The sequence below is a fragment of the Lepidochelys olivacea genome, assembly GCF_965140295.1.
Source record: "Lepidochelys olivacea isolate rLepOli2 genome assembly, chromosome: 3".
NCBI lineage: Eukaryota > Metazoa > Chordata > Testudines > Cheloniidae > Lepidochelys > Lepidochelys olivacea.
Window position 1 is genome coordinate 130,506,278 of NC_140413.1, and position 116,967 is coordinate 130,623,244.

The 116,967-nt window shown below is 42.4% G+C and overlaps 5 protein-coding genes across 11 annotated transcripts; 2 read left to right on the forward strand and 3 right to left on the reverse strand.

Moving 5' to 3' along the window:
* Positions 1–899: 899 nt before the first annotated feature.
* Positions 900–7,108, reverse strand: PSMB1 (proteasome 20S subunit beta 1). The gene is made up of 6 exons (XM_084623725.1): positions 6,939–7,108; positions 5,085–5,192; positions 3,777–3,858; positions 3,095–3,224; positions 1,917–2,023; positions 900–1,201 (listed from the first exon to the last, which is right to left on the reverse strand). Exons 1-6 carry the CDS (start codon positions 7,037–7,039, stop codon positions 1,016–1,018), a joined length of 714 nt encoding a protein of 237 aa, XP_084479851.1. The 5' UTR covers positions 7,040–7,108; the 3' UTR covers positions 900–1,015.
* A 117-nt stretch (positions 7,109–7,225) lies between these two features.
* TBP (TATA-box binding protein) lies at positions 7,226–31,785 on the forward strand. 4 transcript variants are annotated; one of them, XM_084623000.1, is made up of 8 exons: positions 7,226–7,392; positions 17,428–17,669; positions 19,539–19,864; positions 21,278–21,365; positions 27,691–27,782; positions 30,135–30,302; positions 30,646–30,740; positions 31,314–31,785. In XM_084623000.1, the coding sequence occupies exons 2-8, from the start codon at positions 17,616–17,618 to the stop codon at positions 31,391–31,393; spliced, it is 903 nt and encodes a 300-aa protein (XP_084479126.1). In that variant the 5' UTR covers positions 7,226–7,392; positions 17,428–17,615; the 3' UTR covers positions 31,394–31,785. The 4 variants fall into 4 exon arrangements, with proteins under 4 accessions (XP_084479126.1, XP_084479124.1, XP_084479127.1 ...); XM_084622998.1 differs by lacking the exon at positions 7,226–7,392 and adding an exon at positions 14,647–14,733; XM_084622999.1 differs by lacking the exon at positions 7,226–7,392 and adding an exon at positions 14,831–15,084.
* A 3,118-nt stretch (positions 31,786–34,903) lies between these two features.
* PDCD2 (programmed cell death 2) lies at positions 34,904–50,972 on the reverse strand. 3 transcript variants are annotated; one of them, XM_084622995.1, is made up of 6 exons: positions 50,563–50,972; positions 49,972–50,207; positions 46,810–46,971; positions 40,016–40,131; positions 37,925–38,041; positions 34,904–35,256 (listed from the first exon to the last, which is right to left on the reverse strand). In XM_084622995.1, the coding sequence occupies exons 1-6, from the start codon at positions 50,955–50,957 to the stop codon at positions 35,095–35,097; spliced, it is 1,188 nt and encodes a 395-aa protein (XP_084479121.1). In that variant the 5' UTR covers positions 50,958–50,972; the 3' UTR covers positions 34,904–35,094. The 3 variants fall into 3 exon arrangements, with proteins under 3 accessions (XP_084479121.1, XP_084479122.1, XP_084479123.1); XM_084622996.1 differs by having other exon boundaries at positions 49,972–50,214; positions 50,563–50,905; XM_084622997.1 differs by lacking the exon at positions 46,810–46,971.
* A 1,907-nt stretch (positions 50,973–52,879) lies between these two features.
* GNPAT (glyceronephosphate O-acyltransferase) lies at positions 52,880–91,679 on the reverse strand. Of its 2 annotated transcripts, none has more exons than XM_084624144.1 (16): positions 91,540–91,679; positions 81,770–81,958; positions 77,528–77,704; positions 75,841–75,970; positions 73,297–73,424; positions 72,929–73,004; positions 71,967–72,118; positions 71,744–71,874; positions 69,462–69,685; positions 62,962–63,207; positions 61,817–61,896; positions 59,114–59,254; positions 56,464–56,563; positions 56,267–56,360; positions 53,532–53,593; positions 52,880–53,266 (listed from the first exon to the last, which is right to left on the reverse strand). In XM_084624144.1, the coding sequence occupies exons 1-16, from the start codon at positions 91,585–91,587 to the stop codon at positions 53,223–53,225; spliced, it is 2,022 nt and encodes a 673-aa protein (XP_084480270.1). In that variant the 5' UTR covers positions 91,588–91,679; the 3' UTR covers positions 52,880–53,222. The 2 variants fall into 2 exon arrangements, with proteins under 2 accessions (XP_084480270.1, XP_084480269.1); XM_084624143.1 differs by having other exon boundaries at positions 81,770–81,961; positions 91,540–91,673.
* Positions 91,680–91,731: 52 nt separating this feature from the next.
* Positions 91,732–107,054, forward strand: FSAF1 (40S small subunit processome assembly factor 1; the record flags this gene model as incomplete). Its single annotated transcript, XM_084624145.1, is given in 8 exon segments — positions 91,732–91,779; positions 91,781–91,940; positions 93,041–93,393; positions 101,248–101,304; positions 101,906–102,001; positions 103,302–103,388; positions 105,608–105,660; positions 106,662–107,054. Coding segments are annotated over 8 exon segments (984 nt in total). The 3' UTR covers positions 106,792–107,054.
* Positions 107,055–116,967: the final 9,913 nt, after the last annotated feature.

The following is a 116,967-nucleotide window of genomic DNA, read 5'->3' on the forward strand; positions in this document are numbered from 1 at the left end:
TGTAAAACAATACAGTGCCATCTTCCAAATTCTGCAGACAGTTGAAGTGCCTCTACTGATGCTCAGAGTTTCCCAAGCTGCTGCAGAGTGAACACTAAACAGCTCCCCTGATGCTATTCAGCAGGTAACTCAGTTGCTCCTTGGGAAAGCTCTGAGCAGCAGTAGGTGGCAAATGGAGCTACTTATGAGATAGAGTTTAGGACATATGTATGGTTGTAGAGACATTCCCAACACAGCAGCCACATGATATTGTGGTGGTCACTGGTGGGCTTCACATTTGAATACTAACTAGTTGGCAACAGATGTGAAAGATGAGCCCCTGAGCAGGGTTCAAGGAAAACACTGTTAGGAATCCCTGCACCCTTCTGTTTCCAAGGGGAACTGGCTTCTCACTCAAAACTGGTTTCTGGTTAACAGGTTTACTCCTCTAGCTATCAGGTAAGGTTTCTAAGCCCTATATGGTTGAGGATGAGCAGGAGAGATAAATTAGAAGAGTAGCACAGATTTTGGAGAAAGAGCAAGTTATATGGGCTACAAAGAAGGGGAACACTGAAACCAATCCAACAAAGAATGTCATGATAGAACAGAGGAGGAAGAAAGTGGATTGATTTTTTTTTCCTTCATCCTGAGTAGTACGCTTACTACTCTTACACACAACTGCAAAGTTAGCTCACAAAGAGTAAAACTGGCAGCTGTAAACTGAAGGGTAATTCAATCTATTATGTGCTGTCAGTCACACTCTGGTTGATCTACTATGCAGCATTCTTTCTGGTTTTCCCATTTATCAAAACAAACCCATATCCCAACCAGTGAATAAATGGGTTGCCCCAATTTAATCAGGAAACACCATCACTTTTCAAACTCCATCAGTAATGTCTGAAGATAGCAAACGTTCAACATTTTGATAACTTTTGTTAAATTCTTTTAATAAGACAAATATCACCACATAACAAGTAAATCAGACTGGTTACAAATTAGATTACATAATGCAGATTTAATTGATAAGTATTCTGAATTAGTCTTTCCGTAATTGAAGTGTCTCCTCCTTAATACCATCTTTTGTGACAATGGAGATCTTAAGTGCATCTCCAGTGTATACATCTCTCTCAGCTGCAGAAATAAAGACATCTTTAACTAGTTGCATAGCCTTTTCCAGGGACAAAGGTACGTGCTCCACATTTTGCATATTCTTGAAGCCAACCTAGGAAAGAAAGTGACACGATTACGTTTTGTTTCACAGGTTTTTAAAAATTCAAGTAAAAAGAAACTAAAATTAGTTTAGTCAGACATCAGAATTGCTAGGCTTAAGTGTGAACAGAAATTCTAAAACATAGATCAATCTCTTCTGAACACCAAACACTTGCAAAGGGATTTGGTTCAACAATTTAAACTGATGTAAGACTGCTCAAAAGCTGGTGCATAAAGGGAGGTGTGCTAGTAATTCTATTATACCTACTGAGTAGAGAGAGCAGGAAATTGGGCTCCGGATAAGGCAAGTATGGTTTTTCTCCTCTTCAATATATATAGAGTGGTTTTATTAAAAACCACAATGAACATTCAAACTGAACCAGTTCATACAGAGGCTTCCCATTCTAGCATTGCTTGAGAGCTACCACACTCAGCATTATGCCAGATCATCCCATAGAGCACAATCCGTTTACACATTGCTTTGCAGTACTCTAAGAACATTAAGAATTTGCACAAGTGTGAACATTCAAGTTTCTAAAGATTGTCCAAGACTTTCACTCACATTTGCCCTTAACAGAATGGTGCAGGGAAAGAACCACCATTCCACAGCCTAACTATGTTACAGCCCTATTACACATGAGCCATGGTAAAATTGTTCGGAAAGAATGAGACACATAAGGTTACCAAGATGTAAAATATTTTTGACACAAAAATCAAGACTACTTTACCTGGTTGTCAAGTAGGGGCTGTAGCATGGCACTTGCTGAACCACCAGCTTTGAAGGCATCTCTCTGGTATGAACCTACTGGGTCAAAGCTGTACACTGCTCCCTTCCCTTGAAAAGAAAAATGTATATTAAATCTACATGCCAGAAAACTATTTTCTTAATGATATACAAGACCTACTTCAAAAACACTACATATACTAGTTTCCAAGCCATCCTGAGACAAGATTAATAACTTGACCTCTAAAGAAAAGGTGACTGGAGGTTTGAGGATAAAGACCAGCTCTGATTCTTGGTCAAAGCCATAGAATAGAGGATCCTAATGGTATTCTAGCTGGAGCTCAACTAAATAATTGGAAAAGCTTAAAAGCCAGAGATAAGAACATGCTTCTGAGGTGCTAAAAGTGATAGTTACTTTCCAAGTTTTATTGACCTACAGCTTTTATATAATCCATATCTCCAAAAGTTTTGATTTGAAAACAGTATATTTGTTAATTTCACAGGCCATTCAGAAAAGGAATATGCTGCTGGAACAGCCCTGCCTACCAATAAAAATAAAGGATCTGAAGGTAAAGTTAGCATTAAGATGGGAGTTAGTAAAACATTTCATCTTTAAACTAGATGTATATGCTTGACCCCCAATACAGGCAAAGTCCTGTGAACAGAACACTGGCAACCCATGCCACTGGCATTCCAGTGTTCTGTATGGTTTCTTTTCCAAACAGCTTGAAAGACAAGCAGTGTATTCCAATCCACCTTTAAAAAATTAAAACATGAAAAGATAGAAAGGTAGTGTTTTTAGCAAAGATGTTATTTCAGCTGTAAGTCATTTGAAAAAATAGGATTTAGCCATCTTTAGATTTTGGAGTTCATACAGACTCTTTAGAGACTGACAGTAGTAATATATCGAGATGTTGGTGAAAACTATAAGATTGGTCATATAAACTATGCATTAGTTTACCTACTTAAAGGGATTGTAATACTTACCACCAAAGCTATTATAAAGTGCTTTGAGAGCCTCAAACAAATGTAAGTGAAGAGCAACATTTCACGTAAGAGAAGCAAGCATACAAGCTTCTTCAAACTGCACCACCAGTCTGCTTCTGCTGAAATGATTGCCCTTCACCTGTAGAAATCAGCCACCGCTTCCTTTGCTCTCCACAAGAAAGTCTAAGTCTTTACCTTCTTCATCAAGCCCACCAATGATGTTGTAAACGTAGTAAGGAAAGAAGCGTCGAGAATACAGGATTGTCGACAGCATTGCTGCAATAGCCCCAGTAGTCATGATCTTGTTATTGGAATGCTTGTACATCTGTGGTGCAGCACACACAAAGGTGGGGTAAACAGTAATATTAGAATAGTAAGTGGACATAACCACTATTTTTATAACAAGTAAATTTCAAACTACATCTCACCAAGAAGAAGAGTGCATAGCAGGAGTATAATTCAAATACATTTAATGATATGAAAATTCAATTAGTAATCTAAAAAATTATCATGATTAAATGTTGGTGTACACATTGGGTTTCTTAAAGTAGTTTAAGCGCAAAATTTAGGTTTCATACAGAAGCTTTCATAAAACCACTGATATTACTCTTCACAATTTGTGTTCTAATTGCCTTTGCATTTTACTCAGTAAATCCATGTAAGTACACTTTCACTTTCTAGTTCTTTCACTAGCAGTGCTACAATGTTTGGGGTATAAATATTTCAGGGGAATGTTTGAAACAAAACAGCCAACTTTACTTTGTTACATTTTTATTTCAGCTTCTTCACCTGATCTAATTATTGCTCACTTCTCTAATATTTTAATAAGGTTTTTATTACTTTCATTTATACATAAAAATATCAAACATCTAGCTACCTTTAGTCTTGCTTCGATAATTTTAGTCAGTGTAAGGCAGTCTCCATGAAAACCACTGCATCCAATGACTGTTTGATCTGTTCTGTAAAATGCAAAATTTAATATTTCAGTAAGCACTAAAAACATGAACCATCAACTCCACCAGTTTCTTACATTGATGAGCAACACTAGGAAAGTACTGAACATATTCTTAGCATTTTTTAATGCAATGCATCAGCTGGTAACAATGATCAGCTAATTCTCTATAGACTATTAGGAAGGGATTTGCAAATCAATATGGCTCTGTATACCAGTTTGGGAACCACTTATCTAGTGGTTAAGTGCAAGACTGTGAGAAAGGAGAAACAGATTCTATTCCCAGTCCTGTCAGCTAAATTTTGTAATACCACAGGTATGTGATTTAACCTCTGTGCCTCAAACTGCCAATCGAAGATTGGAACAACAGCATTTACATACCTTATAGGGCTATTGAGAGGCTATTTACATACCTTAAAGGGCTATTTAATTAACATTTTATAAAGTGTGATCAGAGTGAAGGAGCTATAGAAATGCAAATCATCAAAATATTAAACTTTTATTTAAAAATTAATGAGGGTCGATAGTCATTTCAAGCTTAACTATTTACAAACTGTGCCATCTAAAAATTGACAATATATTTTATATAAAGCTGTTAAATTTGTTATTAACTTTAACAGCCTAAAGTGACAGTTTTTTCTCTTACTATAAGGCTACATCAATGATAGGCAGCCACCACATTTCAGCAGACTGAAATGGTACCAAGATAACTCACCACTGGGCATTACCAAGGAGTTAGCTGGGAGAAACTTGAACTCACGTGAACAGTCAAAGACAACAGAGGGTTTGCATCTGTAGCTGGTGGCAGTTGGGAGTGTGAGTGAGGCATTTGCCACATTTAAAAGCATGTAATGATAAACTTTTTAAAAGGGACACTATCCACGTGCACTGAAGGAAGTATAGGAGAAACATGAAAGAAGATTGAAAAAGGAATTGCTGACAGGTTCACTGCTGATCTCTGCTAGGGAGCTACTGGAAGTGCCACATGATCTACTGTAATAATGGACTACTGATGTACCTACTGGGTGTCAGGAACAGGCAAAGCTATTCACAACAGCAACTCTAACACACAAACTAAGAAACTTGATCTCATTTATAGCATCACAAGAGAGCCCAAATTAAACCCTTACAAATTTGTTTCCTGTCTTACTGGAATATTTTTTCTGGGACAGCAAATTAAAATGCTGGTCATTCAATCTCCCCAAGATGCCATACTACAAGATTAAAACTTACAGTTTATAGCATTTTGGACTGTTCCGGCTGTGAATTGCATAACCTTCACTCAGTCGCGTGTCTGAGGCAACAATAGAAAAGTCTTCTCCAGCAATTGCCAGCACCGTCCTTAAAGAAAACAAAGACTAATGTATAATCATGATTTCTAACAAACACTCACTTAGGTGATAGGGAAATATAACTACTGCATGGTTCTCAAACTGATCTGAGAAGCTCTGTCACAATGATGGAGCTTTTTAGTTTTTAAGCAGTTATGCTTCCTGCTAGATGTCATACTGTCCAGTACTCAAGATTTCCAGAAGGGTTTTAAAAAAAAAATTCATACATTCACCATAAGTGGCTGCTTCATGTCTATAAATTTGATTGTGACTGAATTTACACAGATAACACCCACTGCCACCCAAAGTATATAGATAACATGAAGAAGAGTAATACACAGGTAGGATGGTAAAAACTTTGTGACCTGTGCAAAGGGGCTGAGGATGAGTGGAGAATCAGTCCTCATAAAGGTAAAGTCTTACACAAAGGAAGTGAAAACTGCTCAGACACATATGATGGGAAGATACAACTAAGCACCAATACCTTCACATTTGAGAGTTTCATTTTCATCTTATCTTAATACTATCCTAGTTTTTTCAAATAACCAACTGCAATAGTTGCCACAAGTAAGTTACAGAATCAGAAGACTGGGATAGGTGGTGGGACACCCAACGATCTCTTTTTAGAAGTGGTCCAACATTATGAAAAATTCTGTGAACCAACAAACTAGTGTATCTGTGTGCCCAGATCCCACAGTCACCTCAGAAAAGTGTATTAATAAAATGTCTAATCCACTGGTAACAGTTATCCCCAGGTAGCTTTCAACACAGCAGTTACAACTTTTATAGGACGATGTTGCCATTGGGCTTTCTGAACAATTAAAGGTGGTTTACCTTACGAATATTGAGGATAACAGAGTCTAAGATGCATACGTTCTAGAAAGAAAGTGATAAAAATCTGCCAGGATAATTTGCCATTACAGTTTCAGAGAAGGGGATGAGATCACAAACACAAGCCAGGAGATCACTACACCTTGCTTTAGATTTAAATTAGACCCTTTTGTTGGATGCTCCCTTCTAAGCGTAATGGTGCTCCTAAAAGCTGGACGCAACACAGGGATTCTTCATCAGACTAAAACCTGCCTTTCAACGTCCCTCTGCCTTGAAAGCTGCTGCAAGGCCCAGCTTCAATATAGAAAAGCAGTTTCCAAACCTCCTTTCCTCCAGTCTTTCAAACAACATTCAGCTGCACAGACGGCATTCATACGCCCTAGCATTGTGTGCGGCACCTAGAGATCGGGGCAGGTGCTCAACTACTAGTGAAAACAGTAAACTACTCGCTGCCACTGAGACATTACAGCCACGGGTCCTCTTTACATGAGGGTCTTTTCATCACGTTGTTCACCTCCCTTCTCTGCAGGCAAATGGGGGTCCCTCCAGTGTAGAGGAGCAAGAGGTGAGGCAAAACCCCACACTGAGCAGCTCGGAGCGGGGAAGCTGCTGCGGGGCTCCGAAGGCACCAGGGTTTCTGTGAATTCCCCTTCGGGGTGGTTCGCGGCCAGGCTACGGGCGGGCAGCGGGAGCCGTGGCTGTGACCCGGGCGTGGCCTCCGCGCCCTGGTCCCCGAGCCCGGCGCCGCGCTCGCCGGCTTGGGGGGTGGGGTGGGGGGGGGACATAGCGGGGGGCGCCGGCCGGGCTCGGGGATCTACCGAGAACAGAAAGTGAAAGCGCCGGGCACCGCAGCGCCACGAGCGCCCGGGGGGGGCGACGAGATCGCGGGGCTGCGGGTCCCAGCGGCGAGGGCCCGGCTCTTTACCCTCCATTGAAGGTGTAGGGGGAGAACCGGTGCTGCACGGGGGCGCCGAGCTGATGCCCCATCCCGGGCCTGGGCTCCGCGTAGCCGGCTGTCGACAACATCCTGTCGCGGGTTGGGAGCCGGTGCGCGGCTGCTGTCTCACGGCAAAATGGCGGCGCCGGAAGCGGAACTCCTTCCCTTACCAGCGGCGTCCGCTCTAGGCTCACGCTGGCCTGATCTCCTCTGCTCCGGGTTCTCCCAGCGCCGGCAGCGCCGCCTGCAGGCGGGAGGAGTGAACGCCGCGCGCCTGCCTGCAAGGTTCGGCCTCAGCAATGAATGCTCCCCAGTCGGGGCGAGGCGGGGGCGTCCACAGAGGGCGCGCTGCCTGCACCGACCCAGAGGTCTCCTCACACTCACCAGAGGCCGAAAGAAGATGAACTGGCACAACTTGAAGAGCGGCTGCAGGGACATTCAGGTCAGCCAGCCCCAGCGCTGCTCTCTAAGGCTCTCGCCCTTTCACTGGGCTGGGTTGGTTGGGGGAGAGTTTGTCTGGGCAACAGCCCCTCAGTCAGGTGGCATGCTGAAGTTAAAGGGTCCATGGCTGCTGAGAGTGAATGTTGGTCAGCTATGGGACAGCTGAGGAGAACCCCCTGCTCCTCCCCGCCCCCACCCAAAAACACACCCCCAAACAAACCCACCCTTGTATTTGGGAAAGTAAAAGCTTTCAGGGTTATGATGTGGCTTCACACTGCTCATCCCGTGCTTTTAAGCAGGACAACTGCATGTAGGTGATATTGCTGCCTGTCTGTATATTTGATACAATCTCTTCTCAAAACCCTACCTCACCCCGATGAAGTAAACAAGCATCTCATCAGTCACTCTCTCCCCCTGCACAGAGCACACAGCCACTAAAGTCACTAGAATCAAATTATCCTTTTCTTATTGGGTGCTATGATAGTGTTTGCCACTCTTTTAAAGGATTCATCAACAGCAGACAAATTTATTTTACGTATATTTCTAATTTGCCAATTGCCACCATGTCTGGATGCATTCTCCAAGGCCCCAGTCTTGCAAAAATTTACAAATGTGCTTAAGTGTAGGCTGTATGTAGTCTCGTTGATTTCAATAGGAGTACTCACCAGGCATAAAGTTATTAAATTAAGCATGTGCAAGCTTTATGTGTCTAATCTGATTTTCTCTCTTTATGGTATTGCCAGGACACTCTGCAATAGGTTACAGTGGTGTTAGTGATATGGAATAAATAAAAATTTTGATAGCAGCCTTGGTTTGATTTGGGCTGCGCCAAGATGATTAACAAAAGGTAATCTTTAACAGTTGCTTTCTGCATTACTGTGATAACAAAACCAAACTGCACTGACTGTTGGCTGACACCTCAATTAGAAAAGACAACATTGTTAGCTGTGTAGTTAGGTAAAACAACTTCAACATTTTTTGCAAGGAAGTTTAGTTGACTATCAGGCCTTGCTGGATAAATTTGGCATGGTGACCACTGTGGTGCACCCCAGCAAAATGGTAACAGAACACATTTCAAGACCAAATTGCTCCCGGTAGTGCACAGACTATCACAAGTCTATTTTGAGTAGACTTGTTCCAAACAAACCATCTCCTGTAGGGACACCATGGGGTGGAAAATATGGACAAAACTAATGTTGTTAAAAATAAATTTAATCTAATCTTGGACCACAAACACCAGAACACCCTAATCATAGTTGTACAGCTATTGTATGACATCAGAGTTGAGGACTAAGTGCCCTAACTCTGCATTCCACTACCATAATTTGTTAGTCTCTAAGGTGTCACAAGTACTCCTTTTCTTTTTACGGATACAGACTAACACGGCTGCTCTGTGAAACCTGTCATAATATATATATAGATTTCTTTTAAATTTAAACTGAACTCTGAATTTCCTGAGTTTGTAGTGCTTGCTCTTTGGATAATTACAACATCCTGATAATGTTTTTTACTCTTAATTTTTACTTCATTTATGTACTTTCAATCTTAATTTTATCTTTACTTAGCTTTTGTCTGGAGATTTATGAATTGGCATGTGTGAATAAGACTACTGAACATTAGTTTCTAGCTTTAATAACATAAAAATTACTCTATAAATCCATCATTATTTTCTCCCTTCCTCCTGAAATTTGTATTTGCTTGAAAAAAGACTAGGGAGTGTGTGGTGGGGAGGTAGAAAGCTAAAGGGGGATAAACATGGGATTATATATATATTTCAGAGGGTAAAGGCCTGTCTAGGTGGAGATGAAAGGCCAACTGGATAAAAGCCATCAGGAAGCATGGCTTTAGCTAGGTGCGGTAAAGGATATCTAACCAAGGTTTTTAAGACAGTGACACTGAATCATGGCCAGTCTGTGGATTAGAGGAAAAGCAACCACCCAAAGCAGCATCAGTTGGATCAGTTTACACTCAGGGTGAAACCTGTATCTACATGATCCTTAAATTGAAAACAAAAATAATCTCGAGTGTTGAGTTTCCACCAGGGCCGGCTCCAGCTTTTTTGCCACCCCAAGCGCCGAAGGAAACAAAAAACAAAAAAACCAAGCCTGGCTGAGCTGCCGCCGAAGAGGAAGAGAGGGACTGCAGGGCCCGCCGCCGAAGACCCGGATGTGCCGCCCCGATGACGGACGGAGTGCCACCCCTTTCTATTAGCTGCCACACGCACCTGCTTCCTTCGCTGGTGCCTGGAGCCGGCCCTGGTTTCCACAGTAAGGCACTGCTCCTGAAAATTGCTCAGCGCATGCAGTAACTGGAGTCTGCCTGGAGCGCAGGTAATTTTGAAAAGGAGCATAAAAGTGAAATCTTCGGTAAGCTTAAACACAAAATGGAAGCTTACAAGAAGTGGAAACTCGGACAGATGACTAGGGAAGAGTATAAAAATATTGCTCGAGCGTGCAGCGGTGTAATCAGGAAGGCCAAAACACAACTGGAGTTGCAGTTAGCAAGGGATGTGAAGGGTAACAAGAAGGGTTTCTACAGGTATGTTAGCAACAAGAAAAAGGTCAGGGAAAGTGTGAGACCCTTAATGATTGGGGGAGACAACCTAGTGACATGATGTGGAAGAAGCTGAAGTACTCAATGCTTTTTTTGTCTCGATCTTCACAGACAAGGTCAGCTCCCACACTGCTGTCCTGGGCAACACAGTATGGGGAGGAGGTGAGCAGCCCTCAGTGATGAAAGAACAGGTTAAGTACTATTTAGAGAAGCTGGATATGCACAAGTCCATGGGTCCATATCTAATGCATCTCAGGGTGCTGAGGGAATTGGTTGATGTGATTGCAGAGCCATAGGCCTGTTATACCAACAAAATAAAAACCAGCAGGATCTTATTAAAGGGGAAAAGGCAAAATGCCACATTTATTGTGAATAGAGAAAGAATCATAGTAAGCAGTTAGTTATAGCTATAACATTCCATTCAGTTTCATATTTATTCACACGTTCATTCATACACACACACACAGGTTCTGCAAGGTTGTTATCATAGTTACCAGCCTTAGAGTTGCTCATGCCAAGCCACTGGCCAGATGGCCTGGACATGAGGAGGGAGCAGCGCCTCGTCAGATGCATATCTGATGTTCCTGGAAGTTGGTTTGCAGAATCAGACCCCAAAGTTCTCACTTTCTAGAGTCCATTTTTATAGGAATTTCTTCCTATGCCAGTCTATGGGAATTGCTTCATCATGCTGTTGCTGAATCAATCAGCAGATGGCACATTCCTGATGGCTCCGTGCTGCCAGATGTTATCTTGTTCTTTGGTTCTCCCATTCTTGAGGCTGTTGGGTGGATTCCAGTCTGCCCTCCGGGGATCCTCTGGTTATTTCCACTTGACACCTTCTTCAGCCAATGGACACTGAATTCTTAGGTTGGCACCTCCCTGATCATTCAGTTATTATTCACACCAAGCATCCATCCACATACATCCTCTATCTCTATTTTAATCACAATTGTTAACAAAGCAAGATGAATACAACAAAAGGGCGGGGAGTCTCTGGGTGCTGTTTCTATTGTTACAGAGTATTGCTTTGAGGTCCCCCCCTCCTCCCCCCAGACGTTCTTGTTAAACCCTGGATTTGTGCTGGAAATGGCCCACTTTGATTATCATACACATTGTAAGGAGAGTGATCACTTTAGATAAGCTATAACCAGCAGGAGAGTGGGGTGGGGGGAGAGAAAACCTTTTGTAGTGGTAAACACCCATTTTTTCATGCTTTGTGTGTATAAAAAGATCTTCTATACTTTCCACAGTATGCATCCGATGAAGTGAACTGTAGCTCACGAAAGCTTATGCTCAAATAAATTGGTTAGTCTCTAAGGTGCCACAAGTACTCCTTTTCTTTTTGCTTTGAGTCTCTCTCTGTGTGAGTAGTTGTTGTTACAAAGAATTGCTTTGAGAACAGACTCTGTCTTAGAATGTACTAACACAATTAGCAGCTTACAAGTTTCACACAGAGGGAGAGAAACAGTACCAAAAACCAAGAGACCTCTTAATTAGTAATACCCTGGAATTTAAACTGTGGGGTGTTAGGATATAGATATTCAGGCCTGTCGGTAAAGGCCTGTACTCGAAGAATTTAGGTGTATTCTTATTACTTGGCTAGTTATAGAGGTATAAAAGAAAGAATCAAAATCACTGTCTGCCGGTGTAAGGTCCTTCTCCTGTGACAATCTGAGGCCTGTTCTTAGGCTAAGGCCTTTGGCTAAGCAGCAGAGGCAGCCATGAAGTGGGAAGCCAACGGTCACATCCTTACATTCCAAACTAGTCACATTGAAATAAGGTGCTATTGGGCTGTTAGGAATACAATCCTGTCCTGATAGTGCCCATCACCTTCAGAGAAAGGGAAGTGCCTAGAAAATGTAAAAGGAAACTTAGTTTGATAGCATCCTGTTTGGCAAGAACTCGCTTACCAATAGCTGGGATGTGAAATCCTCACTTCTGTATTGTTTTGTCATTATAGTTCCCACTTTGCTATTGTTTGTCTATATAATCTCTGTCTGGTTCTGTGATTGTCCCTGTCTGCTGTATAATTAATTTTGCTGGGTGTAAACTAATTAAGGTGGTGGGATATAATTGGTTACATAATCATGTTACAATATGTTAGGATTGGTTAGTTAAATTTCAGGAAAATGATTGGTTAAGGTATAGCTAAGCAGAACTCAAGTTTTACTATATAGTCTGCAGTCAATCAGGAAGTGAGGGGGTGGGGGAGATAGGAACAGGGAATGGGGGTAAGGAAATTGGAATCATGTTTGGCTAAGGGCAGGAATGGGAACAGGGACACAGATGTAAAGCTCTGTGGTGTCAGAGCTGGGAAGGGGGACACTAAGGAAGAAAACTGGAATCATGCTTGCTGGAAGTTCACCCCAATAAACATTAAATTGTTTGCACCTTTGGACTTCGGGTATTGTTGCTCTCTGTTCATGCGAGAAGGACCAGGGAAGTAAGTGCGTGAAGGAATAAGCCCCCTAACATGGGGAATCAAACTCATTTGTGATTTTAATACAGAACTACTTTAATATGATCCAACAGGCCACTATCTTTGGAAACATGTGGTGATCAGGGGAGGTCCCGGACGATTGGAAAAAGGCAAATATAGTGCCCATCTATTAAAAAGCGAAGAAGGAGAACCCAGGGAACTACAGACTAGTCAGCCTCATCTCAGTCCCTGGAAAAATCATGGAGCAGGTCCTCACGGAAACCATTTTGAAGCTCTTGGAGGAGAGGAAGGTGATCAGGAACAGTCAACATGGATTCACCAAGGGCAAGTCACACCAGACCAACCAGATTGCCTTCTATGTTGAGATAACTGTAGCTCTGTGGATATGGAGAAAGCAGTGGACGTGATATATCTTGACTTTAGCGAAGCTTTCAATACAGTCTCCCACAGTATTCTTGCCAGCGAGTTAAAAAAGTATGGATTGGATGAATGGACGATAAGGTGGCTAGAAAGCTAGCTAGATTGTCGGGCTCAACGGGTAGTGATCAACAGCTCAATGTCTAGTTGGAAGGCGGTATCAAGCGGAGTACCCCAGGAGTCAGTCCTGGGGCCGCTTTTGTTCAACATCTTTATTAATGATCTGGATGATGGGATGGATTGCACCCTCAGCAAATTTGCAGATGACACTAAGCTGGGGGAGAGGTAGATATGCTGGAGGGCAGGGATAGAGTCCAGAGTGACCTAGACAAATTGGAGGATTGGGCCAAAAGAAATCTGATGAGGTTCAACAAGGACAAGGTACAGAGTCCTGAACTTAGGACAGAAGAATCCCATGCACCGCTACAAGCTGGGGACCGACTGGCTAAGCAGCCGTTCTGCAGAAAAGGACCTGGGGATTACAGTGGACGAGAAGCTGGATATGAGGCAGCAGTGTGCCCTTGTTGCCAAGAAAGCTAACAGCATATTGGGCTGCATTAGTAGGAGCACTGTCAACAGATGAAGAGAAGTGATTATTCTCCTCCATTTCGCACTGGTGAGGCCACATCTGGAGTATTGCACCCAGTTTTGGGCCGCCCACTACAGAAAGGATGTGGACAAATTGGAGAGAGTCTAGCAGAGGGCAACGAAAATTATCAGGGGTCTGGGGCACGTGACTTACGAGGAGAAGCTGAGGGAATTGGGCTTGTTTAGTCTGCAGAAGAGAAGAGTGAGGGGGGATTTGATAGCAGCCTTCAACTACCTGAAGGCGGGTTCCAAAGAGGATGGAGCTCAGCTGTTCACAGTGGTGGCAGATGACAGAACATGGAGTAATGGTCTCAAGTTGCAGTGGGGGATATAAGGAAACACTGTTTCACTAGAAGGGTGGTGAAGCACTGGAATGGGTTACCTAGGGAGGTGGGGGAATCTCCATCCTTAGGAGTTTTTAAGGCCCGGCTTGACAAAGCCCTGGCTGGGATGATTTAGTTGGTGTTGGTCCTGTTTTGAGCAGGGGATTGGACTAGATGACCTCCTGAGGTCTTTTCCAACCCTAATCACCTACGATAGGACACCATCTTGCATGCTGCCCTGCTGGAGGGCCTGTACAGAGTAGTGTGGCATCAAGGACTGTGATTTTTATTGTTTTTCCCATCCTTTATGGAGCCATTTATAGAGACAAAATAACACTGAAGGAGACTTCTCTTCTACCCCACCCAGGAACCAAATCTACAAAGTTCAGATTTGTATCATTTTGGCTCCCCCTCATAAGATTGCCACCTGTCCAGGTTTTCCCAGGATCGTAGCTGTGCCAGGGGATCTGTAGGGTGCTCAGGACACACTGCCAGCTGTCCGGATTCGTGGGCTAAGGATCGTCCCGCATTGCCCCCGTTGTTGGTCCCGCAGAGGTGGCAACTCTGCCCACAGCCGGCTCTGCGGGGCAGTGGGAGCTGGCGGTGAAATGCAATAAACCCAATACAGACATGGCGGGGGCTGTGACCGCTGGGGGGCGGGGGGCTGCGGCCGGGGGCTGCTCGCAGCGGGTGGTTTTGGGGGGGGTGTTTTATTTGCGGGCGCTGGGTTCTCTGGCAATAAACATCCCCCAGGGGGGGCCCCGCGCTGGGGGGGGGCGGGCGACCGGGGCTCACTCGCCCGCGCGGCGCAGCGGAGGCGGGATCGGGGCCTCTCCCGGGGCTTCTCCTCCCAGCTGCGCCCTCGCTCGGGGTGGCCAGGGCGGGAAAGGGCCCGGGCGGCTGCGGGCGGAAGTGACGCGTTATGCGCGCGCCGGAGCAGGGCGCGGGGGCGGGCTGCAGCAGGTGGGGTTCAGCGCCGCCGCTGGGTCTGTGCAGCGCCTGGGGGGAGCTGGAGCGGCAGGTACCGAACCCCCCCCCCCGGCCCCGGGCAGAGCCCGCGGGGTCCCGAGGCAGCGGCGGGGCGCGTGTCTCTCCCGGGGCCGGCGGCAGCCGCCGCCGCCGCCTGGTGCGAGGCTCCCCCGTCCCGAACCTGCCCCCGTAGCCCCGGCTTCCTCCGGGACGGGACTGGGCAGCGGCCGCCGACCCCGGTCCGACCCCGCGGCCGCTTCTCCCCGCGGGCTACACCGGCCACGCTTCGCGCGGGGCGCCCCGGGCTCAGGCTCAGTCTCGGCCCCTTCCCGCCGCCCGGGAGCGGTCCCGGCCGTGCCGCGCTGAGGCCGCGGTGCCTTTGCCCGAGGCCAGACAGTGAGAGGTGGGTTCCCAGCCCCGAGCTGAGCGCGGCCTTTCTGGGGCTTTCCTCGCACAGGCTTGTCGGGGGAGCGCCGTCTTGTAAAACCTCTTGTGTGCAGAAAAGAGAAGCTGCGCTTCTTTCTGTACGTCTGTTATCTAGCCCCTCTCTGGTGCTCTGGCCTTCCTGAGCCTGTTGGCGTGACTAGGAGGGTTGGAGACAGGATTGGGGGGCACTGATGAGTTCAGTGTCGTCCCCATAAGCCCATCACTGTAGTATGTCGGCAACAGTAATTCTGATTGGGCCCGTGACACTGACTCCCTTGGTGTGATGTTGGACAAGTCACTAAGCTGCCTTGTCTCTTTCCCCATCTGCAAAATGGGAACAAGGCAGTATTGGCAAATCAGCCCTCACCCAGCCGCCTGAGGAGATTAGTTATTTGTTAGCCAAATAATATATCCTGAGGTGTTCATGATCACCCTCATAGTGAAAGGGAGGGTAAATCAGGTTTCATTACAGTATTTTGGGGTAACATAATTATGTACAATATTAGATTATTAAGAAGCTTATTGTTAAGTGCTTTGAAGATGAAACATGCTATGCAATTACTAAGTATTATTACATAGTCAAACCTCCTGTTGAAGTTAGTGGGATATTCTTCCATCAGAAGTATTGGTTCAGGCTATCCATAAGTACACAAGTCCCATTCGTGTTTAAAGAGTTCCTCTTGCTATAACTTCATATGCATTATTTTGCGTTAATGCTTAGTACTAAGGGGGGAAGCTCAGTGGCGCTGAAGGCAGGATATCCTCAGAAGTCCCTTGCCTGTGGAATTTGTTCCTTGCACAAATGTAGCTAAACTCAAAACAGGCCTTATTTACACTGTGTTGCAAGACCTTTGTCTAGTCTTTCTACTAACGGTGGGTCAAGGAATCCCTGGTAAAAATAAGCAGCTGAACAGGTTTTCTTCAAACTTTCAGAACATTTACCTCAGGGCTGGAAGTGAGTCTGAGATTTCAGCCCAACAGGTAATTGTTTTAGGAAGCTGAAAGTTACTAGAAGTGTTTGATAGGGGGGTATTCTATTTTAAGCTTCTAAGTGCCCTGTTGTTAGTGCAGCAGTGTAATTCAGGAAAATCAGAAGATTGCTGTGTGCATTAAAAAGATATGCATATATGTCAATTGGAAAACCCCAATTTTTTTCTAACTTTTTTTCTACTCTGTACGGTGCATGTAATTCTTTGGTGAAATGTCACAGTGCTTCATTTTTTTATCTGGATTTGGAAAACGAGATTCTTTTTTCTTTCTGATTTTAATAATGTTTTGTTGTTAAATCATTTCCAGCAGCTCAGGCTTCAAGAACAATCCCACAACAACAAATGAATGTACAAGCACAAGGACTAGAAATCTTGGTTTCAAACTAGTGAAGTTACTGTAGATTACCAAAATAATTTAAAAAACATATAGAAGTACTTTTGTGCCATTTTGAAAAAATCAGACCAAATTCTACCCTCAGTTGTACCAGGGCACTGTGACTGAAATCAGTTGAGTCAAACTGGTGCAGTTGAGAATAGAGTTGGGTCTGCTGTGTTTTGGAAGCACTAATCAATATATGATGAGCTATAAATATCAAATTCACTTTATTTAGTATCTTGGTAAAATTTGTGCAACATTTGAGTATCTCGTATTAATTTTAATGCAAAGATGTAATCTTTTAGTGAAATATTAAGACACAATAATTTTAATATTATATGAATGAATCTACAAACATAGATTTCTGCTACATTATGTTTAAAACTTAAGTGAAATATATTACGTGTGTTTTGGTGGCAAAGTTTGAAATCATTATAACTAAAGGCTCAGCCCTGCGAACACTTAGGGTATGTCTACATTAGAAATGCTACATTGGCACAGGTGCGCTGCTGTAGCATAGACACTAACTACAGCAATGGAAGGGGGGTTTTTCCATCTCTCGTAAATCCATCTCTCCAAGAGGCAGTAGGTAGGTTGATGGAAGAATCCTCCCACTGACCTACAGCTTTCTACATCAGGGATAGGTGTAGAAAAGGGGAACTGTGTGTCTCAGATGCGAATTTTTCAGACCCCTGAGCAATGTAGCTAGGTCAATCCAACTTTCTACTGTAGACCAGCCCTTAGACATGTGTGTAGTCCCACTGACTCCAATGGGCCTGTTCGTATGTGTAAAGTCACACACCTACATAAGTTCTTGGTGGGAGTGAAGTTTCAAAGGCAGTATAATGTGCACAAAGAAACATATTTAAGGACTGCTATGTTAAATGGCAGCTGGATGTAATCGTACAAGTTTTTTAAACATACGGTTATCAAGAGACTACTTTTTCCCTTTCAGGTTTTGGCTTGTATTTTAGACCTACTACACAGACTTTTCTGGAGCTGATGTTTTCATAACGTTTCAAGAGTTGCTGAGAAACTAGTTGCTGGAATGCTTTAGGGGGAAAAAACCCGTGAGGGTGTGGAATTATTTTTTATTGAATTGGTGGAATTATTTCTATCCTGACCAAAGAAGTAACTGGAATCATGGATCAGAACAACAGCTTACCGCCCTACGCCCAGGGGTTAGCATCCCCTCAGGTAAAAAAACCCCACAAATTATTTCAAATTTACTCATGAGATTAATTTCTTTGTAAAAGAGATTTCAGTTTCTTGCATGTAACCTGTCTTGAGTAACAATATGGATGCTTATGGATAGGAAAGATTGTTTAGAACCTAGCAATATGAACGTGCTTATTTGCTAGAGAAGAGTTTAACATTTGTTGCTTCTGGAATTACTTTATAGGATAACAGGTACTAAGATAAAAAGTAGTTAGTTGTAATCTCTGGAGTATTTTCCTCCATTTCATCTTCAAACATGTAGATTACTATTTTTTTTGTTTTTAAATTAAACTACAATTTCATTGCAATTGGGTTTTTAACAGTATTCTCATTTTCCAGATGTTAAAGTACAATTGTTCTGCAAATATCAAATTTTCTTGTGTGAATTGCTTATCTAAAACAGAAGAATATTAATAGGGCACTAAAAAAAAATCCAGTTGACAATTAACTAATTAAAAAAAATAAATCCACTTTGTGGTAAAGCCCTCTTTCACATGCACACACACAAAAGAAAATTCTTAAGGGTTTTTCTACTTCCCTGTAATGTTTATAAGGATCTCTTCAGTATGGGAGAAACATTCATCCTTGATGTAATTCCATTGACTTTAATGTAAACACATTATGTAGTGGAAAGGGAGAAACTGATTATTCAGATGCACAGTGTAAGCAAATTAATTAAATAGAAAAATACGTTTTTGTAAACTTAAGGTTTACATGAATGGAGATTTCAGAAATATACAAATATATGGAATTCTCATTCTTTCTCTGTTTACATTTAAGTAAAACGAATGTTAAGTCCATTTTAGTGGTAACATCTGAAATATTTGAATTTCAAAAATTTGAGCCAGGAGTGCCCATCACCCCCAAATATCACTGCCATTGGCACCCCAATTAGTTTCTTTGGTCAGACAACTGAGCATTAAATTGACATGAGCCTGAATTCCCTTTTAATTTCTGGAGGTTCTCTCCTGGTCACGTTTTGAAGCATACCTACAAGGTGATATAAGGAAGCTGCCACTGCTAATGCTGTATCTCTTCTTTTTATAAAAGGACAACTTCAATCTTCAGGGCTTTTAAGTAGGCATTTTCCACAAGCACCAAATTAACTGGGTTTGTTTTTGTTTTTTTTAAGTGAGAGCTGTTAGATATTAGCATATTCATCAGGAAAACAAAGCCCTGGAGTATACACTGAAGAGAATAATGCTTCACTAGCTAGTGGAGAGGAGTACTTGACTGGATAATTTAATGGAGATAAAAATAATTCTAAGTACTGTCCAGTAAAATGAGCTTCTAAGGCCTGGCCTACGCTACAGAATTAGGTTGACACAAGGCAGCTTATGTCGACCTAACTATGCAAGTGTCTACTCTAAAATTTCACTCCTGCTGACATAACTGCCCTGCTAGGCTGACTTAACTCCACCTCCATGAGAGGCATAGAATCAACGTTGATATAGTTCGGTCGACGCAGTGTCAGTGTAGATACAGTGTTGCTTACGTTGACTGTTACTGCCCTTCAGAAGCTGTCCCATAATGCCCCACACTGACTGTACAATCAGTACAAGCGCTCCTGGTGAGGACGCTCGCCGCTGACTCCAGGAGTGTGGTGTGTACAAGCAAAAGTGATTTAATTACCGTGGCAACAGTATGCCAGCGTATGTTAGGTCGACATAATTTTGCAGTGTAGACATGCCCTAAGAGTATTAATTTCTAACAAATCCCCACTCAGGCTGGACATGTACAAACCACCATTCTTGTTCTTAACCTCATGCAACAAATGTTTGATTTTTCTCATAAAAGTAAATGGACTCGACTGAACTCATGCTTTATTCTTTATACTCTCTTCTTTAGGGTGCCATGACTCCTGGAATTCCAATTTTTAGCCCAATGATGCCCTATGGCACTGGACTGACACCACAGCCTGTCCAAAGCAGCAACAGTCTGTCTATTCTGGAGGAACAGCAGAGGCAGCAGCAGCAAGCAGCACAACAGTCCACATCGCAGCAAGCCACACAGGGAACATCCAGTCAAACACCACAGCTCTTCCATTCACAGACGCTTACGACAGCTCCTTTACCAGGAACCACGCCACTCTATTCCTCTCCCATGACGCCTATGACCCCAATAACGCCTGCAACACCTGCATCTGAGAGCTCTGGGATTGTGCCACAGCTGCAGTGAGTGTGCTTCATATATTTTTATTATATATTCTCTTCCTCCCATACAATGAGCCTTTTAAAGATTTAGTGACTCTGATGATTTTAAACTTCTGTTAGCGTGGTGGTTCAGTAGTAGAAGTGGGACTTCTGCTGGTCTTTGTTAGCCGTATATCTAATATGCACTGGGTTGGGCCGCTTAATGTCATCCTATGTCTTCATGTGGTAGCTTTATAATGCTGTAACTGTTTTCGGCTATATTCGGTTTCCAAAGTCCCAACAAACCTGGCGTAAAATGTAATCCGAATTGACAATCTAATATTCCAAAATACATATAGCCTTAAATGTATTCTCAGCTGTAACCTACTGAAAGCTTGCATATTGTGTGTTTTTAAAATAACCTCTGTCTCCTGGTTATACTAGTTTGTTAATGAGAGGCTTATTAAAATTGAAAATATATATCTACGGTGGAAAGAGAATTAAAAGGGGGAAAAAACCCTGTTAGTCAACTATAGATGGAATTGTCTCTAATATTTTGTCTTGTTTTCTAGTTGACTACGGAGTATGAATTTATGTTCAGGGAAGAAAAATATAGAATTAGTTCAAGGCATTGGATCTGAAAATCTTTTTCACTGTACTTAGCAATAAAGGGAAAACACTAATTAAACTCTTTTTCTTTTATGGCAACTTATAGAAAAAGTGCCAGTGGGCATTTTGTACTCAACCTTATTTTTGAGTGCAGATGACATTCTAATATGCAAGGGGTCGGCAACCTTTGGCACCTGGACTGTCAGGGTAAAGCCGTTGGCAGGCTAGGCCGGTTTGTTTATCTGGCGCATCCGCAGGCATGGAGCCCCGCAGCTCCCACTGGCTGCGGTTCACTGTTCCTGGCCAATGGGAGCTGCGGGAAGCAGCATGGGCCAAGGGACGTGCTAACCACTGCTTCCCGCAGCTTCCATTGGCCAGAAACAGCAAACCACAGCCAGTGGGAGCTGCAGGGCTCCATGCCTGCGGATGCTCCAGATAAACAAACCGGCCTGACCCGCCAGCAGCTTCACCCTGACGGGCCGGGTGCCAAATGTTGCCAACCCCTGTAATATGCTGTGATATAAACTCAAATTAGCTCTCTAAATTAACAAAAATCCTTTGTTTTTAACTGTTGAGAAAGACGGAAACCTTGTGATATGTGGGGAAAATTGAGAGAACTTTAATGTAAATCAGTTTGATCGTTGCTACCACCCATGTGCTAAACTAATCCTCGGTGTAACTCCATCACAGTCAATAGTGTTAAACTACAGATGTATCTGACCCAATCAAACCTGCTTGAACAGCAAAATCTCAGTATCTAGTCATGTAAGGTTTAAAAAGAGAGAGATTCCAGGAATCCTTCATTAAATCTAGCCTTACCAACTAATCTCTCTAACTTGTCTTCAGGAATATTGTATCCACTGTGAATCTTGGTTGCAAACTTGACCTAAAAACCATTGCGCTTCGAGCCCGAAATGCCGAATACAATCCCAAGGTAAGAGAGATGTATTAGATTTGAATGGGGGACAGACTTTTCACTAGCCATCAATGAAACAAGTCTTAAGTGTAGTCTGCTTTTAAAAATTTTGATCATAGAGCTATACCAGCAAAACCCACCTATTGTCAATGTTTATATGAGAAAAAAGACCTTATAAAAAGAGATTGTCAGTAGAGCTTATATTGGTTCAGGAAGTGAAATGAGTTGTACTGGAAAAAGCATTTCTGTACTGGTATATCTGTGTCTACACTGGGGCTTTTGCTGGTGTAGAAAAATCACACCCCTAACCAATGTTGCTAGATTGGCAAAAGCTTCTTGTGTAGACCTGTCTGTAGTAGTTTAAACAGGGAGTCATGTGCTTCCTGCTCTCAGGGGCTCCTACCTCCCACTTCTTTACCATCTCTATCCTCAAGTGTAATTGTAGAGTCAAATTTATTTGTTTCCATTGTGGGTCTGTGTAGTTCAAAGCCAAGAGCCGTGGCTTCTTAGAGCCTCTACGCCAGCGGTTCTCAAATTGTGGGTCATGACCCCATTTTAATGGGGTCGTCAGGGCTGGCTCAGACTTGCTGGGGCCCGGGGCCAAACCCGCACCACCCGGGATGGAAGCTGAAGCCCGAGCGCCACTGCCCAGGGTTGAAGCCCTGGGTGGCAGGGCTCAGGTTACAGGCCTCCTGCCTGGGGCTGAAGTGCTTAGGCTTTTCTCCTCCCCCCTCACCCCAAGAGTGGTGGGGCTCGGGCTTCAGTCCCCCCTCCTGGGGTCATGTAATAATTTTTGTTGTCATAAGGGGGTCGCGGTGCAATGAAGTTTGAGAACCCCTGCTCTGCACTGTGAATTGACGGTGTTTGAGCACAGTTGTTAACATGGCTGGCAACCAGTCCCTCCCAAGATTCACTTCTCTTTTTGGTTCCATGATATTCAACTGAGATTTGCATTATCGTAGCAAAGGACCAAATCAGGGCCCCATGGTGCTAGGTGAACCTATAAGAAGACAGGTGTCAGTTTCAGGGCAACTGCACCTGTATTTCCCCCTTCCATGGTCCACCAAGGGCACTGATTTACAGGTTTCCAGTGCCCAGCCATCAGGCCTCCTGGGCAGAGACCCACATCTCAGTGCATTCTGACAAGGGTTTTTAAGGCTGCACAGCTCCCTGATTTACACTGATATCCCCAGCAAGCCAGACTGCCTTTTTGCCATCTCTTTGATGGGTATGACCGGTGTGTTGCCCGCAGTTGTAATTTGCCACACAGGTCCTACTGTGCTAGCACGTTTATTCTTACGGAGAAAGCATTTACAGAGAAAACATATTAAACAATAGGAGAACTAAAACACATGCTAAAAAGCTTACCAGAGGTCACTCCCATCTCTAACTTAGGGCTTTAGTACGTTTTCATCCTTCAAAACCCACAACTGGGTTTTCCCCATGGTTACAAGTTCATTTGTCTTAGATCTTGAGCCAGAAAGCAGACTGGGCAGATCAGCTGTTCCTTATACAGATCAGGCCTTTGATACTGGCCTTTTGCAACAAGTGATCAGCAGACAATGGACCCATTCCTCATGCCTTTTCAGAAGGCTGGGTTTTTGAATAACTGGCACTGGGGAATATGCGTTAACCTCTCCGTAGGGATTCCCTAGGAAATCCATGTAACGCTTATTGCCCCAAATGTCCACACTTGTCTGGCATATTTTCAATAGTGTTTTGAACACCCTGGTCTCACATCTGTCACGTCTTTTCCCTAGAGAGGTTACATACGATCCCAGCCCACAGTAATGCATAAACTTAATACAATAAGGTCAATCAAGGATGTTTCAGGAAATTGCTGTATCCGTTACAACAGGGTCCCTGCTACGAAGGCCTTGTCCTCACTAGTGTGAGGCAGGGAGAGTGTCTAAAAATGTGTATTAGCTAATACACACAAATGGCCATACTAGGTCAGACCAATGGTCCATCTAGTATTTTGTCTTCCAACAGTGGCCAGTGCCAGATGCTTCAGAGGGAATGAACAGAACAGGGCAATTATCAGGTGATCCATTTTCTGTCATCCAGTCCCAGCTTCTGGCAGTATGGGGTTGTGTCCCTGACCATCTTGACTAAGAGTTATTGATGGAGCTATCCTCATGAACTTGTCTAGTTCTTCTGTGAACCCAGTTATAGTTTTGGCCTTCGCAGCATTTCCTAGCAAGAAGTTCTATAGCTTGACTGTGTGTTGTGTGAAGTACTGCCAGATGTTAGTTTTAAACATGGTGCCCCTTAATTTCTTTGAGTGACCCCTTGTTCTTATGTTATGTGACAGGGTAAATAACACTTCCTTATTCACTGTCTCCCTGCCATTCATGATTTTATAGCCTCTCTCTAAGCTGAACAGTCCCAGTCTTCTTAATCTCTCCTCATATGGAAGTTGTTCCTAATCATTTTTCTTCCCTTTTCTGTATCTTTTCCAATTTCAGTATCTTTTTTGAGATGGGGCAACCAAAACTGCAACCAAGACTCAGTGTGGGCGTAGCATGGATATATTGATGATATTTTCTCTCTTTCCTAATGGTTCCTAACATTGTTAGCTCTTTTAACATGTGTTAACAGGGCAATTAGAATACTAACATGTTAGCTGGTAGAGGTCAATCATAGGTGCTTTCCTATTGTTTACCCTCTATCAAATAACTCAGGTTAAAATACAAATTTCCCTGTTTACACTAGGGAGTTGGTGTGTGTATATACACTCCTTCTTTCCTAATGTATGCATATCTGAAGGATATACAGTCTAATTAAAGATGGGATATGTGAGTGATTTTTAACAAACATCAAGAGGGAGGGAGGCAGGCTGATGGGACAAGAGTGACTGTAAAAGACCAGTTTTCAGACTAACAGCCGTGTTAGTCTGTATTCGCAAAAAGAAAAGGAGTACTTGTGGCACCTTAGAGACTAACCAATTTATTTGAGCATGAGCTTTTTACCTGGATTTGTGCTGGAAATGGCCCAACTTGATGATCACTTTAGATAAGCTATTACCAGCAGGACAGTGGGGTGGGAGGAGGTATTGTTTCATGATCTCTGTGTGTATATAATATCTGCTGCAGTTTCCACGGTACGCATCCGATGAAGTGAGCTGTAGCTCACGAAAGCTCATGCTCAAATAAATTGGTTAGTCTCTAAGGTGCCACAAGTACTCCTTTTCTTTTTGTAAAAGACCAGATTACTCAAGTTATATACACACTTGGGTAAGAAGGTTTCTATAATGGTGTGGTGGAAACTCTCTCCCTCCATATTTCAAGCTGCTGGAAAGCGGGGTTTGCTGTTCCTGGACAATGATCGGGAGTTCCATCTTTCATATCATTACATATCTGTACTTCAATCCCTCTGCTGGAGAAGAAGCAATGCTTTTTCTGTGCTGCATTGCCACCCCATGCGCAGGGGTCAGCCCCTCCCTCAGCATGGAGTCACTTCACCTCTCCTCCAACCTCCATTTTTGGGCCTTCTTACCTCGTAGCGCCAGTGTCTTTCTGAGCTGATGGTTAGAGGTTTCTGATGAAGCAGCAAAACTGACAGTACCCTGATTATTTTTTTTGGTCCATTTTGCTCTTGTCCACAAGATTCTAAATATCAGCAGTAAAAATGGATGGCTGTAGTTTACTTTCTCTTTTCTACAGCTTGGGAAGCTCTGAACAGCAAGTAGAGGACCTGGAGCTGTCCTTTAACTGGATCAGGGAAATGTCATTGCTTCAGCTTTTGTACTCCTTTCTTGTTAGGAAGGTTCTTTGCAACTAATTTTTTTTCAAATGAAAGCTTTAATGTTGCAGAATTGATGTCTCTTGCCTTCGGGAAAAGTTCCTACTTAGTAGTGGGGGTGTGGATTTTTTTTTAAGGCCCTGGACAAGGGAAGTGCTAGTTTAAACTCTAGTCATAGAACAATAAAAGCACATGCTTATGTAAATTTGAGATGGTAGCCATAGTTGTACTATAGCTTATTTCCATAAAGGCAAAACATTAGTTACACAACCACATGTAAGTGGGATGTGACTTCAGCAAGAGTAGTTTGGGGCAACAGCATGATGCTATTGTTGTTTTTAAGGTAGGTAGGCTATGTAAAGTTTGAACTTGGATAATCAAGATGAGGGATTTGTTATACACTCTGTTTTGATGATAATTCAATGTTTATCAACCTTTATTGTTTAATCTAAAAACCTTTTAAGGAATTTATAGTATCTCTAGCATTCAAGCCATTCATCTGCATTTACAAGGAAGTGTAGTGTGGTTGTAGGATAATAGCTCCACATTAGATCGGGTGAATGATGGTTTTAAATTGAGTTGGGATATTCGCATGAGCAATAGGCCCCAAGGCATGTGACCAAAAAGAATGAGCTTGGGAGAAAGAAGAGTTGTTGTGTTAAATTTGTAGTGACCCTTCAAAATAAGGGTGTTCTCTTATTTAAGGTTTGGGTTGAAGTACTGCATGCATCCGATGAAGTGAGCTGTAGCTCACGAAAGCTCATGCTCAAATAAATTTGTTAGTCTCTAAGGTGCCACAAGTACTCCTTTTCTTTTTGCGAATACAGACTAACATGGCTGCTACTCTGAAACCGGTAATAGAAATAAAACATGGTTAATTGGGTGCCAGGTGCAGTAAATTAACTATATAAGAAACTGCTTCATTTTGCCTTAGCTAAGGTCTGATCATTGGCAGTGACATCACTTGTTTGTTAAAGGGTATAAAAAAGTAAACTCTTAAAGGGGTTCATATGTTAATACCTGCCTGATCAAGTTGGAGCTGACCAATATGGATCTAAGCACCCCTGGGTTTAGTCTGTTTGTAAGTATCTTGATCACATGTTTTGTTACTGCTTGGATGAAGTAAATTGCTTGGTATTTAAGCATGTTTAGAGCAATTTGTATAAATACCATTTGGCCTTTGGATTTAATAAAGGAATTTATGGTTAAATTAGTGTTGTGGTACCCTGCATAAATAAAAATTAAGCAGCAGTGTTGGAAATAATTTTCCTAATAATTTTATTAAGGTTTACCACAAGTCATTTTCCACACAAGCATTCCTTTATGAGTCAAAAGGCCACATGGTGCTAGTTACAACCAAAATACAAACATAAGCATATCTACACACCTATATTCTATACCCTACCACGATACAGTTATAAGTATTGTCTAAATATACTCTCAATCGGATCACGCCTGGAAGACCCCTTCCCTTCATGGCATGGTTCCAGAGGGCTAGGGAAAAGCTCTGACAAAACACCTAGGAAGCCTTGCTTTTTTTAATACATTATAACTAACAAGTGACATCATTGTTAGTTATTGGGCCTCAGCTGAAGTTAGCTGAAGCAGTTGAGGGCTGCACTTTACTTTATTCAGGGATATTTCCCTTATCTCACTCACTCCCCATATTTTTTCCAACTACTGGACTAAGCATTTCTAACCAATTATTTACTGCACCTGGTGCCCAGTTAACCATGTTTTCTTTATTTCCCAAATGTTTACCAGAGTTCTCTTATTTATTTGCAAAGGGTCAATACAAGTTTAACATACACAATCCTTCTCATGAGTTCATTCTTTTTGGTCACATGCTTTGGGCTTATTACTCATGCCAATATCCAAACACAATTTAAAACCGTAGTTCACTCAAATGTGGGCTTAAATTTCTACACATAGAGATTACAGCCCGGAACTATGAGTAATGATGCTACTGGTGTGTGTTTGAAGTAATTCAGCTGACTTCCATTGACAAGAATTTGGCTTCTGGTTTCTACCCATAACATAACCAACATTCTGAGGTTGGACAATCCTTCAATTTCCCTGTTTTAGTTTCTCATCAGTAAAATGAAGATCTAAGAGTTTTGTACCTTGCAAGGGTGTTGAGGCTTAAAGGGACAAAATCAAACTTCTGTCTGGAAATTGATTGTCACAAGCAATGTTAATATAATTGAAAGATTGCAGAGTCTGTTCCTTTTTTCAAATAATTTGGTGCATTTAACAACACACGATACAGAATAATTTGTTCCCTTTTTATAGTAAGATTTCTTCTGGTCTATATCGGTCTTTCACACAGTAAAAAAAACATTTTAATAAAAAGGAAAATGTGATTGTAAAAGCACATTTTTGCAGGGGGAGTCAGGCATAGTATTTAAAGCTACTTTTCATTCATTTTTTAAAATGGTTTAGATCTCAAGTTGACAGCGCTTTCAGAATTAAGAAGGCTGCGTAAGTGGAAAGTATAGTACTAAGTTGGTTAATACTGTTTAAAATTTAGTAATGCATTTATTTGTATAGAATTCTTCTAGCAATAATATCACTAACAGCTTCAAGTTATGCATTTCAGCGTTTTGCTGCTGTCATCATGAGAATAAGAGAACCACGAACTACTGCACTTATATTCAGCTCCGGAAAAATGGTGTGCACAGGGGCAAAAAGGTTTGTGTAACTAACTTGTAACTGCTCATTAATCAGCTTGTAATTCAGGATCAATTGACCATTCCAGTCTACAGTGTTTACTGGCATTGGCTATATCTTGACCTACAAGCAAGCTTGGCAGCCCAGACACTTCTTTCCAAATAACTGATTAAGTTAGAACAGCATTTTTGGTGTACGTGCCATTGTCTAAATGGGGTGCAGGCTTTAGAAACTTCTATGGTTTCACCTATTCTCATTAAAACAAAGCCCTCATTTTAAAAATGGAATGTTACAGGCACAGAATTGTAGGTGTGCACTAATGCCTCTGAGAAACGTCTGAGCGGGTGGAGGAGAGTGATCTGACTTCTCAGTAATTTCCCTCATCCATCCCAAATAATCATGATGACCCCCACAGGTTCCCATGTTCAGAGGCCCCTCCTCCTGGAGCTTGTCAGTGCTTCTGCACTGGCCAAAGGGGATCCTGTAGAGTGAAGCAAGATATACTCACTTCATATGCAATCTGGGCAGAGCATGATACCTGAACAGTGTTCCCAGTGCTACCCTCTGATTTTCCATTAGTATGAATGCATGGCTTAACAAAACACATGATACATTAAATCCAAGCAGTGAAGTTATTACATTTTTCCACCAGCCAATAACTACAACACACAGTGTAATACTGATAGCTATGTGATTTCCTAGAGAGAGTATTGGGGTTCTTCATAGAATAAGAAAGCATTGAAAGTATTTTTATAACTTTCAAATGCCAATGCACATATTGTTGAATATTAAAAATCCATTAAAAGGAAAAGCCTAGTTTAAAGAAAAAGCTGAAGAAAATCCCTAAACTCCTTGACTTTAATGTTTAGCTTTAACAATATGGTTTACCTATGTTGTGTTTTGATGAATGTCTAGCTAGAGATGTGCAGTGTTGTGATAGCTGTGTCAGTACCAGAATATTAGAGAAACAAGGTGGGTGAGGTAATATCTGTTGTTGGACCAACTTCTGTTTGTGAGGGAGACAAGCTTTCGAGCTTATACAGAGCTCTTCTTATTGGACAAAAGTCCAATTAAAAGATATTAACCTCACCCACCTGGTTTCTCTAGTTACAAACATAACATTTCCCCCTTTTTACTGTAAAAATTAAAGACTGAAGGAATTTAATTGACTAAGCCCAGTCACCATTTGAATAAAGCATATATGTGTTGTCCAACTTTTGTGACAGGCTACCTTTCATTTGAAGAGATCAAGGGGGTTACCAAAATGTTTGGGCTTTACTACTAATGACCGAGTGCATCTTTTTAGTTTTAATTTTTTACACAAATTTAGTTTAATTCTAATGAAGCATTTTTTACTATTGACTTTAAATCATGTTTGAAGTCATTTAAATCTTGAATGAAAACAATCCATCCTGTCTGGTTTCTACACTGACTGGTCACTGATTTATGTGATCTTAGGTACTTAACCAGTATGCCTCAGATTCCCCATTTGTAAAATTATATTTGCCTTACAGAGGTGCGAGGAGTTGATGTACTGTGCACTTGATGGTGAAGAGTTATACTAGGGTTTGTATTTGCTTGTATCAGAGATACTCAGACTGAGGCTTGTGAGCTGCAAGAGGCTCTTTGCAGCACATGATATTAAAACAGGGTGTGATTTAATTAACAACCAATCAGGATGCTTTTACTATGTTGTTAACCAATTGTAGTTGATAAAATAAGTCATTTTGCTGTGAGTATATATGTATATAAAAACTAAATATTTCCCTTCATATTGTTTAAATATGACTATACAGTAGTATAGTAAATGAATTCACCCTACTGTGGCTCTTTTGGGTAATGCTGAGGTCTGAGTATCACTGGCTTATATAATGCTCCTCACTGCAGCTGGATGTTTTACAGAGATTTAAAAATAATTAAAATAGACCTAGACCCAGTGGCCAAGAAAGAAGCTTTACTCTGTGAAAAGAAGAGCAGAGAGCAACCATCCAAAAAGGAAGGACAAAATAATCAGACTAACGAATTCAGTTACAACGTTTTACTAGGCCTTGTAGACTAAGGGTGGATAGGGGAGAATAGGACTCTGGTAGCATATTGAGAGGGGGATTTGTAGAGAATGAATACTTCTATTTTTAATTTCATAAACTGTAAGGGCCAAAATGTGAAATAATTATTTTGAGGCTGCTGAAAGGATATTAACAGGATAGAAAGCACTGTTAGTAGTTGCTAACAATGTATACAAGTATTTTGGCATACAGCTTTACACTCCTCATTCCCTTCAGTTTTTCCACATATATATATTTGCTTTTTAAAGTTGGTCACTTCAGTGATACTTACATGAGGGAATACAATGAATGTCTTTTCTCCCTTCAGCGAGGAGCAGTCCAGATTGGCAGCAAGGAAATATGCCAGAGTTGTTCAAAAATTGGGCTTTCCAGCAAAATTCTTGGATTTTAAGATTCAGAATATGGTGGGAAGCTGTGATGTGAAATTTCCTATCAGATTAGAGGGATTGGTACTTACACATCAACAGTTTAGCAGGTAAATAAAAAAGCTTAGTATGATTCATTATTGCTGAACACTTGACCTAGTGATCTCAAAGGGTGTACTGTACTGGTTAGATTGTTCCGTTGCAGATTGGGAGTATCCTACACCTTGATTCCTCTTGTTCCTTTGCCTCTGGTTTTGTCAGCCAGATGCTAATCCTTCCCCACTAAACCTTTGTGGAGCCTCTTCCCCCCCCCCCCCCCCCCCAAAAAAAAAAAAAAAGTGAAGGTGGGATAGCTGTTTTCTGTTGCTAAACATGGGGAGAGTGAATCTGATCAGCTAACATCACTTTCAGATTAGTTTGTGCATTTGCTTGACCTTCTCTCTTTCCTTTCAGTTATGAGCCAGAGTTGTTTCCTGGCTTAATCTACCGAATGATCAAGCCAAGAATTGTCCTGCTTATTTTTGTTTCTGGAAAGGTGGTTTTAACTGGTAAGTAACCAAGCCAACACTGATGCTTTTAACAGTCTAGGGTTAGGCTACAAAACCAGGAACATACATCTTTCTTACTCAGAGTGTCTTTAGAATGCTAAACTACACTTTTCAGAATTTAAAACCTTTCCAAATCAGAGGTTTCATTTGTGTATTATTTACTACTCAGTTTGTTGGTGTGGTGGACATGCTGAGAGCAAAAATGGGTTATAGGCTATAGTTATTTTTACACTATGTTCTAAAAGCCATTCTTCTGAATAAAATTATATGAAGTTATAACAAGGAAATGCCTACAGGAAATCTATACACTACAAGTATTCAACACTCAGGTATAAATACAATTATACTCTTAGACGTATGAAACTATTCAATCATGATAATAGAAAACAAGCCAACAAAAATTGCAAATCTAAAGCAATCCCAATAGTGTAGGGAAACAGGGCAAACAGGGAAGAGATAGTGTAAGTGTGATTGGAAGCTGCCTCATCTGTACAGTATCTGGATCATAACTAATTGTGAAATATAAGTATGTTATAACTGTCACAATGTACTTTCTAATTTTTTTGTTTCTAGGTGCTAAAGTCAGAGCAGAAATTTATGAAGCATTTGAAAATATATATCCAATTTTAAAGGGATTCAGAAAGACAACGTAACAGTTTTTACATACTTTCAAAGAAATTTTTGGGGTACATTTTAAAAGGTATGGAGTATGGCACAGTAGTAACAAGAGATGGACTTTCAGTTACAAACTGCAACACCAAGACTCAGTGTTTTCCAGTTAGTGCCTACTTCCCTGATACTCATGGGAAACTATTATTTTTATGGATTATGTCTGAGTTACGGTGAATTGCTTTACTGAGCTGTTCTTGGAGCACCTCTTCCAAGTTTTATTTATATTTTAGCTTTTGATTGATTTTAATGTCAATGGTTTTAGGCACCCACAAATATTGGTAAGTTGGTTTGAGACAAATGCAACCATGCCACCCCAAATGTGTAAACCACTTCAATTGCTGTAAGTTTTATCTTTTTCATAAATGTTTTTATAATCTTACTTCTAAAGTTACTTTTAAAAGTTTTTTGTTCTCCATTTGTAGATTTTTTTTTTTTGTGCCAGACATTCCCTCTTTCCAGGGTTCAGCAGGACAGAATAAATTTATTAATGAAAATGGCTAGCTGTATATATTTTTGGGGGGGGAAGGGGGGAAACAAATGTCATGTTTTTTCAGCTCTATATGTACATTAATACTGTTTATAAAACTCTATGGGAAGACCCTTAATGATTTTTAAAAAGTAACCCTGCTTGATCTTTGCTGCTGTTAATGTGGTAAGTGCATGCTGTAGAAATATGTAATGTACTGAATACTTGAGTCTCTTTTATATGACTTTCTTAATAACATGCCAGTATTAAAGCAGTGCATTTGCCATGTGATTTTCTCAAAATAGTGATCCTCCCAATCTGTTTTGGTTATAAGCAGTTGGGTATTTTAGACATCAGTATTAACATTCTGATTTCACTGGGGTTCTTGAATATCTTTACTTTTACAGTATCTTCTCTTCTGCTTGGTGTTATTAAAGACTTCTAGTATGAAGTTCTGTTTCATCTGAATGACAAGTAGTGATTTGTGCAGATCAAATATATAGCTAATGTTTTGCTGAAAATGTGAATTGAAATCTTTAAGTGGTGGTGGTGGTAAAGATATTCTGCTATTTTGAGAATAGTGGACAACCAACCCTTAAGTGACATGCACCATTTTAAGATGAGTTTCAGTAGCGCGATGGACTTGTAATTCCTAACTGCTACATCTCCTTCAGTGGATGCTGAAGACAGAACTTGAGCTGCATCCTTTGGGAACTACAGGCCTGAGAATAGCAGACAAAGCCACAGTAAGTAAACCTGAATGGATTTACATTCAAAGGGAATGTCAGAACATTTGGTTAAAGTGACAAATGTTTTGACGTGACTAAAGCAAGGGCTAGAGACTTCAGGGATGCTACAGCTTCTTTAGCAGTAGCAGCATTCCTGAATCCTCTGTGTGGCTAATCGTTTACTTCTGCAGAGCTTTTAAAGAACTGTTGGGCCATACTTGCAGGATGGCAGACTATCTTTTTCAGCCACTGCTTCCAGGACTCCTGAGTAAGAATAGAGAGGTTATTTTACCTTTGTATTTGGCACTGATGTGACTGCTGCTGGAATACAGTGTCTAATTCTGGTGCAATTCAAGAAGGATGTTAACAAATTAGAGAGGGTTCAGAAGGGAGCCCTGAGAATTAGAAAACATGCCTTAGTGATAGACCCAAGGAGCTCAATCTGTTTAACTTAACAAAGAGAAGGTTAAGGGGTGATTTGATTACAGGTTGTAAGTACCTACCTGGGCAACAAATATTTAATAACTTCAATCTAGCTAAGAAAGGTATAACATTGTCCAATGGTTGCAATTTGAAGCTAGCCAACTTCAGCCTGGAAATAAGGTGTAAAGTTTTAATGATGAGTAATTTATCATTGTGGTGGATTCTTCACTGACCATTTTGAAAATCAACACTGGATAGGAAAGATCTGACATGTTCTCCAGGAGGTCAGACTCCCTACATGATCACAGTGGTCCCATCTGGCCTTGGAATCTGTTTGTGAAACTAGGTCAGGAAGATTTCTTTTATGAAAATTGCCTAATGGATGTCAAACATTTAAGCCAGGGAGCTTTGGTAGGATGGCAAGGTTGCTGGTGAAATTGTACCAGAACTTGAAGTTTCTAAACACCAGTATGTTGTAAAGTAACTGACCAAATATCTTACCCTGTTCAAACACTTTTTCTGGACACCAGAACTGGACTCTAGTTGTACTTCACTGGGAACACTCTGAATGATTCAGCTCTAGTCATTGATTTGTGGGTGGGCTGGTTATCAAGTAGTAAGTGTTGATGTGGTAGCAATATCCACCTCTTCAAGAGTAGGATTAGGTAGCCATTTGTTTAGTTTTAAGCCCCACGGGTGTGTACTATGCTATCATGAAATTAGTCTCAATAACTTAGACATAAAAGTATAATTCCATACGATACAGATCAATTTTTAAATAAAGCTGGGGGTAGGACAGGATTGTACACAAGACAGAAGTAAATATGAAACTGATACCTCTTGTGTATATGGGTGCTATTTTCAAGGGGACACCTCTTTCTATGAGCCAAGGTACTGTAGAGGGGAATTTGTTCTGAGATATTAATATACCAAGACAACCTGACAGTTAATTACTTCCAGCAGAGAACTAACATGTGTGGTGGGATTCAGTTTCTTTTAAATAACCACCTGAATTGGGGGAAACTACATTTGCATAGCACCATTAAGCACTCACAAAAAAAAATATCAGATAATCTTTTTAAAGCTACTGTAACATGTAGAATAATGTGTCAATTTACTTTGACAGCAAATTCAATAATTAAGCTACCCACTGCTGTGGAGTGTCTTCACAGCAATGGAATATTTCTGGATTTGGTGTAAAAATAGGCAAAGAGGAATCTAACTGCCAGAGCTAAAACACTGACTTAGTGATACCACTTCATATAGCTGGAAGCCCCATTAACTTATTTAATATTTTTGAAAAACTGTACAAACCAACATGTGCCATGCAATTTGCAAGAGGTTCACTTCCACAATGCTATGCACAGATTGTAACCGTTGGGCAGGGACTAAGTTTCCCACACCCCTGTTCAACCAACTGGACTATATCCCCTGCAGCAATAACTGCAAAACATTGAGAGGTCAAGAAGCACCAGTAATTAAAGTAAATGCACAGTGAGTGATCAAGTACATTAACTCAACTGGCAGGTCACAAAGTAAATCATGCAGTAGGTGATCAGGTTTCAGATCAACCAGTCAGCATTTTCTTAACAATGGAGATAAGCAGACACATCACTGACTTAAAGGAAACAATGTCTGAACGAGCCTGAAATCGAGTATAACAGACAAGTTACTGAATCTAGGCACACTAGAAGTGTTTGAATGAAACTAAAGATTACTTTTTAAAAAAATGTTGAGAAACAATTGCATGGGAAAGTGAAACTTTCAACCATGTAGTTTCACTGTCCAAGCTGAAGTAAAAGCTAAAAACAATGAGCAGAAAAACTTAAATGCTCAAGCTCATGTACTGGCACACAAAAAAAATTTCAACCGAGTCTGTTTTAATGACTTACCTTTAATGTGTATATTGTAATTAAATGATAACCGATACAACTCTGGGCTAGTTCCTCAGTATGAAATATTAGTTCATTTACCTTTTTTTCCTTCTTGCAATGTGTAACACTTCAGTACATGTGTATAAACTCAATTCATTTCTTTACAGAAACTAACAATAGATTTATAGTAGTTAAGTCGAGTTTGCGGAAATGTCCTGCTTCCAGATGAACTCCTCCATATATCCATTTGCTTGGTTACAGTTTTCAGCACATGTGTAGACTACCAGTGTTCCCCAGTCAATACTTTCTCCTAGGCTATCAGCCTTCAGGTGGTTCAGGAGCTGAGGCATAACCTTAGGAACACAAGACATGATTTGTCATTAGAATGCATAATGTAGAATATGGCTATCTATTCCACTCAATGTTTTAATCAAAGGATGTTATCCCACCCAGAAAAGGTAATAGCTGCAATAAATAGAATCAAATTATTTCAGTAACTGAAAAGAAAAACCGCTGACAAACAAAAATAAATTCATTAAGACAGGTCAAGAACATGGCTCTGGCTATTTTGTTTTGGAGTGGGAGAAGAGATATGGTGAGTGATGCACTGTTTGAAATGCTACCTCCAGTAGAAGTATAAATCAATTTTAAATAAAAATGTCTTTGTTTGCTAACCTGGGTGGTTCTCTTGCGTTATTTGTTATCTTTCTTTTGTTTCACAAGGCCTCCACTACTACATGTCAACACACACCTCTCAGGGATGGTCTAGATATACCTAATCCTTTAATTCTGACGGAGCAGGAGGGGTGAGGGATGCACTAAATTACCTCTTAAAGTCCCTTCCAGCCCTACATTTCTGTGATTAATAGATTTCCCATCTTTGAGTGGTTTCTGGTGCAAGAGTGCCACCTTTTAGTCTGAGGATGGAAAAACCATGATCAAGCTATTACAGATGCATAAGGAGACATTATTAACTAGAACATCCATTGATATTTTATAATTAGAGCAGGTCAGATTTTCAAAAGGAATTATTTTGTTGGGAAATGTTGATTCAATAATCAAAACATTCATAGATATTTAGGTCAGAAGGGACCATTATGATCATCTAGTCTGACCTGCACAAGGTAGGCCACAGAATTTCACCCACCACTCCTGCAAAAAACCTCACACCTATGTCTGTGCTATTGAAGTCCTCAAATCATAGTTGAAAGACTTCAAGGAGCATTCCACTGCAATGTTCTGATTTGGTCAAAAATTTTGATGGAAGTCAGGCAGGGTACTCTGCCTGCTTTGTGAGAAACTCAGACTCCTAAGCACCTCACCAGGCAGGCTGCAGCAGAGCTGAGACTGGAAATGTTCAACAACAAAAACAACCAATTTTGGTTCTTCCAAAAAAGTGTTGCCTTTTTTCAGTTTAAATCCCTTCCAAACTAAACCAAATAAAGCCACTCTTATACCAAAATAAGCATGTCCACACAGGGAGTTATACATGTACAGTAGTTTCTGCTTATGAGCAACCCCTTTATTGCCAGCAAAAAGTTGCTGTTATCCAACAGTTGCTGAGAAGCAGAAAGAAGGTTTGGGAGGCAGGAGTCAGAGAAGGAAGTGCCAGGACATACCTTCCTCAGGGTAGGGCAGCAGCAGGGAGGGGAAGCTGCAGCACAAATGTCAGGGCCTTGAAGCTGAACAGTCGCTCTCCACAGGTCGCAGTTTGGCATTTCCTCGTGCACAGCCCGCTGCGGGCAGTGAGGTATCGTACAGCTCCAGAATGCAAGCTGCAACCTTTCTCCCAGCTACTGCTCTGCCCACCCCCCCGTGTCTGTGCAGGCAGGTATGCCAGGCTGCAGCCCCAGAAGGAAGCGCTGAGACAGACTAGCACCAGACACAGGCAGGCCTGTCCCAGCACTTATCTTCCCTGGCTACAGGCAGGGCCTTTCTTAAAAACAAACAAACAAAAAGTTGCTACCAAGCAGCACACCATTGCTAATAACTGAATTTCATTAACAGTGATACGAATGGAAAGGGATTGATTCCCCGCAATATGTTGCCACTAACCGGAAGTTGCAGGATTGCTTTTAAGTGGAATCTACTATACAATTACACTAATCTAACTGGTAAAACTTTCCCCTGTAGAGAAGTCCTAAGGGACTGTAGCGAAATAAAGTATAATATAGACAGAATTAATGTAATGATGTGAGCTGGTGAAATGAAAGGACTTTCCACTTCCATCCTGCAGGCAACCTGTTCACTTATGATTTCTTCAGAATGTTTACCAAGTGACACTGTTTTAAATGGAATGTCAAGTTTCTTATCTTGTATATTAAAGATTTTGATAAAAAACAGTTGTACTCAGTGAACAACATTGTGTATTTCAGTCCCAGGAAAGACTGTTTTTCATTCCAGCATTCCCTCACATTTGGGTTCTACCACTGCTGACAGGAAGAGATTTTCCCGAACAGCTGACTGGGCACATCAGCTGCAATGAAACCTAACACCAGATTCCCCTTTCCCTCGGTTTGTCAGCAATGTGGCAGAACACTTCCTCACACAAACTCTCCCCTCTTCCACAAGGAAGGCTGGGGGAGGACAAGCTGTTTGAACTTCATGGTGAAGGCGGCCATAACTGAAGTCTAGTAGTCCACATTAGAACATTTTTCTCTTTAAACAATACAGTAGTGTCAGAAACAAATTCTGAAAGAGTCCCCCTTCACCCATTACTTTTTTCCATAGAATTCCACGTTTAGAAGACGTTCATCTGACCCTCAACTGGATAGAAAAAGTACTATTTTGTTGGCTGCAAACAGATCGGAAGGAAAAAAGGGCGATTTACTGCGTGATAAAATCTTGTAAGAAAGGACTGTTAAACTTGTAATTGAGGCTTCTACACTTTAGCACAGCTATCCTGTGAATTCAAATATAACTCCTTTCGTTCTAGCCATATGCAAATACTTCTATTTCAGACTTAAAATAGGTTTTTAATTATACACCAAAAATACCATATCTGTGGACCAATTCACATACTTGGAATTCAAACATCCTTTGGGCACCACATGAACAATTTGGGATATCTTTCATCTGAGGAATGTTTTCACCTGAGATCCATACGGGGCCTTCTCCTCCTCGACAGTATCTGAGAATCTGAAATTGAATAGAAGTATTAAGTAACTGACAGTCTTTTCAGTTATATAATTAATAATCAACCACAGATAGCTATGTTTAAATGGACATTGATCAAGGTTGTTTCTTCCCCACTAAAACTTCTTAGCAAAGTCCATTGTAATTGGGTATGGGTTTTCTTAAATAAAACAAACAAACAAAGAGAGTCTTTTATATAGTTTGACTACTTGAGGAAACAAAATGCCAGAATTTCCCCACGTCATCTAGCATCAGTCCAGCAATAACAGCAATATTTTGTATTCCATAACAGATCATCTCAGAAGTCCTATAACAATAATTTTAGACTCAAAACTTCTGTTTGGGAGCAGGGGAAGTAGACTAATTCATCCAAGGTAACATATGAAATCTGTATCAGGTACCAGAAAAGAACCCAGGTCTCCCAATTCACAGTTCTGTCTCTAACAACAAGACACACACCCCGCCCCCGACTCTCATGCTTGAGTGATAGTGATCCAGTTTTACCTTGTAATTTCAAAACTGGTTAGAAGGAAAAAAGAGAAAACAGGAAGGGAACCTGCAGGGGAAGGGGAAAAAGTGATGACGCCACTCCGCTTGTGTCATAAATATAAAGGGAAGGGTAAACCCCTTTGAAATCCCTCCTGGCCAGGGGAAAGCTCCTCTCACCTGTAAAGGGTTAAGAAGCTAAAGGTAACCTCACTGGCACCTGACCAAAATGACCAATGAGGAGACAAGATACTTTCAAAAGCTGGGAGGAGGGAGAGAAACAAAGGGCCTGTGTGTCTGTCTATAGTCTGTCTTTGTCAGGGATAGACCAGGAATGGAGTCTTAGAACTTTTAGTAAGTAATCTAGCTAGGTACGTGTTAGATTATGATTTCTTTAAATGGCTGAGAAAAGAACTGTGCTGAATAGAATAACTATTTCTGTCTGTGTATCTTTTTTGTAACTTAAGGTTTTGCCTAAAGGGGTTCTCTATGTTTTGAATCTAATTACCCTGTAAGGTATTTACCATCCTGATTTTACAGGGGGGATTTCTTTATTTCTATTTACTTCTATTTTTATTAAAAGTCTTCTTGTAAGAAAACTGAATGCTTTTTCATTGTTCTCAGATCCAAGGGTTTGGGTCTGTGGTCACCTATGCAAATTGGTGAGGCTTTTTATCCAACATTTCCCAGGAAAGGGGGGGTGCAAGTGTTGGGAGGATTGTTCATTGTTCTTAAGATCCAAGGGTCTGGGTCTGTAGTCACCTAGGCAAATTGGTAAGGCTTTTTACCAAACTTTGTCCAGGAAGTGGGGTGCAAGGTTTTGGGAAGTATTTTGGGGGGAAAGACGCGTCCAAATAGTTCTTCCCCAGTAACCAGTAATAGTTTGGTGGTGGTAGCGGCCAATCCAAGGACAAAGGGTGGAATATTTTGTACCTTGGGGAAGTTTTGACCTAAGCTGGCAAAGATAAGCTTAGGAGGTTTTTCATGCAGGTCCTCACATCTGTACCCTAGAGTTCAGAGTGGGGGAGGAACCTTGACAGCTTGCTTTCTCCCTTTCCACAGAAGGGCAGCAGATCGCCCTCTCCCTGTGGCTCCCAGCTCCACTCAACCCTCCCACCTTAGCTAAATTTCTGCTTGCCTTGGTTAAGTAGATTTCTCCAAGCCCTAGATGAGTATCTTAATTTGCCAAGCTTTAACAAAACTGGTCTAAGTACAACAAAGGCTGGCTCCTTGCGGTAATATCAGGCATCTTGTATCTGGGGACTTTTATTCTATATTGGTGGACGTGTGGACTGGATGATCTAGTGAAATTTCTCTCTCTCTTTGACCTCAATTATTTAAGATATTTGTGCTAAAGAAGCACAATTTATAGAAACACAATCAGGATGCTATGTAAGCATCAAGGCTGCAATATATGCTTTAAAAATAAAGCAGGCATCCATCTTTTGACCATTAGGTGATTAGTATTTTAAAAGATACTTTTCTTTTTACCTGTTCTGGCTCCGCAGCTATTCGATTTTTAAACTTTTGGAAAATCTTGTCTTCTCGAGTCTCATGTTTTGCCATTGCCTCCAATACCTCCTCATCTAGTGACTCAAAACCTTCACCTAAGGGAAAAAAGACAACACAGGTTAACACAACATGGCCAAAGTTAAAGCTTACAATATAATGTCTCTACCATCCTCTAAAATCAGTTCAAGCATCCAATGTTCAGGAAAGCAAACTACAACATCAGAGAGAAGCTTCAGCCTGTTTGGAGAGCCAACAGATTTAGCCAGTTGTGTGACCGATTAGTTCTGTACTATTTTAAGCATACATTTCAAGATTAGAGCATTAGAGAGAAGTATGCAAGGAAGACAGGCAGAATTCATCTAGGAAAGCGTGTCTGAAACATGGAGCACAAACCTGATGTACTTTCTGAATTTGACACTAAAAAAAGACCAATGAAGTATGCACATGTGGAAATCAGTAAATTCACAACTTTAAAAATTTAACAATGGAAAAGACCTATGTGTTCGCATCCCTTATACAATGCTCACCACCCATGCTCAGTGTGGTTGTATCATCCTGTATCTTTAATAAGCCCCAGCCACAAAGTTTTAGACAATGTTAAATCACAAATTTAAAAATGGGTAGCATTGTGTCTCATCACAAACTTCAAACCATGCTATATCTGAAGTCCAGTCCAGTCAAGTGGGTATAGTTTCACATGAATTCACTCACCCTTCATGGTAAGGATCTAGGGTTTCCTGTTTTTCATTCAGCGTTAAGGATACTCCTGGGGGAATTCTACACCAACAAATTAAAAATTCTACACGATGTTTTAAAATTCTGTAAAATGCTGCATATTCTATTTGCTAAAATAACACTATGTAATCATACCAGTTTCAATTATTTTAGTAATTTATTTCAAAATACTTGTCAGCCACTATGTCTGTAATAATATAGACAAAAATTCCCCCCCAGGAGTAGAGCGTTAAAAAAAGGCCTATGACTTGCGAACCAGCTGAGCAGCGAACAGCAGAGCAGCTAACAAAAAGGAGTTTGTCTGGGATCTGCCTGAGAGGAGGTACGCTAAGGGCTGCATTAAGGAGGCTGTGTTGGTGAGTATCTGAGTGTTTGTTGTGAGGACAGTGTGACTGTGTGCTGTGTGCTTGATTGGTTGTTTGAAAAGGGCGGGAACTGGGTGTGCTTTGTTCCAGATGAGCCTTAAGTGGGCCTACTGCATAAAAAGCTGGTCAGTTGCAAACCAGCTGAGCAGCGAACAGCAGAGCAGCTAACAAAAGGAGTTTGCCTGGGGAGAGCCCACTGAGGCTTACATCTTGCCGGATTCTCTGAGTAATTACAACAACTCCTGAGGAAGCTCATAGAAGGAAGGTAATATGGATGGGGGATGTTCAGCTGTTGTGACCTGCACTGGATGTGCTGTTTGTCTTTGTTCCACAGGACAGATGCAACTTTGTCCGTACAAAGTGCAAGCTGGTCTCCATACTGGAAGAGAAGGTTCAAGGTCTGGAGCAACAGGTATTGACCCTGCATTGCATAAGAGAAACTGAAGATTTCCTGGACAGATGTCAGGATAGGCTTCTACGGGCACAAGGTTCTGAAGATTCAGAGCAGGCTGCACATCGGGGACAGAAGGATGATGAAGAAATTTGGCATCATGTGACCTCCAGAAGAAAAAAGGGGAACGTCCATGTACCAGCAGGGCAGACAGGTAAGTAACCGTTTTCATGTTCTCTCCACAGGTTCTAATGCGGAGAGTGGACCAGACGATACGTCTCAGGGAAGGGAGCAGAAGGAGACTCCGCTGATTGGAAGGCATGGGATGCACCGTCCTAGGGTTGGGGGTTCCACGACCAACACTCCCAAGGGAAGGAGGCGGGTGGTGGTGGTGGTCGGGGACTCTCTCCTCAGGGGGACTGAGTCATCTATCTGCCGCCCCGACCGGGAAAACCGAGAAGTCTACTGCTTGCCAGGAGCTAAGATTCGCGATGTGACAGAGAGACTGCCGAGACTCATCAAGCCCTCAGATCGCTACCCCTTCCTGCTTCTTCACGTGGGAACCAATGATACTGCCAAGAATGACCTTGAGCGGATCACTGCGGACTACATGGCTCTGGGAAGAAGGATAAAGGAGTTTGAGGCGCAAGTGGTGTTCTCGTCCATCCTCCCCATGGAAGGAAAAGGCCTGGATAGAGACCGTCGAATCGTGGAAGTCAACAAATGGCTACGCAGGTGGTGTCGGAGAGAAGGCTTTGGATTCTTTGACCATGGGATGGTGTTCCAAGAAGGAATGCTAGGCAGAGACGGGCTCCACCTAACGAAGAGAGGGAAGAGCATCTTCGCAAGCAGGCTGGCTAACCTAGTGAGGAGGGCTTTAAACTAGGTTCACCGGGGGAAGGAGACCAAAGCCCTGAGGTAAGTGGGAGACCGGGAGGAGGCACGAGCAGGAGCACGTGAGAAGGGAGGGCTCCTGCCTCATACTGAGAAAGAGGGGCGATCAGCAGGTTACCTCAAGTGCCTATATACAAATGCACGAAGCCTGGGAAACAAGCAGGGAGAACTGGAAGTCCTGGCACAGTCAAGGAATTATGATGTGATTGGAATAACAGAGACTTGGTGGGATAACTCACATGACTGGAGTACTGTCATGGATGGATATAAGCTGTTCAGGAAGGACAGGCAGGGCAGAAAAGGTGGGGAAGTTGCACTGTATGTAAGAGAGCAGTATGACTGCTCAGAGCTCAAGTATGAAACTGCAGAAAAACCTGAGTCTCTGGATTAAGTTTAGAAGTGTGAGCAACAAAGGTGATGTCGTGGTGGGAGTCTACTATAGACCACCAGACCAGGGGGATGAGGTGGACGAGGCTTTCTTCCAGCAACTCGCAGAAGTTACTAGATCGCACGCCCTGGTTCTCATGGGAGACTTCAATCACCCTGATATCTGCTGGGAGAGCAATACAGTGGTGCACAGGCAATCCAGGAAGTTTTTGGAAAATGTAGGGGACAATTTCCTGGTGCAAGTGCTGGAGGAACCAACTAGGGGCAGAGCTCTTCTTGACCTGCTGCTCACAAACCAGGAAGAATTAGTAGGGAAAGCAAAAGTGGATGGGAACCTGGGAGGCAGTGACCATGAAATGGTTGAGTTCAGGATCCTAACACAAGGAAGAAAGGAGAGCAGCAGAATACAGACCCTGGACTTCAGAAAAGCAGACTTTGACTCCCTCAGGGAACTGATGGGCAAGATCCCCTGGGAGAATAACATGAGGGAGAAAGGAGTCCAGGAAAGCTGGCTGTATTTTCAAGAATCCTTATTGAGGTTACAGGGACAAACCATCCCGATGTGTAGAAAGAATAGTAAATATGGCAGGCAACCAGCTTGGCTTAACAGTGAAATCCTTGCTGCTCTTAAATGCAAAAAAGAAGCTTACAAGAAGTGGAAGATTGGACAAATGACCAGGGATGAGTATAAAGATATTGCTCGGGCTTGCAGGAGTGAAATCAGGAAGGCCAAATCACACCTGGAGTTGCAGCTAGCAAGAGATGTTAAGAGTAACAAGAAGGGTTTTTCAGGTATGTTAGCAACAAGAAGAAAGTCAAGGAAAGCGTGGGCCCCTTACTGAATGAGGGAGGCAACCTAGTGACAGGATGTGGAAAAAACTAATGTACTCAATGCTTTTTTTGCCTCTGTCTTCACAAACAAGGTCAGCTCCCAGACTATTGCACTGGGCAGCACAGTATGGGGAGAAGGTGACCAGCCCTCTGTGGAGAAAGAAGTGGTTCGGGACTATTAGAAAAGCTGGACAAGCACAAGTCCATGGGGCCGGATGCGCTGCATCCGAGAGTGCTAAAGGAGTTGGCGGATGTGACTGCAGAGCCATTGGCCATTATCTTTGAAAACTCATGGCAATCGGGGGAGGTCCCAGATGACTGGAAAAAGGCTAATGTAGTGCCCATCTTTAAAAAAGGGAAGGAGGAGGATCCTTGGAACTACAGGCCAGTCAGCCTCACCTCAGACCCTGGAAAAATCACGGAGCAGGTCCTCAAGGAATCAATTCTGAAGCACTTAGAGGAGAGGAAAGTGATCAGGAAAAGTCAGCATGGATTCACCAAGGGCAAGTCATGCCTGACTAATCTAATTGCCTTCTATGATGAGATAACTGGCTCTGTGGATGAAGGGAAAGCAGTGGATGTGTTGTTCCTTGACTTTAGCAAAGCTTTTGACACAGTTTCCCACAGTATTCTTGCCAGCAAGTTAAAGAAGTATGGGCTGGATGAATGGACTATAAAGTGGATAGAAAGCTGGCTAGATTGTCGGGCTCAACGGGTAGTGATCAATGGCTCCATGTCTAGTTGGCAGCCGCTATCAAGTGGCATGTCCCAGGGGTCGGTACTGGGGCCAGTTTTGTTCAATATCTTCATAAATGATCTGGAGGATGGTGTGGATTGCACCCTCAGCAAGTTTGCAGATGACACTAAACTGGGAGGAGAGGTAGATATGCTGGAGGATAGGGATAAGATACAGAGGGACCTAGACAAATTGGAGGATTGGGCCAAAAGAAATCTGATGAGGTTCAACAAGGACAAGTGCAGAGTCCTGCACTTAGGACGGAAGAATCTAATGTACGGCTACAGACTAGGGACCGAATGGCTCGGCAGCAGTTCTGCAGAAAAGGACCTAGGGGTTACAGTGGACGAGAAGTTGGATATGAGTCAACAGTGTGCCCTTGTTGCCAAGAAGGCCAATGGCATTTTGGGATGTATAAGTAGGGGCACTGCCAGCAGATCGAGGGATGTGATCGTTCCCCTCTACTCCAGATGAGGCCTCACCAATGTCGAATACTGTGTCCACTTTTGGGCCCCACTCTACAAGAAGGACGTGGAAAAATTGGAAAGAGTCCAGGGGAGGGCAACAAAAATGATTAGGGGACTGGAACACATGACTTATGAGGAGAGGCTGAGGGAACTGGGATTGTTTAGTCTTCAGAAGAGAAGAATGAGGGGGGATTTGATAGCTGCTTTCAACTACCTGAAAGGGGGTTCCAAAGAGGATGGCTCTAGACTGTTCTCAGTGGTAGCAGATGACAGAACAAGGAGTAATGGTCTCAAGTTGCAATGGGGGAAATTTAGGTTGGATATTAGGAAAAACTTTTTCACTAGGAGGGTGGTGAAACACTGGAATGCATTACCTAGGGAGGTGGTAGAATCTCCTTCCTTAGATATTTTTAAGGTCAGGCTTGACAAAGCCCTGGCTGGGATGATTTAGTTGGGGATTGGTCCTGCTTGGAGCAGGGGGTTGGACTAGATGACCTCCTGAGGTCCCTTCCAACTCTGATAGTCTATGATTCTATGACAACACAGTTCCTGTTTCTCTGCTCCGTAGTCCCCTCAGCCCAGATACTTGCACTACCTCCTCCCCTAGAGCCCAGCCACAGCCTGCTCCCCTCTCCCGCAACAGCCCAGACACTCGCACCCCCTAAGCCCCAGAGCCTAGTTGCAGCGTGCCCCCCCAGGCCACACGCTCAGACGTACCCCCTACTCTCCCAGAGCCCAGGGACCTAGAGGGAGAAACAGCCTGATCCTGGGCTTGTCTGGAGTTTCCTGCATGCCGCCTCCTTCCTTTAGCGCATGCAGAAAACTGTAGCTGCCCAGACCCCTCCAGCTTGCTTCAGTATTGAGCAATAACCCTCCCCCGGCTCCCGGTTGTGGGGTTTTTAACTTATTTCACTGTTCATAAGCACACCGGGGGGAGGGGGGGGCGTGGCGCTACCGCCAGCAGGGCTCCCCCCCATTCCTGCTAAAAGCCCAGGGGATGAGGAAGCACCAGCACTAGAGGGGTTAAGCCCCCCCCCGCAGTGCTTTCAGGGTTGTACATAGGTGCCCATGGGGCAGGGACACATGCCCACCTGGCACATAGGGTGTTTTCTTACCCAGAGACACTTGGGGGGGCAAAAAGTTGCTCCTCCTCCATGGTTTTGTGCAGATTATTTTTGTTTTCGGAGAAAGAAAAATATTTGTTGGGATGTGGCAAAACCTGTATATAAAAACTTCCTTTTCACAAAAAACCCCAAACAAACCAAAAACCCTTCCAGCTTTGTCCCCTTCTCCCCCCCACCGCAATCTTTTATTTGTGAGCTGGCCTCTGCTGGATCCAGCGACCCCTAGTGGTGGCCAGCAGCTCAGCAGCCCATTTCCATGCGGGACCAAAAAAAGGAAATTCTGCGCAGAACATTAATTTCTGCACATACGCTGCATTGTGCAGTGGTGCAGCATTCCCCCAGGAGCATATGGAGAGTTAGCAAACCCATTTTCAAAACAGGTTAAAGCTTTCTTTTAGCACAGGCCAGATTTTAGGTACAGCTGGGTAAGTATTTTAACAGCTACTAACTACAAGTTGTCTCCAAAAGTAAACCTAGAGACTAAGAAAAGTCTTCAAGAAATCCCCCTACCAAACCAGAACACTGGCACCCTGCTAAGAATCTAGTCACTAGTTACCCCATTAGCATGCTTTCAATAAAATTTAAAAATGGTAATTTAAATGAATCATATATACTTTTACATGCGTCATAAATGACATGCACATGGTGATGAACTGTAGTTAACAGAAGCAGTAGCTACAGTGGGTTTTTTCCATTTGCCTCAATGATGATTTGTAGACTAATCCTTTGTAATATGTAGTTTATGGTTAACACATGATTTAAAATCACTGAATATTTCAATTTGTGAAGCAACACACAATGCATATAGAAAACTCTCTCTTGGAAGCCCATTTTATTTCTTACTTGCACTGCCTGCAGCCTCCAATTCTTCATGTTTCTCTAAGTCCTTTTGTTTATCTGCATCTGTTTGACTGTCACCAGGAGTTTCCATTTCCTCAGATTCTATTACAATTTCATACTCTGGAAAAAGGAACTTATGATCTGGAATTGCAGTGTCCAATTGAGCTGCAACACACAAGAGAACTACTGTTTTTATCATTTCACTGCTTTATGCTATATTTCACGTTCTCTCCTGCTTAAAACTGCACAGTCAAGGTTGGCAAGGCAAATATGATTATTTATATAGTGTTAGTGCCTTGAGGCTCCAATCAGGATTGAGGCCCCACAGTGCTAAGCACTGCACAAATGAGTAAAACAAGAACAGTCCCCCCCAATAAAATAAATCACTGTTCAGGAGTAATGACAAGATGCAACAGGTAGATGAAGAGACAGACTGGGGGGTATGATGGACTGGAACACAAAATATAGAGTCAACACAGACATGTTTGCCTAAGTAAGTAGTCTTAGTGGTCAAAGTATGAAAACATTCTTTCACTTTACAGTGATTTGTTCTAGTAGTTTATTTTTTAAAATATCAGTTATCTGGGCTAAGAGAGCAGAAGTAGATTTATTAAAAAACAGATAGCACATTGCAGAGATCTGTAAAATTAAAAGTCTTCCTTCTGACTGGTGTACTCACATGATGCAAGCACACAACATCTAATACTTCTCCAATAAATGCTTATTTGTTGTGAGTAGGACACAGGAAAAAATGCAGGCATGCCACTGTGTGCACCAGAGCCCACATAACTAAGAGGACCACAGTAAATGATGAGAAGACGAAAGAACATATTCAATAAAAATGATATGAAATATATAAGAAATCTACTCTCTGCAGCATTCAGTTCTTGTGTCACTTTAACTACCCACAAACAAGAACTTACGAGAAAAGCATACAAGTAGGGGAAGAGTACAAAAGAAAATGTACCAAGTGCACCAATACCTGCTAGCACATTTTCTGTCTACTAACTTTGACTGTATCCCTTTAAGAATCAACTTTAGATGTTCCTTTACACTTTTTAATTAAAACACCTTAAAAATGAACTGCAAAGGGGAAAAAAAAGTTTTTGGCCATTTTGTTATTTATGACATGAAGGCTAGAAAGCGGTCATTGAGATTGGCGGTTTTTTACTTTAGGAATATAAAAAAAAAAAAACTTATAATCCTTGTTTTCGCTAAAAAACTCTGGATATGGATTGGGACTTTGTAGCCCTTAGTTGAAAGATGATGGCGTTCAATCTTTAATTGAAAAAATCTTTTCTCCCAAGTGTCTGAGTTAGATAGGAGTTATATATATTTCCTATGTATATATTTTTTTAAACGGTCAATAAAAGAAGCCAATCTTCCTCAGTTGCTTTTCTGGATTACATAAATTTACTAATTTTCAGGAGAGGCAAAGTAGACAAAATCTTAATTTCTGAAGTGTAAATCTAGCAATAGAAGAACTTCTGGAAAAAATCTGCAGCAAGGGAGATTTAGGTCAGATGTTAGGAAAAACTTTCTAACTATAAGGGTAGTTAAGGTCTGGAATAGGCTTCCAAAGGAGGCTGTGGAACCCCCTTCATTGGAGGTTTTTAAGAACATGTTGAACAAACGCGTATCAGAGATGGTCTAGGGTTACTTGGTCCTACCTCAGCTCAGGGGGCTGGACTTGACCTGTCGAGTTCCCTTCCAGCCCTACATTTCTAGGATTCTATTCATGCCTTCTTTATAAGTCATAAAGCAGCACTTATTTTCTTTCCTTTGCAAATCATTAAACCACCAACCAAGACATTTTGACGAGTTGAAAAAAGTTTAGTTTTTGTTTTTTCTGCAACAATAATACTGACTTCTTGAACAGTTCTATATTATTTTGGTTGCAGTACCCTATTTTGCATATTTTCTTTAACAAATGGTACAATTTATGCAAGGCCAAGCAAGTTAAAAATAAATCTTTAGCTGAATTTGTTAGTCTTTGTTTGCAGTATTGTTGTTTATCGTTTTGTCATACCCTATATCATTTATTACAATTAAAACGAACCAATTCAGATAAGCCATGCTCTATTGTTACACCCAGGTTTCACAAAGCTCCCTTTCCACATTACAAATTACCTGCTTATAACTGCAAGGATTATTCTGGACCACCAACCATGCCCAGAGGTCACCTTGCAAAGCAAATATAACAATATCTATAGCCAAATATAAGATTCCTCACTACATACTAGGTTATATAATGTGTTTATTTATTAGCAACAAAACAATCTTAATATTTAACAGGGACTTTGGGGACTTCCTTGTTTATCTTGATTATATTTGGTTGGGGAAATTGTGACACTTCATCCTTGTTCTGTACCCAAATACCAGGAACATTTCAAGAAGTGAAATAACAGGATATTTAGTAAGCCAAAAATATTGTTCTGCATTCCTTTCCCCAAAAAGGGTTATTCAACGGTCTAATGAACCAAACTAAACTAGGCCTATATCCAAACTGATTATGCACTTGCTTATATAGATTACTAACTACTGTTATATATATATTATATAGACCTGATTCATTAAATACACTTAGGCCCTTTCCATTTTATAAGAGGTAAGTTCATTTGACTCTCTCATCTCCTTACATTAACAATCACTTCCCAACATGGTTAATGCAGTTCTATTTTGGACCACAGAAGGAACTTAACCCTTGGGTTTTAACCATGAATCAATCATGTTGAAGCCACAGACACCCCATCTGTGGGGTGGTTGAAGTTGTCCTACAAATAGAATCAAAACTTAGTATTCTCTTTAAAACAATACAGCCTTTGATTTTCCTAACTGTTTGCAGAGATTTATGGCATAATAAAGATGTGGACATGATCTTCTAGTCAATTTAGAAGGAAATACAGATTAGTGTTATTTCTCCCGGGCAATGTACTGTGTCTAGCAAAAAGAACAAGAACAATGGTCGACCCTTCCCCCGCTAGATTATTAAGATTGTAAGTAACTCTTGTTGGACTTGCATCATACTTTTGTTCTATACTGCACTACATCTTGAGAAGTTCTCTTCAAAATATAAATGGCAAAGAAGAAAACAAGCAGCAGCAGCATTGCATTATCTTCCAGACAGAATCTTCCCAGGTTTATTTTAAATTCCACTTAACTCACCTGACTGCACACAAGATAGTTTGTGTCCCAATTTCCAATCGACAGTCTGATGATCTTTACTACAGTAATGGGCCCTGTGACATTTGGAACATGTCTTTGGCCCTAAACAGCCACAGACTCTGCATAGATGAGCTCCACATTGAAGCTGCAGGCTCACAGGGGGATGCCCTTCCGGAGGGGGCGTTTCAGGTGGCGGATCATAGGAATAGGTGTCATTCTTCCTAGGAAGCTGGTTCCTAAAAACTTAAAAGAAACACAGGAGTGAAGGGACCAAATGCCATTTGTCCAAAGAGCAGCAGCATGGGGCACTTCCAAAAACCTGCCAGTGATGGTTTGGGTTTTTATTTTTTGCACCTAGGAAACCCATCCACGGGCCAGGCCCACCCCCACCGGTGTTAGGCGCTGTACAAAGGCAGCACAGACGTTGCCCCGGAGAGTTTACACATCACTGGGGGGCGACTCCACCTGTGGAGGGAGAGGTAGGGCGGGAAGGAGGCGCCCCGCGTGGAGGGAAGGTGGGTGCCGCGCGGAGCGGGAGGGGTAGGGCCCCCCTGACAGGTCTCAGCCCGGGGAGGGGGGCGGGTCTCTCACCTCGCAGCGGGCCCTGGGCCCCGGGCCGGTAGCAGGCGGGCCCGCGGCAGCAGAACACGAAGAGGCCGCGGTGGAAGGCGTCGGGGCGGCCGGGGAGCGGCGCGTAGAGCTGCAGCAGGAAGGCGCAGGGCCGCCCGCACCGCCCGCAGCGCAGCTCGGCGGGGCCCGGCAGCCCGAACTCGCCCAGCCACGCCGGCCGCCCCCCCACCTTGCTGGGGAACTGGGCGCTGCGCAGGCGCCACGGGGCCGCCTCCTCCGCGAACCCCAGCTCCACGCGCGCGCCCATCCCCGCGGCACAACACGCGTGCACCGGAAGTGGACAGTGCCACAAGTCGTCCGACCGGCTCCCGTACCGGAAGTGCGCGCTGCCGAAACGCGTCCCCCCGGGCTCCCATACCGGAAGTGCGAGCTGTTGCAATGAGCCCGGACCCCTGTCAAGCTCCGGAAGCGCGGGCCGCGGCGGACTTGCTCCCTCGTGTCCAGCTGGCCGAGGGAGGCTCGAGGGGAAGCTCGTGTTGTTTCTTTGCTCCCCTGTCAGACCCGGTCGCAGAGCCGCCTCTGCTCCCTCTAGGGCCGGGGCCCTGCCCATATTCCAGCCCATGGAAACCATCATCAAACCAAGCCGTGCCCCAGGAAGGAGGGGGGAGGGGTGGTGGTTGTTGCCACCAGGCCCAGAGCCTGGCAGGGGAGGGCGGATTTGAGGGAGAGTTGAAGAAAAAGGTTTAGAACCCCTGTTCCTGTAGTTTTCAGAGTAGCAACCGTGTTAGGCTGTTTTCGCAAAAAGAAAAGGAGGACTGGAGACACCTTAGAGCCTAACCAATTTATTGGAGCATAAGCTTAGTGAGCTGCAGGTCACGAAAGCTCATGCTCAAATAAACTGGTTAGTCTCTAAGGTGCCACAAGTCCTCCTTTTCTTGTTCCTATAGTAACTTCCATGTACACATCCTACCCCTTTTACACATTAGTTACCGGCTACATACGTGGGTGGTTTATGCGGTTAGTTTTACGTTTACCGTGTTCTTCATTTAAAAACCCACCTCTTAAACTACAGGCTCAACTCCCCCCAGTGACATGCAGTTAACTCAAGGCTAGCAGTCAGCTGATGATGCATAACACCTGTAGCAGAGGAAATTTTACATAAAGATATAGTAAAGCTCACTACACACACACACACACACAAACAAACACTCAAAAGTTAGGAAATGCCAGAATTAAGGTGGCTAGTGCCTTTCCCCCCCAATTTGAGTGTTTGTGCAGCATTAATGTTCTGAGGTGGGGGTAGGTGTAATTTCCTAGGATGTTAAAAAAATATATTGGATCATCCATCATATTGTCACCCCGAATGGTCATCAGCTGGGTTGGAACCCACTGAGCTAATGGAGTGTTGTCATACCCTCTGTGGACCTAGAGAGGGATACAACGTTTTAGCAGTGAGTTGCACAGATGTTTATTGACAGAAGACTTAGGATCTTGGTTACACTCCAGGTTTTTTGTCCCAATCTACTCCCCTACTCCTGGTCCACCTCTTGTCCCGTCTGAATTCAAATAAGGCACCTTCCTCCTTTACACTGCCAGGCTCAGTAAGGAAAAGAAATCTCCATCCTTTCCACTCTGGTGCCTAGACCCAGAACCAATGTGGCCCAGAGCAGCCCAGAACTAAAACTGCAGAGAAAGTTCTGCTTAGCTCTGGCTGCAGCATGCACAGAATGTTTAGGGAACTTAGCTAAGAAACTGTAGCAAGTCTGTATTGAGCATGTATGAACAGTCCCCCCCCCCCCCCCCAAAAAAAAATAATAAAAGCTTAAAACTAAGCAAAATTTAGGCAGATTTTCATGGGACAGCAAGACACATCCCTGATACAAGTACCACCTTCACAGGTGGTAGTGGTACCAGAATATACATATCTATTTATACAGTATACACACAGATCACACGGTAGTTGAGAAGGGCAATAACACTGACAAAATGCGTTTATAAAACCTCATTCACAAAGAAACAACAAGGCATTGCACAATAACTATTGATGTCAATATTTTAACAATTGAAAACAGCACAAACTGCTTTAAACTCAGTTTTAAATGCTAAGGCAGATTTTGTGCAGAAGCTAAATACTTGGTAGTTCCAGCTGCACATAAAATAAATACAAAACAAGTGATAAGATAGAAGCAGAATTTTGGCAGTTACAGGACATTTATTCTATGAAAGAAGACCTCAATGGCAATATCATAGATATGACAACCAGCAACATTTTTGTCTAAATATTATGTTTAATGTTAAGTCTTTAGTTTTTAGTTACAGTTTCATATTGATGAAATAACCTATTTGAAACAAAACATTTCCTTGTAACAAAACTACAAAAGTATTTAAAGTAGATGTTTCTGTGCATTTTTTCCTTAAATATGTATCCAAAAAGATGTTTACATTTAGTTTAAAAAGGAACACAGTAAACATCAGTACTGACAAAGTTCAGTACTGGTAATGAAAATATTCCAATTGAACATCCTTTGCCCGCCATCTAGTATAATACATATGAAAATTCCCAAATGGAAAAGGCAAGGTTTATACTTCTGTACCTATCCATACTCCGGTTGAGTACTTGTCAGTGTTCCTTGCGGATTATAGTGCACACGGTCAAGTAATTCAAAGCCTTTTGATTAATATTAAAGTCTTGAGGTCACAAGTTTCCTTATGGGTATCTGAGAATCTAAGGATGAAAGAAAAGCACATACATTGATTAGAAGACTACCTTCAATGCCAAGCTGGAGTTTATCATGCAAGCAAGAACATTTTAAAAACTGCTTATTTTTCATTCAGCTCTCACATTGGTATCGCATTACAACATATGCAGTAAAAAAACTAGACATAATGTGACTTTCAATGGGAATTAGGTATCTAACGGTTCTTTGTGACTTTGAAAGTCTCCCCATAAATACATGTTTAATTAGTATACCAATAAGAAATACACTTACCAAACATTTCTGCTGTTTTACTGAGTGCCTCTTTGTTTACAGTGTAAGTAAATCCATTGGTCCTAGATATGGAGAAAAACAACACAGTAATAGGCTGTTATTCTTTTGGGATGTGTCATAAATATAAAGGGAAGGGTAAACCCCTTTGAAATCCCTCCTGGCCAGGGGAAAGCTCCTCTCACCTGTAAAGGGTTAAGAAGCTAAAGGTAACCTCGCTGGCACCTGACCAAAATGACCAATGAGGAGACAAGATACTTTCAAAAGCTGGGAGGAGGGAGAGAAACAAAGGGTCTGTGTCTGTCTGTATGCTGCGCTTGCCAGGGACAGAACAGGAATGGAGTCTTAGAACTTTTAGTAAGTAATCTAGCTAGGTATGTGTTAGATGATGATTTCTTTAAATGGCTGAGAAAAGAATTGTGCTGAATAGAATAACTATTTCTATCTGTGTATCTTTTTTGTAACTTAAGGTTTTGCCTAGAGGGGTTCTCTATGTTTTTGAATCTAATTACCCTGTAAGATATCTACCATCCTGATTTTACAGGGGGGATTTCTTTATTTCTATTTTTTATTAAAAGTCTTCTTGTAAAAAACTGAATGCTTTTTCATTGTTCTCAGATCCAAGGGTTTGGGTCTGTGGTCACCTATACAAATTGGTGAGGCTTTTTATCCAACATTTCCCAGGAAAGGGGGGGGTGCAAGCGTTGGGAGGATTGTTCATTGTTCTTAAGATCCAAGGGTCTGGGTCTGTAGTCACCTAGGCAAATTGGTGAGGCTTTTTACCAAACCTTGTCCAGGAAGTGGGGTGCAAGGTTTTGGGAAGTATTTTGGGGGGGAAGGACGTGTCCAAACAGCTCTTCCCCAGTAACCAGTATTAGTTTGGTGGTGGTAGTGACCAGTCCAAGGACAACGGGTGTAATATTTTGTACCTTGGGGAAGTTTTGACCTAAGCTGGTAAAGATAAGCTTAGGAGGTTTTTCATGCAGGTCCCCACATCTGTACCCTAGAGTTCAGAGTGGGGGAGGAGCCTTGACACTTCTTAACCCTTTACAGGTGAGAGGAGCTTTCCCCTGGCCAGGAGGGATTTCAAAGGGGTTTACCCTTCCCTTTATATTTATGACAGGATGGAAAAATGAATATTTAAGAAAAGGATACTACTTCAAGTTATCTGGAGCAAATAATATTTTCGTTATTCTTCCTCCATCAATTTTACCCACATAATCAACTTTGAAAGATCTGCTGACATCACAAATGCTCTTTGAAAAAGCCATACTACAGAGGGATAGATATGCTTCTAGAACATTTATTTTTTCCCTTCCCCTGTTTTATTATATGATTAACTACCCATCTGAAATCAAGTTAGATCTTGAGCTAGTGTAAATCATCATAGCACCATTGACTTCCATGGAGCTACACCAATTTACCTCAGCTGAGGATGTGCCTCAAAAGTTTTTTTCTGTATCACAGCTAGGTGCTACGGAAAGGATGATACCACAATAGCAACAGTACCTTGCACTGACATATTCAAAGTGCTCTACAAGTCTTAACTAATTCATCCTCACAACACCCCAGTCATGTAGGAAAGCATCCCTATTTTACACTAGCGTCCCCACCAGCAGTAGTCTGTTGGCAGTCTTGATTGAAATCCGAGTGTTTGAGCTAGAAGGTCACACAATCAAAGAACTAAGATAGAACACAACTAAGATCACAGAACAAAGACCAAATATTCACAATAAATTGGATACATCATTTGGTCAACTGTGACTAGTATGTAAGTTTGTAAAAATGTGTCTATTAACAGACTATTCATAAAAGGGAAAAGGGCTAAATTTGCCAGGTAATTTGCTCGCTACAAACTGTTTGCCCCACTAACTAATACCATAAGAAGATCCATAATATATTATAGAATTTATAAAATATGAACACATTTGTGTGTATACACACAATATTTTTATAGCATTAGTTGGTCTCATTTTATCAGTTAACCCAAGTATTTATTCACAATTAGAAAATGTTAGTGTAGCTTCAATTCATTTAACTTGCAATGCTAAAGCAAAAGTCAACACAATGGTACAGTCAGAATGAGCAGTTTACTATATTGCCTGTAACAGTCATTTGTGTCTCCGTTTTAATAAAAAGGAGATTAAAAAAACCTAGCTATTTTTAAGTGTGTTACAAACAGTCTATGCAAACAAAGCAGAATCCTGTTTATCCAAAGATCTTGGGGGGAAACACCTCATACCTCAAGATAAAAAAGAAATGGGGTCCAGAGATTTAAAAGCCAGCTAGTGAAATCTGTAAATTCTGTATTTCAGATCGCATAATCCTAGTATAGAATGAAGAGATGCCATATTTGGGGAACTGGCACATACAAAGAAGGTGCCAACTTTGTGACTCAGTATGACACTGGGGGGTATATAATCAAACTGTAGTTGGCTCAAGTTCAGAAAATCAGGGTTGTAATATATTGTTTAGTATTTTATAGGTCAACCATTAAGATATCAGATAAAAGAGCCCCATGGTTCTGTATGTGAATTATGGTATACTAACGGAAGTATCTCCAAAGTACAACCACTCATTGCAATTGATAATTACGTTAGATCTCAACCTTGGATCTAGTTAGACTCATAATGACAACACATTGTCTGCATTTACCTCCAACTTTTGTGTCCAGACCTCAGCAAAATTTTTTTACTAATAATATTCTTGCAAACCTGAGGGCCTCTTATATTACTTACGTTTTCATCTTCTTCACTACATCTAGGCGCACAAAAGCTGCCAAGGCATTTTTCTGCAAATCAGAAGACAAAACTTCATAACATGGAGTGCTTCCTACAGAGAAAGCATAGGGGGCAATTAAAAGTCCATTAATTACTCAAACTATTACACATGTAAGGAATCACAGCACCAACATCATCATACAAAGCAAACATACCTGTCTCAAGAAGCTGAAAAGCAAAGTTACGGATTCCAAGTATAAACTGCTTCTCGGTAAAGGCCTCTTTTATTTCTTTTGAAAGATATCTGCCGATTATCTAAAAAATAAAAGTTTTTAAAAAAGTATTTGAGCTTTTCCTCTTATTCTGTAACTTGAATTGGTCTTTAATTACAAACAAATATTTTTAAAGGAATAACATATCCTAATAATCATCAATTTGGAAGACACATTTTTAGTAGGCTAACAAATATAACATTATGCAAAGCATTAGAAAATTTTAATATTGTTTGGGTAATCATAACAAGAATCTTATGATTTATTATTCGGTCAGTATTGTTTTAAATACTATTAGAAACTGGTTTATGGTCCTTGTCTTTGAAAAAGTTGCCTTGCTGTCAAAAGTGACATTCCTTTTCAGCAACACCCATTTCACAGATGGGGAAAGTGAGATCCAGAAGTGAAGTAACCTGTCCTAGGTCAACAGTGAGTCAGTGGAAGAGCCAGCAATAGACCAACAAGCATGTGGACAAGGGGAATCCAGTGGACATAGTGTATTTAGATTTTCAGAAAGCCTTTGACAAGGTCCCTCACCAAAGGCTCTTAAGCAAAGTAAGCAGTCATGGGATAAGAGGGAAGGTTCTCCCATAGATTGGTAACTGATTAAAAGATCGGAAACAAAGGGTAGGAATAAATGGTTAGTTTTCAGAATGGAGAGAGGTAAATAGCGGTGTCCCTAAGGGGTCTGTACTGGGCCCAGTCCTATTTAACATAATCATAAATGATCTGGAAAATGGGGTAAACAGTGAGGTGGCAAAATTTGCAGATGATACAAAACTACTTAAGATAGTTAAGTCCCAGGCAGACTGCGAAGAGCTACAAAAGGATCTCTCAGAACCAGGTGACTGGGCAAAAAAACGGCAGATTAAATTCAATGTTGATAAATGCAAAGTAATGCACAGTGGAAAACATAATCCCAACTGTACATATAAAATGATGGGTCTAAATTAGCTGTTACTATTCAAGATAGATAGATCTTGGAATCATTGTGGATAGTTCTCCCAAAACATCCACTCACTGTGCAGCGGCAGTCAAAAAAGCAAACAGAATGTTGGGAATCATTTGGAAAGGGATAGATTAGAAGACAGAAAATATCATATTGCCCCTTTATAAATCCATGGTACGCCTACATCTTGAATACTGCATGCAGATGTGATCGCCCCATCTCAAAGAAGATATATTGGAATTGGAAAAGGTTCAGAAAAGGGCAACAAAAATTATTAGGCATTTTGGAACAACCGCCGTATGAGGTGAGATGAATAAGATTGGGACTTTTCAGCTTGGAAAAGAGATAACTAAGGGGGAATATGATCGAGGTCTACAAAATCATGACTGGTGCAGAGAAAGTAAATAAGGAAGTGTTATTTACTCCTTCTCATAACACAAGAGCTAGGGGTCACCAAATGAAATTAATAGGCAGCAGGTTTAAAAACAAACAAAAGGAAGTATTTTTTCACACAATGCACAGTCAACCTGTGGAACTCCTTGCCAGAGGATGTTGTGAAGGCCAAGACTATAACAGGGTTAAAAAAAGAACTAGATAAATTCATGCAGGATAGGTCCATCAATGGCTATTAGCCAGGATGGGCAGGGATGGTGTTCCTCGCCTCTGTTTGCTAGAAGCTGGGAATGGACGACAGGGAATGGATCACTTAATGATTACCTGTTCTGTTCATTCCCACTGGGGAACCTGGCATTGGCCACTGTGGAAAGACAGGATACGGGGCTAGATGGACCTTTGGTCTGACCCAGTATGGACGTTCTTATGACCCTGACCGCTATGATCTAACCAATAACTGACACGGTTTCACAGTGGTGGGAATTTGCTATCCTCTTCTAGCATATTTATTTTATTTAAGAAGTGTAAAGAGTTATTTAGTTTTGGTAGGCTTCGGCGGGGGGGGGGGAGAGAATTAAAATAAACACTGACAGGGCGAAGAATTCCCACACAGGCTTTAGCCAAACATACAACCAACTTCTGCAGTTTGCATACTATCCACTTACATATGCTAAAGAAGTCCTCCTTTTAAGGACTGGCAATTAGCCCATTAACAACAGATTCCCTGAGAAGTGGGCTTTATAAATCCAGAGGGAATTATTTTAAAGGGAGAGGGCTAGAGCTAAGGGAACCAGGTAGCCTACCCTTCCTCTTTTGGCTGAAAACCTCATTTATTTTTGACTTGGGCACTTTTTGTGCTGGGACCTAAACAGGACAAGGTGTTTGTTGCTCTGGATTTCTCTTCTTAAATAAACTGCCCTTCACAGGGCCAGAACACCAACCCTCACATGCAGATTCAATTGTATAAGATACCACAGCTCCAACTAGCCTGTCATAAGACCCTTAGCACTACCACATAAAGTTAATTACCCTGTCATTTTTTTTTTAAAATCTGTGTCACGAGAGGGAACCAATCTCTTCAAATCATTGGATAAAACTTACTACTACTATGTATCTTCTCCCTTCCACTCCCACCCACGCTAATACTTAGTGTTTGTACCACAGAAGAACTATGACTCATGTCATTCCCCATGGAAATTATGAGTTGGAGACGGGAGAGAGTAGGTGCAAACTTTGTGAAGAACTGTGTACCTGGTAACCTTCCATAAAAGGCCTGAACAGAGCTGCCAAAAAAGCTGCTACAGAATTTCCTTTCTCTGTAAAGATGATTTCCTGGGGAGTCACTTGAATTACATTACATTTTGTAAGCAGAAAACATCCTTCTTCAAAGTCCTGTAGGACAAAGGAAAAACAGTGTAATTGGTACTTTTCCCAACTAGGACAAGTGCAGCTAAGTCTCCTCATGAAAATAAAGCACACAGCTACCATCAGCCTGCCACTGAAGTTTCTGAAAGAAGTTTTCTAGACACTCTCAGATATACCAAGAATCAATTTCTAAACAGGTATTGAGTTCATATTTTCACCAAGTTTATATTCTCAAACTGGGAGCCTCATAATAGAATGGCCTCTCTATCTTCACAGGAAGGCCTCTGGGACCTTGTCTTGTCTAGGAAAGAAGTTGGCATTACATTAGCCTACATCACTTAATCTAGGACTTTGTCCCAGTATGATGGGTGTTAGCTGGTCGTGGTCAACCCGAGGCTCTCCGCTAGCATCAATGACAACCATCTAACATAAAACATGTTAAAAGCTCTCTGGAGTAGGGACCATGCCATGGTTGAAGTGGAGTTAGTTATCATAAGGTCAAACAAAACTGGTTTTCCTACTTAAGATAAGGCAGGAGATTTTCAAAGACATAAATGACGTTTAGGCACTTAACGCCTATGGAAAGTCCATGGGAATTCAGTGCCTAAATTTCTGCCAAGGTCTGTAAAAGTTCTATTTCTGAAGTAGTGCTTTGGCACCAGCTTATTTTGGCTCAAAAAAGACTGGTTACGTTAATCTTCCAGTTCCTGGTTTGCTTCTGGAGATGAGCACTGTCTCTGAACTTTTCCAGTTAGAAATAATCATTACATTAAATTTGATATTTCCAATCAGCAAACAGAGCAAAAAAAAAGTTAATGTACATAAAATATTCTAGTAGTGCTGTCAAGCGATTAAAAAAATTTAATTGCAATTAATCGTGCTGTTAAACAATAGAATACCATTTCTTTAAATATTTTTGTCTTCTACATTTTCAGATATACTGATTTCAATTACAATACAGACTACAAAGTGTACAGTGCTCACTTTATATTTATTATTACAAATATTTGCCCTGTAAAAAACCAAGAAAGAGAGTATTTTTCAATTCCCACATTACGAGTACTGGAGTGCAATCTCTCTATCATGAAAGTTGAACTTACAAATGTAGAATTCTGTACAAAAAAATAACTGCAATCAAAAATAAAATAATGTAAAACTTTAGAGCCCACAAGTCCACTCAGTCCTATTTCAGTCAGTCACTCAGACAAACAAGTTTGGTTACAATTGGCAGGAGATAATGCTGCCCACTTCTTGTTTACAATGTCACCTGAAAGTGAGAACAGACATTCGCATGGCACTGTTGTAGCCAGCGTCGCAAGATATTTACATGCCAGATGTGCTAAAGATTCATATGTCCCTTCATGCTTCAGCCACCCTTCCAGGGGAAGTATGTCCATGCTGATGATGGGTTCTGCTCAATAATGATCCAAAGCAGAGCAGACTGATGCATGTTCATTTTCATCATGAGAGTCGGATGCCACCAGCAGAAGGTTGATTTTTCTTTTTCGGTGTTTCAGGTTCTGTAGTTTCCACACCTGAGTGTTGCTCTTTTAAGACTTCTCAAAGCATGCTCTACACCTTGTCCTTCTCAGATTTTGGATGGCACTTCAGATTCTTAAACCTTGGGTCGAATGCTGTAGCTATTTTTAGAAATCTCACATTGGTAAGTTCGTTGCGTTTTGTCAAATCTGCTGTGAAAGTGGTCTTAAGATGAACATGTGCTGGGTCATCATCCTAGACTGCTATAACATGAAATATATGGCAGAATGTGGGTAAAACAGAGCAGGGGACATAGAATTCTCCCACAAGGAGTTCAGTCACAAATTTAATTAACACATTTTTTTAACGATCATCATCAGCATGGAAGCATGTCCTCTGGAATGGTGGCCGAAGCATGAAGGGGCATACGAACGTTTAGCATATCTGGAACGTAAATACCTTGCAACACCAGCTACAAAAGTGCCATGCGAACACCTGTTGTCACTTTCAGGTGACATTGTAAATAAGAAGCAGGCAGCAGTATCTCCCGTTAAATGTAAACAAATTTATTTGTCTTAGCGATTGGCTGAACAAGGAGGAGGACTGAGTGGGCTTGTAGATGCTAAAGCAGGGATCGGCAACCTTCGGAACGCGGCCTGTCAGGGAAATCCACTGGTGGGCCAGGACGGTTTTTTTTACCTACAGCATCCACAGGTTCGGCCAATTGCAGCTCCCACTGGCCGCGGTTCACCGTTCCAAGCCAACGGGGGCTGCGGGAAGCGGTGTGGGCCAAGGGGTAGTAGTTTTATATCTCACCTGAAAGACTCTTCTTTCAGCAGCACAAGCCCTTTAATGCTATATGGAGAAACTGCTGCAAAATCTTACTCATGGTAGAACTTGGCATTTACTGAATGACCTACACTTGGTTTTCCTTTGAGATGTTCTTCCCATGTACTGATCAGGCTCACTCCTGCTTAGCGGAGATCTGACAGATCTCAGGCTCAAAGAATTTGACACAGAACTCCCATTACGGAGACTCCTAAAGCTAATCCATCATGTACCCAGATAAAATTACATGTACCCTTATTTATTTACACAGGATGGTTTTACCTTCAATGCAATGCCAGGGAAGAAGATGAACTCATCAGAAAAAATGTCTCGCAAGAAGTTGAAGCAGCTATAGATTTCCTCTGGGTGGGCGGGGGGGGGGGGGAGGAGGAAAAGATAAGGTTAAGGATATAACATTGTTCATTTAAGTCATTTGTAAAATAAAGGGGGGGGGAGCCTTCAGTGTAAGAGGAAATTTTTAACAGGGCACAATTAGCACAAATGTTTTGACAAAAAAAATATAAGCATGTGCACAGAGACTGATTCAACTTGAAATAGTATCACCTATATACTTTATGCAACTAATCTTAAAAAAAAGGGAAGAAGTTGGTTGTATTTGTGCAACCTCCCTGAACATACAGGAAATACTGTAGATGTTTAAAATTAATCTTTGCCAAATCAAACATTTTCTGTTTAAAAAAATGTATCGCAAGTACTGAACAAGGGAAAGTACTGACTGCTACAATATTTCACTGAAACAAGCAAGGACATGGAGAGACAAACTGCACTCTATGGGAATAAATCTAGGATGCAGGTAGTGTCAGAATATGTGTACACACACTCAAACACCTGAACAGTCAGAGCAAGGCCATGTCCACACTAAACTATTCCACAACCCTATCAAACAGCATTCAGACCTTACTAAAGGAAGTAGCGTGTATCAAATACTGCTCCATATACCACAACTGGAGCGTGGAAAGCTATTTACACTGTCTGTTTGCAGGAGTTGGTCCTCCCAGGCAAGCTCCCAGTGCAAATCAGAAGCCAACAAGAGAAAGGCCTGCAGAGTATCTACTTTCAAATCAGTAATATGTCACAGATCAGTATAAGTACTGTCAGGAATCATGAGAGTCACATTAACTTGTCCCATGACTGAATACATTGCAAAAACATCTGTCGTGGTTCCCAGAGGAATGCTGTAACATGGCTGTGAAAATGGGTTAGCTTTGTGCTAGTGTGAAGAGGGCATTAAAAAAGCTGGGGAAAAAAAAAAAACCCTCAAAATCTGATGCCAGTGGGCCTCACTCTGAATGTTGGTGTAAATATTCAATTTGGTTAGCACCCCGTGACATCAGCAGGCACTCCAGGTGCCCAACACCTCTGATCAGGTCAACCTCCCTTAGAATATGTTAATATTATGAAGTTACCTTTTCTGAAACTTTGCGTCATCTGCAATGCTACAGCCACCAGAGATGGGCGCACAAACACATTTAGCAACTGGTTCCTGTAGGCTCCACACATGAGGATGGAGAGCGCCTGTTTAAAAACAAGCTCCTCTGTAGCTCCAGCCTCCATTCCCATGTCATTTAAAACCACTTGGCCATTGACAAGGCTCACAATGTTGGAGTGCAGGGCAACGCTGGACGTGATTGCTTTATTGGCACATAGATTATCTAGTAAAAGGACATAACACTCAGGCACATGCTAAAGGAAAAAGTATGTACGGAATGTATATTACATTATATTTTAAAACCCAGAACAATTTTTACCTCTAGGAACACTTAGAAACCTGTTCCAGGATGATCCATGTTGGAAAGAGGCAGGAAAAAACATAGGGTGAGGTGGAGACAATAATTACAGGCATTGCTGGAACTACAACCTAGACCTTACCAGTAGGGCCCTACCAAATTCACGGTCCATTTTGGTCAATTTCATAGTCACAGGATTTTAAAAATCATAAATTTCATGATTTCAGCTATTTAAATCTGAAATTTCAGCGTTGTAATTGTAGGAGTCCTGACCCAAAACGGAGTTGTGGGTGGATCACAAGGTTATTGTAGTGGGGGTTGTGGTATTGACACTTTTACACTTCTGCGCTGCTGCCTGCAGAGCTGGGCCATCAGTCAGCAGCTGCCACTCTCTGGCTGCCCTGCACTGCTGCCTTCAGAACTGGGCAGCCAGAAGGCAGCAGTGCAGGGCCGCCAGAGCATGGCAGCTGCTGACTGAGGGTCCAGCTCTGCAGGCAGCAGCACAGAAGGAAGGATGGCCTGGTATGGTGTTGCCACCCTTACTTCTGCGCTGCTGCTGGTGGGGTGCTGCCTTCACAGCTGGGACCCTGGCCAATAGCTGCCGCCCTCCGGCCACCCAGCTCTGACGGCAGTGCAGAAGGAAGGGTGGCAATACCCCCCTAAAATAACCTTGTGTACCCCCCCCACTCCCTTTCGGGTCAGGACCCCCAATTTGAGATACGCTGGTCTCCCCCGTGAAATCTGTATAGCATAGGGTAAAAACACACACAAAAAAGCAGATTTCACAGGGGGAGTCCAGCTTTCATGGTCCATGACGTGTTTTTCAGGGCCGTGAATTTGGGAAATACGAAGTAGTCTCCTTCCTTCTCTGCAACCAAAAGTGGGTAACCGCTGTTCTGAACCTCTCAATGGAGAACACAGATCTACACTATTAGACAGGTACACTGCATAGCTCTGTTCACCACATTTATTTTAGATCTGCAAACGTACATTTTTAATTCTCATCTACCCTTCTGTCAAGGTAAAAGCAAATTCCCACAAACCAAAGATCCCTCAAACTCACCTTAAACTAAAAGTAGTAAAAATGGGACCATCATGCGTAACACACCTGCTTACAGAGATAACAGACTGTACCCAAGCTCAAAGTTCCATAAGACATATCCCTGGCACACTTTTTCAAGAACAGTTTTTCTGAGAACGCTATTCAAAGATGTAAGTGAGTGTTTGCAAAGAGGAGCGTATAGCAGATAAAAAAAATTAAGAAAAGCACATCCCAGAATTGTGGTATGAGATCAAAAATACACAGCATATGCACAGCCTCTTCCACTCAAAAAGCTTAGCTTGAGTTATTCTACTTTGACTGATTCAGATATTTTAATTTATTTAAACTAATTGTTTCAAAACATTCTCAGTGTAGAATATGAGACAATATTCTTTGTCTGACCAGAATATATTAACATGCAAGGGAATAGACAATAACCTTAAACTGAACATGAAGAGGTAAAACATATGATCATAGGATTGTGTGCATGCCAATCTACAGGACATTGAAGGGGTACATTTGTTTCTTTTAAAAATCAATTTTAACATAACCTTCATCCCCAAGCAGCTAGTGGCTTATCTGCTGCTTCAACGTGTCATCCTATCTTTGCCAGTGCATTAAAGTTGCTCAACTGGGTGAGAAGTGGTGAGGCAGACAGGTTGTTTTGCAATCCTTTAATATAGTTTTCTTACACAAGTACATTTCAACAGTAGATAAATAAGCCCAATGTATTACAAACAGCTACTAACTACTTCAAATTAATAACTCAAAGTAAAAAAAACCCAAATGTGTAATCATACCCAGGGCTTGTCTATGCTATGGGGGACTATACCAGCATAGCTACATCACCATGGCTATGCTGGCATAAGCTTGTAATAGAAATGGAGCCTACACTCACAGAAGGGGTTTCTCTGTTACTGTAGGAACATCATCTCCCAGAGTAACAACGGCTACATTGATGGAAGCATTCTTCCATTAGCCTAGCTGCATCTATGCTAGGGGTTAGCTTAGCATAGTTAGGTCACTCTGGGATGAGGATTTTTCATACCTTTAAGCAACATAGCTATATCAACTTACAATTTAAGTATAAACCAGGCCCCATAAAACGGCCAGTGCAAAATAGTGGAATCTGCTCTATCATCAGTCTTTTGTCTTGCATTTTGACAATATAGGTTGCTTATTTTAACAGTAAATGGAGGTGATTCTGCCATTTAGTTTTACAGAACATGGAGGGCCAAAGAGACCACTGCTAGCAGACATGGTCTAAGAGATGAGTACCGTGGGCCAAGCTAGGACCACAGTTTTTGACTGCTGGGATGCTACCGCTGCTGACCTGTTAAAAAAAAAAACTGCTGATGTGCCACACAAATGCTGCTTAAATGCCTGGATCCCTTCAATGCATCATGAGTAATATACCTGCAAGTATATATCAGTCATATCATATATTTAAAAAAATCTGGTTGCTGAGTGTTCCAGATCACAGAATTTCAGACCACATCTGGAGGTCTGAAAACTTCTGTAAAGCAACCAAGGGCTCCAAAGATACAAACACCTAGTGGAAGAACTTTTCAGAATCCAGAATACCACATCATCAAGTTTAAGGATAAACTCACGGGGAAGGAAAAAAAAAAAAAGAAGGAAATTGAGAATCTGTGGTTTGACATTTTACAGCAATTTAGATTAGCTGTTTTATTCCTGATGAACTACAGCCCTCAGAGGGAGGGAAGGACCATCAGCAGAGATTGTCATTGCTTATAATTTACATTACTGTAGTATCTAGTGGCGCCAAGTGATATCAGATAAGATATCAAAGCTCCCCTCACTTTGCAGAAGTGCAACAACATTTTAATGCGGGGTGGGCAAACCTTTTGGTCCGAGGGCCACATCTGGGTGAGGAAATTGCATGCAGGGCTATGAATGTAGGGCTGGGGCAGGGAGTTGGGGTGTGGGGTGCAGGAGGGGTTCAGGGTGAGGGCTCTGGAGCGACTCCGGAGTGGCAGAGGCATACACCGGGGCCAGGGCAGGCTCCCGGCCTGCCTGCCCTGGCCCCAGCACCGTGCTGCTCCAGAAAGCGGCCAGCACCACGTCCCTGCGGCCCCTGGGGAAGTGGGGGCAGACGGCTGAGCGCGCTGCCCTTGCCTGTGGGTACCTCCCCCGAAGCTCCCATTTGCTGCGGTTCCCCGTTCCCAGCCAATGGGAGCTCTGGGGGAAGATACCCACAGGCAAGGGCAGTGTGCTCAGCCCTCTACCCCCCGTCCCCCAGGGATGTGGTGCTGGCCACTTCCTGGAGTGGTGTGGGGCCTGCGGTGCCACAGGGGTGGCAATCCCGTGGGCCGGATCCAAAGTGGGTCATAGTTTGCCCACCCCCGTTTTAATGGAAGCAAAAATTATTAGAGAGCTCATTTACAAGAAAATGTCTATGTTCCAGTGCCCAGATTATACTTATAACTAAGGTTAAGATTATGTATTTTTTAGTAAAAGTCAGGGACAGATCACAGACAAACAAAAATTCTCAGAAGCTCGTGACCTGTCCCTGATTTTTACTAAAAATACCCTGGGGGTTGGGGAAGGACAAACAGTCAGATCGCTACCGAGGGCCTGCGGCTGCTCCAATCCCACCACTGCTCCTGCGGCACGGGCTGACTGCTGCTGCTCCAGCTCCAAGGGGGCTGACCCAACCCCAGCCACTGCTCTGGCATGCTGGGGACCATGGCTCCGGCAGCCTTGGGGCTGGTGGCCGTCCCAGCAGTTGCTGCTCCCGCAGCCATGGAGCTGACACTGCAGTGGCCCTGCCAAGAAGTCACAGAGGTCCCAGAAAGTCATGGAATCCATGACAGAATCATCTCCTTATTTATAACTAAGGTCCTACTTAAACCGCGATATTGCAGAAATTGCGGATCCCACAATATTAGGCTTCCACCACAATTTTGTTAGCCCCAGGCAGCTGACAGTGGGAGTTCCCTCTGTCAGTCCCATGCATTCATGACCGTAATACAGTTGCAGCTAAATGTCTGCTTATAAAAAAAAAAAATTAACAGCATAATATTGAGTGTTCATATAGTTCCAGCAAATTTTTCTTAAACAAATAGGTCTACTCTGGCTTTTCCAAACTACCACAAAATAATGAAAGGTCCATTATTACTTTTCCACAATTTTCCATGTCTTGTCTGCAACTCAACCACAATTATTTGACAGTCATACCGCAGTTCAAGTAGGGTCTTACTTATAAAGATAATTTTTTGTTTTAGTAGGATTGTTTAAAAAAACAAAACAAAACAAAACCCTGCAAAATGCCTACATTTGGAGTATTCTTTAATTCACTTTGCAATAAGGCTGTTGATTCGGGACATCTCTCATTTGGGTAGTTATTTTTACTGGGCTTCCAAAGGCAGAGCTTTCCTTCAGTCAAAAAACTGAAGTATCCGGAGGGGAGAGAGATGGGTTGTTCTTTTGTGATGGACAGAGTTCTGTTACAGTGTAGTATGTCTATTTTTGCCCTGCAGTTCGGGCTGGATTAATGCAGGGATTTAGGGGCTGCAGCCCAGGGCCCTGGGGTAAAGGGGGCCCCAGCACAGCAGGGCTCAGGCAGGCTGCCTGCATACCATGGCCCTACACCACTCCCGGAAGCAGCCGGCTGCTGGCATGTCTCTGCAGCCCCTGGCAGGGTGGGGTGGGGGAGGCCGCTCTGTGCACTGCTCACGCCCCCAGCAGCGTCCCCACAGCTCCCATTGGCTGGTTCCTGTCCAATGGGAACTGTGGGGGCTGCATTTGCGGGCACAGGCAGCACACGGAGACACGCTGTCCCCCTCCCTGCCAGGGGCGGCAGAAACGTGCCAGCAGCCAGCTGCTTCTGGGAGCAGCATGGGGCTATGGCAGGCAGCCTGCCTGAACCCTGCTGCACCACTAGCCAGGAGCTGCCTGTGGTAAGTGCCTCCTGGCTGGAGTCTACACCTCGCACACCTTCCTGCACCCCAGCCTCCTGCCCCAAGTCAGAATCCCCTCCTGCACCAAACCCCTTCCCAGAGCCCACACCCCTCAGCTGCACCCCAACACTCTGCCCTAGCCTGGAGCCCCCTCCTGCACCCAAACTCCCTCCCAGAAAGAAACTAATATAACAGCTGTTCTAAGGTAAGAAGTAGGCTATTTTGAATTAACTTAATTATATTCTACATGTTAAGACTGAAATGTAACCACAGAACAGCTTAATGTTAATTAAAAGACAAGTTTAGTATAGCATTAATAGCCTCGATGCTATAATTGTGATAATTTTGTTTTAAATTAGGAAAAAGACTTGTATACAGGGGTGCCACAAAATCTAATAGCCCCAGACCCACAGGAGAGTTAATCCAGCCCTGCCTGCACTGTTTAAAAATATTCCCCCTTTTGATTATGTACAAATGAGCACTAGAGTAAAGACCTGCTTGGACTATAGTTTATATATTTGAGAGACTTTGAAGAAAAACTGTCGTCTTAATCATATATAGTGTAAACTAAGTTCTTTATGTATGTTACTACTTATACACTGAAGCATGAGACTGGATTACGCTCATCGTTTTGGCTTGCATAACTCTCAGTGGCTCCCCATATGAAGTATCACGAGCCACTTTAAGGAGAGGTTAAATATAAAGAATGCTTAAATTAAAGAATTGGGCAGGAGAGCGAACCCTGAGGCAGGAATAAACACTCTCAAACTATGGAATAGAAGAAAAAAATAAAAATCAAAGTTGTAATGTGACTTTCTGTGCATGTGTTCGAGAGAGTTCTTGATTACAGGGGCAGTTTACATTACACTGGATATCAAACTTTAGACTTAGTAATGTACTGAGCTCCTGTTGCAGCTCAGATAACGTTCTGTGACCCATGCTTTCAAAAGTTAGGGTTTGGATAAAGAAACAATATTACGCAAATCTCAGTACTGTTTTAATATAATTATACTGGAGTTTCTCCCCCTTTACCGCTTCACACCTCAAAAAAGTAGCATATCTGTTCTGTCTCCATATGACTGGATTTTCAGTCAAAATTTTTTGATCAGGACTAAAACTCCTAAGCTCGGCTTTTAGTACTGCTTCAACATAAATAAAACTCACTTCACAGTGTAACTTTCCTTAGCAAAAGAAATATAACTTTCTCTGCGTACCAGGCCACTCGAGGAATCCTCCAAAAGCCTGCGTTAAGCCTTTCAGCCAAAGTGTCTTTTCAACCAGAAGTTCAAAATCTATGGCTGGCAAATTCTGGAGCAGGACAGAAGCAATTAATACCCAGGGGCTCAGAACCATGTTTTCTATCTGTAGAAGCTCTATTTTGTAGGCTATATCAGTAACAAATTCCTGGATATCCTCAGATAGCCTTTGGGGAAGATGCCTGAAAGGAAAAGTCGAAATAACATAATACATTACAACCAAGAAGAAGCACTACATCCTAGGATATAATTTATATCCTAATCCCATTAGTCCTGTACTGTACCCATATATGTATGTTCTCTCACATAGATACTCTTCTGCCCATTGTACCCACAGTACAGCACCTAACACATTTGGGCAATTATGCAAGTACACGAGACCTAAATTATGAAGCAAGGCTTCCAGATCTAAGCAAGACTTATGTTAACTGATTACAAAAAAATCATTCAAAACCTTCCACTTTATTGAAAAGATTCCAAAAATACCATATAATGTGAAAATATATTGCTAATGCATATTGTCTGTTTGCATTATAGCAAAGAAATATCACACCTGCCAGGATAAAGCAGCTCAAAAGGAGGGTAGCCTTTCTGGATTCTATGTCCAGCTTAGGGAGAATGGTTGTTTTTGTGGATTTATGCAATATAAACACATATTTGCAACTCCGTGGGAAAAGGTAAATTTTGCAGCTAACAACATGGTTACATATTTGCATTATGTATGGGGCTTTGATTTTGGGTGTTAAACAATGGTAAACCCTTCACTCTCTCCAGAATGCTGTATTACACAAACATTCTCTCACACACTTAACTCCTTAACTACATTACCCTCCAATCACACCACCTCTTTTAGACACTGAAAATGATTGAAAGCCAAAGTTGGTTTGTAAAGAGAATGTAGTAAATTTCCAGAGTTGGCCTGAGGTTCTTTCTGCCCCGTGCAAAGTCGAAAAATCTTTCCTTCTCACAGCTGTAGTGTCTGCCTTACCTGTGTTGGAGGCAGAGACTTGGATGAATATAAGCTGGAGGAAGCAGAGTCCAGACAAGACAGAGGCGATGATAGCATGCAAGGGGAAAAGCATCTAGATGATCAGGGCAGTGCCGATGAATCCCCATAATAGTGGGGAATACAAATCCTTTGCCAAGAGGTTTGCAGTTAAGAGGTGCTTTTAAATATCCATTTTCTGTCTTCCTGGGAGCTCATCATCTCGGACAGATGGATCTTGAAAGTTGTATCCACAGGTTACTCTATCCAGTTCAGCTTCTTTCTGCTCCCTCGCCTCCTCCCGCCCCTTCTACAGGGACCCCTCTCACAAGAGTCTTCTGAGGCAGGAGGTACAATCCCCCTAACACTGGGGCCGATCAAATCTGTTCCACGGGACTTCATTGGGAAAGGATTCAATGTGATTCCTGGTCCCAAAGAAAAATGGGGTGGAGACCAATTCTGGATGTCAGTATACTCAACACCTTTGTTCACACCCAGTGGTACAGAATGGTAATCCTAGCAGCGATCACTCCTTCTCTGGGCCTGGGAGATTGGTTTGTCTCCTTTGACCCCCACGATGCTTATTTCCATTTAGCCATGAATCCTTCACCGAGACATATCCTATGCTTTGTGGTGGGCAGAGACCACTGTCGATACCACATCCTACACTTCAGCTTTTTCACCGCTCCAGGAGCTTGGGGCTATAACGTCTGCTATCCTCAAACAAAAGCCATGAAAATCTTAAATTCCAGATATCAAATTGGGAAACCATTCATCCTGTCAGAAAATTACCACTTCCTGGCACAAGGACACACGCTGTCTGCAATGAAGAAGGTGGCAGTGGTGGGGGAAGAGGAAGACCTGAAATGGTGAAACAACTGAGATACTTCAATTACTGACAACTCTCGATGGTAGAGCTCTGCATTTGAGAGCCTAGCATGGCACATATATACATCACCATAATCTTGAATAGGGTACTCAGTGACACTCACAAAACAAGTAACAAAGAATGAGCTTCTTCAGAAATACTTGATCACTGGAATCACACTAGTGCCTGATTTTTAGAGAAACACGGCTGAGCTGCCTGAATGGTCAGATCAAGTAGAGGGGAGAAGAAAGAACGAACCTGACCTGCTCCCAGCATGGAGATGAAAAGAAAAATGCTACTCTCCAGCCTTCGCTGTTTCACATGAGTCAAAAACAAACAAATTATAGATTTGAACCCAAACTATTGGGAGATCAGATGTTCTGGTACCTTGGGACCAAGTTATGAGGACACCAATTGATTCTGCCAGATGCCAATGTTCTGAGTGATACAGGCTGCCCAAAATACACATGTATGCTTCCAAAATTGTCGCTGAGGATTTTTCTGGCTTTCAACAACCCCTGAAGTGAGGAGAGGGAAAAATGTGAGTTGATATTGCAGGGATATACAGAGAGGCAAATACATTGTATTATTATTGAATATATTTACATACAGATGTAGACTCTTTGGGCTTAGGGACTCCTAAAAGTTCATATGCATAGAGGGATTCTTCTAATGTCCTGTCATAGCTGATGCTGACTGGAACAAGGTAGGTGTCAAAAACCTCTCGTTTAAAAAATGGCTCCATCACAATACTGAGAAGACCTGTAAATAGGTGGGTGAAGGGGGAAAAAAAACAACATTCTGAGGCTTCTGGAAAGGAAATTAAGCTGAATTGCAATTGAAAGGAGGCATCTGGTTGTGTACCAATAGACAAAAACTATGTTAGAAGATGCGCTTTGTGCTCACACGATGCAGATGCAAGCATAAGCCAAAGTTGCTGTCTGTGCTTTAAAACAATGCAAATGAAAAAAGTGTTACATTTGATCAAATACCTGTGCTGTATTTACACAACAATACTACTGCTTTGCATTCACATAGCATCTTCCATCCAGCAATCTCTCAGCACTTCTGTGATGATAAATAACTGTTGTTACACCCATTGCAGATGGGAAGCAGGGAGAGGTTAAGTGATTTGCATCAGGCCACACAGGGAGGCAGTGTGAGAATCAGGAATCTTGTATGTTTCTATTATTTGTATTGTGGTACCATCTAGCAGCCCCGGCCACGGAACAGGAGCCCCTTGTGCTCGGACGTATACAACACAACACTAACCAGTACAGTAGGCTGGTCTGGAGGCCTACAGGACCATTCCATACAGCTCCTGAATTTGTCCACCCCACAACAGACTTGCTCTACAAAATGGTGTGTGAGGTCACACTGCACGGAGGACACACCTCATGTGCGATGTTATGCCATTTGGTGCCACACAACTACACATGGTCACTGAATACGTTGGACCACCTTGCTACTCTCCCACATTCTATTGTTTTGGTTCCCCCCAGCAACCCAGTAAGGTACTCTAGTGAAAATCCCCAAATTCAATGAAGATTTTAACTTTTTCAACCAACGTACCAAACTTTGGAGTCAAAGTCTTCGCGGTGCGGCTTCTGGTCCCCTCGAGAAAAAATTCAATTGGGGCATAGCCATTCTTCAAAACAAAACAAAAAAATAAGTTGATTGGGGGAAAAAAATCAATATGATAATGTTTAATCTTCTCTCTCCACATAGTAAAAAGGCTTATTTTAAGCTGGGAGTCACGCAAGTCTAACATCAGGCATCACTACACCTACATTCATCCATCACCTCCAAAGCAGCATATAGTTAAATTAACCAAATAAAGTTTTTTGCATTAATGTATCTTTCATAGAACACATGTGCCAGTAAGGTCAACTAATGCTTTAAAACGTACTTTTAAAAAAATTGTTCAGTAGTTTATTTACCCTTATCATTGTTTTTACATATTCAGCAAAAACTGCCCAATAGAGTCTGTTCCCACTGAACGTACGTCGCATAAAAAAAGCGCCTGACCTTCGTAGCAGCTCACCAACTATTTTCATTCCTAGGAAATCTGTGGGGAAAACAACAAACACAAAACTTATTGATTGACTGTGCCACCGAATATTAATCGGTTTCCCTGAAGCTCTGACCTCAGCTGTTGCCATAAAGGACTAATTCTTTGGGGATGTAATGTAAATAGCCATTGTTATACTGACACAAAGTCCATAGTAATTTCAGGCTTGGTCTACACCGCCAACTTATGTCGGTATAACTAAGTCGCTCAGGGGTGTGGACTTTTCACACTCCTGAGCAACAGTTATACTGACCGAACGCCCACACAGCGCTATGTTGACAGGAGGGCTCCTCCTGTTGACATAGCTACCGCCTTTGGGGAGTACCTATGCCAATAGGAAGAGCTTCTCCCTTCGGTGTAGGTAGTGTCGTCATTAAGCATTGCAGTGCTGTAAAATGTAGACAAGCCCTCAGTAATCCTGAGAGGGAGCAACACATCCATTTAAATATATTCTAATAGATCCAGAGCTGATGTAAGTTGGCCTAGCTCTATTCAAGTCAATGAAACCAGGCCCATTTACAATAGTTGATGTCTGGCTCGCCAACTTTATGAGGCATGGAAAATAGGAACTTGAAAGTACAGCTGTTATGCGTTTCCTAGTCTTGAGGAATCAGGATTACTCCTTTCTGGGTTTTGGCAAGTTATTTAGATCACTTGCGTTATAACAACGAATTGTTTGGGGAGTCACATAATGCAGGAGAGTTTGAAAACAGTTTGACCTGTTAGATTCTTGGATCTTCTTCTGATGCACTATATTTGGGAACCTTTTAAGGTTGCACAGTGAATGTCAAAGTCAGTAAACACAAAAGTTACAGTTCCAACAGCAACATGAACTTGGTTGCCATGAATATCTTGTATAACTTTATAGTGCAGTACAGAGTAAACGATAACACACATATTAAGGTACACATCTCACTAGAAAGAGAAGAATAGAACATATACACGTGCAATACAGTGAGCTCAAAGTTTCAACCTTAATTTCTGGTGACTAATCTTAACATATTAAAAATATATTTGGGATTTAATGTCTTATATTGAAAAAGAATAAAGAATAAAATCTGTAATCACCATTAGTGCCTAACATACCTTAAATCCATAGTGTGTTGTAAGGCACAGTAAGTTCTGAACATAGCTGAGGAACTAACGTATATTGCAGTGCCATAAATGACTTAGGGTGCATTCATTTTGGTCTAACTCTGCTCCCATTAACTTCAATGGGAGGAAAGTTAAGCTAATACAGAGTACTTCTGAAAACTTTGTAGGATAGTACCACTACTATCATACAACGATAGGTGTATACCTAATATATAAAGTAATTGCCACATCTGCAGCACCTTGCATGTGAAGAGCACAAAGTTAAGTCCCTAAGACTGAGCGCTACCTACTGACATACTGAAAAGCGCATAATAAGGTCTCAGCTAAAGCTGGTTGAAAGTTTTCTCATGCAATATTTTTTCTGCTGGAAAATGCTAATTCATCAAAAGCAAAACGTTCTGTGAGAATGTGTTGATTTTGACAAGTCTTAACAGAAATCAGAACAGGTTTTCAATTAAATCTTACATGGTTCCCTGCCAGCTCACCTGCTCCCTCCCACCTCCCAAACAGCCTGCTTGATTGGCTACCAGGGAACCCAAGCTCCCAGTTCTCCAGTTTGCTTGTTGCAGAGCCATGGCTCCCACGACTTCCAGGCTCCTGTGTCCTCCTCCACAGCTTGCCTGCTTCCCGGGGCTTCCCAGACTCCCAGCAATGCACCTATAGCTACTCGGGAGTCCCATGGTCTAAGCTCCCTGGCTCGCTGCTGTGGAGCCAGGGCTCCCAGGCAGCTTGGCATTTCATTTGCACAAAAATTTTCAAGATTTTGGATTTTCATCACGGGAGATGAAATTTTTTCCAAAACCTCACTTTTCTCAGGAGCGGTCAGAACCTTTTTCACAAGATCAGATGTTTACAGGGGCACTTAAAAAAAGCCACGCACAGCACAACAGACATATGAAAATGTTCTACTGCACATATGCAGCTGCCAGTATTCAATCATACCAAATCATCCTCCTCCAAACCAATTTCCCCTCCCGCCCAACTTGCTCAAGTAGATACTCTTCAATAAGTAATAATCACATAACAAGTTTCAGAATCCAGCTTCAATTATCTGCATGTATAGGAAAAAACATGGCAACTTTTTAAAGTGACATAAGTATTTTCCCCCACCATTACTGAGAAGTGCAGTTAGTGGGATTTTGCTCAAACATGCTATAAAAAAAATTCACCAATGAAGTTTGTCAGAATGTTTTAACCATATGAAAATGGGGGGTTATTACAGAAGTTATTTCAACTTTAATGCTGGTAGCTAGTACCAGGCACCTGCTATAATAATATCTCTGCATCTTGAAAATGGATTGTTAAAAGAAATACTTGCCCATTCCTGCAGCAATGACGGGCAGAGCCAAGTCATATGTGTATAACAAATAAGATAGCATCAGAAAATCTATATAGCTTCGGTGACTGGGCAGCAGGACAACTGGATGCTCCTGAATGGCTTGTTGTAACTAAGAACAAACACAAACAATATTTATGGGAACCCCTTTCATGGAAGCTATCACTGCAAATTCCAACAAGATCTCAGAATAGAATGGATTTTGTTTCAAGATGACATTATAGTGAATTTCATTAGAGGGTGGTCCTTGTGTTTATCAGTAGTCTGTAATTCTTTCAGTTTTTGCTGACATACAACTTGGAGCTACAGTAACACTAGCACTGGATCCCATATCTATCTAGAGTTTCTCAAAGGAGAACTCCCCTTTAATCATATATCTAGCAGGACCACTCGATAGTGGGAGATGGGTCATGGAAGACTGCTGACATTTAACATGTGTTCTGATTGTCTTAATGAGTCACTACATTTCAGTATTTTATTTTGGGGGCATTCATACAACATATGGAGAAACATGATCTTTACTTTCTATTCCTTCCAACACCCCTCTGAAGTGCTTTAATATATTTTGGATATTTACTGAGTTAGATATAACGGATATAGATTATAGTGAAATTCTTTGAAATACATATTGATAAGCTAGCTTCTTATTCTCTCAGGCATACCATATACCCATCACCATGGTGTAACTCCAACCAGGTTCCCATGTTTCTATTAGTCACCAATCCCATTCTTCAGTGCTTATGACCATATCCCATTTCATCACGGGTCCAAACTTTACTTCTAGAACCTTTCTTTATCAGCGCCTACTACTAAACATAAATTAAAGAAAAAAAAATGGGCTTATGCCTTTTAGAAACAAAACTTCTTTCATAAAGTTTCCCCAAACACCATAGAGAAGTTACTCTTATGCAATTTTATTTTAATTTAATTAGGAATTCAGGCCCTGTTCAGTAAGACTCTATACTGACCAAAGAACTAATAAAATGGTAACATCATAAGAGAGTGAAAACTGAATGAATGAGAGGAGGAAAATATTTAGACAGACTGTGTCTTTGTTTTGTTAACTATTTAACTTCAAAGACTAATTAATATTCTGGAGAAAGGAAATCTTCAATAAAGATTACTCCCACCATTTCAATAAATGCATGCAAAAGCTCACACGCAGCTTCTGAGCCTGCCAACAAGTCCTTGGTGGGGGGGATGGGGGAGGGGAAGCAAAGATCAGACTTGACATTCTTGATATTTCCAAGGGAAACACCAAGAAAAAACCTTGTTAGGCCTCTCTTTATACAGAATCAAGGGTACAAGCACAAATAAAAAAAATTCTTTGTAGGTCATCTTTAGGAGTTACTGTTTTCTCGGTTTCAAAATTTGTCCCAGCCACAAGCCTATCTAATAGCTCTGCACAATGGGATAAAATGCATGAATTATTTAAATCTGCTGATACTTGTGTACTGAAATTAGGAGTTTAGATTCTCCTTTGAATTCTTTATTCACATCTAGGTTTCTCCCTTTTTAATTGTTGAAAAGGATAATCCTAGTTAACACAGGCCTTGCCACTTTTATTCTTTAAAACTTTTGAATCTATGAATTTGGGTGAAGATTGAGCGTCTATGCCTGAGTGAGTAGTATAACCACCAGTTATGTCAGCCTTTATACCAATACTTACTTTCTGAATTCCTTCTTCATTCACACAAACCCTCTGGAAAAGGCGTTTAAATATTTTGCTCAAACTAAAAGCAAAAAATCGAATAGCTCCTATGTGTAAATTGTGACCCATCTCATCCAGGATTTCAATGGCTTCTTCTTGAATAATATCAGTGGACTCACCCATCTCTTTTGATAGCTAAATAAAAAGCAACAATAAGATCAAAAGTCATTTCCCATAATTTTTTTTTAAAAGGCTGTTCCACAAACTATACCTATTATTCTGTCAAACTAAGAGAAAGGTATTAAAGCCAATGAAATGTAATACATTCTAAATGTTTCAAACATTATTTTGGGGAAATGTGGGTTCTGCTTTATAGGACAGGCATAAACCTAATGTTACCGATTCCGTTTTATTTCAACAACAAAAAAAAGTAAAACGTGAACTCCTCTGAAACACAGTAACTTAAGTGATTACCTTCTGAAACATAAGTTTCATACAAAGGCTGTATTTATATTTATAATAAGCCATTAGGATGCACTGGCATATATACGTTATACTAGATTTGTATTTCTTTTAGGAAGCTTACATTTTAGAAGAGGATTTATTAAATTGCCTTTCTGACAAATGCATGCTTTGGTCTTCTTTCACTGATTAATAAAAAGTTAATTTTAAAAAGCCAGTATTCTTAAGACACATTTGTAGAAAAGTTTTAAAATGCTTTTGGGGTAAGATTTTAGTTACTCGGGGATATCCACTCCATTACTCATGCACTTCTTTGTAATGTATCCTTTTGGCAATGGCTAGTTGAAATGCATACAAAGTACCATCACTACAAATGTTGCATATTGATGTTCAGTTTTAATTCTTGCAAATCTTTCATTTGGGAGATTGTTACTATGGAATTAAAGAGTGGGAATCTCCTTATTCAGTATATTGACTCAAAAAACATTTAACCTAAAAGATACTCTTTATGATTAAACAACTAAATAAGGAACATGCATGTTATAAAGGCATGGAGGATGCAGTGAACATCAGTGAATTAACCATGTCTCTTTAGAGAGGTGTACACTATTTACCTTATTAGTAATGTTTTCACTTCTATAACGGTCAAGAAATTTCTCTTCTCCCACCCTCCTCCATCCCAATAAAGTGGCCATTTCATTATCAAATCGATGCATTCAAACTTCCTTCTCTACATAATTTATTTCACCCTGAATAGTTTCAAGTCTAGCACAGCCCGATTATTTTAGCAACACAGAAGAAACCAGCGACTACCTTCTCTAACCCCACCAAACAAAAATCAATATTTAACAGGAAGTAGATTTTTATTATTTATTCAGGGCAGGCACTTTGTTCTCCTTCATTCGTAAAATGCTTACCAGCACACCTATCATTCATGAATAAATAATTATTAATTTATAGAGTGCATATCTCCTACAGCAGCTAATTACTTATGCCATAAAACTAGGAAACAAGAAACCCATATAAACCAAAAAAAAAAAAAAAAAAAAATCAAACAAATGCAACTCAGCTCATACCCTGAAATTTTCTAGACCAGTTCCAGCAAATTGCCAAGGAAGAAAATTCCAAAGATGGTGGGTGATTCACTCAAGTGAGTACGTTTTCCCCACTCAGACAGCAGACTGTTGTGCTCTACACCAGCTGTAGCTGGCAGATATATTCCCAAGACAGCCCCAAGTAGAGCATCTTGCAATAGTCTGAAGAAGAAATGTTTGAGACTGGACTGTAACTGGCAAGATCATTAACCTCCAAGGATGAGTCTACATTGCAGCTGGGAGTATGCCTCCTAGCCCGGATAGACAGACTCATGCCACCTCTACTCAAGCTAGCATGCTAAAATAGCAACGTGGACGTTGCAGCAGGGGTAGCAGCTCGGGATAGCCACACAAGTCCAAGCCTGCCGATCCCCAGGTCTGAGCTTGGATGGCTAGCCCAAGCCACCACCTCCATATTGATATTTTTCATTCACTAGTTCAAGCAGAGCTAGCGTGAGTCTGTCTCCCGGGGCTGGAAGGCTCGCTCTCAGCTGCAGTGCAGACATACCAAGTGCGTGGGGGATTTCTGAGTAAGGGCTTAACCACCACTTGTTTCAGCATTGCTGGCAGCTTGCCCTGCTGAAGGGATGGTACTGAAATTAGAGGAGGAGTGGTAAGTAACCCTTATGTTTCAGTTGCTAAAACGCTTTCCACTATAAAAACAGTCACAAGAACCTTTTAAAAAGAAACTAACAGCTCCATGGTTTGCAGCAGCTTTTAAAATGCAGCTGGGAGAAAGCCATTGGGCTAGAGAAGAGCATTTTCTTTGTCTCATGAAATTCCATGCAGGGTTAACATAAAAACAGCCATACTGGGCCAGACCAACGGTCCAGCTAGCCCAGTATCCTGTCTCTAACAGTGGCCAGTGCCAGATGCTTCAAAGTGAACGAACTGAACAAAGTGAGTGATCCATCCCCTGTCATCCAATCCCAGCTTCTGGCAGTTGGAGGTTTACGTACACGTGGTGCATGAGGTTGTGTCACTGACCATCTTGGCTAATAGCCATTGATGGACCTATCCCCATGAATTTATTTAATTCTCTTTTGAACCCAGTTATACTTTTGGCCTTCACAACATCCCTTGGTAACAAGTTCCACAAGTTGACTGTACATTGTGTGAAGAAGTACTTCTTTTTGTTTGTTTTAAACTGCTGCCTATTAATTTCATCAGGTGACCACTAGTTCTTGTGTTACATGAAGGGGTAAATAACACTATCCTGTTAACTTTCTCCATGCCATTCATGATTTTATAAACCTGTTTCATAACCCACTTTAGTCATCTCTTCTCTAAAATGATCAACCCCAATCTTTTTAGTCTTTCTTCATATGGAAGCTATTCCATACCCCTAACCATTTTTGTTGCCCTTCTCAGAAAATAATATATTAGAAATGGAAAAAGTATAGAGATGAGGTAACCAGAACCGCATGCAGTATTCAAGATGTGGACATATCATGGATTTATAGAGTGGCATTAGATATTTTCCTGTTTTATTATCTATCCCTTTCCTAATGGTTCCTAACATTCCATTAGCATTTTTGACTGCTGTTGCTGCCTATTGAGTGGATGTTTTCAGGGAACTATCCAAGATGACTCCAAGAATCTCTTTCTTGAGTGAGAACACCTAATTTAGACTCCATCATTTTGTACATATAGTTGGGATTATTTTTCCAATGTACATTACTTTGCACTTATCAGCATTGAATTTCATCTGCCATTTTTTTTGCCCAGTTTAGTGAGATCTCTTTATAACTCTTCACAATCAACTTTGAATTTATCTACCTGGTGTAATTTTGTATCATCTACAAATTTTGCCATCTCACTGTTCACCCCCTTTTCCAGATTTTATAAAGCTGTTAAACAGCACAGATCCCAATATAGATCCTTGGGAGACCCTACTATTTATCTCTCTCCACTGTGAAAAGTGACCATTTATTCCTACCCTTTGTTTGGTTAGCAGTTATAAAGTGTTAAAAACTGTCATTTCCCCTACATTGCCATTTGTCCCCATCGCCATCCCCTCCGTGGACCTAATACATCATCCGTGTCCTACCCCATCTGGGAGCACCAGACAGGGCAGGAATTCCTTTAACTTCTCGGGAGGGGCGGAAGGAAGGCAGCCAAGCCAGGTTCCCACTGACAACCTCCTGGATCCAGCAGCCCACCTGAGTCTGGGATAACGGCCTTCTCTTGCTGCCAGCTAATGCAGTGAGTCCTGTAGCTCAAGCAGTAGCAGGCTGTGCTGAAATGCTGAAAGTTCAGGCTTCAAAACCTGATGATGATGCATGAGGGGAAGGAGTTGTTACAGTTGTTTTTACTAATTGTTTCCTATTTGTTTTTACCATTCTCCTTTAAAGAAAGCTAGGAAATTTCATTAAAATGTATGCTTATGTATTTTATAATGTTGCTTTCTTTCAAGACCCATAAAAAAAGTCAAGCAGGGTGGATAAACTGTGCAACATACTGGCATGCTTGTAAAATCAAAACACTGCTTGGAGATCATCTACCATAACCCTGTGGGTAAAACAGTGTATTTATTCTGCCTGCTAGCAAAGGGTGGTGTTCAAGTTCTTGATTTACTGGTCTTTCCAACAACAAATAAATAACCTGTCTGACAGAGATTAGAAAAAGGATTCTCCCCTCCTCCCACACAATGTCTATCTGAATTTCACCTACTACGAATTAGAGACTTGATGTTTGGTCTCACCTGTTTGATAACATACTGAACTTGCTCAGACTGCACAACACTATTTTTAATGGCACTTGGTTTGCAAGCTGAAAGTCCTTTGTAAATGACAGGAGTGTAACATTTCATTGCATATCGCAGGTCACTGGACTGCCGCCTCTCCTCCAAGATATCTTCAAACTCATCCCTTTTCTTTGATGTGAGTTCTTTCTGCTGGGAATATGCAAACACAGAATGAGACCATATCTTAAACCAGCCAATGGTATTCTTAGATATATCAGTTCAGCTTTATTCTGCTGTCATGTAATACTTTTGCAATGTTTGTTTATTGAATTCTTAAACAAATTTCCCATGCATAAACAAATATTACATAGACGTAACCTTCCCCACCAAAAAGAGCTTGGCAGAACAAATGGGCTTTGAAAGTCAACAAGGACCACAGAGAAAGTGCCTTGCCTCCAGCATCTTCTTAATTAAACTAATGGGTTGTGACTTAAGCACTTCTGATTTCAACTGTTGCAATTACATGCAAGGAATGAGGTGATCTCTGAGATATCCAAGATGCAACCCATCTAAGGCTAAGGATAAATCAAACTGGAAGACAGTGCAAATCAGGGAACACAAGTGTAAAAAGGGTCCTTGAATGAAACACCCTTTACCCAGTGCAAAATGCAATGGCCAGTTTGTTAAAGTTTCTGGGTCGCTTAAAGTGCAGGCTCATGCAATACATACTGTATTATATTTATCCATCTGGAGGTGAGAAAGGCATGGATCACCACGGTAAGCTCCACATATAAAAGAAGAGGACCTGACCTCCCTCTGGCCAAACACAAATAATAAAAAGAAAAGGCGTACTTGTGGCACCTTAGAGACTAACAAATTTATTTGACAATAAGCTTTCGTGAGCTACAGCTCAAATGCATCCGATGAAGTGAGCTGTAGCTCACGAAAGCTTATGCTCAGATAAATTTGTTAGTCTCTAAGGTGCCACAAGTCCTCCTTTTCTTTTTGCAAATACAGACTAACACGGCTGCTACTCTGAAACAAATAATAAATAGATTTTTTTGGCCACTGATACTAACTCAGTATCCTGAAGCAACGGTGGATCCAACAAGACCTCAGGGAGAAAAGCTGAACAACAAAAGGCAAACTCTTCCATTTGAAAGGGATATTTCCTATGCCAATTGCTCTGGCTAGTCCCCTTAGTCTTGCTGGGGCTGTGTTTCAGCCATCTTGCACCCATCAAAACTCAAGCAGCAGCAGCACCAAACTCTAGGCAAATCAATTTACTGCACTGGCTGGACTCAAATGAAATGGAAACAAAACTGACAGTCATCTGCACATTGGAGATATAAGACCTCATGTTGCCTCAATGTATCCCACAGAAACCTCACAAATATGTTGAGCAAGAAGCATAATGAGATAGAAGCCTGCAGCAACCAACACAAGAGGACCCTTGAGGCAGACAGGCACCACCTTCTGTGCTCTCTTGGCCAGAAAAGAAAAGAAGTCACTCATCCCTGCCAGTGACCATAACAATACCTTGCGGTCAACACAATCAAAGGTAGCTCACAGACCTAGAAAGGCATGGGTCCAACTCAAGTGGTGGCCTGAAGAAGAGAGATATAAATGTTCCCATGTTGCATTTAGGAAGCTTATGCTCAAATAAATTGGTTAGTCTCTAAGGTGCCTTTTCTTTTTAGGAACTAAAATAGTATATCTATTCATACTACAAAACTCATCATATAGCCTGCACCCAACTTTTCTGCCTGTATCAGGTATGTGGGAATTTCAAACTCATCTGACAGAGGTGGGTATACTGTAAACTCTTTGTTCCAGGGAGAAAAAAAGCTATATTTTCTACCAACACCACTGGGCATATGAGATAGCAAAGGGCACAGTAGTCTCCTGCATGCATCACAGACTCACAGCTATCTCAGTACTGCAGTAAAAACCCCCAGCTGCTACTGAAATAGGGCTTGATTCAAGTCCACTGAAATCAAATGGAGTCTTTCCAAGACTTTAGTGGTCATGGACGTGGCCCATAGTCCCCAGGACTTTGTTCATAATTGAAAACCATGTCTGAGGGGCGTGCAAATGGCAGGGAAGTCCCAATTATATTGAGATTGCTGGCAGCTACTATCTAAAAAGTAATAAAAAAATACTGTATGTGTGATGTGGCTAAGTTAACCTTGCTATTAGAACCTTTACTCTTACATTTTCCTTATTTGTATTCCAAGTTGCAACTAATTTAGCACTACTGTAGTTTTTTGCATTTTGTTTCTCTTTTTTTTTTTTTTTTAACATAAAAGAAAAATAAAGCAAAGTGCCTTAGGCTATGGCACTATAGAGATGCACAACTCCACAAGTCTTAAACTGCACCAAATGATAGTTACACAAAAATCTGCAACAGCAGCATTATACAGCTATTGCATAACTCAGATCTGTGCAACATTAAAGTGTTGCAGATAATTATGAAACTAAAAGCCTAATAAAATTGTTTTACTGTGCTTACAATGAAAGCAAGTTTACAGTTGTTTACTACTATGTTAATTTAAAATCCGTTTGATCATGCTTGCCAAACAACTCCTGCACATAAAGATGAAGTTCTGGGTGATTTTAAAATTCAGCCATTCAAGTTACTTGTATACAAAAACAAAAATTTTGATTTTTTTACTTAAATGAAACAGAAGTATACTTTTTTTACTTGCTTATCTCACTTAAAAAAAACCAACAGATTTTACACAAACTATCCAAAGCAACTCGTATTTGTGTAAAGACCAAACACCAAAAGAACAAATTGAGAGGTGAGAATTTACAGGAAAGGGAAAACAGTAGATTAAGGCTATGCCTACCCTGCGCACCTTACAACGGCGTGGCTATGCCACTGCAGGTGCATCATTGTAAGGTGCGCTGTGTAGCCGCTCTTTATCACTGGGAGAGAGCTCTCCAGGTGACAAAATAAAACCACTTCAGACAAGGGGCAGTAGCTTCATTACCGGGAGCAGAGGGCCTGCTGCTGATGTTCTGTCCACACAGGTGCTTTCATCGTCAAAACTTTTGTTGTTCGGGGGGGGGGGGGAGGGGGCGCAGAGGATTTCCTCACCCTTAAGTGACAAAAGTTAACACGACAAAAGTGCCAGTGTAGACATAGCCTAAATCTCTACCAGTTGTTAAATACAGATGTGGCCATTTAAAGTTCCTTACACTCGATTTTTTCAGTGAAATTTAAAAGGATTATAAAACTTTCAATCTTTGCTTCTCTCTCCAGTCTCCAATTGATCAGTGTGCTACAATACCTAAGTAATCTAAGAACATATGTGCTATGACTGGTATTAGTGTGTGAAGTGTGTCAGCTGTTGCCACTGATCTCTCTGCATCAATCCTCCTGCTCAAAAATAAAGCAGGAAAAGAAGAATCTATAAAAGGGGCTCCAAGACCTAAAATGAGATCAGCGGCTGGGAAAAAAGGGTATAGAATAGTGCTAGTTCATATATTAAGTACATATAACATGACAAAATATATTGGTACATAAATAGAAGTTAAAGCCTTTATTTCAGCTAGAAAACGTTAAACAAAGCCCTGAAAATTTGGTAATCTGCAGCTATGTAGAAATGAAAAAATGCAATACTCAGCTTTGGCATTATCACATCCATTACCCACTGCATTGCCAATGCCACCACAGAAAGCTTATCTGGTGACAGCAGATTTTAAAAGGACACTGTCAAGCTAAGAGTTACATTTCTATCTGACTGAATAGCCAGACCACAGAAACATCCCGCCTTTCTCAGTTTGGTTACATCGTGCAATTTGACAGTGCTTTTCCTACAGCCAATTTCTCTTCTGGCCCAATGGTTATTTTTGCTTCCTGGCCTCAAGCACTACTCGGGGAGCCCCTGTTCACACTCTCTTTCCCAAACACTAAAAGCAGGGTGGTTTTACAGAACAGCAAAGCTACTGTTTCAGATTGGCTGGATGCTGCTTTTGAACTCCCTCATTTAGAAAATTATATTAAATGTTTTAAAATGCACATATTAACAGTTGTCATGAGAAATGTACAGGTATTGCAGGATACTGGAAAAGACAAGCAGCCACAAGCCTGGAATTCCCCAAACTCCACAGAGCTGTCCCCCTGCTCCCAGGATACCAGTATGGAGCCAGGGAGAGGCGTAAAGAAGAATTCAGGAGGCTGTTCCCAGACACTGGAACTGGGAATTTCCTCCTCCTCTCCCCCATACCTTTTCAGAATCCAGGTAGGAGAATGGTTGAGCATCCCCCCCTCTCAAATTCTCTGCATGAAACAGGGAGAAGAAATCCATGAAAAGTAGGGCTAGGCATGTTCTCTCCCTCCCCGCTCTTCCCCAGAGCCAGGAGAGAGATGAAGGGGAAACAGCCAGGGCAAATGGGGTCCCCTAGACTCATCCCTGGATCCTGCCAGAGGAAAGAGGGCACAGTGAAGTGTGGCAGCACCCCCAGGAACTCTCTACAGTGCTGTGGAGTGGCCCTGGCCAAGAGGGTAACCACAGGGATGAGAAAATCTTCACTTGTTCTTGTACTCAGAGCCAGGAAGTAACGGCAGGTGCCCGGGCATATTGGATGAGAGAATCTCCCTGAGCACAAAGAGCAGTGAGATGGCTTTTGCTGCTGTTATAGAAGGGCAGGAGATAGGAGAGAAGGGGCCTTGCATGGGGACTTTTGTGCTGGGAGTGGGGAAGAGCAGTCTTCGCTTCACATGCCAGACTCTGATGGTACCAGGGAGTGCTAGGCACAGATGATACAGAAATCTCCTGCATTCACAAGGGCCATCCTTGAGGCCAGGAGAAAACTCCCATCTCTTCCATAAAGCCAGAGAGCAGCTGCTGGGTGCCTGAGATGGTCTCCCTCCCAATAGCCTGGGAGGTGAGAAGCAGCTGCAGGAGCCAAACAGGTGCAGAGGAGCAAAAGGAGGTTCTTCTCTGAATCCTTACACAGGCCTAGATGGCTGAGGATTGATTGCAGTGGGAGTCAAGTGAGAAGCAATGGAAGGCTGGGGAGGTTCCCCTTTACTCTTCTTCAGGACTAGGAGAGGTGAGGAGCTCACTTTTTCTCCCTTCTCTCCTCCTTCCCCCCCAAGAGCATTTGTTTCAGTCCAGAAGGTGCTCCATGCTCATTCACAGCACTACAGCGTAATCCTCACCAGCTGTGAGCTTCAGGTCCACACACACTTCTGTAACTCACATACAAAAATCTTCACTAACAGGGATTTAAGGTCATAGGCCTTTAGTACTGCCCTGTGCTAACACAGCCACCCAGTCTTGGCTCTCACCTCTTTGATCCCTTCCTTAAGGAGCTCATAGGGCAGACACAGTACCTTACCTCCCTCAGCATCTGCCAATCAGCAGCAATACATCCCAGACCAATAGGTCTGCAAACAGCATGGTGATAGTCCATGGAACTGCATGACTACGATTGCTGATTTGGAGTTGTGCTGGGCACAGTGTAAGTGGTACGTTTGTTTATGGAGGGCTATGGTACAGTTATATTCCTAGTGCCAAGTTAAGGTTGTGCTGTGGGGAAAGTGCCATATTAACTCTGCATTTCCTGGTTTTCTAATGTCTGAGTTTTGGGAACTCTTACACTCTGTCAGGGCATGAGGAGCAAAAGGCAGTGCTGAGCGCCTACAAGCTCAACTTCATGTTAAGGATGGTGTGTGTGTGTGTGTACATTCCTTGTTTTTTTGGGGAAAGTAGGAGACAGTGAGGAGGCCATAATTAAGTAGGGGCAACTGCAGTATTACTAACTCTTCTGAGTTTATCACAAGTCACACTACTTGGTGTCTCTCAAAGCCACAGCTTCTGGATTCATGTGAGGTCAGAAGCTCATATTTCATTTTTTAAAACGTTAGTTTCTAGCACTAATGTTGGCAGAGAAAAACTTTGAAAAGGTCAATGCTAAAGGCTCCAACAGCAGAAGATAAATGAAAAAAATCCAAATTGTTTCACTTTTGGTCTCATGATTTTTAAGCCACTCGTGATTTTTGGACATTTGACTCATGAGATTTGAACACCTGGGTTTGGAAATACTGCAACAGGAGAACATAAGAACTGCCATACTGGTCCACATAGCCCAGTGTCCTGTCTCTGACAGTAGCCAGTCCCTCAAGCTTCAGAGGGAACGAACAGGGCAATTTTGAATGCTCCATCCCTGATCCAGTCCCAGCTTCTGGTAGTTGGAGGTTTAGGGATTCCTGGAGCATGGGGCCACATCCCTGACCATCTTGGCTAACAGCCATTGTTGGACCTATCCTCCATGAACTTATTCTGTTTTTAATCCAGTTATAGTTTTGGCTTTCACAATATCCCCTGGTAATGAGTTCCACAGGTTGACTGTGCATTGTGTGAAGAAGTACTTCCTTATGTTTGTTTTAAATCTGCTGCCTATTAATTTAATTAACCCCTAGTTCTTGTGTTATGTGAAGGGGTAATTAACACTACCCTATTCACTTTCTCCACACCATTCATGATTTTATAGACCAGTATCAGATCCTCCTCTTGTGATCTCTTTTCTAAGATGAACAGGCCCAGTCTTTTTAGCCTCTCCCCACACTGGAGCTGTTCCATCCCCCTAATCAGGAGGAAGGGAGGGTGCTATAAGGAGATTTCCTGGGCACTTCTTACAGTCCCTCAGATCATAGACACGGACTCCGTGGACTGGAGCACCCACAGGGAAAAATTAGTGGGTGCTCTGCACCTACCAGCAGCCAAGCTGCCCTCCCCCACGCCCTACCCCCAAGCGTGCCGCATCCCCACTCCTCCGCCTACCTCCCAGCACTTCCCACTGCCAAACAGTTGTTTGGCGGCACTTAGGACTTTTCAGAAGGGGGGGGAGGAGTGGGGATGCAGCGCACGCAGGGGAGGAGGCGAAGAAGAGGCGGGGCAGGGGTGGGGACTTGGGGGAAGGGGGTGGAATGGGGGCAGGAAGGGGTCAGGGACTTTGGGAAAGGGGCGGAATGGGGGCGGTACAGGGGCAGGGCCAGGGCGGGCTTGAGCGCCCACCAGGAACAGTGGAAGTTGGCGCCTATGCCTCAGATATCACTGAGGAAATGTTCCTGAGAGGTAAGAGGAAAGCAGATGAGAAACCTCCATTTCAGTGGCAAGAAAACAGACAAAAGGGTGACTGCGAGAAATCTCATCAAAGGATTAGAAGTAAGAGGGAGGGACCCTGCAGTGGGTAAGAAGGGTAAAGAAGTCAAGGGGTCAACAACTGAGCTGAAAAAGGAAAGGGAGGACAGAGATGTTAAGTCTTGAACATGAATGGATTGGGAAAAACTGAAGGAGCAGGTGGCAGTGCAGAGCAAAGGAAGCGGATGGGCGATGCAGTAGTAATGAGAAGGAGCGATCCTTGGTGAAGCTGAAGTCAAGCAAGCGACTGTTTGGAAAAATGGAGATCCAGACCTGAAGATATAACAAGACGGTGAGGAGAGGAAGGAAGCTAAGGGGCGGACAGGATGTCAACTTGGAAGCTGAAGTTATTGAAGATGAGGGTGGAGGACTGCAACGATAAATCACTGCAGCATGAAGGGGAGAGCCTCTCTCTGTGCTGTGGAGCCCTACTGAATACAGTGGGACTCCACAAGGGCATATGAGTGTACAGATCAAGTTACAGTCATCACAGACTCAAGAAGCCATTCTGCTTTAAAATAGAGTTCCAATCTCCTTTCTAGATTCCACACATGCACACATCTTTCAGCTGTTCCTACATTTCTCAAACAAATTCCTGTTAGTCTGAAGTTCATGATTCTGTGTGTAGGAAGGAAGAGAAGAGATGGAGTAGATTTTTAAAAGGTTGAACAAATTTTGCTCAGTTATTTGAATGGAGAGCAGTTTATCCATATGTTCTAAATAAAAAAAATTGCATTAATTTAGGTCCCTCAAAAATTGGCTGATGCTAGAAATGTCAAACTGCACTTGTTTTGTGGAATCCTCACTAGGAAAGGGGGAACAAAAATCAAGTTTTACAACAAACAGTTCTACAGTAAAAAATGCTGAAGCTGGGAATTTTACACATGTTATTTGTGTAACTGAGCTAGAGAAGCAGGGCAGATTCCACAGTTAAAAGATATACTGCTTAACTGATCCACTTAGAACCACCCTAGTACTGCTATCCCACTAGACAGGCACAAGGTATCTAAAGCATTCTGGGCCTGATCCAAAGCCCAGTGAAATCAGAGTCTTTCAATGGGCATGAATCAAATTCTTTGACAACAAAGACATCTAATAAATTGGTTAGTCTCTAAGGTGCCACAAGTACTCCTTTTCTTTTTACAGATACAGGCTAACACGACTGCTACTCTGAATCTATCTTTAGTCTTGGTGCTTTCCCCCCCGCCCCCATTCTCCTTCAAACAGACAGGATTAAGTGCAAAAACTAGCATTATTGTAATATTAGATCTGAGAAGTCAAACACTCAAAAGTCAGGACATTACAAAAGCTAGAGTTGCAATCATAACATCTTGTACATATCACAATATTGATTAAACAAGTAATACTGTAGGTTTCCATTTAAAATGGAGGTGTTTGTATATCTGCAATAGAAACCTTTTTGTTGGTGAGAGGGAATTTAATTACTATTTCTTTCCAATTATATAATTTTTTTTTAAAGAATTCAGATGGAAAATAAGTCTCCTGTAAAGGGAAAGGAACTGAAATAAGTAGCCACCTTCAGATTTAGGAGCCTATAGAGATGTAGTTGATGACTTCTGGACAGAACCCACACAGAACCACAAATTTAGTGAATGTTAATTAACAGACATTGAGATGACAGTAAATTAGTGTTATTTATTGTCAGTTTAAACAGCAATCATACTTGCAAATCTCTCTCTTGTTTGAGCCTATTTTCTTCCATTACTAAGTAATTCCCACTAGTGTGTGGGAGGTGAGATTAGTTTATAACAACATACAGTCATCATCACACCAGCATCATGTCTTGTCGTTTATAAGGGTGCATTTATTACCTCATCCCAAGTGTTTTCCCCCTAGGCTATTAATTGTAAGATACTATAGTTACATTTTATGGGTTTTATTTGTACTAGACATTTCATATTCTGCCTGGGAAGCTGAAGCAAAAAGAAAAACCTACAGTGACTAAAAGGAACAGGGGGAAGATTTCAAACAATCCTGAATGAGAGTGTCAAACCAGAATGTGAAACACACAGCAACACCATCAGAACAGAAGGCAGCAAGTTACACGCAATAGTAAGATCCCTCGGGTGGGGCGGGAGAGAAAGAGAACGACTAATTTTCACCTTTCCTAGGGGGAACACCGAATGAAGAATTTATAATACACAGCAAAATCCCTCCCGCTCCAGGACAGAGAGCGGCCCCAGCTCCCCACTCTGCTGCACCTGAGGGCTGGCGAATATGACCACGGTGGGTGCAACCACCCTCTACTAGAGGAGAACGGGCAGCGCACTGAGGGCTGGTAGCAGGCACAGCACCGCGGCTGAGCAGCCCCCCGGGAGCGCGGCCATTTCGCGGGGAATCGTTAGGGTTCGGAGTGAACGGCGGCGACAGGGGTCCCTCGCCTGCGGTCTGCGCGGCGCCTCCGGAGCAGTCCTACTCGCCCCCAGAGTCCGGGGACCGGACCGGACTAGCCAGCCAGCCCCACCCCGCCAGGCGGCCCCGCAGCGCCCTCTTCCGCTCCCCAGGGGGAGGAGACCCGATACCCGCCCCCCAAGTGGCTGTCGGCGGCGGCGCTCCGGAGCCTGGTCGAGCCCAGACGCGTGGGGAAAGGGCCGCGCCCCCGGCACCTACCGAGTACATAGGAGCCCCGAGCCGGGAGCGTCCCGTCGCCGTCGCCATCCTGCCCGCGCTGCCGCCGGACTGAGCCCGCCCCGCCTTATCGGGCTCCGTCTCCACCTGGAGCGCCCATTCCCCCGCCCGCCTCGCTCTGCCTAGCGGGCGGCTCCGCGCGGGGGCGGGGAGAAGCGACCCGTGGGCGCCGCCATGTTGGATACGACGGCGGCCGCGTGCGGCCAAAGCCGCGCGTGCGTGCGCGCGCTCGTTCTTCCGCGCCGCGGGCGGGTCGGGGGAGATCGTGGCCCCGGGGATGAAGCGGCGCCCGGGCAGGTGCCCGCAGCAGGAGGAAGAGGAAGTGGCGGCGGCGGCGCGCTGCTGTCTGCTGGACGCGGTGCTCGGCTCCCTGTATGATCTCGGTGGGTGAGAGCGGGAGCCGGGCGTGTAGGGCCGGGCGCTACAGTCCCTGAGGCAGGGCTCGGGGCGGCTCGCTCCAGGGGCCCCTCGCAGGCACTGTGCCCCCGGTGGAAGGGTGCAGGGCAGCTCCTGCGGTTCCAGTGAGCCCAGGAAGTTTGTCCGTAAGCCCTTCATCCCCCTTCCCCTAGAGACCCTCGAGGCCCCGTAGGCTTCCCTCGAGCAGTGCTAAGGTAGCAATCGATTCCTCCCCGGATCAGGAGCTCGGTCTCTCCTTTGGCTGTAAATTTCATGGGCTCCTCAAAACAGCTCTGTTACCTCCTTCCCTGCCCCGGTTATCTCTGCTTAGCATTTAGCCTTTACTAGGCTAGCAGTCTTTTACTATGTGCCTATCACGTGCCCATCATCACTGTGTGGTACATAGACACCCAGTGGTCCCTTGCGCGAGTAAACCTGCGTTGATCGGGGCTATACCGGTGGCTCTCAACCTTTCCAGACTACTGTACGCCTTCCACGGGTGTGATTTGTCTTGCGTACCCCAAGTGTCGCATCACTTAAAAATTGCTTGCTTACAAAATCAGACATAAAAATACAAGTGTCACGGCACACTATTACTGAAAAATTGGTTTCAGAGTAGCAGCCATGTTAGTCTGTATTCACAGAAAGAAAAGGAGTACTTGTGGCACCTTAGAGACTAACCAATTTATTTGAGCATAAGCTGATGAAGTGAGCTGTAGCTTTTCTTTCTACTGAAAAATTGCTTACATTTCCATTTTTACCATATAATTATAAATAAATAAACTGGAATGTAAATATTGTACTTACATTTCAGTGTATAGTATATAGAGCAGTCTAAACAAGTCAAATTTTAGTTTGTACTGACTTCACTACTGCTTTTTATGTAGCCAGTTGTAAAACTAGGCAAATATCTAGATGAGTTTGATGTACCCCTAGAAGACCTATGCATACCCCTGGTAGAGAACCACTGGGCTATACAAAAGAGAGTGAAAGGTTGTGAGGGGAAAACAAACAAACACTACATGTCTTAAAGTCTGATTATTGGGTACCTGAGAAAGAAAGCTGAAATGTTTGTTTTGAAGCACAGGAGAAGAGCCGTTAGTTAAAAATGAAAAGAAAAAGATCCAGAAGAAAAATGTGGAGAGCAAGATGGGGTCAGAACCTTCCAGAACAGTAATGGAAGATAGAGCTGTGTGTCCTGATTCAGCAATACCAGGCAAAAGGAAAAGTGCTTCCAGTTTCTTTGAAAAACTGAAAAATGAGATGCATCATGACTCTGTTGATTCAAAACGATCAACCCCAGAAACCAGCGGTTCTAATGCTGTGTCCCCCGAACCTACGCAACAGGGAAAGACCACAGAGGTGGAAGTTGTGACATTTCATGGTCGGAATAAAAAGAAGAAACCTAAAGTGGAACTCACTCAGGACAGTGTTTCAAAGGTAATGAATGGGTCATTCATTCAGATCAAAGGAGGTGGGCCAGGGCTCCAAGGTGGTACAGAGTATTCTCTCTTTCATGTGATTGACTTGCTGATTCTTGTTCACATGCTCAGGGTTGAAGTGATTGCCATATGTAGAGTCAGGAAGGAATTTCCCCCCAGGTCAGATTGGCAATGACCTTGGGGGGGTTTCTCCTTCCTCTGCAGCATGAGGTCTGGGTCACTTGGCTCATCTGAGTACATCTCAGTTAATCAATTTCCTGCCATGTCAGGAGCCTCGGGCAGTGGTGCACCTCCGTAGCTCCTAGTCTCTCTGCCTGTCAGGTAATAGTTTAGTCTCCTGAGGAGTATAATACATAATATAATTTTTCTAATTTCAGTGGTTGGGTTGAGTGTGCGGATGCTGGGTGATGTTGGTGACTGTGATATACAAGAGATAAGAGTAGATGATCTGGTGGTCCCTTCTGGCCTTAAGTTGTACGACTTTCTGAAGTCTTGAAATGGCAGAGATTATGCTAGGCCAACCCCGCCCCTGGCAAACTCCATTGACATAAAACTAGATGAATTTGATGTTTTTTGTCATAAAAAATTGGCAGTATTTGTAGACTGTGTTTTGTCCATTATTTATATTATAATAACACAGTAGGCTAGCCTTTTTTCTTGCACATTGCTGACAGAGTGGCTACTTCTTAACATGCCACAAATTTGCTATTAGTTGCTGTAATACTTTATAAACACCTTTCCTTACAAATGTAAGATTTTCGTCCATATTTGCCTTGACATTCAAATATATAATGTAGTGATTTCAATTACCTCAGTTAAATCTATTAACTAAGGGTTGTTTGGATGGAAAGTGCATAAAGGATGAGATTTTCATAGCCATCTAGGAGACTAAAAGGGCAACAAAAATGATTAGGGGTATGGAACGGCTTCCATATGAGGAGAGATTAATAAGACTGGGACTTTTCAGCTTGGAAAAGAGATGACTAAGGGGAGGATATGATAGAGGTCTATAAAATCATGACTGCTGTGGAGAAAGTAAATAAGGAAGTGTTGTTTACTCCTCATAACACAAGAAGTAGGGGTCACCAAATGAAATTAATAGGCAGCAAGTTTAAAACAAACAAAAAGAAGTATTTTTTTCACACAACACACAGTAAACCTGTGGAACTCTTTGCCAGAGGATGTTGTGAAGGCCAAGAATATAACAGAGTTCAAAAAAGAACTAGAGAAGTTTATGGAGGATAGGTCCATCAGTGGCTATTAACCAGGATGGGCAGGGATGGTGTTTCTCGCCTCTGTTTGCCAGAATCTGGGAATGGGCGACAGGGGATGGATCCCTTGATGATTACCTGTTCTGTTCGTTTCCGCTGGGGCACCTGGCATTGGCCACTGTGGAAAGACAGGATACTGGGCTAGATGGACCTTTGGTCTGACCCAGTATGGCCGTTCTTATGTTTTTAAGTTCAATGTCTAGTTTTTGTTAAAGTTAAAAGGAACTGGACATCCAAACCCCTTAGATGGCTCTGAAAATACCACCATAGAAGTAAAAGGTATTATTATTAATTTGTTGTCTGTCTGGGCAATGAGCTTATTTTGTAATTTGCCACTGTGGATCATCAGACAGACACACAAATGCTCTCTATGCCTTCACCAAGTGTGCTTTTAGTAGGGCTGCCAATTAATCGGAGTTAACTCACGCGATAAACTCAAAAAAATTAATCGCGATTAATCGAAGTTTTAATCGCACTGTTAAACAGTAGAATAAAGAATACCAATTGAAATTTATTAAATATTTTGGATGTTTTTCTACATTTTCATATATATTGTATTCTGTATTATAATTGAAATCAAAGTGTGTGTTATTTTTATTATAAATATTTGCACTGTAAAAATGATAAAAGAAAGTATTTTTCAATTCACCTCATACAAGTACTGTAGTGCAATCTCTTTATCATGGAAGTGCAACTTACAAATGTAGATTTTTGTTGTTACATAATTGCACTCAAAAACAAAACAATGTAAAACTTTAGAGCCTACATGTCCATTCAGTCCTACTTGTTCAGCCAATCGCTAAGACAAACAAGTTTGTTTACATTTACAGAAGATAATGCTGCCCTCTTCTTATTTACAATGTCACCAGAAAGTGAGAACAGGCATTTGCATGGCACTTTTGTAGCCAGCATTGCAAGGTATTTATGTGTCAGATACGCTAAACATTCGTATGCCCCTTCATGCTTTGGCCACCATTCCAGAGGACATGCTTCCATGCTGCTGATGTTCGTTAAAAAAATAATGAATTAATTAAATTTGTGACTGAACTCCTTGCGGGAGAATTGTATGTCCCCTGCTCTGTTTTACCTGCATTCTGCAATATATTTCATGTTATAGCAGTCTCGGATAATGACCCAGCACATGTTGTTCATTTTAAGAACACTTTCACTGCAGTTTTGACAAAATGCAAAGAAGGTACCAATGTGAGATTTCTAAAGATAGCTACAGCACTCGACCCAAGGTTTAAGAATCTGATGTGCTTTCGAAAATCTGAGAGGGATTAGGTGTGGAGCATGCTTTCAGAAGTCTTAAAAGAGCAACATTCTGATGCAGAAATTACAGAACCTGAACCAACAAAAAAGAAAATCAGCTGTCTGCTGGTGGCCTCTGACTCAGATGATGAAAATGAACATGTGTCGGTCTGCACTGCTTTGGATTGTTATTGAACAGAACCTGTCATCAGCATGGACGCATGTCTTCTGGAATGGTGGTTGAAGCATGAACAGACCTATGAATCTTTAGCATTTCTGGCATGTAAACATCTTGCGATGCTGTACCATGAGAATGCCTGTTCTCAATTTCAGTTGACATTGTAAACAAGAAGCAGGCAGCATTATCTCCTGAAAATGTAAACAAACTTGCTTGTCTGAGTGATTGGCTGAACAAGAAGTAGGACTGAGTGGACTAAAATTTTACATTGTGTTATTTTTGAATGCAGTTTTTTTGTACATAATTCTACATTTGTAAGTTCAACTTTCATGATAAAGAGATTGAACTACAGTACTTTTATTAGGTGAATTGAAAAATACTATTTCTCTTGTTTTTACAGTGCAAATACTTGTAATCAAAAATAAATATACAGTGAGCACTGTACACTGTGTTCTGTATTGTAATTGAAATCAATATCTTGATTGAAAATGTAGAAAACACCCAAAAATAATTAAATAAATGGTATTCTGTTATTGTTTAACAGTGCATTTAATCACGATTAATTTTTTTTAATCACTTGACAGCCCTAGTTTTTAGTTATACATGAAAAAATATGGTTACCTCTAAGGCCCCAGTTCTGCAAAGATTTATGCATGTGCTTAACTTTATGAATAGTTCCATCGATTTCAATGGGACAACTCATAGTAGTAAAGTTAAGCACGTGTGTTTGTAGGCTTGAGGTCCAATTTCCCAGTTTAAGGGAGATGTTTAAACAGATTTATTCAAATTTATATTGCTGGTGGAATACTTCAGGCACTTTGCACAGACTAACAATATTTACAACAAAAATTTAAATAATAATCAGTGTATAGAACTTCCAATACTACAATAAAAACAAGCCTGCCAAGTGATAGATAAAACAATGAGTCATACCCCTTGTATTCCCAGGCCTCTTATACAAATAGCATGAGTTAAGCTTTTATAAGGGACTTGTTCAATAGAAATATGTTTGTTGCTTCAGGTCAGAAGTAAAGCTTTGCATAGTCTTCAACAAGCAACAGCAAAGATGGGTCTAGTGTCCTAGAGACAAAAAAGACAAAAGTCTGCCTCTCAGACTCTATGTACACATTTTGTGTTGTCACTGAGCCACCAGCTGCTCTGCTCTGATCTTGTGAGCTGGCATAGAAATGACATCCATAAGGATTCTTCCCTTTCTCTGGAATCACAGTCTTGTACAGTTAGTACTGTGTCTGCTCATATACAAGTTTGGAGAAGCAGATAGCTCAGGGAATTGGGGATGAGATAATGGAGCCTGTTAGGTGGTTGGCTCAAATCCAGACCTGGTCTGTAGTTGTTTGGTGGTCTCAGTCCATTTCTTAATGCTGTTGAGATCCCAAAAATCACCATCATAACTGGCTGTAACTGGCCCACTTGTTGACAGAGTGAGCAGACAAGGACTGACAGAGCCTGGCAGCTGAACTACCTCCCATGCCTAGAAGAGGTTCCCTTCAGTTATTAATTAGTTACAGAGTCTTGGGATAGCTGGGGAGGGATAGCTCAGTGGGGGTTTGAGCATTGGCCTGCTAAACCCAGGGTTATGAGTTCAATCCTTGAGGGGGTCATTTAGGGATCTGGGGCAAAAATTGGGGATTGATCCTGCTTTGAGCAAGGGGGTTGGACTAGATGATCTCCCTTCCAACCCTGATATTCTACGTCTATTTCAAAAGTAGTGTTTATTGCCGTAATCTCTAAGGTCCTGACGCTACAATGGGCTTCACCTGGGTAGATCCCTGTGCCTCCACTGCCTGTAGGTCTGCTGAGGTGGAGCTCATTGTAGGATTTGGACCTTAGTCACGAACAGCTTGTGAGAGCTGCAAACCATACGATGGGTTCTGCTGTTCATCCCTCTGTTTCTAGGAATCTCTTTACATTGTTTTTCTCCTCCCCAACACACTCTTCTCCCTCTTCTTCGTGTTTGTGGTTTTTGCTTATGGAAGGTTTTGGCAAATGGCATGTTACAGAGTGTTCTGGAAATTACAAGCAATCAGATGATTGAGTTGAGATGTTTCATATCTGAATTTTGCCAAAGTTTAGAGGTATTTGGGTTTGATGTGTTGAGTTAACTTGATACATAGGGGAGCTGCAGCATGAAATTCAGGTTTGATACGAAAGGGGGTTGAATTCAGTGTTCTAGTGTAGATTGAGCTCTAGTTTGAATAGCTATATATGATGCTCCTACTTCCTCTGGGGAGAAGGTGGGAAGGAGAAAAATGCTTTTGCATTTAGACAGTAAAAGTTGAGTGGACGAAACAGTGAAATGGCCTGAATTTTCCAATCCAGAGTGCCACCATACTGCATCAGCCTGCTTAGGAGCTGGTTGTGTATTGGCCTAGAGAGTGCAGTTTGATGTGACTGCTCCCTGATTGCCAAACTCAAGAACTTTAAAAAAAATAAAAATAAAAAGACAAACTGAAATAACTCAATGAGATTTATTACCAATCTGAAATGCACAGAGAAACTTTCAGGGTCCCACAGGAATGCATTACACACCTTTGCAAGTAGTACTGTATCCTGAAAAGAGCAGAAATCTTACATGAAAATAGCCTGTGTAGAGACAGGTGGTGCCCTGTTCCCAATTTGTCAATTCGTGCTGCTTCATACCCTGCCATGACATCTCCTTCCTCCAGCAACTGAACCATCTCCGAGTTGTGGGATTTTTGATTAAGTCTAAAGAAAAGGAGTACTTGTGGCACCTTAGAGACTAACCAATTTATTAGAGCATAAGCTTTCGTGAGCTACAGCTTATGCTCTAATAAATTGGTTAGTCTCTAAGGTGCCACAAGTCCTCCTTTTCTTTTTGCGAATACAGACTAACACGGCTGTTACTCTGAAACCTTGATTAAGTCTGCAACTGTAGAACCTCATGCAGCACAGCCTTGCGGTCACAGCTGAGGCATGTTGGCCAGGTGATGTGGAGAAGCTTGCATTGCTGCTGCGCCAGTTCTTTGGTTAAACCAAGTTATTCATTTTCCAGGACTGTCCACCCAAACTACTTTCACCAGCATGAACTTTACCTTTTGAGGGGAAAAAAAAAAAATCACACCAAGCCAAGGAGACATAGGGCTCTGAAATGATCTAAGCGTTGGGTGCATGAGTTGTTTAGCAGAAAAGATGTAGTTTGTACTTTTCTCATTGTGGGCAACTGATAGTAGATTTCTTTATTTTTTTTAAATAGTGCTTTTATTGGCCTGCCATTGTTGACTGTGCTCCTGCATAAGATTTTTTTCTTGTATCCATCATTTAAGATGGCTATATACATTAATAGATTTGTTTCTGTAAACAACTATAAATTGAGCATTGTCCTGCAGATTACCACAAAATGTCAGGCAGATACTGGTACCACTGTTCCCTCGAGGAATACACAGATTTTCCATGACTGATGTACAGTTTGTTTTGACCACTCTGTGTGTCCCATATTTAATGTGCGAAATAAGTGATTTCAAGCTTATATCCTCTTCTTATTCTTTCTTGGTGACCTTATTACAAATTAGTAATAGAAGTACTGTTCTATCAATAAAATAAAAACCAGCAGGATCTTATTAAAGGAGATAAGACAAAATGTCACATTTATTGTGAATACAAAAAGAATCGTAGTAGGCAGTCAGTTATAGCTATAACATTTCATTCAGTTTCACATTCATTCACACATTCGTTCATACGCACACACAGGTTCTGCAGCTGCTGTATAGTTACCAGTCCTGAATGTAGCTTGAGTTCGTGGCTTGGGTTCGTAGCTTGTGGCGGCTAACTGGCCAGGAAAGCCAGACACAAGGAAGAGCTGGGTCTCTGTTGGGCATGCACCAATGCCCTTCCATGTTGGCAGCAGAATGCTACCTTTCAAAGTCTTCCATCTCACCCATCCTTTTTGTAGGCTTTAGTTTGAATCCAGAGTCTATAGGTCTTGCTAAAAGAAAAGAGAGTCTGTATTCGCAAAAAGAAAAGGAGTACTTGTGGCACAGCACCTAAGGTGCCACAAGTCCTCCTTTTCTTTTTGCGGATACAGACTAACATGGCTGCTACTCTGAAACCTGTCATTTTGGTCTTGCTGTGTCACGCTGCCTCTGGGTCCGTTGCAGACATGACTTTCAGCCTAGGACCTGGCTTTGATGTTTCTTCAATTGTACTTTTGTTCTTTTTTCTTTTTTTTTGAGGGTGGACTCCTCTTACTTTGTCAGGGCTGTTTACACTTTATTTCATCAGGACAGGCTGGGGCTGGAGGCTGATTCCATCATCCATACATACCTCATTCAAACATCTAAACTAAACTAATAAGATTACAGCAGAATTTTTCAAAAATGAAGGTTGCAGCAAGCATTTACAAAATGGACTGAGCATTTTAAAATGGAGTTTGGAACAAGTTAAAATGGAGTTTGAGTTACAATATGGACAAGTGTAAGGAATGGCAAACAGTGAACAGAAGTTAGAATGCTGAAACAGTGTAAGTTTCAGCGATTTAAGCAGCAATTGGATTGAAAGTGAAACTTAATTAGCCAGTTATTGGGGTAATCGGTTTTACGAATGAATGTTGTTTCATTCATAAAACTTTGCTTATGAAGTTATATTAATAAAGTGAACAATTAAAAACAATTTCATTGATCAGTTCTACAGTATGTGAGGTAAAGATGTATTTTGCAGGCAGTATTTTTTTTTTCTTTCTGACAAACTGCAAATTAAATTTGAATTTTTAAAGCAAGTCTGCATTGCAGTTGTTATGCAGAATGTGGCCTGTATATTGTTAGAGTGAGTAATTGTGGAATACCAGTGTCCACACAAGATGAACAGAGTCTGCTTTTAAAATGGATTATTTTTCTTGTGTGACATTTGCAGGGGTAAAAGACTATCAAACAGAAATACACACAGGATAAAGAAATATGCATTTTTAGAGTCCACACTCTGGACACGATACAAAATTGTTCCATATAAAAGTCTAAAATGTTTATGTATTGTAACAGAGACACAAGAGGTTCCTGCTGAAAGGCTCTAAGCTCTTTCTAGCATTTTATTGCCATTCAAAAAACTCTCGCTATTGGCACACATTTTACATCGCGGCTAGTTGTCAGATTGAAATGGAAACACTTTCTTTTCTTTATAGACAAAGATGGCTATTCCAGAGAAAAATGTGGCTGGACAAGAATTTAACTTAGAAAAAGTAAGTTACTCTGGCTCATCTAATCATGATGGTTGCTTAGAGTGTGTGTGTGTGTGTGTGTGAGATTGGGAAAGTTAAAGTGGAGACCAATTTGGAATGTTCTTAGATAAATTTATCTTTTGCAAACAGAGCATTCCAGAATATATTGTTTGGTGCAGGCATGTCAGAGGACTGCTAGAGCTGTTGCATAGGGTATCCTTTGAAGATAGATGCATCACAGTTGTTCCATGTCCTCTTCTTTCTAACATATTTGTAGCCACTAATGAATGGTCACTGGCTCACTCTGTGTGAGCGTCTTATAGTTCCTCTCCCTCTATTTGTTCTTCAGTTATATTATTAAACTAAAGTAAAAATCTGTGTCTTTACTAATTCCCCCTCTGAATGTGTATCCAGAGACTGGGGTGGAAAAAAAAATTAAATAGGTAATGATCGATGTTCCACAGTAGTACCAAATTTGATTAGTCTTATTTTATAACTATGTTGATTTGCCAAACATTTGTTAAGCATTCTCTGGAATGGATTTCCTTTGTGGTGTGCCGACCATTTTTTGTGATAGCTCATACCTTTTCTGAAATGGTTTCAAATTTCTGTAACGTTTTAGGCCCGTCTGGAAGTACACAGGTTTGGAATCACTGGATATGAAAAGAAAGAACAGCGGATATTGGAACAAGAACGTGCCATCATGCTGGGAGCCAAGGTATATAAAGATCATAGAATCATAGAATATCAGGGTTGGAAGGGACCTCAGGAGGTCATCTAGTCCAACCCCCTGTTCAAAGCAGGACCAATCCCCAATTAAATCATCCCAGCCAGGGCTTTGTCAAGCCTGACCTTAAAAACTTCTAAGGAAGGAGATTCTACCACCTCCCTAGGTAACGCATTCCAGTGTTTCACCACCCTCCTAGTGAAAAAGTTTTTCCTAATATCCAACCTAAACCTCCCCCACTGTAACTTGAGACCATTACTCCTCATTCTGTCATCTGCTACCACGGAGAACAGTCTAGAACCATCCTCTCTGGAACTACCTCTCAGGTAGTTGAAAGCAGCTATCAAATCCCCCCTCATTCTTCTCTTCTGCAGACTAAACAATCTCAGTTCCCTCAGCCTCTCCTCATAAGTCATGTGTTCCAGACCCCTAATTATTTCTGTTGCCCTTCGCTGGACTCTCTCCAATTTATCCACATCCTTCTTGTAGTGTGGGGCCCAAAACTGGACACAGTACTCCAGATGAGGCCTCACCAATGTCGAATAGAGGGGGACGATCACGTCCCTCGATCTGCTCGCTATGCCCCTACTTATACATCCCAAAATGCCATTGGCCTTCTTGGCAACAAGGGCACACTGCTGACTCATATCCAGCTTCTCGTCCACTGTCACCCTTAGGTCCTTTTCCGCAGAACTGCTGCCTAGCCAAGATGGTACAAAATGTTGGTTTTTGTCTCTTTCTAAAACGATTTTCTAAATCACACCCCTCCTTTTGTCTATGTTGGAAGAGTCTTTGGCTGACTGGAGAATTAGTAGGTGTATGACATCAGAAATACCCAGGAAGTGAAAATATGATTGAGAGGGAAAGTGATTTCTATTGAGGCCATTTGAAATTTAGTCTGTGAATTTTGTGCATGTTTTTAACCCTTACTGAACTTAGTTTTTCTCCCAGTGTTTCAGTTAAGGCCCTAGAGAGCTTTCCATCTACATTTCCGAGTGGTCCAAGAAACTACCACCAAAAAAGGAAAGAAAACAACAAGCAGAAAACCTTTTTCTTTTAGGGTTTGTTTGATTTTGGGGGTTCTTTTATTGGGGAGGAGAGTGTGGAAACCTTTCAGACTTTCTTAACAAGCCCCCTGTGTCCACTCCCCAAAAAGGACACACAACCTATTTATTCTGTTTCCCTTTGCAGTCGCTCATGGAAGCTGATTCTATGTAGAAACATGTAGATTTTTAGAATATGTTTGAATCTTTCTTGCAATGATAGCTTTACTCCATCTTTTTCACTGCAGCCTCCCAAAAAGGAATATTTGAACTACAAGATTTATCAACAGAAAATTAAAGAGAAGAAAACAGTGAAGAAAGAGGATCATAGTATGGTTTGTATGCAATGTTTCCTATAAAATAACAAGACGCAGGTCGCAACTAGTCCAGTAGCTTAATGGGATAATGACCCAGATTTCATTACCAGTTCCAGTCTCTTATTACTTGGGCTGGTGCTCTGCCTTGAAGATGGGAGGATATTGTTCCAGTCAGCCTCAACCCATTAGATCAGGGGTCGGCAACCTATGGCATGCATGCCAATTTTTAATGGCATGCTGCTGTCTGCCTATCCCAGCAGACAGCAGCCTGCCATTAAAAATCCTGCCCTGACCGGCCTGCTCTTCTCTGCCCCCTGCCCACTGCTCTCTCCTTGCAGGGCAGGCAAGCTTCCCCCTCCCCCCACCTCTTCCCCCAGCATGCTGGGTTCCTGCCCCTTCTCCTCCTCCTCCTCCTCCTCCTCCTCTCCCTCCCTGTGGCAGATCAGCTGACGGCCCTTGCTAGGGAGGGGAGAGGGAAAAGCGGAACCGCAGCGCACTCTTTGCTCTGGGGACCTTGGGGAAGTGGGTGGAATTGGCATATCTCCTCCAGCCCCCTGCGGTGAGCCGCTCAGGGCAGGGGGCTGGGAGCACCCCCAATACCCCAGCCCACCGCCCTGACCCCTGCACCCCCCACACACACCCTAGCCCTCTGCCCTGACCCCTGAATCCCCACCCCAACCCCAGCCCTGACTTCTGCACCCCCCACATCCCCACCCCGAGCACCAAACTGGAGCCCCCACACTCTCCCTTCCTCCCTCCCTCCCCCCCCCACCTGCACCCCTCGCACCAAATGGGAGCTGCCCAGGTAAGCGCTCCACACCCAAACCTCCTGCCCCAACCCTGAGACCCCTCCCTCATTCTAGCTCCTGGCCAGACCCTGCACCCCACCCCCCAGCCTGCTTCTTCCTCCCCAGCCCTGTTCTCAGCGCACTCCCACCCTCATCTCAGTGCAGAGAGAGGAAGAGAACGGCTAGAACCAGGGAGAAGATAGGTACCTACTTTATGTGGACAGGGCCAGGACCCTAGCTGGCAAGAGCCCGCGGGCGGAACCCCAGACTGGCAGCGGGCTGAGCCGCTCAGCCCACTGCCGGTCTGGGGTCCTGGCTGCCGGCCCCTTGCCAGTCAGGGTCCCGGCCACAGGTGCTGCTCAGTCCACTGCCAACCTAGGTGAATGGAACCCCAAGCCGGCAGCAGGCTGAGCGGGCCAGCGCTGTAAGATCAGCATTTTAATTTAATTTTAAATGAAGCTTAAACATTTTGAAAACCTTGTTTACATACAACAACAGTTTAGTTATATAATATATAGACTTATAGAGAGAGACCTTCTAAAAAACGTTAAAATGTAGTATTGGCACGCAAAACCTTAAATTAAAGTGAATAAATGAAGATTCGGCACACCACTTCTGAAAGGTTGCCGACCCCTGCGTTAGATTATACTGTGGTATTGATGATCTTCTACAGAGCGTCCCAGTCTATCAGAAGGACAGTAGCCGTTATATCTAGCCTCGAGAGAGGAGGATTCTAACAGGAATAGCGAGGCCATTCTATGGGACAGGGAGCATGTATCTCGCCCCTCTCCCCCTACTCCTTTTCCCCCAAGGTTTTGTGGCAGGGTTGGGAGATCCACTGAGGTTTGTAGCAAGCTTTACAGAGATTATGTTTGTAAATTGCAAGAGGTGTGGGAGGACTTTCTGATAACTTAGTGGAGTGGCCGTTGATGCCGATCAAATCCTTTTCCTTGGTCTTTCCAAACTGCCTTATCCATTTGTGGAATTGTGAAACAGATCACCTTATTAGGAGGGGAGCCTAGAGCTCATTACTCCATTTATTCCCATGAGTTATTTGTTCTGATTCTAGCAGGGCTGTTCCCATCAGTGAGGATTGTTCACATGATTATGGAGGATGCAGACTTAGGATAATATGTTTCATTTAATTTCCTGCCCGCCAGCCCACCCTTGTTTAAATCAAGCCAGCAGTATCACTTTCACCTTTCAAAAGAAACAGAATTAACTTTAGTGGATTTTTACTGCATGTTGCCTAATTACATTTGGCCAGATCCTCAGCAGATGTAAATCTGCATAGCACCATCAAGGATCCAACCCATTATTTAAGCCACCCTGAAACAGTCCGCTCCCTAGACACACAATATGCAGGAGCCTTTATGTTCTGGACTGCTGTTCAGCCAGGAGCATCTGTTCGTTTTCCACTGAAATATTTATCTTTAAATCTGACATCAGGAATATAAATCTGATTCTATCAAGAAAAAGAAGAAAAAAGGTCAGGAGCAGAGGTGAGACATTTTAACTAAGTATTGATAGCAAACTTGCTTTTGCTTACGCTTTCCTGGTGAATTGCCTGTAAATAAAAATGCAGTCTTAGGCCAAAAGCTGTGCATATCAAAATGGAGTCTATTTTTTCATATACATTCTAGAAACTCCTCACTGCAAATCTTGTTTTGTGATCTTGTTTGTCTAACCTTTTAAACTTGCTAATTTAAGCATTCTCAATTAAACTGCCTTAATTCTGCCCTGACTTGTCAAAAGGTTTGGAAATAGTGGTTTGAGAGTAAGGTGAGGCACTTGATGTGAAATCTAGTGCCTTCTGCCCCATCTTACAAAACAGGGCATTGGTTTTGTCCCTGAGGAAGTGTTCTGCAGGATAAATTTTAAAAACCACATGACATGCTCTGAAGGTGTGATTGCATTTTTAATTACAATGTAGTTGGTTCACTGGAACGATTTCTGTATTTCTCTAAAAGCCTTTATGCTTTCTGATTTTATTTATCCAAATATCTGTGTATGGTTAAGCTAGTAAGTCAAAAATTAATCACATGCATAAGTGTTTGCAGGATTGGGCTATATATTTGTAAAACTTTTCAAAACATATTCATGGCATAACTAGGACCATAAAAATAAGGAAAAAGGCTACTTTTGACCTAAACTGAAATAATGTACTTCTAATATTTTTCTGATTTTTGTATATGTTGTTTTAGGGGTGGTTGATTTAAAGTTATAACTGACTTTAGGGAAGCGCTAACCTTCTAATTTTAATTTTGTTGTTTTTAAAATTTGTATCCTATTTTTGGAGTTTGTGTCCATTTAAAATTTGTGTTTATTTAATGTATTAGATGGTTTGGCCTGTAGCTAAGACTCTATATTAATAAACTTCAAACTACTACTATTGCATTATTATAGGTTATGAAACAGGTGTATTTTCACCTTAAATATAGCATTTTTTGCAAATGCTTTGGATGATGACTTTTCTTTATCCTCATTTTTTCTTTAAACCTAGGAAATCCAAAAAGAAAAAATCAGCAGCCAGTATTTTGCCAACAGGACAGGTTGGAAAATTTACAAATGGGACCTTGGTTCTTAGAGGTAGTGACCTAAAGAAAATTAAATCATCAAAAGCGGTTAAATGAAGTTGGTACACCACATCAAACCTGAAAATGAGCTAGAATTAATTTCTTAACTAAAAAATGTCTACATAGCCAATGTTTCTTCGTTGTATTTTAATACCTGTTGCAATACTTTGGGGTTTTTTGGTTTTTTTACCTCAACATCACCCAGTTTCCACTCTGGGGAGAACATAAAATGCATACATCATAAATTCTGAGTAAGAAAAAATAAGTTTTTTTTTTTTCCCCTAATGGCAAGTAACCTAATTAAACGATTATTTTCATTGGCTAACAAAGGTGTTGTACTTTATTAGTCTGAGAACTGTTCACTTTGCGAGCTGAAAATTACTTGGGTGTTGTCTCAATTGAAAAAGTGACTTATGTTTGGGATTTTTTTAACTGAAGAAAAAAAGTTTAGCTTTTTGTGAGTATGAGGACAGTGAGGAAATAGCCCACGCTTTCCTATTTAAAAATAAGATTCTTTGGATGTTTGCACTTTTTTTTTTAAACAGCTCTTGCACTGAAACACAATCATAGATGGGCAACTCAAGTTTAGCAGGGAGAATAACCCTCACTGTGGATTTCAGAGTAACAGCCGTGTTAGTCTGTATTCGCAAAAAGAAAAGGAGTACTTGTGGCACCTTAGAGACTAACCAATTTATTTGAGCATAAGCTTTCATGAGCTACAGCTCACTTCATCGGAGGCATACTGTGGAAACTGCAGAATGTCTTCACATCCGATGAATTGAGCTGTAGCTCACGAAAGCTTATGCTCAAATAAATTGGTTAGTCTCTAAGGTGCCACAAGTACTCCTTTTCTCCTCACTGTGGAGTCCATGCTTCTGAATGTCCTGGTGGCAATTGGCAAGCAGTTGGCCCAGTAATGACAGTTCAGAAAGCACACTTCATACGTGCACAGCACCAGGGATGGATTAAGGCAATCTCGAACCATGTGGAAGCATGTCAGAGCTCTCCAGTGTGACTCTTCTCTTTCTGAAGCAGGAGCATCAGCATGGGATTCCCTTCTCCCCAGGAGTGGCTGTAGCCAGACACCCAGCCCCCCCCTCTCAGACCAGCATTGCTGGGAACACAAGGGAGCCAAAACAACAGGGCACTTAACATCAATTCCAGCACAGCCTTTGAAGTTGTGAGAAGCACAGGTGTGCTGCTACAATGTGCCTCTGGGAACATATACAACGATTAGGCTCACAGCAGACAGAGAAGCTGTGACAGACGTGGCTCTTAGCCCCTACTAAATAGCGTGATGCACACACCCCAACATCCTAGGTGGGAAAATATTTACCCTAATAAAAGGAATGTCCAGTAGTCAAAACTTATTGTTTCTCTCCCTTGCAAGTGTAAACTACTCTTGCGAGAGCTGGCGTCACCCAGACAGACCAGCCCCAATTTGGCATAAGAAAGGAGAAAGAGAATAAAGGAGTACAGAGGTATAAGTATGGGACCTCCAGCACCATGATTTTTTTGAGTGCTTTTCACTATCTATCTGCTGGTCAGATAAGTGACAGCCTCCCAAGGCTTCTGCAACTAAGAGGGTCCCTAAGCCTTGTCCCTTATTTGTCTTTCCGCGGAATTGAGTGACCGATCGTGGCTTGGCACCGCTGGAATCGAGAGATGCAAGGAGGGTAAGAAGCACCCACACCTGATCTCCTATCTTTAGTGTACACATATTTTGAAATAGAGCTCTATACTTTGTTTTCTTTCTTTGGGATTGTGGCTTCAGTTTTGTAACTTGTTTGTGTGTGTGTAACATCTCTACATTTAAATAAGTAGGCACTAGCAATTTTGTAACCACATGATTAGAATCTAGTTTAATAAATTTTGGTAACCATTTGTGCATAAGCCTGACTTGTTTCTCTGGTTTACTGTAAAGCAGCCAACACAATTAAAGAACCTCAGCCGTTTTGGCTATAAAGCCTGGCCATTAGGTGAGAGTACTAAGAGCCTAGCGTTGAGTTGTGCTGCCTCCACGGGGCAAACTCTTGGGGCGCCTATCAGTCAATCCTGACTGCCCACTGCGAAGGAGCTCTGAGCTCTAGCAGTTAAAGTCACGGGTGTTTAGGACCTTGGGGCATCCGTCAGCCTAGCCCGGGCTGCCCGCCGTGAAGGGACAGTGCGTCCTAGCGGTTAAAGTCACGGATGGTATAAAACGGGCATAGCTGGCACCTCACCAAACATCCTTGGCCATCGGCTAACAGAAATTGGCGTCACGAACAGGATTGTGATATAGGCTGCACTACAGTAACACAATGAAACCAGTCATGATAAACACCACAGAATTCCCTGAGCTAGAGAAAAGTTTGACCCAAGAGGGATGGGGAAATCCTCTGTGGAGCAAAGAACTGCTGGAGAAATATTGGGGAAAACCAGCAGAGATCTGGCAGCATTTCTGTAACTGGAGAACTGCCTGCAAGATGAAGAAAGGGAAAGGAAAAGGTGCTTGTATATGGCTGCTTACTAACATTTGGCAAGCTGCCTGTAAGGATTATCATAGTCTGGCAATAGAATTTAATAGGCTACAACAGGAAGGGGACACACTGCGCAAGGAATGCCAGAATTTAGATACCAGAGTAAGAACACTGAATAGGGATATAGAACATCTTCAGAAAGGATTACTTCCCTTAATTGAGAAAGAAGGGATAGAACGAAGGGAAAAGCTGGAGACTAAAACACGCAGAATCAACCGGGCTAAAGTTGAGACTGCTCTCTGGCTAGACCCTGAGGAATGGGATGGAGACATTTGGGATTCAGCAGATGAGTCCCCCTCCTCTGAGGAGGAAGGTCCCTCTGAAAAATTAAGACCAGCTATCACACATCACAAATCAGAAGAATATGAGGGAAATTTGAGTGGGGCAGAGCTGGATGAAGAAGGGGATGACAATGATCCATCCACCTCTTCAAAAACAAAGAAGGGAGGTAAAAAGGGAAAAGGGAGTAAAGCTCCAACACACTTTACCAAAATTACCACCCACCAATATACTCTCATGGAGTTAAAAACAATCCAGGGAGATTTTGCTAAAAAGCCCGAGGAAGGTATAATAGAGTGGCTGGTCCGTCTCTGGGACACTGGGGGTAGATATATACGCCTGACAGCCCAAGAAACTGAGTGCCTTAACTTAGGTGCAGGAATATTCCTGGAACATTCAGAGGGGAACACCCCTAGAACACTTTGGTCTCTGGCTTGTCGATGGGCAAGAGGAATTTACCCAGCAGACCGAGATGAACCCACAGTAATGCACTGGACCAACATAGATGAGGTAAAAACAGCTCTATTAACTGTGGCTGTCATTAGCATGCTTGGCCAAAACCCTCAAGAGTTAGCCTATGAAAGTCCATGGGAGGGTCAGGTAGATGTAGATGATCTCAGACCCCTGCTTAAGGGAGCTTTGAGTAACCATAGGGCTATGGCACTGTCCCTTAGATCAGAAGCTGCAGCACATAACAGAACCTTTCGGGCACTGCTAAACCTTCTGGTGTCATACTTTAGAGAATTCGGAGACATCAGAGCACTGACAGGCAAAGCTAAGATGCGTTCCCTTCAGGGAAACAAGGGGGCACCATCTAAAGGACATAAAAACAAGCGAGAGCCAACCCAGGAGGAAAAGGAGCTTAGAGCCAAGTTGTGGAGACAATGTCTGGCTTTAGGTTATCCCAGAGATGTGATAAATGGACTGCCCACAGAGCAGCTAAAATTATTAACCACCTTTAAAAGAGCTGACTGGGAGACAACTCATGCTACTCCCAGTGCACCTCTGCAGCTCTCTCCTCCTCCCCCACCTGCAGACACCCTGTATACTCCATTGCTGCAGCAACTGCAAGAGTTACCAGAGCAGGGAAACTAGCTTGCGGGGGTCAATCTCCTCTCCTAATAAACCAGCTTAAATTCAAAGAGGAGAAAACAACAGCAAAAGACCCCCGGATACATGTAACTGTAAATGACAAACACATTATTCCTTTCTTAATGGACACAGGGGCTCAAATGTCCATGATTAAGCGAGAAAGTTTTCAGGGCTCGCCACCTACTGGCCGAAAGCAGGTACTTGTTACAGGAGTAAATGGCAGTACCATAACTTACCCATTAGTTAAGATAAAACTGGATATCCCATTGCAACCCCACCATCAGCCCCGAAAATATGAGGTGATTTTGGGCAATGCCAACATACTGGGCATGGACGTTTTAAGAGGAAAGAAGGGAGTAAAGCTCCAACACACTTTACCAAAATTACCACCCACCTGGAAGAGGAAAGCCCTCCCCACTATTCTGTAAACTTACTTAGCAGCGCGCCTACTCTCCCGCCCTCAACAGTAACAAACATAAAGCAGTATTCAGAGTAGCAGCCGTGTTAGTCTGTATTCGCAAAAAGAAAAGGAGGACTTGTGGCAGTATAATGTCCCAGCTGAGGCCATAAACCCTGTTACTGACCTGATCAAAGATTTGGAACAGCGAGGAATTTTAATTCTCCTGTGTGGCCCATCAAGAAACCAAATGGCGACTCACTATAGACTATGAACAGTAACACTGGACCATTAACTGCAGCAGTCCCTAGCATAACAGATATTGTAAACACCATACAAACCTGGGATAAACCCTGGCTAGCAGTATTAGATGTAAAGGACATGTTATTCATGGTCCCTTTGCAACCAGCTGACCAAGAAAGATTTGCTTTTACTTGGAGAGGTGTACAATACACTTTACCCGAATGCCACAAGGGTTTAAACACTCACCCACTATTTGCCATGGGGCACTGGCAAAGGTCCTAGATGACCTTATACTGCCACCCAATGTACAAACTGTGCAATACATTGATGACATCTTAATAGGTGGGAAAACCTCAGAAGAGGTACAGGAGGCTATGAATCAAATCAAAGGAGCACTAGAAGCTCTTAATTTAGAGTTACCAGCTGAGAAATGCCAAGGTCCCTCCCAAGAGATAAAATTCTTAGGTACTGTATGGATGGGAGGTAGGAGGTCTGTGCCTAATGACACTGTGCAAGAGCTAAATCAGGCACCCTCCCCTGAAAGTAAAGATCAATTGAGACAGATTTTGGGAACCCTGGGGTTTTGGAGAAAACATGTACCTGGCTTTGCCATTATAGCCAGACCATTGTACAATTTGTTAAAGAAAAGTGCTGCCTGGGAATGGGCTCCTGCCCATGAGGAAACCCTCAGGCAACTGATAGGGGAGATACACACCTATCAGGCTCTGGGTCCCATACATCCTGAAGCCCCATTCCATTTGTACCTAACTGTGGGAGCCACTGGAATGTCTTATGCTCTCTGGCAAGACAGTGACACTGCTCCCAGACAACCAATTCAGTTTGGTTCCAAGTCATGGCAAGGGTCACAGGCTAACTACACACCTTATGAGAAGGTGCTTCTGGCAGCTTACACAGCCTTGAGAGAAACTGAGGAATTAACTCAGGATAAGGACATCACAATTCACACTCCTCTTCCAATCATTAAACCTATATTGGAAGGGAAAGAGTTACCACTTGGTGTAGCACAAAAATTGACTAGCCAAAGATGGGCACTTTACATACACCACAGGGTAGGTAGTGCAGACACTGCACAAAACCCCACTATGATTCAGGAATCCCTAGGGAAAGTAGGAATGCCTGATGAATACCGCCTACCTCCACAGCAGTCTCCCATTAAGGATGCTGCCCCATTTGATCCTTCTAAGCCTGAGGGAGTATGGTTCACTGATGGCAGTGCCAGGCTGGTCAAAGGCAAATGGAAGGGAAAAGCTGCAGCAGTGCCTGCAGACACCTCTGCAGCACCCCTAACTGCTGAAATTGATGGGTCAGCACAACTTGCAGAATTGGCTGCAATTAAACTGGCCTGTGAAGCAGGAGCCACCGCAGTATATACGGACTCCTATGCGGTATGGGCAGGTGCCGCTCAGTGGATCACTAACTGGAAAAATAACCACTGGGAAATAGGAGGTAAACCAGTCTGGGGACTGGAATACTGGAAGTGGTTATATCAGCATGCCCTGCAAGAACCCCTGTCTATAGGACATGTCTCAGCTCATCAGAGGAATAATACCCCAGCTGCACAGTTAAACGATGTAGCCGATGCAGCTGCCCAGCTCTTTACCACACAAGTAGAATGGGAACGCTTATATTCATGGTTACATGATAATTTAGGACACACAGGAAGTGATGAGTTAGTGCGGCAAGCACATATCAGGGGGTGGCCTATCACCCACAGACAGGCTAGAGACCTGGTGCAAGCCTGCACTATTTGTGCTGAGACTAGAAAACATATAGCAGAAGGACAAAGGTTTGCCAGGCTAAGAGATGGAAAAACACTATGGGCAACCTGGCAGGTCGACTATGTCGGACCACTGCCCACTACAAGGCAGAGGTGGAAATACATCTGGACTGGGGTAGAAATTGTTTCAGGGATTGGTTTTGCATATCCAACCCGATTGGCAACAGGGTTGTCCACAGTTATGCGACTAAACAGCTTAACAGCAATTGTCCCAATGCCTCAAGAAATCCAATCAGATAATGGTTCGCATTTTAAGAATAAACTTGTAGGGAATGGACCCTTAACCATGGAGTCCAATGGACATTCCACCTTCCATATCGACCTCAATCTAATGGCATGGTCGAGCGCTGGAATGGGTTGCTAAAGAATCACTTGAAGCCTACTGATGGCACATGGGGAGACAGACTGGACGCAGTGGTGCAGAGATTAAACAACAGACAGACTCCTACAGGAAGTCCAATCAGCAGTGGATTCTTCCCTACAGGGAAAGCTATCTCCCCTGCCAGAACACCACTGCACAGTTCCAAGTATGCGCCCGGAGACACTGTTGTGATTAAACACCCAGCCCTGGGAACCTTTACCTGCGTTTTGTACGCCTATAAAGAGAAAGGTGTATGGAGTGCCTTAAATGCTGATAAAAGGCTAATAACCATTACAGAGGCTTGGATCGCATCCAAGACCGGCTGCCATGTGATTTATTGCAGGAATGGTCCCATGGTTCCAAGCAACCTGCCAGCTAACCTGTCAGCAAAATGGACCATGCAGCAGACCTGTTTGATCACTAGAGACTACTATGGACTGTTGATATATTTGCCATTACGTATAATAGCAGGTGTAACTTTTGCTTTTGGTTTTAAAATAAGTTTTTTAGCTAGAACACGACCCACCAGAGATATATTCCTGCAAGCCCTCATGATCCTTCTGTTGGCTCCAGTCACCTTGGCAATACCAGAACATCCTCTTCGGGGAGCAATCCAAACCATCGCCTCAGCTGCTGGTGCTACAAATTGCTGGATGTGCACCTTGCTAAATTCAACCAATGGACTGGGAATTGAATTTGTACCACTCAGCCTAAATGATTGGTGGAACAAAAGCGACATCTTTTGGTGGGGACCAGCATGGTACACCAACAACCCTCGCATTGACTCGGGGGGGGGGGGGGGGGACAATGGCATCGCACTGTTTGGGGATGGCCTGTGGAATATGTAACGGGATCATCTAAAGAAGTATACCCTATTTGTTTTGAAACTCAGGGTGACATACAAATGGGTAGTCTAGATAAGCAGCAATGTGCCCATACAATTGTATTTGATAAAAGAAGTGGGGATTGGACTACCTACCCACCCATGAATGACAAAAGGACTTTAAAATGTTGGAAAGGTCCCATCAACGGCACACTTGAACATAGACCCCTTTTTAGAATATATAATGCCACAATTGTTCCCCTGAATATGAGTAGATACCCTGAAAGCAGAGATTGGTATGACCAATCACTGTTCTTTATTCCCAGTTCCGGACACATTTATAACCCATTGCTAATCAAATCTATTAACTCCTTATTAGATCAGTGGCTGAGAATGGACAAACCTCATGGATGCAATGGTTAGCTCAACACTTCGGATTTTCCCTCTCCCCGTTTTTACATTCGGTTGTAAATACTGTTTTAACCATTTTAATTATTGTAATTGTTTTTTGTGTAACTTTATGTATTATGAAGCGTTTGATTCAAACTGCTCTTTCCTCCACACAAATCAGATACCTAGAGCTAAAAAGGGATCCTAACCAATTCCGCGAACCCTCATCCTCTAATTTGTTTGTTGGGTATTTCTAGATTTCCCCAAGGAGGGCAAGAGGTGCTGGCATCACCACCACCTTGCAATCTGGGATGTAGTGTGGTGCATCGGGGGTGGAATGTAGCCAGACAGCCAGCCCCCCCCTCAGACCAGCATTGCTGGGAACACAAGGGAGCCAAAACAACAGGGCACTTAACATCAATTCCAGCACAGCCTTTGAAGCTGTGAGAAGCACAGGTGTGCCGCTACAATGTGCCTCTGGGAGCAGATACAATGATTAAGCTCACAGCAGGCAGAGGCCCTGTGACAGACATGGCTCTTAGCCCCTACTAAATAGCGTGATGCACACACCCCAACATCCTAGGTGGGAAAATATTTACCCTAATAAAAGGAATGTCCAGTAGTCGAAACTTATTGTTTCTCTCCCTTGCAAGCGTAAACTACTCTTGCGAGAGCTGGCGTCACCCCGACAGACCAGCCTCAATTTGGCATAAGAAAGGAGAAAGAGAATAAAGGAGTACAGAGGTATAAGTAGGGGACCTACAGCACCATGATTTTTGAGTGCTTTTCACTATCTATCTGCTGGTCAGATAAGTGACAGCCTCCCAAGGCTTCTGCAGCTAAGAGGGTCCCTAAGCCTTGTCCCTTATTTGTCTTTCCGTGGAACTGAGTGACCGATCCTGGCTTGGCACTGCTGGAATCGAGAGATGCAAGGAGAGTAAGAAGCACCCACACCTGATCTCCTATCTTTAGTGTACACATATTTTGAAATAGAGCTCTATACTTTGTTTTCTTTCTTTGGGATTGTGGCTTCAGTTTTGTAACTTGTTTGTGTGTGTAACATCTCTACATTTAAATAAGTAGGCACTAGCAATTTTGTAACCACATGATTAGAATCTAGTTTAATAAATTTTGGTAACCATTTGTGCATAAGCCTGACTTGTTTCTCTGGCTTACTGTAAAGCAGCCAACACAATTAAAGAACCTCAGCCGTTTTGGCTATAAAGCCTGGCCATTAGGTGAGAGTACTAAGAGCCTAGCGTTGAGTTGTGCCGCCTCCACGGGACAAACTCTTGGGGCGCCTGTCAGTCAATCCTGACTGCCCCCTGCGAAGGAGCTCTGAGCTCTAGCAGTTAAAGTCACGGGTGTTTAGGACCTTGGGGCATCCGTCAGCCTAGCCCGGGCTGCCCGCCGTGAAGGGACAGTGCGTCCTAGCGGTTAAAGTCACGGATGGTATAAAACGGGCATAGCTGGCACCTCACCAAACATCCTTGGCCATCAGCTAACAGTGGCGTTGTATGTTGTCCTCTCCTCAGCAGAGGCAGAAGGGGTGCACCCACTTCTGCCTCCCCACAGAAAGGACAGCAGCTGGGCTCCCCAGTACTTCATCCCAACAGCCAGGGCATATTTATTAAGGGGTTGTCCTCTGCAGGGGTGGTGTTGGGACAGTCCCCCAAAGTAGGCTCTTGGCTTTAATGCCCCATTGGAACACAAGGGGCAGTTCATACCTCTTGTAGCTACTGCTTAGGGTTCTCAACTAACTCAGACAAACATAAGAATGGCCATACTGGGTCAGACCAAAGGTCCATCTAGTGCAGTATCCTGTCTTCTGACAGTGGCCAATGCCAGGTGCCCCAGAGGGAATGAACAGAACAGGTAATCATCAACTGATCCATCCCCTGTCACGCATTTCCCAGCTTCTGGCAAACAGAAGCTAGGGACACTATCCCTGCCCATTCTGGCTAATAGCTATTGATGGACCTATCCTCCATGAATTTATCTAGTTCTTTTTTGAAACTCTGTTATAGTCTTGGCCTTCACAACATCCTCTGGCAAAGAGTTCCACAGATTGACTGTACATTGTGAGAAGAGCATCACTGCATTAGTTACTCTGTTCATGTTTTCAAGGGCTATTTTGCAACCCTAAGGGCTAGAAACTTTTTCTTTTTTTATTTTAAAATGAGAGTTCTGATGCTAACAATTGCCTGACTTCTGAGGTGGGGGTCACAGGCACATGCTTATGCTTTAATCAAACCCTGCACAGTCCTTGAGCAGTGATTTCTTTAGCCAGTTTCACCACCATTCTAAACAAAGGCTAAATTGCATATCTGT

Excerpts from the sequence above, each read along its gene's own strand:
- PSMB1 (XM_084623725.1), bottom strand. The coding sequence starts at position 7,039 with ATGTTGTCGACAGCCGGCTACGCGGAGCCCAGGCCCGGGATGGGGCAT. Across the intron at positions 3,225-3,776 it reads TTATCGAAGCAAGACTAAAG|ATGTACAAGCATTCCAATAA; the intron begins GTAGCTAGATGT and ends GCTGCACCACAG. Across the intron at positions 2,024-3,094 it reads TGGTGGGCTTGATGAAGAAG|GGAAGGGAGCAGTGTACAGC; the intron begins GTAAAGACTTAG and ends TTTCTTTTCAAG.
- PDCD2 (XM_084622995.1), bottom strand. The coding sequence starts at position 50,957 with ATGGGAGCCCGGGGGGACGCGTTTCGGCAGCGCGCACTTCCGGTACGG. Across the intron at positions 40,132-46,809 it reads GGAGGCTGCAGGCAGTGCAA|GTGAAGGTTTTGAGTCACTA; the intron begins GTAAGAAATAAA and ends TTTTTCCCTTAG. Across the intron at positions 35,257-37,924 it reads AAAGGATGTTTGAATTCCAA|GTTATGCCTCAGCTCCTGAA; the intron begins GTATGTGAATTG and ends TGTGTTCCTAAG.
- GNPAT (XM_084624143.1), bottom strand. The coding sequence starts at position 91,587 with ATGGCGACGGCGACGGGACGCTCCCGGCTCGGGGCTCCTATGTACTCG. Across the intron at positions 75,971-77,527 it reads ATGAAGAAGGAATTCAGAAA|TTACAACAAGCCATTCAGGA; the intron begins GTAAGTATTGGT and ends GTTTGTTCTTAG. Across the intron at positions 72,119-72,928 it reads GACTTTGACTCCAAAGTTTG|GTCTTCTCAGTATTGTGATG; the intron begins GTACGTTGGTTG and ends ACCTATTTACAG.
- TBP (XM_084623000.1), top strand. The coding sequence starts at position 17,616 with ATGGATCAGAACAACAGCTTACCGCCCTACGCCCAGGGGTTAGCATCC. Across the intron at positions 17,670-19,538 it reads AGGGGTTAGCATCCCCTCAG|GGTGCCATGACTCCTGGAAT; the intron begins GTAAAAAAACCC and ends TCTCTTCTTTAG. Across the intron at positions 27,783-30,134 it reads GTGTGCACAGGGGCAAAAAG|CGAGGAGCAGTCCAGATTGG; the intron begins GTTTGTGTAACT and ends TTCTCCCTTCAG.